A 144,179-nucleotide genomic window follows, 5' to 3' on the forward strand; every position below is an offset into this window, starting at 1 on the left:
CCGTAGTAACCAATATAAAGCTCTGCTCTTCGAACTGAGTTCGAGTAGAGTGGATGGAATTTCTTGGGCGTTAATAAAAACAAAGGATCTTTGTATAGAATCGGTATAGTACTTTTCACAATGACTGCGCTCTCTTACCAACTTCAGCTCCGTTATAAACTAATGTTGATCAAAATAGTCAAAAACTTGAATTGGTAAGTGCCGAGTCACGCTGAACGCATCAAAATACTTATACATATATGTATGTTTATGTGCATGTGTATCCATACATGTGAAGGCAGCGAGTTACTCCAAGATTTGGCAGCTGCCCTGCGATATAGAGAGTGATAAAGAAAGAGCGACGGGAGAGCGTGCGGGATTGAGGAGTCGAACGCTATCATTAGTATTTAAAGCCAGAGCCGACCATATTACACTCCCATTTTCGTAGTCCCCCGCGAACGGAGAGGTTGACAGAGTCGCGATCAAAAATGTGGTTCGTGTTGTATTTGTTTCTGGCGCTTGCACTGCTGGTATTGGCCTATCTGGAGCTGAGTACGTTTCGGCGCAGAAGAGCTCTGAATGAATTCAAGGGCCCAAGCCGGTTACCAATCGTGGGCAATGCCCACCAGGCCGGCAATAATCCCACAGGTGTGTGCTGGTCCATCGAATCTCCTTATCTCCTGAATCGGAGTGCGACTGAAACAACCCTTCTCGAATAGCGTTGTGACTGATGACTGCATTTGTAATTTTCTCAGCGGCAATGCTATTCCAGTTGGGTTGTTTGCGGCCAAACAACAACTATAACGAGGGGGAACGTTGTGAGTTGCAGCGGACACCGCAACTCTACAGTTAAACCCGATACTAAGTCAGTATGGCTCTCCTCCGGCAGACGCCGCTAATATTAAACGACACGACAAAGAGTGCGTGCGAGAGAGACAGAAAATCAGTCTGAGCGTGACGTCGGGCGCTGCGTAGCCACTGCAAATTGATTTGTTCCTATTGGCTATAAAAATGATTTGATCTGATCCAGATTCAGCAATCTGATAGATATGGTCATTATCTATGATTCTGCGTTTTTAGTTTTCTCTAATGTGCAATATTGTGGATGCAACAGATTTTCGTTCTTTGTGTGGGCGGAAGGGGGTGGGGCGAAATTTTAAGATACACGTTTTATAGTTAAATCTAACAGGAGTGCGGATACCAAATTTGGTTACTCTAGCTTTAATAGTCTCTGAGATTTGTGAATATCCCCAGATTTTCATCCTTTGCGGGGGCGGAAGGGGGTGTGGCGAAATTTTGAAACAAACTCGTCTCGGTCCGATATATTAGGAGTGTGGATACCAAATTTGGTTGCTCTAGCTTTTGTAGTCTCTGAGATCTAGGCGCTAATGTTTTATTCTAAGCAAAGCCGCCTATGCTACGTGTGTGTTAGAGAGAGACAGGGCGAGAAAAAATGAAATTGTTTTCTTGATGCTGGCTATAATAATAATACGATCCAATTCAGATTCCGCAGTCTTAAAGATATGGACATTCTCTACAATTCTACTTTTTTGGTTTTCTCATATCTTTAAAATTGTGGATGCCACAGATTTTCGTCTTTTGTGGGGGCGGAAGTGGGCGGGGCGAAGTTTTGAAATATTTTTGTAGCAGTGACATATCACAGAAGTCTGGATCCAAAACATCGTTGCTCTAGCTCTAATAGTCTTTGAGCACTAGGCGCTGAAGGGGACGGACAGACGGACAGACGGACGGACGGACGGACGGACGGACGGACAGACGGACAGACAGACAGGGCTCAATCGACTCGGCTATTGATGCTGATCAAGAATATATATACTTTATGGGGTCGGAAACGATTCCTTCTGGACGTTACACACATCCACTTTTACCACAAATCTAATATACCCCAATACTCATTTTGAGTATCGGGTATAAAAATTGCTTTTGCACGGATTCAATAACGGCCTGCTGCTCTTTATACTGCGGGCTCCACACACAAGAACAATACTCCAATATAGGACGTACTAACGAGATGTACAGCTGTTTCGTAACGTACGGGTCGTCAAACTCCTTGGACCAACGCTTGATGAACGCTAAAACACCCTTAGCTTTATTTACAGTTGCAGCAATATGGGTGTTAAAACACATTGTGGAGATAATGTTTTTTATCCCCAATCGGCCCAATAATTATTTCGAATTAAATAAAACTCGGCGCAGAAATAAAATTACGATATGTTCTTTAATGCGTGACATCCAAATTGCAAGTGTGGCTTGCCTGCCCTTTACATTGCCGCTCCGATCGCTAAGCGCAGCTTCGCTCGGCCGACGTCGGTAGGCAGACGCAAAGCGGAGATAGCGAAGAGCGATCTGGCAGAGAGCGTTTAGCAGGGCAGGCAAGCGCAGAGCTTTAACAAACAAATGAGTGACATAGACATAAGTAACAAACAAAATAAGCGGCTGAGGGCCAAGAATTAGGTGCTATTTGGCAAGCAGCTAATCGGCTGGGTTCTGCTCCGAACATTCACCCCCGTTGGAAGGCAAAGGCTTTCAACAGATCCATCCTGAAGGGGCAGAATCGCTATTTTTCCAACGGCCCTCTTGAAAAGGCCTTTTTGAGTGCGGATGACGGCTACTCTGATGGTTCCATCTTTTTCTGGGATGACGCTCTCAATGCGGCCAAGCGGCCACCTTAATGGTGGCAGCGTTTCCTCCTTGATCATGACGAGCGCTCCTAGCTTGATGTTTGGAGACGATGACCGCCACTTGCTCCGCTCCTGAAGAATCGAAAGATACGCCGTGCTCCATTTTCTCCAAAACGCCTGCTTCATTTGACACAGCCGCTGCCATCGACTAAGTAGATTGACCCGGAGATGCGCCACATCTGGCTCGTCGAATGCAGCTTTCGGGGCTCCATTGAGAAAGTGGTTTGGCGTGAGCACATCTAGATCATCGGGACTTTCTGTAATTGCATAAAGCGGACGGGAATTTAACAAATCAGAGATTTCACAAGCCAAGGTCTGAATTTCATCAAGAGTAAAAATGTAGGTCCCGACGATGCGATGAAAATGATATTTAGCTGCTTTAACAGCCGCCTCCCACAAACCCCCAAAATGAGGTGAGCGAGGGGGGATGAATTTCCAGTCGATTCCACTAGAAACGCAGAGATGTGACACAGCCGACGTATGAGGATCGCTGAGGAACATTTGCCGAAGCTCCAAAAGCTCATTTTTTGCTCCTACAAAATTTGTAGCGTTGTCTGACCAGATGATTCGAGGTTTGGGACGTAGACTTATAAAACGCCTTAATGCTGCCAGAAAGGATTCTGTAGATAGATCCCGAACGACTTCCAAATGAGTTGCTTTGGTGCTAAAGCATACGAAGACAGCGATGTAACATTTGATAGGAGGCCTGCTTCTGACTTCCGACTTGTGATAAAAGGGTCCGCAAAAATCAACGCCCGTTGTGTGGAATGCTGGATTAGTCCTTACGCGATCCGCAGGCAAGTTTCCCATGATATGTTCCCTCAGCACTGGCTTCAAACGAAAGCATCTAACACATTTGCGAATGATTCCCGCAACATATTTGCGTCCACCAATAGGCCAGAATTTTTGCCGAAGCAGTCCGAGCAATCCTTGAGCTCCTGCGTGGAGAAACCTTTCGTGAAAGAAGATAATAATAGAGACAGCGACAGGAGGTCCCTTAGGAAGCAGGATCGGGTGCTTCGCGTCGTAGTCCAATTCGGAATTTTGGAGGCGGCCTCCAACACGCAGCAATCCAAAGCTATCCAGAAATGGATTCAGTGAGGCCATCGTGCTTTTTGGGGGAGGGCCTGTTTGCTGGAGAGGGCCCTTATCTCTTCCGAAAATTGTTGCCGCTGTATTGCCCTTATGAGCAAATGCGTACCATTTTTGATGTCGATTACGGTAAGTTGACCCTTCGACCGCGCTATGCCTTTGTCCTTGAGAATGTAGAATTGATATATGTAAGCAAAGACGCGCTGCATGGATCCGAATGAGTTTTGAAATTTGCAATCGTACGATACATCCCTTTCGTTTGAAACAACCAATGCTGCATGACGACGTTCTGGTACATCGGTCGGCAATTGCAAGCCTGCAGGCCACTCTGAGCTATCAAGACGCAAGAATGGTGGTCCAGAGATCCAAAGGCTGCTATCCATTAGTTCAGCGGGCGTGGATCCACGTGATATGATGTCGGCAGGATTCAACTTAGTGGGCACGTGATGCCAAGTCATTCCAGCGGTGAGCTCCTGAATCCGCTGAACTCGATTAGAAACAAATATATTAAAATTCAATGGTGATTCTCGAATCCAGGCAAGGGCTATGGACGAATCCGACCAGCAATGTATTTGGCATGGAGCTGATAATAACTAGTTCGGCTAATACGAGGGCAGCAGACAGCTCAAGCTTGGGGATAGTCATACTTTTCAAGGGCGCGACTCTGGATTTAGAGCATAAGAGATGACTTTGCACAATGCCAAGAGCTTCCGAACGCATGTATACACAGGCGCCATATGCTGCTTGGCTCGCACGTAACGTGGAAACTTAAAGTTTTTAACCATCGACAACTGCGAAGTCAGCTCAATCCAATTCGTATGTAGATCCTGGGGCAGGCTTTCGTCCCAATTCAACTTTAGGCTTTCGTTCCATAGCGACTGCATAAATATTTTAGCTTTTGTGATGATGGGAGAGATGAGCCCTAGAGGATCGTAGAACCTAGCTAGTGTAGACAGGACCGAACGCTTCGATATTGGGCCTGCAGCGGTTCCGACGTGAGCGAAGCTAAACAGAAGATTGTCCGTGGTGGGATCCCAAACTAGACCAAGCGCCTTGGTTACTTCAGTCCCGTCATGAAAGGTAAGGAACTTTTCGCGATCCGCCTCCGATACTCCTTCCAAAGCAGCGGGTTCATTGGAACACCATTTACGTATGGGAAAACATCCTTTCGAAAGTAGCTCCTTTACCTGCTGACGAATCTTGATGACAGAATCAATGCTGTCCCCTCCAGATATGAGATCATCGACATAGAAATCTCTTCGAACAACATCAGCGCCAAGCGGAAAACGCAACTCTTCATCATTTGCCAATTGATGCATAGCACGAATTGCTAAGAAAGCGGCAGGTTTGGTTCCGTAAGTAACAGTCTCCAACTTGAACACCTGAATCTCCTCCTTCGGGTCATTGCGCCATAGGATGCACTGCACGTTCGTATCGGGATGGGAAACGCGTACACAGCGGTACATTTTGCAGATATCGCCACACAAGGCGACTTTAAAAAAGCGGAAACGAAGCAGAGTTATCAGAATTTTAGGTTGGATGGTGGGTCCAGCCATAAGCGCATCATTCAGTGATACTCCAGACGCTGTTTTGGCAGATCCATCGAACACTACGCGTAATTTGGTGGTTGTACTATCCTGCTTGTGGACGCAATGGTGAGGCAAGAAGTACTGCGGGAGGTCTGACTGCCGCGAAGCTGGCGACATGTGTCCTAAATCACGATACTCCTGGAGAAACTCCATATATTTTGCCTTAAGCTGTGCATTTTTTGCTAGCTTCCTCTCCAAATTGAGAAATCTACGTAGCGCCTGCTGATACGATTCTCCTAATTCCTCTAGACTGAATTTGGTTGGCAAACGCACGGAGTAAGCTCCGGACTCTAGGCGAATGCAGTTTGTGACGAAATGCTGTTCGCAATGAACATCTTCCTCCGAAATTGATGAGGGCGAATAATCTCCATCGACTTCCCAAAACCGCCTTACAATATCGCACAAATTAGTCTCGCAAGCGGAGATGACAGGGGGATCTTCAACGGCTGCTAGCGCCGCACGGGCTTTCTCAGAGTTTTTAATAATTCCTGACACTATCCAGCCAAGTTTCGTCTTCTGCAATGTTGGCAATTGGTCTGACAGTCGAATCTGTCCAACGCACATTAATTCGAAAAACAAACCAGCACCTATCAACAGATCGACACGCTGGGGCTTGGCGAAATTAGGATCAGCCAGTTTTAGATTATTTGGCATTGGCCAATCCTTTGCGTCTAGGCCGAAGTTAGGCTGCATTCCTCTGATTGAGGCAGTGATAATTGCAGAGAGGAAACCGCGATAGCTTTCGTCTTGAGATTGCAGGACGATGTCCACAGCCTTGCTGGATGGTAGAATTTACTCTCCAATACCGGCGATTTTAACGTGAGACGGGTGAGGATCTAACTGCAGCTGATTGGCGAGTCTCGATGTTATAAAGTTAACCTGAGAAGCGGAATCTAAAATGGCACGACGTGGAATAAGCGATCCAAAACGGCCCCTGACATATACGATTGCAGTAGGTAGCAGCACGTTTTGGCTAGGCAGAGATTTTTGACTCGAGGGGGGAGGGCTAATATATTTGCTTGCTACTAGGGCACTTGCAGGATCATGCTGGGTCGATTCCGTGCTCGGCGACGGCAACTCAGCGTCAGCGCCCGACTGCATGTGGAGCAGTGTGTGATGCTTGGCTTGGCAATTTCTACATGCCCCTGACTTGCAGCGTTGCAATGAATGACCTTTGTTGAGGCAGTTTAGACATAAATGGCGATTCTTCACCTCCTTGTATCGAGAAAAAACAGGGAGATCTATAAATGCCTGGCATCGGGATATGTAGTGATCGGAGGATTTGCAATACTTGCATGTTGAGCTATTATGATCGTTAATGGAGGTGATTAGGGTGCTAGGTTTACTTTCTCCCACCTGCTGGCTAGGAATTGTTACCATAGCCCATCCCAAATTTTCCAGCATCCGACATCTTGCTTCCAAGAATTAGGCCATGCTTGACCACCGAGGCAATCCTGACGTCGGCAAGTTCTCTTCCCATTTCTCCTTGGTCTTGTGGTCCAATTTCGTGCCTATGATGAAGATCAGCAACCCATCGGAAATCTCCTGCGGGGTCGCCAAGGTCTGAAGTGCACGCAAGTGCGAATTGATTTTATCGCTGAGCGCGCGCAAGCCGATAGCCGAGCCCTTCTCCACCCCTTGCAGCCCGAAAATAGCCTTGACGTGTGCCTGAAAATGTAACAGTTTATTATCGAATCGCAACATTAGTAAATTCAACGCCTTGTCGTAATTCTCCTCAGAAAGTTCCAAGGAACGAATCGTATCCAGCGCAGCACCATCTAGACATCCACGAAGATATTGGAATTTTTCGATGATTGGTATACGATGGTCTTTGTGCACCATTGTCGAAAACATCGCGTGGAATTCTGGCCAATCCATGTAGCTCCCACCGAATCGCGGAAGCTGCAACTCGGGCATTCGAGAACGGCCTATACTATTATAGACGAACAACGACGAATTCCCCTCGAGAGTATGCCGAGCCGTTGAATTGGCAACATTTACCGTGCGAGCAGCCATCAACTCCCGCGACAGCCTGGACCTAACCTTGACATAAACATTCGAAAAGTCCAGCCGGGCCTCATGGGCTAACTGCAGGAAATCCAGCCTTTCAAGGCTCGTTTGAGCGGCATCGAAATCCTCATTCATTCGCTCGATCTGCTCTAAGCGAGCTTGAAGTTCTGCCTCATCTAACTCGGCAAGCTCTCCCTTGGTGAGAAAGCGATCCATGGCCTTTAGTTGGCGCGCGATGGACTCGGCCTTGTGCTTGTAGAAATCTACATCACTCGGCATTGCTGCGTTCGCGACATTGGTAGGCTCAGGTGCTGCCATGTTGAGGTTTTAAAAGAGTCACTCAGCACGACCGAAAAAGACACCCTGTATACGTATAAACGTGGGAACCGAAAGCAAAGGGATTACAGCTAATGCCTTTAGCTGTGCGAGCTGTCCGATTCCGCTTTGTACTCCGCTTGTGTGTATTAGTGAGTTCGCTGCACTGCCTACCGCACTGCACTGACCGAATTGTCGCGACAGAGAAATTAATAGCCAGCAATGCGTGTATGTAGGTGTATGTAAGTGTGTTTTAGCACCGAATTGTGCTTAACCGCCGAAAATTTGCTAGGGCTAACAAATGTCGATCGCGAATGATTATTAATTGACACTGCAACTCAGAGATCACGTCGGGGTCACCAAATTTTATGTGGAGATAATGTTTTTTATCCCCAATCGGCCGACTAATTATTTCGAATTAAATAAAACTCGGCGCAGAAATAAAATTACGATATGTTCTTTAATGCGTGACATCCAAATTGCAAGTGTGGCTTGCCTGCCCTTTACATTGCCGCTCCGATCGCTAAGCGCAGCTTCGCTCGGCCGACGTCGGTAGGCAGACGCAAAGCGGAGATAGCGAAGAGCGAGCTGGCAGAGAGAGTTTAGCAGGGCAAGCAAGCGCAGAGCTTTAACAAACAAATGAGTGACATAGACATAAGTAACAAACAAAATAAGCGGCTGAGGGCCAAGAATTAGGTGCTATTTGGCAAGCAGCTAATCGGCTGGGTTCTGCTCCGAACAAACATTATCAAAAGAAAATTGCTTATCATTCGATTGTATATAATCAACTAATTCAAAATCGCTATATCTATGATGCGATATATATCTTAGAATTTTACCCTTATCATTTATGTGGGTTATATTATTTATTACAATTGTGTTGTTGAATATAAGGAGATACGATCCTAACAAAGTAGTATTGTCTACGATATTTTTGCCTGAAACTAATATGGCACCATCCTGAATGATGTCTATTTCTTTGTTTTTTTCCCTTTTTTTAGTGCAGTTGGCTTTAAAGCCATTAAGTAAATTGGTGAAACAGGTCTTCTTTAAATTTATTTGTGCGTAATTGTTAAAAGTTTCACTTTTAAAATTATTCATTAAATAGTATTTCTCCTTACATTCACAAACCTTTTCACTTATAACTAACATTCCATCATTTTGTGAGATGGCTCTTGCATGGTAAAACTTGCAAATATCTTTAATTTGAGGATATTTTATGTAAATGATTATTAAATCAGCATTTCGAATTATTTTAACCGTTGCAATTTCCAGCAGATCAGACAGTTCAACAGGATGTTTTTCATGCTTATAAATATCCTCTATTTCGTTTTTATTTAAAATTTTTGTATTGAAAATGTTTACTTTTAAGAGGGTTATGGTATCAACTAAATTTAGTAGGTCAAAAGTTATTAATTTTAAACGATGCTTTCTCAGTATCGTTTCTTCATTGAAGATGACATTTTTTAATGAATTTGATAGCATTTCAATTTCTTTGAAAAATTTGGAATTTATTACAAATTGTTTATTATTATTTTCAGTTAATTCATTTACTTTATTTTGTATTTTCAAAAAGTCGTCATGATCAGGGCTGCCTGCTATCCATTTCCAAATGGTACCTTATTCATTTATTCCCCTTTCATTCCGTTTTGGAACTAATTCTGAAATCATTAATTTTAATAGACTTAAGTCCATTGATATTTCCCACTCATCGTCTGAATTAATTGATTTGTTGACATATTTGGATTCTTTATCAATTATCTCTCTATAAAAACTCAAATTAGTAATATGGAAAAGTTCAGCGTATGTTTCATAAGTGTAAACGTCTCTGTCGTCTTTGAGCAATAGATAGTCCCTATGCGTATAGTCAATTACTTCCGAAGTCGTCAATATAACAAAAGTCAGTATTAGTATATTCGCATACATTTTCTGGAAAAAAAGTATTTAATATTTGATGTTATCTTTATGTATAATTCTGTTTCTATTGTTGATTATAATTTTATTCGGTCGATTTTCCTTAACTACCTGCTTTTTGTATCGGGATTGAAGTTTATTTCTTTCCCCGAATTTCTTCTCATAAACTACTTCTCCTATTTTATAATCTTTTTCTCTTCTATCTTTGTTATGTAGCTTAAGCATTTTGGTCTGAGCTTCCTTAAGTAATATTGGATTATGCTTGTGTTTTATTTTGTTATACAATATGTCATATGGCATTTGATTGGTCGTTAAATGTATCGTCAGGTTATATTTCAGTGCCGCCCTTATTATTATTTCTGAATAATCTGTTAGATTTAGTTCATCCTTGATGCACCGCGCTATTTCTGTTAGTGTGGAATGTACCCTTTCTACCTGACCATTTGAGGTGCTGTGTCTGGGATCAGCATAATAAATAGTTAAGTTACTTCTTTGTATGAATGATCTAAATTGTGCTGAAGTAAAGCTTGGTTCGTTGTCAGTCATTAAAGATGTTGCTAACGGAAAGTGTTGCAAAATTTCCAATACCTTATTTTCAATGTTTAATTTACTTTGAATTTCCTTGACCACCAAGTATTTGGAATAAGAATCTATACAAGTTATGAATGTTAGGTCTTGGGCATAGTATATGTCTAAGTGTAATTGATCTCCTTCTTTTGCTGGAATGGGGTGTCTGTGATATTTGTTTTTGTTACAGATCTCACAATTTTTTATATATTCTTTTAATTTTTTGTGCAGGTTTGGCCAATAATACAGCTTAGTTATTTGTTTGTAATTTTCGTCTAGTCCTCTATGGGCTCTGCAATGTGTTTCTTCTATAATTATAGCTTTATCTTCTGAATTTACTACATCTTGGAGGAACTTTCTCGTGAAGAGAAATTTATTTATGAAGTTTTCCTTTAGCTTATTTTGGATAAGGTATAAATCTTCTAAAGTGCAGTGTATTCCTGTGGTTAAGTGAGGCTGAATAAATTCTTTTAAAATGATTAGCAGATTGTCTACCGTATCAAATTCAATAATATGTCGGGTATTTTCATAAAATCTTACTAACTCATGAACTGTGAATCTCACTTGCGCTAATAGTAGCTGCTGTTTAAATTGGTTTAGAGGCTTGCTAGTCTCTTGAATGACGTTTTCAAAACTACTCTCTGCTGAATGCTGAGTATTTATGTCTGATTCTGAATCTGTCTGGTCGACATCACTATCTGTCATATGATTTATTTTAATCCGAGATAAAGCGTCCGCTACTACGTTAGTTGAGCCTGGCTTATAAATGATTTTTGGTGTGAAACTTTCTATGAAGTAATACCAACGTTTCATTTCAACATTTGGATTTTTTTGCGACATTGCAAAGGACAAAGGTTGGTGATCTGTATGTATTTCAATTCCACTCACTCCGTATAAATAAATTCGCAAATTTTTTAATGCCCATACAATAGCTAATAATTCCTTTTTATTAGTAGCATATAATTGCTCGGTTTTACTTAAAGTTTTAGAAATAAATGTTATGGGATTCCCATCTTGCGACAAAACTGCACCTATTGCTATGTCCGATGCATCTGTGGTTAATGTGAATTTTTTATTGTAATCTGGTTGTACTAATTCAATATGTGCTATTAAACTGTCCTTTAAATTATTAAATGCTCCCATTGCTGGTTCATCCAGCTGTATTAATGTTTTCTTGGATGCCCTTCGTGAAACTTTCCCATTTACTCCACTCAGATATTTTGTTAATGGTTTGACAATTGTAGCATAATTTCGGACAAATTTTCTGTAATACCCTGTTAGTCCTAAGAAGCTACGTAGCTCTCTGATATTTTTAGGAATTGGATAGTTTTGTATTGTGGAGATTTTGTCTGGATCTGTTTTAACGATATTTTTGAAAGAATTTAGACTTTTCTAGGGAAATTTTCATGTTAGCGTTTTGCAATATCTGTATTATATGAATTAGATCTTTATAATGTTGTTCTATAGTTTTTGAAAATATTATTATATCGTCCATATAGACGTGAGAAGTTTTCCCAACTTGTTCTCTAAGTATATCGTCCATTGCCCTTTGGAAAATTCTGGGAGCGCTCGTCAATCCCATAGGCATTCTTAGAAATTCATATTTGCCGTTATTTATGGAAAAATATCTTTTTTCAATATCTGATTTCCTCATTAAAATCTGATAGAAACCTGACTCTAAATCAATGGCCGAGAAATACTTTGCCTTACCTAAATTGGCAAGGATTACTGAAGGATTACTATTACCGGTGAATTATATGGGCTTTTACTAGGTCTGATTATACCTTCATCTAACATTTTACTTATTTCGTTATTAACGAAATCGTTAACCGAATAAGCGTATGGATACTGCTTGCCATATACCGGTCTATCATGTTCAGTGTTAATCTCTCCTTTTATATCCGTTCTGAACGGTAACTGTAAATTTATATTGGCATGGTCATCTTCGATGATAGATACCATTTTCTCTCTGAGATTTTCTAAATTGTCCTCTTTGTAGGTTATTGTGTAATACAATTTTTTTTTTCAATTCAGAATTTGCATAATTTTGAATGTCGGATATTTCTACGACGGCGCGTTCAGGATTTTTGCATCCCAAACTTTTAAATTGTTTATTGTCGGATAATTCAACGACGGCGTGTTCAGGATTCTTTAATCCCAAACTATTCGAACTTTTAGTGTCGGATAATTCTAAACTATTAAAACTTTGGATGTCGGATAATTCAACGACGGCGGGTTCAGGATATTTGAATCCCAAACTATTGACGGATAATTCTTCGTCGGCGTGCTCAGGATTTTTTGATCCCAAGCTATATAAACTTCCTTCTACCTTTACTGAATCACTTTTCATTTCTTTTTCTTCTTCAAAATATTTGTTTATTATATATTCCTTCAACGGAAGGATGGTTTTTCCTTCTATAAAGGTTAATTTGTTTAAAGAAAGGACCTCGTCATATATTAGTTTCTCCTCATTGTCTTTATAACTTAAAGTCCCCTTTCCTGTATCAATAACAGCTCCGATTTTCTTTAATAGGTTAAATCCTATTAGTAAATCTGCCTCCATTCCATATATTTCATAAAACACTTGTTTTGTGTTTAAAATAGTTATATTATGGAAATATTTAATTATTGAAAACCCATTCACTGTAGCAACTTTCTTATAAATTGATAATTCTTTTTTATTTTCGTAAATTCCCTTTTTTATATAACAGGAAGTTGCTCCCGTATCTATCAAAACTTTTAATTCTCTGTTTATTTTTTTATCTACTCTTTTTAAGTAGGGCAGACCTACTTCGGGGGCTGATCTAAAAAATGGTCCTCCTCAATGTTATTTATCCGCATTGCTTTATTAGCCGGTTGTTCCGACATTTCGTTTGGCTTTCGTTTCTGCGCCTGATTTTCGTTAGACTGATTATTCGGTACTACGTTTGCCCTAAAATGCTGAGCTTGGTTATAATTGTTATTATTTCTCCTATAATAACCGTTAGTATTCTCCCGATAATTTCTATTATTATTATTTCCCCTGAATTGATTGCTGTTCTGTCGGTTCTTGATTTGTATCGATTCGTCTACATCCATTGGTTCTGGGGCCTGATTTTGTTGTCTATTACCCAAGAAATAGGGTTGTCCCCATGACATGTTATTCCTCTGAAGATCCCTTTTTTGGTCGAATGGTGAACTATTAGTCCTTGGTTGTCGTTGGTTGAATCTTAATGTATTGTAGTTATTATTCCCTGAATTTCTGGGGCCACTGAATTGGTAAGCAAATTGGGCCCGAATGTTATTTGATTGCAATTCCTGTACCTTTGCCAAGGCATTCGGTAAATCTGGGGGATTCAATGAAAATAGGATTTCTGCAATGCCGCCGTTTAGGCCAGTGACAAAAATGCGTAAGGTATTGTCTCTAATTTTCTTATTTGATTCTTTCGTGATTTCACTGACCTTTCCGTGAGTCATTATTGTCTTATTTATTAAAAAGGTCATTTTCTTGTTAACCTCGTTATAGAAATCTATTATTGAAAGGTTCCCTTGTCGGAGAACGCTTAACTCCTGTTCTATTATGTAAATTGGTCTCTTGTCACTGTAAACAAAGTCAAGTCGTGAAAGTATGGCATCAAAATTTGGCGTCATGTGCTGGTCCTGTTATTTTGTTTCTCAAAATTGTTAAGGCAATATAATATTGCTTACTTCCTTTCTTATATGACTTCACTGCAGTTTCTGCAGCTTCCCTCCATCCTACGTATTGGTTTAATCCACCATTGAAAATTGGTAGGGATTCTATTACCTTTAATGTGGTGTCATCTTTTATTGTCTCGTCTATTGTTTCTGCCTGATAATCTGATACCTGATCGGATTTAGTTTCTATTTGTTGTTTAAAATTTACAATTTGCTCCTGTACTTGTGAAATTTGAAATGCTATCAATTGTTTGACCAGATCTGCAGTGAGATCGGTCCTTGTTTGTGAGTTAATCATTTTTAGTTTTTCAAAATCTAAAGTTAGTTGATCCACCTTAAATTTTTCTTATATGTTTGTTTTTATAATCTAATATAACCTAATTGAACTTATATATTTATTAATACAACTTTTGCTCACGAACTATCCGGTAGGGGTCGTCCTTCTTAGTTTGGCTGACAGATCTTCGAACGGGTCTTCCTTCTTGATTTGGCTGACAGGTCTTCGAACGGGTCTTCCTTCTTAAATTTCTTTGTTTAACTGGGTCTTCTGGGGGTCTTCCTTCTTTGGTTTAGCTGATAGTTTCACTTTCTTTGTGTTTTGGTTTGGTTGGTTTTGTTTAAAAACTTTGGTTTTTTTTTGTTTTTTTGTATTTTTGAATTGTCTTGATTAGCTTTTGTATTTATTTGTATTTTGTATTGTATTTGTATTTGTATTTGTATTGTATATTGTATTTATTTTTGCACACCCTAAGCTCCGGTTTGTTTCCTTTTTATCTCACTTTTTCTTATCTTATATCTCACAGTCACTCCGCGTTTTTATATCTGAAGGATTTATTCCATTAATTAATTGTCCTTCGGGTTTCGGCACGACGCAACACTTTTATTATTCGGTGCTTTTTATACAACGTCGCCCCACGTTGGGCGCCAATTAAATAACTGCGGTAGCGGATTGTGTTTTTAAAAAGTTTTTATTTTACTTCTAACTTCACTGATATAGATTTAAGTAGAGGGTCACAAAGGATTCCGGGCAAAGGGTTTGCGCGATCTTAATTTTTAGCTCGACTTTGCGGTGTCGCTTCTGGATCAAGACTGACTTGAACTTTCTGATCTTTGCATCGTTGATCCCTTTCGGGAATAGTTTTTCTATAAACATTTCAATTGATTTCGCCATCCCGAGTATTGGATTTCGTCATCCAAAGAGAGAACTGTAAAATGCCTAAAGTGCAGGATCTGCAGAAAGCCGGGAGTCAGATTGTTTATGAGAAGCCGGGTGTGGGCAAACATTGGTTTTCCATTTAGGCGAGTGTCAAAGATTGGGATTGCGGCGGGAGCCCTTGAGATTGTAAATCTTAGAAATCAATTAGGCGGAGGCCCAAGATTGGAATTGTTTTCGTTTTGGAAAGCCAAAGATTGTTTACAACTCGTATAAGAGCTCAATAGAATTGGGTACGTTAACTTGCATGCATAACAGTGCCCACGCTCTTTAACAGAGCGTCCAATCTAACAGCAGAATGAATTCCATGTTTAATTGAAACCTTTTTCGTTTTCGTTTTAAAATAGTTCTTAAATAATTTAGTACAATTTGTCAAATTAGCCAATTTTGTAGAAAATAAATCAATTTATTGGTGACATTGTATATATTTTATTGCTGTGCCAATACTTCAGGTTCGTGTTTGCTTGTAGAAATCATTAATATTTATTTAATTAAATCAATAACAGCTCATAGGTATTATATTTCCTCTTTCTGTGTTAGTCATACCAGCCCCTTTCTTTTCTGTTTCTCAAACAAACACATACTCGTAGTAATATCAGTTGATTAACAGAACAAATAGAACAACCCACGCGTCATTACCGCACAGTAAATCGAGTCAAGTTCTGCCCCTTGACTAGGCCAGAGCTAGTGCAATTCGATTTACCAATTACCAACAGGAGCATTCCATAAAAAACTACCATGTTAATTGAGTGATTGATAGTGTTATTTGAAGCGTTTGCCGAAAAGCAATTGCTGACTACCAGAAAACAGCACAGACAAACACACCCAGGCACACAAAGAGTTGAGTGTGAAAAAACCCGGGTCGGTCGCGCGCCTCCGTTGCTCCTGTGTTTGCGCCGCGCTCCGTGTGTCTGCGGAGCCGCCGGGGGTGGAATAGGCCCTGGGCTGACGAGGTACCGTTCTGGCTATCAGGGCAGGTCGAGCTCCTCCTCGTTGTGCCCGCCTCCGATCCAGGCTGGCGGTTCTTTTCTTCCGCCTCGGCGGTAGCAGCCACTGAGTGAAGTGACTGGCTATAACTCAAAGAGAGAGTGATCAACGGTAAGCGAACGTACATCCACCCATACTTACCCTAAAGGCGCGATGCCTACTGAGCTTTACTCTGGACTCCTGGCCCGAGCAGACCGTGTCCAAACCCAAGAAGGTCGTCAATCAGGATTTTAAAGCAATCTGCCATGGCTAAATTAATTTGGGGTTTGTCACTCAAACTCCAACTCACTCATAACACTCACGAAGCTCCCGGGGTGAGTTTCTCTCCTCCTCTCACCGGCTCAAGATGGATGGCGACGGAGTTACCATGTCAGGCAACTGAGTTGCCTGCACCGCGCGAGTATGCGTAGGTTGGCCGTTTTAAGGCCCGACATAATGCACCAGTTGCCTCAGCTTCTTTAGGATGAGCTCCACGTTTTTCTGTATGTCTATTTTCCTGATCAAAACAACAGCTGCTGACCAGGGCTACAAGACTGCGATAGCCTACTCATCGCAGGCGTGTCCCACCGTCAGAAGGCGCTGCTACGTAGCACGTAGTGGAAGACGAGCACCGGCAGATGGCGCTGCATCATACATCCTAGAAGTATACCACGACTTTTCGTCCCCCTCACCAAGGGTCTATAGGATGTGGCAAAGTGGAACTGATGGGGATATTTAGAGGCTCACACTGCACATCGGCGCTTTCTGAGGCCATCGGGTACATAACGGGTCCCGGAGCTGTCCTCCTGCCAACCCCAGCGCTACGGCGGCGTACCCTTTAACGGGGCGCTGGATACCGAGAAGGGGCGGTATAGCCCCAGCGACTATCGTCTGGATGAAATTCCCGGCCATCGCGGGATGCCCAGGATAAGCCTTTATAGTGGACCCATCGGTGCCATAGACGCCTTGGTAGGTACTATACCGCCCGTAACACCGAGACCAGTAAGGTGTTACGTACGACCCACTGGAACCCCCCTTACGTAGATTAGACTGTGGGCTGACGGCGTCGGCATTCTATGACCTGAGTAGGCAGGCTGAACCCCTGTTGAAATGGCTCATAGGTTAATGTCTCCACCGCCCCCGTCTCGTTAAAACCTTGGCAGGCCTCGTTTAACGCTTCCTGGCCGTCCCTCTATGGTGGTTGCGTAAACTTGGTTGATTCATATCCCAACTAGCACCGATCTGGCTCTGAACCCTGGTGCTCATAAGGCCCAGGGTCAACCCTCGCATGGACCTCACTCCACGGAAAGACACCCATGGGATCACCACGGTGACTACGTACTGCGGCCAGGAATAACGAACTCGAGTGGAGATTCTTTTTACATGGACAACACCCCTCACACACCAAACACACAGATAGAGAAGATGACTGAGGACGCAGTCTTTGGTAGGCGCAACGCCCTTACCAGATCCCCACCACCGTCAGCACCTGCGAAAGCTCAGGGCTCGAGCATGTTCAAGCTCGGCCCGGATGGCAAAGAGAAGGAGCGACCGCACTCTGACCCATTAGAGCTGCTAAAAAACCTGGGTACTCGGGTCTATGAGCTGGTCAAGAGGATGAACGACCAGCGGCATGTGGACAACGTGATGAAAGATTTAGCCCTGAGAGTGGTAACCCTTCAGGCCCTGGTGGTCAACAATTTCGAGAAGCTGCACCCCAGGACAATTGAGACCGCCACTACTGGTACCCAAACAGCTGCGAAGCCGCCTCAAATGGCTGCGGAGCCCACAAAGAGGCAGAGAGGCACAAAGCTTCAACAAGCGTCGACCCAGCTCAAACCGCCTGCGCAGTCCCAGGATGAACTAGCCCCCTCGGGTACAGTGGACCATGGTGCCACCCCAGCCGCTAAGAAACAGCTCAAGTGGCAGCAGGTGGGCCCTAGGGTAAGGAAAAAAAGGGAGCCCCGTGAGCGCGAGCCAAGGCCAGACGCAATAATCATTCAACCCCAGGGCGAGCTTAGCTATAGCGACATCCTCCGTATGGTCACCAGGCGCCAGGATGGCAAGCTTCAGGAGGTAGGGGATAATGTTAACAGAATCCGGAGGACGGCAAAGGGCGAGCTGCTGCTCGAGCTCAACGGCGCGAGCAAAAGCAACACAGCTAAGCTCAAGGAGGATATCAGCGCGGCACTGGGACTGCAGACGGGCATCAGGGCGGTGTCAGAAGAACTCTGCGTGGAGGTCAGGGATCTCGACAGCCTGGTCGAGAAGGAGGACATCGCAGCAGCGATAGCTGCATCGATAGACGCCCCCAGCGTGGACACCAGCGCCATTAAAAGCCTGAGGCCATCGTTCGCTGGTACGCAACTGGCAGTTGTGTGCCTGTCGCCCGTGCAGGCAAGAGCCCTGCTCATGGTGGGGAAACTTAAAGTCGGATGGACAAGCTGTAGGATCCGGGAGCGGCCAGCTCAACGACGATGCTACAGGTGTCTGGAGTTTGGGCATCTAGCAATCAGGTGCAAGAGCGCGGTGGATCGCACCGGATGCTGCCTCAGATGCGGCGTGAACGGGCACAAGGCGGCAACCTGTCAAAGCGATCCGCGGTGTTTCATCTGCACCGCTAACAACAGCAATGAGACGAACCATTATGCGGGTAACAGGAGATGTCCAGCAGCCAGGAGCGTGCCCAGCTTGCCGGCCCAATAATGAAGATTATGCAACTCAACCTCAACCACTGCGCTGCGGCTCAAGACCTGCTGAGCCAATCCATAAGAGAATTGGCAATTGACCTCGCCATCCTCAGCAAGCCATATCAAACTAGGGAGTCCCCTGGGTTCATCTTGGATGCCACCAAAAAGGCCGCGATATGGCTATGCGGGGCCACGCCATTGCAGCTTTCCCTCTCAAGCGCTGCTGCTGGGTTTGTGCGCGCCAAGGTCGGAGGTGTGTGGATATACAGCGTCTACCTTGGCCCAAGCCTGACGCTCTCCGAGTTTGCAGGTACTCTAGACAACCTAGCGGCTGATGCTAGAGGACGTCACCCAGTAGCCATTGGAGGGGACTTCAACGCGTGGGCTGAGGAGTGGGGAAGCGTGGCGACGAATGCGAGAGGTAGAGCTCTGCTGGAGATCATTGCGCCCCTGGACATCGCGCTCCTCAACGAGGGAAACCAGCATACCTTCTCCAGAGCAGGAATAGGATCGGTCATCGACCTTACATTTGTCAGCAGCTCACTTTTTAATTCATCGGGCTGGAGCATCAGCAACATCTACACAGGGAGCGACCACAGGGCAATTATATGGGACACAGGCCAACAGACGTCTAGCGTAGAGACAGCTGCGCCCAGATGGAGATGCTATCGCGCCGAAACGCTCAATACGGCCCTGTTCATGGAGCTTATGTCCAACCTCACGGCGAATGGAAATGCTGAATGCATGGCCAACCATGTCATGGAGCATCTGGAGGCAGCATGCACTGCCACCATGGCGGAGAGGAAGCACTACGGTCGCCACCACCAACCTGTGTTCTGGTGGAACGAGGACATTGCCGCGCTACGCCGGGAATGCAACCAAGCTCGACGCCGCTACCAGCGCTCGCGCGGAAGCACTTCCTTTCCGCAATGGCAATCCACGTTTAGGGACTTCAGAAGGGCCCTCAAGGCGGCCATTAGGGATAGCAAGCGCCAGTGCTTTCTCAAGCTATGCGACTCTGCGGAGCAGGACCCATGGGGAAGGGCGTACAAGTTGGTGACGAACAAACTTTGCGCCAAGAGGCAGGCACCCCCATCGGACCCCGACACGACAAGATCCATCGTGGAGGAACTCTTTCCGCACAGGGCTGACACCATCGGGGATGTCCGTTGCCTCACACTGCAACCGCACAGTCAGGCACACATCGAGGAGGTGTCACTCGAGGAAGTCGAACGCGCAGCCAGGAGCATCAGCCCGAACAAGGCTCCTGGGCCGGACTCTATCCCGAGCAGAGCCCTCTTGCTCGCCCTCTCCACGCGTCCGGACATCTTTGCGAAGCTGCTAAATCAGTGCCTTCGGGAAGGAGTGTTCCCTGTGAGGTGGAAAATACAGAAGCTAGTGCTTATTCCCAAGCCAGGCAAGCCGCCGGGGACAGCGTCGTCGTATAGGCCTATCTGCCTGATCGACACCGCGGGTAAACTGCTTGAGAAGGTGGTTTGCGCGCGACTGGAACGCTCCATCGCGGAGGCTGGCGACCTCTCACCGCACCAATACGGCTTTCGCAAGGCCCGATCCACGATAGACGCTGTTCGTAAGGTGGTGGACATTGCCTCCGGTGCAATTGCCGGCACTCGGTGGAAAGGCGGCGGGAAAGAGTATTGCCTAGTAGTCACTCTAGACATTAAGAACGCGTTCAACACGGCGAGGTAGAGCTGCATCCTAAGGGCGCTGGAGAGTTTTGACACACCCAGGCACCTGCAGCGGATGGTACAAAGCTACTTTGAGAGAAGGCTGCTTTTGTACGACACGCAGGCTGGCACGGAGGAATACGAGGTATCGGCAGGCGTCCCACAGGGTTCAGTGCTTGGCCCCACTCTGTGGAACGCAATGTATGACGGCATCTTGCGACTCAGCCTCCCCCACGGAGTACACATGGTGGGTTTTGCAGACGATGTGGCTGTCCTAGTGGTGGCAAAAGACCTGTCCGTCGTGGAAACGACCTGCAACCAAACGATAGCGCGCATTCAACAGTGGCTGGACCTGGTCGGGCTCGAACTCGCACCCCACAAAACAGCGCTATCAAATACCTTGGTGTCCTGGTGGACACACGTCTCTGCTTTCGGGAGCACTTGGCCTACATGGGCACGAAGGAGGCGACCACCAACGGTGCGCTCTCGAGGCTAATGCTGAACACCCGGGGACCAAAGCAATGGCGGCGACAACTGCTAACGAGTGTCACGAGATCGGTGATGCTATATGCGGCGCCAATCTGGGCAATGGCCCTTCGAACAGCGAGCTACGCACGGGGTCTGGCAGCCACGCACCGCCTCTCTTCGATTCGGATCACCAGTGCCTTCCGAACGGTCTCGGACGAGGCAGCACACGTGATCGCGGGCATAGCACCCCTGGAATTCCTGGCGGAGGAACGGTCCGCATTCTACCAGGAAACACATGGCAGAGGAATGGACGCGGCGGCGAAAAGGCAGGTACGCATGGCGTGCAAACAGGAGAGCCTCAGAAGGTGGCAACAGCGCTGGGACACGACCACTAAGGGGCGTTGGACCCACCAGCTTATCACGTCCATCGACGCGTGGGTAAGCAGGAAGCACGGGCAGGTCAACTTTTACCTGACTCAGCTCCTCAGTGGTCACGGCTGCTTCCGAAGCTACCTTCATCGCTTCGGGCACGCGGACTCCGCAGAATGCTCTTGGTGCGGGCACTACGTGGAGGAGGATGCCGAGCATGCGATATTTTCGTGTGGCAGGTTCGCAGCGCAGCGCCATCGGCTAGAAAAAGCGCTGGGTGGAGCCGTAGTCAAGCAGAGCTTGGTGCCGTGCATGCTCCTGTCCCCCGAAAACTGGGAGGCGACGAGCTGCTTCGCGGCGACCATTATGAGGGAACTGCGCGCTGTTGAGCACCAGACAAGAGTCCAGTTAGTCTAAACGAAGCCTGCACATGTGTGAAGCATTGCTTCACGGCCGTACCACACATGTTGGGCTTGCATAGCCTAACCTTTAATATAGTTTGCTTTAAGTATAAAATAAGTTGTAAATACGAGCAATTAAATGGAATTAAAAAAAAAAAAAAAACACACACACACAAACTAGTTGGCTGAAGAAAGTTAAGGTAAGATAAGCTATCGATGGGGTTATCGGTGGGAAACATTTGTCACCTCCATAGTACGTATAATCAGACCTCGAAGTAGAACAAACAGTTTGAAAGTAATAGCCGAGGAGCACAGTTAATCGGGATCATGTTTTTGATTGCAATTGCCATAATTTTGGCCACCATTTTGGTGTTCAAAGGTGTCAAGATATTTAACTACATAGACCACATGGCTGGCATTATGGAAATGATACCAGGACCAACGCCCTACCCCTTTGTGGGAAATATATTTCAGTTCGGTCTGAAGCCAGCGGGTGAGTACCATTCCATCCGCCTGCCTATATTTATGTACTCTTGAAGGTTCGTTGGATAATAGCTTTTTTCTGATCGAATTTAACATGTGCTGAGGTGGGAATTGTGCATTTTATTCATAAAAAGTGCATTCGATTTCTTCCGGGACTGGGATGTACGCTTCGCTTTTAGCTTAACGATTTGTTTTTGATTTTCTCGCTGTATTGTATGTTGTCGTACTTGTTGCAATTTTCATCAAGTTCTCGGCGCTTTTCCCAAGCTTTGCCAGCTTTTCCTCGGCACAGCTGAATAATTCGGTATTGTTTTCCCTTTGCCATGCACGTGCCTAAAGCAATCATTCCAAATGCACAATGGCCTGGGACTTGCACAGAGAATTGATGCTGCACATCAACTGATAGTTTTGCATGGTCGGATGGTTGCTTCCCGGCAGAGCCTGTTGTCCATTGTTGCCAGCCAGCTTAGATTGCTCTTCAATTGGATTCGGCTCCTCAAATGCATGAACCGTGAAGAAAAGTGAAAAGCTAGTGTATTCACCAGTTGAGGCTCAACTTCAATCATTTTCCAGTGCACTTTTTGATGCATTTAATGAGCTCCAACCATTCCATAGCGACTTCCATTTATAACAATATCATATTTTGGGGCTCAAACTTAATCAGGGAGACTTGAGGTTGCCCAAACCCACAGGCTGCATTCACATGTTGGATATTTCGGACCGAACATTGGGATATGGCTTCACAACTGCCGCAGTCAAGTGACAGCTACCTGAAATGTACATGTGGATGCAGATGTACAAATCCAGACCACAATTTCAAGTGAAGTTTCCACAACAGGCTTGTATGGAAAATTAAACTTTGTAGTGCCTAACATTCTGGCTGCATGTTACTTTTTCCACAGAGTATCCGAAAAAGGTTTTGCAGTATTGTCGGAAATATGATTTTCAGGGATTTCGTTCACTGGTCGTCCTGCAGTATCACATGATGCTTAGTGATCCAGCGGAAATTCAGGTGAGTACCCTCTCCAACACACACTCACACTCCACATTTACGAGTATGGCATTGTGTTCGACTTGCAGAACATTTTGTCGAGTTCATCTCTGCTGTACAAGAAGCACTTATACTCCTTTTTACGACCCTGGCCTGGCGATGGCCTCCTAACCAGTTCCGGTGCCCGTTGGCTGAAGCATCAAAAGCTCTATATGCCGGCCTTTGAACGGTCGGCCATTGAGGGCTATCTGCGTGTGGTTCATCGAACAGGCGGCAAATTTGTGCAGAAGCTCAATGATTTTCGACGCCCAGGAGCTGGTGGCCAAATGTACTCTGGATATTGTGTGTGGTAAGTGAAGGATTCGCTTTCGAACAGAGCAGAGCAGAGCAGGGCGACCCACGGAAAACTTTGCACATTTGTCATGTCGGAGTTTTCTGGGGCAGAGCCTCGCTCTTCTGCGTTTGTGCGCTCCGCTCGTTTATTTTTTTGTAATTTATTATGAACGTTTTACAAAGAAGATTTATTGCATAGAAAATGGCTACAAGTGCCGCAGATTGTAGGAAAAAGTTTTGGCCGCTCGCAAAACCTGCGGTTGAGGTACATTCCCTTTTCCTGTCCACAATACGAAACATTTTGATATTCTACGGTTAAGATGGTTTTTGATATATTCCTCGACTAACTGGGAGTAATTTTTTAACCATTTTGAAGTTTCGTCTAGCTTCGTTCAGCCTCTACTTGACCATACTCAAGCCTTAAGTTCTGCCTTTTCTGCCTCACGTCGTACTACATGAAGCAGCGAAGAGCACTGTCTCTGCTCCGCAGGGAAATCTACCGAGTAAGTACCTCAGTACAAGGGATTGCCTGGGTAGATTATCACGCAGCGACGCCAGCAACTGGCGGATGAGAACACTTGTGGGGAAAGGACACAACAAATCAATAAACCATTCCTCGATGTACTCCTGGCTGCTAAGCTAGACGGGCGTGCCCTTAAGGAACGAGAGATTATAGAGGAAATATCCACATTTATATTTGCAGTAAGTGCTCCAAGCCAAGTGATCTTCAGTTTCGTTAAATGGTTTTCATTGATATAGGGCCACGATCCAGTTGCTGCCGCCATTTCCTTCACCCTGTACACACTCTCCCGGCACACGGAGATTCAGCAAAGAGTTTTCGAGGAGAAGCAGCGCATCTTTGGCCAGGATCTCACGGCAGAAGCGGATATAGGCAGGCTGGATCAGATGCGCTACCTGAAGCTGGTCATACGCGAGACACTGCGTCTGTACCCGTCCGTCCCGCTGTTAGCGAGAACCAACCGCAACCATCGATATCAGTAAGTAGTTGGACATGGAATCAAACTCCTATGGAGAAACATTTCATTCTACGTTCCCCCACTTGCAGACGGCACCAAGGTGGCGAAACGCACCACGGTCATTATGTGTCTGATTGCCATGGGTTACAATGAGAAGTACTTCGAGGAGAGATTCGAGAATGCTGGCGCAGATGTCGGCATCGAAGCCTTCAAGAGTGTCCCCTTCAGTGCTGAGCCCAGGCGTTGCATTGGTAGGGTTCTCTTCCTAAGAACCAACCTTATCAACTGACTAACTCAATCATTTATCCGTTTTTTAGCCGAAAAGTTTGCCATGTATCAGCTGAAGGCCCTGCTATCTCAGTTGGTGCGCAACTTCGAGATCCTGCCCACTGTAAATGGCTTGTCTTCGGGCATCAACGATCACTCCCAGAGCGAGTACGATCCAGTGCTGAATCGTCGCTGAGTCGGGTGAAAATGTCAATGCCAATGTATCCCGGTTTGGTCTACAGACTTAGTCTATTCTCAGACATTGCAAACCGTTGTTTGCCATAAACCATCAAAGTTAACTTGGAAAATATTTAATTTTGATTAGCACTCCATTAAATAGTCGCTGCTAATGAATATTCATTTGGAGATTTGGCAGTTTCGTTTTATATTTTTGTGTTATTGCATAATTCACACAACCTACATACATATGTGCATAAAGGTATTTGACAATCCCAAAGGCAGCTTACCAGTTCATAAAATAACCCAAAGAACAGCACCATCTTGGCTGACCTTTACTTGGGTCGGTTGGAGTGTGGCACATCATTATCAGAATTAAAATCGGAATCTTCTGGGTGGATATGATAAATGTGGAGAAGAAGAGAGTAATAAAACGAGGGGAACGTTGTGAGTTGCTGCGGACACCGCAACTCTACAGTTATACCCGGTACTTAGTCAGTATGGCTCTCCTCCGGCAGACGCCGCTAATATTAACCGACACGACAAAGAGTGCGTGCGAGAGAGACAGAAAATCAATCTGAGCGTGACGTCGGGCGCTGCGTAGCCAGTGCAAATTGATTTGTTCCTTTTGGGTATAAAAATAATCCGATCTGATCCAGATTCAGCAGTCTGATAGATATGGTCATTATCTATGATTCTGCGTTTTTAGTTTTCTCGAATCTGCAATATTGTGGATGCAACAGATTTTCGTCCTTTGTGGGGGCGGAAGGGGGTGGGGCGAAATTCTGAGATATACGTTTTATAGTGAGATCTAACAGAAGTGCGGATACCAAATTTGGTTACTCTAGCCTTAATAGTCTCTGAGATTTGTGGATGCCCCAGATTTTCGTCCTTTGCGGGGGCGGAAGGGGGTGTGGCGAAATTTGGACCCGAAACGGTCAAGGTCCGATATCACAGGAGTGTGGATACCAAATTTGGTTGCTCTGGCTCTTATAGGTTCTGAGATCCTTGAACTCATATTTTGCAATTGGCAAAACCGACCATGAAACCTGTGTGTTACAGAGAGACAGAGCGATAAAGAATGAAATTGTTTTCCTGATTCTGGCTATAATAATTATACGATCTTGTTCAGATTTTACACTCTAGAACAGTTTTTTCGTATCTTGTGGATGCCACAGATTTTCGCCCTTTGTGGGGGCGGAAGTGGGCGGGGCCAAGTTTTGAAATATTTTTGTAGCAGTGACATATCACAGAAGTCTGGATACAAAACATCGTTGCTCTAGCTCTTATAGTCTTTGAGCACTAGGCGCTGAAGGGGACGGACAGACGGACGGACGGACAGACGGACAGACGGACAGACAGACATGGCTCAATCGACTCGGCTATTGATGCTGATCAAGAATATATATACTTTATGGGGTCGGAAACGATTCCTTCTGGACGTTACACACATCCACTTTTACCACAAATCTAATATACCCCAATAAAAAGTCCACTTATCTGAAATTAGACATATATTAGATAAATTCTTTCAGGCACCCCAATCGCGACAGCTTACTTTACCCCTTAGTCAGTCATAACATACTCGTATTTACGATTCTGGTTTTGTCACCTCGAAGCGAATCTAATTAAATCTAACTGTATCAGACAGCCAGATTGGTCAAGACAAAGGGGAACACTTTTTAAACTCCTAACCCAAGTAAAATAGAAATGTCTAGGAATCTGAAATCTGCAATTATTATCAGAATATTTTAGTTACAATGCTTTCACATTCACCGGGATTACATCCACGGGATGTGTGTAATAACAGCCGTGGGGATCGCCTTTAAAGCTATTTTTGTTTGATATATCACATTGAATAATTATATTTGATTTTAGATAATTTTATTTATTTTTACATCATGCTGTTCAAATCCTAACTAAGCAGCAGCAACTAAGGAAATTCCGAAATTCCGAAATGCACATCGCCGCTGGCCTGGGAGGCAGAGCCGTCGCTCAGGGACACCACTGTCTTGAAGCCATCGGGATTCACCACATTGACCAGCTCCTTGACACTCGGCATTCTCGTTAGCGGCCACAAGGGCGGCAAGGGCGCAGACAAGCAGCTGCAAGGGTTGATTATGATTACCTGGTCCTATGTAACGCTATCCAGGCTTGGAGATACTTACGATCTTGAACATTTTGATTTGGACTCTGATTTGTTTGCCTGACTATAAAACTTGTGAGACTGATGCCAAAATAAATGCGATTATCGCTTTTATACGCTAAAGTCAACCTTCAAGCTCGAGCTCGAGGCTGATGCAACCCGTTTTCAATTAACATTTCGGTTTCGTTTCCCATCATCTTTATCAGATCATCATATGTATAGAGTTTAGACGATTAGGACAATAAAAACTGTGTGCTGCACTTTTTTGTACTCTTCTATGCAAATTACCTCCATTATTATTCTGAAAATATTATCTGAGCAGGTTCTGTGATCCATTTAAAGCGACTTCCAGTGGCAGTTTAGATATTTCGTTGATTATAATCCGCCGCATGATTATCCAGACTATAACGGAAATTCTAAGCAAGCTCGTGCAGACAGTAATTAATTCATAAGAAAGTCAATATTCCAGTTTAGAATTGTAAAATGCTCGATCTAGTTGTTGCGTCAGATTAAACATATTGTGGAGATAATGTTTTTTATCCCCAATCGGCCGACTAATTATTTCGAATTAAACAAAACTCGGCGCAGAAATAAAATTACGATATGTTCTTTAATGCGTGACATCCAAATTGCAAGTGTGGCTTGCCTGCCCTTTACATTGCCGCTCCGATCGCTAAGCGCAGCTTCGCTCGGCCGACGTCGGTAGGCAGACGCAAAGCGGAGATAGCGAAGAGCGAGCTGGCAGAGAGCGTTTAGCAGGGCAAGCAAGCGCAAAGCTTTAACAAACAAATGAGTGACATAGACATAAGTAACTAACAAAATAAGCGGCTGAGGGCCAAGAATTAGGTGCTATTTGGCAAGCAGCTAATCGGCTAGGTTCTGCTCCGAACATTCACCTCCCGTTGGAAGGCAAAGGCTTTCAACAGATCCATCCTGAAGGGGCAGAACCGCTATTTTTCCAACGGCCCTCTTGAAGATGCTTGCTTGGGCGCAGCTGGCGGCTACGCTGGGATGATCGTCGAACGCAGCAATCGGTGCTTCTTTACGAAGGCGGCTTGTCGTGATTACGTCTTGATCATCGGGAACCTCTGTAATTGTATAGAATGGCAGGAAATTTGGCAATGTAGAAATTGTTGAAAGTTGAATTTCATTTAGCGTGGATATGTAGGTTTTTAATATATGGAAAAGTTCGCGCTGCAGTTCCTGATTCTCCGATCGCAGTTTTTCCACTTGCACCTGGCACTCGAGCAGCTGCTTCCTGCATTGCTGCTCTAAGTTTTGGTACTCCAGCGTTGTGGGTCGAAAATCGTCAATAGAGATGCACGAGGAATTTTCAAAAGCGGCTAAAGCTGCACGCTTATTCTCCGAGCTATCAATGCTTCCTGATACTATCCAACCAAGTTTTGTCTCCTGCAATGTTGGCAATTGGGCTGATAGTCGAATCTGTCCGACGCACATTAAATCGAAGAACAAACCAGAACCTATCAACAGATCGATACGTTGGGGCTTGGAGAAATTAGGATCAGCTAGTTTTAGATTATTCGGCATTGGCCAATCCTTTGCGTCTAGGCCGAAGTTAGGCTGCATTTCCGTAATTGAGTTGGTGACAATTGCAGCGAAGGAAGCTCGATAGCTTGCGTCCTGGGATTGTACAACTATATGTACAGACTTGCTCGAAGGTAGAATGGAATCTCCGATTCCAGAGATGTGAACATAAGACGAGCGATGATCCAACTGCAACTGATCAGCAAGTCTAGATGTTACAAAGTTTGCCTGTGATGCAGAATCCAAAATGGCACGACATGAGATAAGTGCTCCATAACGATCTGTTACATGGACGAGGGCAGTAGGTAGCAACACGTTCTGGCTAGGCTGAGATTTCTGGATCGAGGGGGAGGGCTGGAACACCCGCTTGCTAGAAGCACAGTCGCGGCCTCTTGCTGGATCGATTCCTCGGCCGGTGAAGAGGAAGATGAAGCACCAGTTCCCGATGGAATGTGGAGTAGCGTGTGATGTTTGGCCTGGCAATGCCTGCAAAGTCCTGACCTGCACCTCTGCAATTCATGGCCTTTGTTGAGGCAGTTCAAACACAAGCGGCTCTTCTTTGCTTCTTTGTGTCGTTCAAACGCAGAGAGATTCAGGAATGCCTGACATCTAGATATGTAATGCTCGGAGGAATTGCAATGGTTACATATGGGGTTAGGATGGTCGTTACTGGAGGTGATAAGGGTGACAGGTTTGTCTTCTCCCACCTGTTGACTAGGACTTGTTGCCATGGCTGATCCCAAATTCTCCAGCATCCGACATCTCGCTTCCAGAAATGAGGCCATGCTTGACCACCGAGGCAATCCTGACGTCGGCAAGTTCTCTTCCCATTTCTCCTTTGTTTTGTGGTCCAGTTTCGTGCCTATGATGAAGATCAGCAACCCATCGGATATCTCCTGCGGGGTCGCCAAGGTCTGAAGTGCCCGCAAGTGCGAATTGATTTTGTCGCTGAGCGCGCGCAAGCCGATAGCCGAGCCCTTCTCCACCCCTTGCAGCCCGAAAATAGCCTTGACGTGTGCCTGAAAATGTAACAGTTTATTATCGAATCGCAACATTAGTAAATTCAACGCCTTGTCGTAATTCTCCTCAGAAAGTTCCAAGGAACGAATCGTATCCAGCGCAGCACCATCTAGACATCCACGAAGATATTGGAATTTTTCGATGATTGGTATACGATGGTCTTTGTGCACCATTGTCGAGAACATCGAGTGGAATTCTGGCCAATCAAGGGAGTTCCCACCGAATCGCGGAAGCTGCAACTCGGGCATTCGAGAACGGCCTATACTATTATAGGCGAACAACGACGAATTCCCCTCGAGAGTATGCCGAGCCGTTCAATTGGCAACATTTACCGTGCGAGCAGCCATCAACTCCCGCGACAGCCTGGACCTAACCTTGACATAAACATTCGAAAAGTCCAGCCGGGCATCATGGGCTAACTGCAGGAAATCCAGCCTTTCAAGGCTCGTTTGAGCGGCATCGAAATCCGCATTCATTCGCTCGATTTGCTCTAAGCGAGCTTGAAGTTCTGCCTCATCTAACTCGGCAAGCTCTTCCTTGGTAAGAAAGCGATCCATGGCCTTTAGTTGGCGCGCGATGGACTCGGCCTTGTGCTTGTAGAAATCTACATCACTCGGCATTGCTGCGTTCGCGACATTGGTAGGCTCAGGTGCTGCCATGTTGAGGTTTTAAAAGAGTCTCTCAGCACGACCGAAAAAGACACCCTGTATACGTATAAACGTGGGAACCGAAGGCAAAGGGATTACAGCTAATGCCTTTAGCTGTTGTAGTGGCCAGTTGTGACTCTAAAACTCCCTCGCGTTTAACATTAACTCTGCTCTTTACAAAAACAAGATAAGAGATCAATTACAAGAGAGCCGTAGTTAAAGCTTCCATTGAAGAGCTTAATGTCTAATTTAGAGAAGCAGCGTGGATCTGTGGGAGTTATGTTTTAAAGCTTTACTAGAAATCATACGATTACTCCGTTAGTCGTGGAAGCTATGTGTAAGCTTTGCTTAGCATCGTACGATTACTCCGTTATCTAGGGAAGCAAGGTGTAAGCTTTGTCTAAAATCGTACGATTACCCCGTTGGTTGTGGAGGGTAAAGTTCCGATCGTAAGGGCTAATGCAAGTAATAGAACTTCTGGCTAGATCATTGCTATAGTGAAGCTGTGCGAATTCGGATGTGTCTTTTTATACAAATATATAGATCCAAGTGAATTTGAAAACGTTGTGCAATCAAACACGTGCCAAGTAAATTGAAGTTCTGGTGGACTACATTATTCCTTTTGGATTAAGAAAAAATAAAAGGTATTTGGACCTTACAATAGTGACACAGCTTTAACAGTCTCGTATCATAGGGCTGGAAATCTTACTACGTTCGACACTGGGAAAGAAAAACCAATTGCCCCCCCCTCCAAGAACGAGGTCGTCAAAGTCCATCGATTTCTTAGTAGATCTGGGACAGACCTCGGATTTCCCAGGAACCAGCATTTACATAAACCAACGATAACTACAACCAAATAAACCAGAAAGAGCCGTTCAAAGATATACTAGAGTGAAACCCGAAGTTATGTGGATGCATACTTGAGCTGAAGTACATTTTGGAGTAAGACGAGAAGAATAGTTTTCTTCGTCACCCTTCTCGCTTATGAATTAAGCGCGCGGCTAAGGCTTTCGCATGTAGTTCTTCGCAATGTGTGGAGTGGCTCTCAAACTGTGAAAATAAAACATTATTCTGCGGCGATCCACACTGCCGTTTAATAGTCGTCGTGTGAAAATGTACCAAAGTATTAGTTTTGAGTCTCGTCATGAGATTTTCCATTTATTAAAGATTAGGCTATGCACTAACTATTTTTGTATTGTCTAGATTTAAAAAGGAAAAAAAAAAAACCAATAATGTATATAATTACCCATAATTAGAAATTAGCGCAAATGAAAACCACATTTTTTCAAGATCCGCCGTTGAGTGGCAAATCGTCGTCGTACGGGTATGGAAATGGAAAGAAAATCGGTGTTTCATCCGAATTAGAAGTGAAGACCTGTATATTCATAATTTTTCTCCCTTCCTCAGAATATGTTCCTACGTCGCCCCTTGAGCTCAACGGACACGCCGGATAATTCGTATAAAGTATGAGTGAGTTACGAAACTTCCTTAAACGGAATTCTCGAGTATTTTCGAAATATATATCTGTCTTATAAAACTTCTATTCCGGTATATAAAACAACCATATCCGTGCCATAATTTAAAGCGGATCGGCTACTAATTTTTCTTTCACGTTTGCCTTCTAGTTATATAATTATCATATTTTTCTCTTCTTTCCTCTCTACACATAAGTCCTATATACATATACACATATAACTAGGTATAAATGAATACTATTTCCTCCTTCTTTATTTAATTACTTTATGCTAAGTTTATACTTATCTGGAAAACCATGAAGTCCAAACCCTTAAATTTTGAATTATTAAATAATAATTAGTAGATAATAATGGAACATTAAACCTTTCGTGTTTGTCCTGAGTAGAGCCTGAGGAAGTCCGATGATCAAATAGAGATGCGCTCGATTAGGGTTATGCTGTCGATTAAACGGCATACAAAGGTAGGGAGGGTAGAGAAGGGGTCAAAGTCATCTGAGTTCCCCAAGAGCGACGGAATATAGCCTGACTATTTGTCGGTAGTCGGTTAAACAGTTAGTTAAAATTCACATTCTTTTCTTTTTGATTTCTTTTGTAGAGTTCCTTTTGAACATTAAATCAAGTGTACCTAAAACATCTTTGCGAATGTGTTCGTATAGCAGATAGGAGAGTAGGAAAGATCCCACGACATTCCGGCGAGCTAGTTAGAGCATAGCTAGAGGTACACGTTCCGAAATCCTGCTATACTATTGGTGTCTGACCGTCAAAAAAAGTATGTACAACCTCCATCCGTACATACAATCTAACACCTCTACGAATATGAATTTCTGGCACATTACATAGATTGGCGCCCAACGTGGGGCCAGAGTACGAGTTACTACTGGTTAAAACCCCCAAAAACTTTGCTCGTTGCAATTTTAAATTCCACATTAAAATTAATACTTCCCGTCCAACTACTGTAACGGAGGATATTGATGGAATTTTGGATTTAAGATTCTGAGTTTCGGAATACCTAACCAAATAGAATCCGCCAGGTAGCAAGGGATGGAAACTGATTTTTTTTTGTTACCAGAATTAATTTGCGAATATACGACAGCTATTCACAAAGGCGGATAGGTCGGCCAAATTATAATAGGATAACCCCAAAAGAGTTTATGAGGGAAGAGTATCGATGGCTTTCGGAAGTTTACTTTTCTAGATATAGATTTGGAAATTAGCCATTGCCAAGGTTACTGACCACATAGACATACCATAGACCAAATTAGATTTCATTGAGGTTATATTCCGGCGACAAGAGAAAGCGTATATCGGACGGAGTCAAGCTCGAAAAGGACAAATATTGGGTATTTAGGAAAATTTTGTAGAATTTATTGAAGCTTTGGTCCTATAATTAGGGATTTCCACATTTAGTGATCAGAACTCGTATTACTGGGTTATCTTAACATGTCACCAGTACAACGTACCCCAGGGAGCAAGGCGTCGGGTGACGTGGACGCCCAGATCTGTGGTATATGTCAAGAAGCCATAAGAAGAAGTCAACTAATATGTACTGCATCTTGTGGGCACAGGTATCATGATACTTGCATGAAAGAATTCGTGAAAAATAACAGAAATTGCCCCGTATGTAGGGCGGAGTTGAATCCGGAGGAACTTTCGTTTGATGAGAATACTCTAGCAGCCGAATTACCACCCGACATGGGTTCGGGTATAGTGCCGTTAGAAGGGGGATCCAACCCGGAGTCAAACGCTTCAGAGAGAGGACTTCCAAAAGTCAAGAGGGGCTAGGCCTAAACAGGGACGGGGAACTACATCGCGCAGAGGGATGCATACTAGGTTGCAGTCTCAACAATTTCGGGATAATTCTTTGGGCAGTATCAGCCATAGGTCGGGCGAAGGAGATATGCCGGAAAGAACCCTTGAGGTTATACAAGCCCTGATAAAAGGTGAGCAGAAAGATATGATGGTGGAACTAAGTTCATTCGTTAAGAATCTGATCGAAGAAAATCTACGCGGACAATTAGGTAGGATGACTATAGCTTCAGATAGCACGCCTGTGCAAGCGACAAGGCAAAATCACGAGCCTAATATAACAGGAAACTCGTTGTCTTCAGAAAATGAAAGGGAAAGGGATTACCACATCCAAATGTCTCTAACAGGGCAATAGCTCCTGGGAAGGCCGCTAATATCTTAGCCAGTTGGCGACTAAAGTTTGACGGATCCAAAGACGCTATGCACGTCGACGAATTCCTGTACAGGGTTCGTTCACTTACATCCTCCACTTTAAATAACGATTACGAATTACTCTGTGACAATATGCATCTGCTTTTCTCGTCTAAAGCCAGCGATTGGTTTTGGAACTTCCATAGAAAGAACCCACAGTTTTCTTGGCAAACTTTTTCTGCCTCATTTAGACAACGATTCGATGATGCTAAAGATGATTTCGACTTGTGGGAGTTGATTAGAAAACGCCGTCAGAGAGAGGGTGAATCGTTTGACGATTACCAGACGGCCGTCGAAGAATTAGTGTCCAGGCTCTCACACGAGGTTAGCGAAAATAAGTTAGTAGACATTTTAAAACGTAACGCAAAAACGGCCCTCAGATATGAACTCTTGCATCTCAAAATCAGCGATCGAACTGGCCTGAGAGAAGAAGTTCGCAAGCATGAAAACTTCTGTAAAGACAACCATAACCCTTTTCCACGAGGTAAATTCAGCAAACCGAATGTAGCAGAAATACTTACGGACAATGAAGATATGGAGGAAGAAGACGTTTCGCAGATTTATCGTAAGAAACTGGTATGCTGGAACTGCGACCAGGAAGGGCATCGTTTTGATGATTGTTTAGGAGAAAGGCGAATTTTCTGCTATGGTTGTGGTGCTAAGGATATTTATAAACCTCGATGCGTCAAATGTAACCCAGCGAAAAACTTGAAACGGGATGTACCGACCGGAGCCCAGTCAGTACATCCGACCAAGAGCAGCAACTAAACGAAAGTAAACCAACTACCTTAAGAGGGCTTTCCGAAGGGGTAGTTGACGTAAAACCGGATATGATACTACACCAAATTTGTACAGGTATAGATGTAGCGACTCAAACGATGGAGAGCAAAGAGTTAGATTCAGAAAATGTGAATACGTGGTTTAAATTGATAGTTAAGCCCAAACGATCGACGGTCCGGAGACGAGCGTTCTGGAAAAAGGTCCAATCTGTTCGAAAACGTTTAGTCTCAGCAGTTATTCTGAGTTCAGATAACCGATTGTACACGGAGGTAATGATCGAAGGGCAAACTTATAAGGCTTTGCTGGATTCAGGAGCAACCATTAGTTGTTTGGGTGGGAGAGCAGCAACCTTTTTAGCACATCACCCACAGTCTCAGAAGTGTTTGGGAACCATACGCACTGCCAGCAACGAAGCTTGTACCGTAGTGTCCAAATTGGTGGTCCCGATTGAATTCCGTAAAATAGTTAAGGAAGTAGAGTTCTTTATCATACCAGATTTAAAGCAAGATGTTTATTTAGGAGTTGACTTTTGGAAAGACTTCGGTCTTCTATCCCAATTATTGACCCGAGAAGGAACTGTGAGCTGTTTGGAGAATAGAGACGACACGATTATGAAGGAAACGCCTAAAATGCATTCCCTAAATGAAGAACAAAGGAACCAATTAGAGGCGGTAATAAGAACCTTCCCGTCATATGAATGCGACGGACTAGGTCGTACACACCTAATACAACATTCTATGGTAATCAATGCCGAAGTACCCGTCAAACAACGACATTGGCCCATTTCCCCCGCGAAAGAGAAAGTGATGTTCGAAGAAGTAGAGAAGATGATTAAGCTGGGCGTGATAGAACCTTCAAATAGTCCATGGAGTAGCAATTGCGTCCTAGTAAAGAAAGGGAACAAGAATAGGTTATGCCTTGATTCTCGAGAGATCAACAAATATACCCGAAAAGATGCATACCCCCTTCCCCATATAGATGGGATACTCAGTCGATTGCCACCTGCCAAATACATAACGGGACTCGATATGAAGCATGCTTATTGGCAAATTCCCCTAGAGGAGTCTTCACGCCAATACACCGCGTTTACCATACCTAACCGACCGCTGTATCAATACAAAGTTATGCCTTTTGGTCTAACCAATGCCTCACAAGCCCTCTGTCGTTTAATGGATAAGGTAATACCTGCTAACTTGCGTACGAGAGTGTTTGTTTACCTCGATGACTTACTAATTTTATCAGACGATTTCGAATCCCATTTAATGTTACTGAGAGAAGTTGCAGTACACTTACGAAAGGCTAATCTTACGATAAACATTGCCAAGTCGCACTTTTGCATGCGTGAGATTAAGTATCTGGGGTTCATCATTGGATACGGACAGGTAAAGACGGATCCGAGTAAAATTGAGGCTATTAAAGAATTCCCCGTTCCCACGACGGTAAAACAATTGCGACGATTCCTTGGTCTTGCTGGGTGGTACCGTCGTTTCGTCGACAATTATGCAACGGTAAGTTGCGCCCTCACAGAACTATTAAAGAAACCGAAAGCGTATGCGTGGCCAATCAGGCATTTGAAAAACTTAAACAGTGCCTGACGTCAGCTCCCATTTTGTCTACTCCTGATTTCTCAAAACCCTTTTTGCTGTTATGTGATGCTAGTACTGTAGGAATTGGTTGTGTGTTAGCTCAGAAAAACGAAGAAGGAGAAGAATTACCCGTAGCATTCATGTCCGAGAAGCTATCTAAAGCTCAGAAAAACTACTCAGTCACGGAATTAGTATGTTTCGCGGTGATAAAGGGAATTAAAAAGTTTCGTGCTTATGTAGAAGGTCAGGCATTCGAGGTGATAACCGATCATGCCTCATTACAATGGCTTATGCGTCAGAAGGAGTTGTCTGGTAGATTAGCTCGATGGGCCATAAAACTACAGGGATTCTCTTTTGAGATAACGCACCGGAAGGGCTCACTAAACGTGGTAGCGGATGCCCTATCGCGTAAAGAGGAAATTACTGTTTCTGAAATGGAAGAGCAGGGTCCGATAGTTGATCTATCTGCCGCAGAATTTAAATCACCAGAATATATGACCTTAATTGATAATATTCGCGCTAAGCAAGACAAATTACCAGACTTGAAGATTCTCAATGATTTTGTCTACAAAAGAACCGAACCTGATCAGGGAAATAATGGTGTAGATAATCTATCTTGGAAATTGTGGATTCCTAGGGAACTCACCCAAGGTGTAATCTCACGGGCCCATGATCCGCCCAATGCCGCCCACAGTGGAGTAGGGAAAACCATCGAAAAGATTAAAAGATATTTGTTTTGGCCAAAAATGAACAAGCAGATACGTGAGTATGTAACTCATTGTGAAGTGTGTCGTCACACCAAACACCCGAACACCGTGTTGAAACCACCCATGGGAAAACCAATGGGGTCTGATCGTCCGTTTCAAAAGCTTTATATGGATTTGCTGGGTCCATATCCCCGATCCAAGAAAGGGCATATTGGTTTACTTATTATCGTAGATCACTTCACAAAATTTCATTTCCTATGCCCCCTTAGGGTGTTTACTTCCAATCGGGTGTGCGATTACCTCGAAAATTATTTGTTCTGTACATTTGGAGTCCCCGAGGTGATATTAACAGATAACGGATCTCAATTCGTTTCTGGAGCCTTTCAGGCTTTTCTAACCCGCTTTGGGATACAACATATTCGTACGGCGATATATTCACCACAGGCGAATGCCAGTGAGAGACTCAATAGATCGGTGTTAGCAGCTATAAGAGCTTACATAAGCCGGGATCATTCCACTTGGGATACCAAATTACCGGAAATCAGTGCTGCTCTCAGATCCAACATTCACCAAAGCACCGGGTACTCGCCCTATTTCCTAACCTTTGGACAAAATATGATTCTGAATGGCAAAGACTATGAGTTGCTTCGCCGCTTAAGACTCCTATCGGAGGATAGCCGCATTAGTTATCCGGAAGCACTACAAATTATTCGCGAATCGGCAAAGAAAAAGGTGAAAGAGTCACATGAACAAAATGCTAGGCGATATAATCTACGCTGTCGGAAAGTAGAGTTTAAGGTTGGAGAGCCAGTACTTGCCCGCAATTTCTGCCAAAGCAATGCTATTAAAAAGTTCAATGCAAAGTTAGCGCCGGTTTTTATTTCAGCCGTGGTATCTAGACGAGTTGGCTCATCCTATTATCAACTGAAGAACGAACAGGGTAAAAACTTAGGAATATTTCACCTCAAAGACATACAAGTGAAACACTAGGCAACTGTCCTTTTTCCGTTTAGGCTTCGCCAGTTAAAACTAGCGCTTCCTCAACTGTGGTGTAGTGGCCAGTTGTGACTCTAAAACTCCTCGCGTTTAACATTAACTCTGCTCTTTACAAAAACAAGATAAGAGATCAATTACAAGAGAGCCGTAGTTAAAGCTTCCATTGAAGAGCTTAATGTCTAATTTAGAGAAGCAGCGTGGATCTGTGGGAGTTATGTTTTAAAGCTTTACTAGAAATCATACGATTACTCCGTTAGTCGTGGAAGCTATGTGTAAGCTTTGCTTAGCATCGTACGATTACTCCGTTATCTAGGGAAGCAAGGTGTAAGCTTTGTCTAAAATCGTACGATTACCCCGTTGGTTGTGGAGGGTAAAGTTCCGATCGTAAGGGCTAATGCAAGTAATAGAACTTCTGGCTAGATCATTGCTATAGTGAAGCTGTGCGAATTCGGATGTGTCTTTTTATACAAATATATAGATCCAAGTGAATTTGAAAACGTTGTGCAATCAAACACGTGCCAAGTAAATTGAAGTTCTGGTGGACTACATTATTCCTTTTGGATTAAGAAAAAATAAAAGGTATTTGGACCTTACAATAGTGACACAGCTTTAACAGTCTCGTATCATAGGGCTGGAAATCTTACTACGTTCGACACTGGGAAAGAAAAACCAATTGACCCCCCCTCCAAGAACGAGGTCGTCAAAGTCCATCGATTTCTTAGTAGATCTGGGAAAGACCTCGGATTTCCCAGGAACCAGCATCTACATAAACCAACGATAACTACAACCAAATAAACCAGAAAGAGCCGTTCAAAGATATACTAGAGTGAAACCCGAAGTTATGTGGATGCATACTTGAGCTGAAGTACATTTTGGAGTAAGACGAGAAGAATAGTTTTCTTCGTCACCCTTCTCGCTTATGAATTAAGCGCGCGGCTAAGGCTTTCGCATGTAGTTCTTCGCAATGTGTGGAGTGGCTCTCAAACTGTGAAAATAAAACATTATTCTGCGGCGATCCACACTGCCGTTTAATAGTCGTCGTGTGAAAATGTACCAAAGTATTAGTTTTGAGTCTCGTCATGAGATTTTCCATTTATTAAAGATTAGGCTATGCACTAACTATTTTTGTATTGTCTAGATTTAAAAAGGAAAAAAAAAAAAAACCAATAATGTATATAATTACCCATAATTAGAAATTAGCGCAAATGAAAACCACATTTTTTCAAGATCCGCCGTTGAGTGGCAAATCGTCGTCGTACGGGTATGGAAATGGAAAGAAAATCGGTGTTTCATCCGAATTAGAAGTGAATACCTGTATATTCATAATTTTTCTCCCTTCCTCAGAATATGTTCCTACGTCGCCCCTTGAGCTCAACGGACACGCCGGATAATTCGTATAAAGTATGAGTGAGTTACGAAACTTCCTTAAACGGAATTCTCGAGTATTTTCGAAATATATATCTGTCTTATAAAACTTCTATTCCGGTATATAAAACAACCATATCCGTGCCATAATTTAAAGCGGATCGGCTACTAATTTTTCTTTCACGTTTGCCTTCTAGTTATATAATTATCATATTTTTCTCTTCTTTCCTCTCTACACATAAGTCCTATATACATATACACATATAACTAGGTATAAATGAATACTATTTCCTCCTTCTTTATTTAATTACTTTATGCTAAGTTTATACTTATCTGGAAAACCATGAAGTCCAAACCCTTAAATTTTGAATTATTAAATAATAATTAGTAGATAATAATGGAACATTAAACCTTTCGTGTTTGTCCTGAGTAGAGCCTGAGGAAGTCCGATGATCAAATAGAGATGCGCTCGATTAGGGTTATGCTGTCGATTAAACGGCATACAAAGGTAGGGAGGGTAGAGAAGGGGTCAAAGTCATCTGAGTTCCCCAAGAGCGACGGAATATAGCCTGACTATTTGTCGGTAGTCGGTTAAACAGTTAGTTAAAATTCACATTCTTTTCTTTTTGATTTCTTTTGTAGAGTTCCTTTTGAACATTAAATCAAGTGTACCTAAAACATCTTTGCGAATGTGTTCGTATAGCAGATAGGAGAGTAGGAAAGATCCCACGACATTCCGGCGTGCTAGTTAGAGCATAGCTAGAGGTACGCTTTCCGAAATCCTGCTATACTATTGGTGTCTGACCGTCAAAAAAAGTATGTACAACCTCCATCCGTACATACAATCTAACACCTCTACGAATATGAATTTCTGGCACATTACACTGTGCGGCTGTGCGAGCTGTCCGATTCCCCTTTGTACTCCGCTTGTGTGTATTAGTGAGTTCGCTGCACTGCCTACCGCACTGCACTGACCGAATTGTCGCGACAGAGAAATTAATAGCCAGCAATGCGTGTATGTAGGTGTATGTAAGTGTGTTTTAGCACCGAATTGTGCTTAACCGACGAAAATTTGCTAGGGCTAACGAATGTCGATCGCGAATGATTATTAATTGACACTGCAACTCAGAGATCACGTCGGGGTCACCAAATTTTATGTGGAGATATTGTTTTTTATCCCCAATCGGCCGACTAATTATTTCGAATTAAACAAAACTCGGCGCAGAAATAAAATTACGATATGTTCTTTAATGCGTGACATCCAAATTGCAAGTGTGGCTTGCCTGCCCTTTACATTGCCGCTCCGATCGCTAAGCGCAGCTTCGCTCGGCCGACGTCGGTAGGCAGACGCAAAGCGGAGATAGCGAAGAGCGAGCTGGCAGAGAGCGTTTAGCAGGGCAAGCAAGTGCAAAGCTTTAACAAACAAATGAGTGACATAGACATAAGTAACAAACAAAATAAGCGGCTGAGGGCCAAGAATTAGGTGCTATTTGGCAAGCAGCTAATCGGCTGGGTTCTGCTCCGAACACATATATTTTATAAAATACCTACAATTTGTACTCAAAATGAATTTGAAAAACCTCTCCGTAGCAGATTTTTTGGAGCTCTTTTAATTTTCGACGGTAGGATTAGAAAATATATGTTCCAAACTTTTAAAATGTCTTCAAATATACAAACTTAGTGCACTTCACCCTTTTTTCTACTTTTGACAAATGTACTGTTTATCAATTTCGAGCTTTAAATTAATCATTATTAAAATATCATTATTTAATCATCATTATTTCAACCCACATTAATTGCGAGTTTCTCTATTGAATATTCCTAAGAAATATTCGTGTTGATTATAGGTATCCCCGAAATTTTGCAAACTAAGAATCGCCTGGACTATAAATCGATTAACGGTTGATCGTTGGACATAGTCAGAAATGCTTTTGGGACTCTGAAACATTATCCTACCAAACATACCAGGTTGTATATGGCTTAGTCGTTGACAACTACTTCCAATTTTTTACTTTCCTATATACTTAGTATAATGGTATGCTTTACACTTTGACGTAAAGCAATGTGCATACGTTTATGGGAACATAATCTGAGAAAGACTAAGAATTCCTGTGGTCCATTTATTATTACCTAAATTGTTTCCTTAATTTTTGCCTCCTGTAAAGTTTCATTCTATTTAAAAATTTATTTCGATTGTTTTCTTTAGAAAATATTATTTATTTTCAGTGTGCTGTTCATATTCTAAGTTGTATGCAGTGAGTCGGGATATTCGAAGCCCAGACTTTCTGCATCGAGTCGAAGTGATGTCCTTGTCGATGATGTGCCTATTCCTTGCTGGGGTGGGCCTGGATCCAGGCCAGAGACTTCAGGATGGCCTCTGGGATTGGTGGGGCGACGGGCAGAAGATCGCTAGTGGGCTGGTAGCCATTCTCATCGGCCTTGTAGGCGACGCGAACGTGGACACCCTCGGGGGAGACCCACTCGAAGACGCCATCAATGTTGCCGTGCACATCGCCGCTGGCCTGGGAGGCAGAGCCGTCGCTCAGGGAAACCACTGTCTTGAAGCCATCGGGATTCACCACATTGACCAGCTCCTTGACCTCGGCATTCTCGTTGGCGGCCACAAGGGCGGCAAGGGCGCAGACAAGCAGCTGCAAGGGATATCCGTTATTCGAATTGTAGATTATCCAAAAGCGCTGGTGGGAACGGGAATACTTACGATCTTGAACATTTTGATTTTGTTTCAGCCAATAGAACTTGTGATACTGATATGGGACCAAGCATCGCTTTTTATAGGCCGAAATCAAGCCGCGGAACTCGAAGCTGATGCAACCCGTTTTAAATTAGCATTTATTTCTAGCATAAGCGGTGCCCGCCCATATGGACTGAAGTATCAAATGCAAATCTTCCTGATGTTTAATCGTATTCTAAAATCATTCTTCATTCACGTGATGTGCAATGTCCAGGAGAGCGAGCGCATTAGCAAGCTCCATGTTTAATCATCTGAAATATAAGCTTGAATCGAACGGAAACAGTCTTTTTCTATGACATACATGCACATTAAAAATGTTCTATTAACTATGGTGTCTTTTATATAGATATGCTTTTTTAAAAATTAATTAAAGATCCGAATCAAAATTTATTTTTGAAGTAGTTGCGGAGCATATTTTTCGGGGTCTTCGAAACCTTAATTCGAGTACGAAATCATGACAGCTCTGTCAGAAAGCTGCATTTTTGTTAAAGTTAAAAGCTATTAGGTGTGTTTCAGAAATGTTTTATACTCTGAAAATTATATTGGGAGATTACTTGTTTCATTTGGTCTGATTACGAATAGAGGGAAGAACACTTCCCTACTTGTATGTTGGCGATAAAAGTATATACATATACGAATCAAAAGTCTTTACTAGCTAGGAGAACGAGTTTTTTTTTCAGGATTTAGTTCATTTCATTCTCGGACCACAGGTACGTGGAAACTGTCTTCTCCTTCTCAGTACCGAAGCCAGTCCGATTCCGGAACATCAGGCGGACAAACTGGACTCGGTACTCTGATTACCTCTGTCGTGTTCTCCCTGAGCCCCCATCTGAGGAGGAGTTCTCCACGGAGGCCACGACTCGTCTTCTTAAGATCTTTACCGACGCCTGCAATAAGGCGCTCGACAAAGCATGCCTCTCTGGCAAGAACAGAGGCCGGAGGAAACCTGAATGGTGGAATCCGAAACTGGGTGAACTCCGGAAAGCCTCCCGGAGACTCTTCAATAAAGCTAAGGCTGAAAACGTTGAGCAAAACTGGGCCGAATACAAGGCCAGTCTGTCAACCTACAACAAAGAACTTAGAAAAGCTAAACGCGCCTCCTGGCGTAAGTTCTGCAGCGAAATCGAGAGTAACTCAGAAGCCTCACGCTTGCGCAGAGTTCTCTCGAAGACAACACCCTCCCTGGGCTACTTGAAGAACACCGACCAGTCGTGGACTACGTCCAGCGAGGAGTCGCTAAATCTTCTCCTAAATACCCACTTTCCTGGCTGCGATGAAAACAGACCCAACTACCTCGCGCCTCCTTCTGTCGCCTCAAATGCCATCCTGAGACTGCTAAGCCAGGAGAACATTTCCTGGGCGATCAGAAGCTTTAAACCCTACAAGTCCGCGGGGCCAGACGGCATTTTTCCTGCCCAACTGATTCACGCGGGATATAAAGCCATTAACTGGCTCAAAATAATTTACGAGGGAATCTTCTCCTGACACCTGGCTTCAGACCAAAGTCGTATTCATACCCAAGGCAGGCAAGCCCTCGCACACTGCCCCAAAAGATTTCAGACCCATAAGTCTATCGTCTTTTCTTCTAAAGGCGATGGAGCGGCTCCTGGGGCTGCATCTAACGGCGTGCATTCCGTCCAGTCTGATCTCAGACTCCCAGCATGCCTATCGGAAGGGAAGATCCACCGAAACGGCCCTACACTCAATCACATCGATCATCGAAGCGTCCCTTAATTTTAAGGAGTACACCCTAGTAGCCTTCCTCGACATTAAAGGCGCCTTTAACAACATCCTTCCGACCGCCATCACGGGCGCACTGACGGATCTGGGCGTTGCCTCCAGGACGGTGAGCCTGATCGATCAGATGCTACAATGCAGGACGGTTGAGGCATCACTGGGGACGTCAACGTGTACCAGATTTGTCAGCAGAGGCACACCGCAGGGCGGAGTCCTCTCGCCCCTCCTATGGAACGTGGCAGTGAACACACTGCTGCGGGAGATAGAGGGGGGTGGCTGCCGTGTGGTGGCGTACGCGGACGATGTTGCCATAGCATTCTCCGGAAAATTTCCGCAGACGTTGTGTGAGTGCATTACAAGTACTCTCACGAAAATGTCGAATGGGCAGACAAATGCGGGTTAGGCGTCAACCCGTCTAAAACGGAACTGGTGCTTTTCACTAGGAAGTACAAAGTTCCGGTACTGATTCCCCCAAGACTATGTGGGGAAACGCTAGTCTTCAGCAACAACGCCAAGTATCTTGGCCTAATCCTCGATAGAAAGCTCGATTGGAAATTGAGCATAGAGGATAGAGTAAAGAAGGCCACAGTGGCCCTCTATACTTGCAGGAAAGCCATCGGACTAAAATGGGGAATGACCCCCTATATAGTTCGGTGGCTCTACACCGCCATCATACGACCAATCATGCTCTATGGAGTGGTGGTATGGTGGCCAGCCTTGGACAGAAGGACATGCCTCAATAAACTCAGCAGAGTTCAACGCATGGCAGAGCTATGCATAACTGGCGGGCTACGCACTACTCCAGGGGAAGCCCTGGATACTGTGCTGGACCTCCTCCCTGTGGATCTCATGGGAAAGAAGGTGGCAACACTTTCCGCCCTCAGAATGAGAGAAGCCAGACTGTGGAAAGCATCCGCGGTTGGGCACTCGGGAATCCTGATGAGACTCCCGCAATTACCAGAGAGGACAGATTACTGTATCCCCAGTGATCACCTCTCGACGCCCTTCCAGGTATCAATCCCATCTAGGGAGGACTGGGAGATGGGCGAACCAGGACCTGCAAATGCGGTCCACTTCTACACTGGTGGCTCAAAGCTAGACGGCCGCGTGGGAGGCGGAGTCTACTGCAGCGAGCTGGAAATCAGTCATTGCTTCAGGCTCCCGGACCACTGTAGTGTGTTCCAAGCGGAGATTGAAGCCATCAAGGCGGCCATTTCTATAGTCTCCAAACTACGTCTAGACACGCACTTAGTGTGCGTTTTATCGGACAGCCAAGCGGCTATTAAAGCTCTAGGCTCAATATCGTCGAGCTCAGCGACTGTTAAAGACTGCCGCAGATCTCTGCACGAGATCGCAGAGCAGTTGGATCTCTTCCTTATATGGGTCCCCGGCCACAGGGACATCGAGGGGAACGACGCCGCCGACGAGCTAGCCAGGCAGGGTACTACGATCCCTCTCCTATCGGAGAGGGAGCAGGTAGCGATGCCCTTAGCTACGTGCAGGCTCCTAACGCACGAATTGTTCGAGCAAAATGCCAATAGGAGATGGCAGCAAACCGTCTCCTGTAAAGTCTCAAGATTGATATGCTCATATCGATCGAAGAAGCGCTCAGCAGAGCTGTACAGACTCAGCAGAGCACAGTGTTTTGCAGTTACTCGAGCCATTACGGGACACTGGCAGATCGGCACTCATGCCTCCAGACTGTCAATCCCTCATAACGACTTCTGCAGGAGTTGTCGCGACGAGGAGGAGGAGGAATCGGTCCTCCACTTCTTCTGCCATTGCCCAGCCCTTGGAAATCCTCGTCTTCGTATTCTCGGGGCCGCTTTCCTCGCGGACATTTCGGGCCTGTCCGAAATCAAACCAGGGACCTTGTCCAAATACATCCAAGCCACCGGATGGGACTGCCCTTAATCCTGCAGTAGTCTGCTCTCACGGTTCAGGAAACGAGAAGGGGCACATGCCCATGCGGCAACACAACGGACCTTCTATAGGTCCAAGTGAGCTTGGGGGCGGGAGGCTCTTATCCCCCCCCTCCCGGCTACCGCCTTAACCTAACCTAACCTAGTCCATTTCATTTCATTTCATAATCATTTTAAGGGACAAATATTATGACTTATTGGACTTACGTTGCCAGGTCCTCATAATTTAGGTTTACGGTTTAGGGTTGTTCGGAAAGATAAGCAAATGTCATCACAATATACCTTGAAAGGCTTATACCATAATCTTCATTTCTGCTACGCAACTCTTCTACGTCTCTAGTTATAAGTAATTTTATACCCAATTGACAAGTTCTCTAGTTCAAGGACAGAACACAGGTTACTCTACTGCACCTTCCCTGCATTATCGCTATTAAAGCATGTCTCATTTTAGCTTCTATTCAGAAGCTTAAAAGCCGTTTTTTGACATTTGTTTCGCTGTTGTTGAGAGGAGAATTTATTGGCGCAGTATTGGCTAGCTTTATGGATATGTCCGCCATCGAAGCCCGAAATAAAAAGCTTTGCTCGAGTAATTGTGAGAAACAAATGGATTAAGAATCATATATAAAGACTGTGCTCGAACAGAGTTAGTTATCAGTCAACGTTCGTTCACGGAAAGACAGAAATCAAGGATCAAAATTGTTCAAGTTTGTAAGTTGCTCAAATGATTACTTTTGGACTCAAGGACTCAACTACTCACGGACTCACTTACATATTGGCCGTTTAGGTAATGGGCTTCGCAGTTTTGGGACTGGCAGCCGCCGTTGCTCCCGTTTCCCGCTCGGACGATGTCCACGCCGAGGTCAAGGTCCTCAGCTCGGACGTTCGGGCCGATGGCTTCGACACCGATCTCGTGATTGATAACAGCATTCAGCAAGCCGCCAGCGGTGACATCCATGGAAATGCCCACGGTAGCTTCAGCTGGATCTCGCCCGAGGGCGAGCACGTTGATATCAAGTATGTGGCCGATGAGAACGGCTACCAGCCCCAGGGTTCCGTGCTACCCACGCCACCACCAATTCCGGAGGCTATTGTCCGTGCCCTTGCCTGGCTGGAGGCTCACCCCCAAGCTCCGGAGCACGGAGCTCATCATTAAGGCTACCGCTGGATATGGATCGATCAACGGACTGTCCTATGGATGCATATCTCCCTAGTTGTGTAGCCGTACTACTTGATTTCCAGAAAAATACATGCATATGCCTAAAGCAGTAAAAACGAGGGGGAACGTTGTGAGTTGCTGCGGACACCGCAACTCTACAGTTATACCCGATACTAATTCAGTATGGCTTTCCTCCGGCAGACGCCGCTAATATTAAACGACACGACAAGGAGTGCGTGCGAGAGAGACAGAAAATCAGTCTGAGCGTGACGTCGGGGGCTGCGTAGCCAGTGCAAATTGATTTGTTCCTTTTGGCTATAAAAATTATCTGATCTGGTCCAGATTCAGCAATCTGATAGATATGGTCGTTATCTATGATTCTGCGTTTTTAGTTTTCTCGAATCTGCAATATTGTGGATGCAACAGATTTTCGTCCTTTGTGGGGGCGGAAGGGGGTGGGGCGAAATTCTGAGATATACGTTTTATAGTGAGATCTAACAGAAGTGCGGATACCAAATTTGGTTACTCTAGCCTTAATAGTCTCTGAGATTTGTGGATGCCCCAGATTTTCGTCCTTTGCGGGGGCGGAAGGGGGTGTGGCGAAATTTGGACCCGAAACGGTCAAGGTCCGATATCACAGGAGTGTGGATACCAAATTTGGTTGCTCTGGCTCTTATAGGTTCTGAGATCCTTGAACTCATATTTTGCAATTGGCAAAGCCGACCATGAAACCTGTGTGTTAGAGAGAGACAAAGCGAGAAAGAATGAAATTGTTTTCTTGATTCTGGCTATAATAATTATACGATCTGGTTGAGATTTTACACTCTAGAACATATAGTCATCCTCTACGATTCTGCGTTTTTGGTTTTATCGTATCTTTAAAAATGTGGATGCCACAGATTTTCGTCCTTTGTGGGGGCGGAAGTGGGCGGGGCAAAGTTTTGAAATATTTTTGTAGCAGTGACATATCACAGAAGTCTGGATCCAAAACATCGTTGCTCTAGATTTTATAGTCTTTGAGCACTAGGCGAACAGAAGTGCGGATACCAAATTTGGTTACTCTAGCCTTAATAGTCTCTGAGATTTGTGGATGCCCCAGATTTTCGTCCTTTGCGGGGGCGGAAGGGGGTGTGGCGAAATTTGGACACGAAACGGTCAAGGTCCGATATCACAGGAGTGTGGATACCAAATTTGGTTGCTCTGGCTCTTACAGGTTCTGAGATCCTTGAACTCATATTTTGCAATTGGCAAAACCGACCATGAAACCTGTGTGTTAGAGAGAGACAGAGCGAGAAAGAATGAAATTGTTTTCCTGATTCTGGCTATAATAATTATACGATCTGGTTCAGATTTTACACTCTAGAACATATAGTCATCCTCTACGATTCTGCGTTTTCAGTTTTTTCGTATCTTGTGGATGCCACAGATTTTCGCCCTTTGTGGGGGCGGAAGTGGGCGGGGCAAAGTTTTGAAATATTTTTGTAGCAGTGACATATCACAGAAGTCTGGCTACAAAACATCGTTGCTCTAGCTCTTATAGTCTTTGAGCACTAGGCGCTGAAGGGGACGGACAGACGGACAGACGGACGGACGGACAGACGGACAGACGGACAGACAGACATGGCTCAATCGACTCGGCTATTGATGCTGATCAAGAATATATATACTTTATGGGGTCGGAAACGATTCCTTCTGGACGTTACACACATCCACTTTTACCACAAATCTAATATACCCCAATAAAAAGTCCACTTATCTTAGATAAATTCTTTCAGGCACCCCAATCGCGACAGCTTACTTTACCCCTTAGTCAGTCATAACATACTCGTATTTACGATTCTGGTTTTGTCACCTCGAAGCGAATCTAATTAAATCTAAATGTATCAGACAGCCAGATTGGTCAAGACAAAGGGGAACACTTTTTAAACTCCTAACCCAAGTAAAATAGAAATGTCTAGGAATCTGAAATCTGCAATTATTATCAGAATATTTTAGTTACAATGCTTTCACATTCACCGGGATTACATCCACGGGATGTGTGTAATAACAGCCGTGGGGATCGCCTTTAAAGCTATTTTTGTTTGATATATCACATTGAATAATTATATTTGATTTTAGATAATTGTATTTATTTTTACATCATGCTGTTCAAATCCTAACTAAGCAGCAGCAACTAAGGAAATTCCGAAATTCCGAAATGCACATCGCCGCTGGCCTGGGAGGCAGAGCCGTCGCTCAGGGACACCACTGTCTTGAAGCCATCGGGATTCACCACATTGACCAGCTCCTTGACACTCGGCATTCTCGTTAGCGGCCACAAGGGCGGCAAGGGCGCAGACAAGCAGCTGCAAGGGTTGATTATGATTACCTGGTCCTATGTAACGCTATCCAGGCTTGGAGATACTTACGATCTTGAACATTTTGATTTGGACTCTGATTTGTTTGCCTGACTATAAAACTTGTGAGACTGATGCCAAAATAAATGCGATTATCGCTTTTATACGCTAAAGTCAACCTTCAAGCTCGAGCTCGAGGCTGATGCAACCCGTTTTCAATTAACATTTCGGTTTCGTTTCCCATCATCTTTATCAGATCATCATATGTATAGAGTTTAGACGATTAGGACAATAAAAACTGTGTTCTGCACTTTTTTGTACTCTTCTATGCAAATTACCTCCATTATTATTCTGAAAATATTATCTGAGCAGGTTCTGTGATCCATTTAAAGCGACTTCCAGTGGCAGTTTAGATATTTCGTTGATTATAATCCGCCGCATGATTATCCAGACTATAACGGAAATTCTAAGCAAGCTCGTGCAGACAGTAATTAATTCATAAGAAAGTCAATATTCCAGTTTAGAATTGTAAAATGCTCGATCTAGTTGTTGCGTCAGATTAAACATATTGTGGAGATAATGTTTTTTATCCCCAATCGGCCGACTAATTATTTCGAATTAAACAAAACTCGGCGCAGAAATAAAATTACGATATGTTCTTTAATGCGTGACATCCAAATTGCAAGTGTGGCTTGCCTGCCCTTTACATTGCCGCTCCGATCGCTAAGCGCAGCTTCGCTCGGCCGACGTCGGTAGGCAGACGCAAAGCGGAGATAGCGAAGAGCGAGCTGGCAGAGAGCGTTTAGCAGGGCAAGAAAGCGCAAAGCTTTAACAAACAAATGAGTGACATAGACATAAGTAACAAACAAAATAAGCGGCTGAGGGCCAAGAATTAGGTGCTATTTGGCAAGCAGCTAATCGGCTAGGTTCTGCTCCGAACATTCACCCCCCGTTGGAAGGCAAAGGCTTTCAACAGATCCATCCTGAAGGGGCAGAACCGCTAATTTTCCAACGGCCCTCTTGAAGATGCTTGCTTGGGCGCAGCTGGCGGCTACGCTGGAATGATCGTCGAACGCAGAAATCGGCGCTTCTTTACGAAGGCGGCTTGTCGTGATTACGTCTTGATCATCGGGAACCTCTGTAATTGTATAGAATGGCAGGAAATTTGGCAATGTAGAAATTGTTGAAAGTTGAATTTCATTTAGCGTGGATATGTAGGTTTTTAATATATGGAAAAGTTCGCGCTGCAGTTCCTGATTCTCCGATCGCAGTTTTTCCACTTGCACCTGGCACTCGAGCAGCTGCTTCCTGCATTGCTGCTCTAAGTTTTGGTACTCCAGCGTTGTGGGTCGAAAATCGTCAATAGAGATGCACGAGGAATTTTCAAAAGCGGCTAAAGCTGCACGCTTATTCTCCGAGCTATCAATGCTTCCTGATACTATCCAACCAAGTTTTGTCTCCTGCAATGTTGGCAATTGGGCTGATAGTCGAATCTGTCCGACGCACATTAAATCGAAGAACAAACCAGAACCTATCAACAGATCGATACGTTGGGGCTTGGAGAAATTAGGATCAGCTAGTTTTAGATTATTCGGCATTGGCCAATCCTTTGCGTCTAGGCCGAAGTTAGGCTGCATTTCCGTAATTGAGTTGGTGACAATTGCAGCGAAGGAAGCTCGATAGCTTGCGTCCTGGGATTGTACAACTATATGTACAGACTTGCTCGAAGGTAGAATGGAATCTCCGATTCCAGAGATGTGAACATAAGACGAGCGATGATCCAACTGCAACTGATCAGCAAGTCTAGATGTTACAAAGTTTGCCTGTGATGCAGAATCCAAAATGGCACGACATGAGATAAGTGCTCCATAACGATCTGTTACATGGACGAGGGCAGTAGGTAGCAACACGTTCTGGCTAGGCTGAGATTTCTGGATCGAGGGGGAGGGCTGGAACACCCGCTTGCTAGAAGCACAGTCGCGGCCTCTTGCTGGATCGATTCCTCGGCCGGTGAAGAGGAAGATGAAGCACCAGTTCCCGATGGAATGTGGAGTAGCGTGTGATGTTTGGCCTGGCAATGCCTGCAAAGTCCTGACCTGCACCTCTGCAATTCATGGCCTTTGTTGAGGCAGTTCAAACACAAGCGGCTCTTCTTTGCTTCTTTGTGTCGTTCAAACGCAGAGAGATTCAGGAATGCCTGACATCTAGATATGTAATGCTCGGAGGAATTGCAATGGTTACATATGGGGTTAGGATGGTCGTTACTGGAGGTGATAAGGGTGACAGGTTTGTCTTCTCCCACCTGTTGACTAGGACTTGTTGCCATGGCTGATCCCAAATTCTCCAGCATCCGACATCTCGCTTCCAGAAATGAGGCCATGCTTGACCACCGAGGCAATCCTGACGTCGGCAAGTTCTCATCCCATTTCTCCTTTGTTTTGTGGTCCAGTTTCGTGCCTATGATGAAGATCAGCAACCCATCGGATATCTCCTGCGGGGTCGCCAAGGTCTGAAGTGCCCGCAAGTGCGAATTGATTTTGTCGCTGAGCGCGCGCAAGCCGATAGCCGAGCCCTTCTCCACCCCTTGCAGCCCGAAAATAGCCTTGACGTGTGCCTGAAAATGTAACAGTTTATTATCGAATCGCAACATTAGTAAATTCAACGCCTTGTCGTAATTCTCCTCAGAAAGTTCCAAGGAACGAATCGTATCCAGCGCAGCACCATCTAGACATCCACGAAGATATTGGAATTTTTCGATGATTGGTATACGATGGTCTTTGTGCACCATTGTCGAGAACATCGAGTGGAATTCTGGCCAATCCATGTAGTTCCCACCGAATCGCGGAAGCTGCAACTCGGGCATTCGAGAACGGCCTATACTATTATAGGCGAACAACGACGAATTCCCCTCGAGAGTATGCCGAGCCGTTCAATTGGCAACATTTACCGTGCGAGCAGCCATCAACTCCCGCGACAGCCTGGACCTAACCTTGACATAAACATTCGAAAAGTCCAGCCGGGCATCATGGGCTAACTGCAGGAAATCCAGCCTTTCAAGGCTCGTTTGAGCGGCATCGAAATCCGCATTCATTCGCTCGATTTGCTCTAAGCGAGCTTGAAGTTCTGCCTCATCTAACTCGGCAAGCTCTTCCTTGGTAAGAAAGCGATCCATGGCCTTTAGTTGGCGCGCGATGGACTCGGCCTTGTGCTTGTAGAAATCTACATCACTCGGCATTGCTGCGTTCGCGACATTGGTAGGCTCAGGTGCTGCCATGTTGAGGTTTTAAAAGAGTCTCTCAGCACGACCGAAAAAGACACCCTGTATACGTATAAACGTGGGAACCGAAAGCAAAGGGATTACAGCTAATGCCTTTAGCTGTGCGGCTGTGCGAGCTGTCCGATTCCGCTTTGTACTCCGCTTGTGTGTATTAGTGAGTTCGCTGCACTGCCTACCGCACTGCACTGACCGAATTGTCGCGACAGAGAAATTAATAGCCAGCAATGCGTGTATGTAGGTGTATGTAAGTGTGTTTTAGCACCGAATTGTGCTTAACCGACGAAAATTTGCTAGGGCTAACGAATGTCGATCGCGAATGATTATTAATTGACACTGCAACTCAGAGATCACGTCGGGGTCACCAAATTTTATGTGGAGATAATGTTTTTTATCCCCAATCGGCCGACTAATTATTTCGAATTAAACAAAACTCGGCGCAGAAATAAAATTACGATATGTTCTTTAATGCGTGACATCCAAATTGCAAGTGTGGCTTGCCTGCCCTTTACATTGCCGCTCCGATCGCTAAGCGCAGCTTCGCTCGGCCGACGTCGGTAGGCAGACGCAAAGCGGAGATAGCGAAGAGCGAGCTGGCAGAGAGCGTTTAGCAGGGCAAGCAAGCGCAAAGCTTTAACAAACAAATGAGTGACATAGACATAAGTAACAAACAAAATAAGCGGCTGAGGGCCAAGAATTAGGTGCTATTTGGCAAGCAGCTAATCGGCTGGGTTCTGCTCCGAACACATATATTTTATAAAATACCTACAATTTGTACTCAAAATTAATTTGAAAAACCTCTCCGTAGCAGATTTTTTGGAGCTCTTTTAATTTTCGACGGTAGGATTAGAAAATATATGTTCCAAACTTTTAAAATGTCTTCAAATATACAAACTTAGTGCACTTCACCCTTTTTTCTACTTTTGACAAATGTACTGTTTATCAATTTCGAGCTTTAAATTAATCATTATTAAAATATCATTATTTAATCAACATTATTTCAACCCACATTAATTGCGAGTTTCTCTATTGAATATTCCTAAGAAATATTCGTGTTGTTTATAGGTATCCCCGAAATTTTCCAAACTAAGAATCGCCTGGACTATAAATCGATTAACGGTTGATCGTTGGACATAGTCAGAAATGCTTTTGGGACTCTGAAACATTATCCTACCAAACATACCAGGTTGTATATGGCTTAGTCGTTGACAACTACTTCCAATTTTTTACTTTCCTATATACTTAGTATAATGGTATGCTTTACACTTTGACGTAAAGCAATGTGCATACGTTTATGGGAACATAATCTGAGAAAGACTAAGAATTCCTGTGGTCCATTTATTATTACCTAAATTGTTTCCTTAATTTTTGCCTCCTGTAAAGTTTCATTCTATTTAAAAATTTATTTCGATTGTTTTCTTTAGAAAATATTATTTATTTTCAGTGTGCTGTTCATATTCTAAGTTGTATGCAGTGAGTCGGGATATTCGAAGCCCAGACTTTCTGCATCGAGTCGAAGTGATGTCCTTGTCGATGATGTGCCTATTCCTTGCTGGGGTGGGCCTGGATCCAGGCCAGAGACTTCAGGATGGCCTCTGGGATTGGTGGGGCGACGGGCAGAAGATCGCTAGTGGGCTGGTAGCCATTCTCATCGGCCTTGTAGGCGACGCGAACGTGGACACCCTCGGGGGAGACCCACTCGAAGACGCCATCAATGTTGCCGTGCACATCGCCGCTGGCCTGGGAGGCAGAGCCGTCGCTCAGGGAAACCACTGTCTTGAAGCCATCGGGATTCACCACATTGACCAGCTCCTTGACCTCGGCATTCTCGTTGGCGGCCACAAGGGCGGCAAGGGCGCAGACAAGCAGCTGCAAGGGATATCCGTTATTCGAATTGTAGATTATCCAAAAGCGCTGGTGGGAACGGGAATACTTACGATCTTGAACATTTTGATTTTGTTTCAGCCAATAGAACTTGTGATACTGATGATGATATGGGACCAAGCATCGCTTTTTATAGGCCGAAATCAAGCCGCGGAACTCGAAGCTGATGCAACCCGTTTTAAATTAGCATTTATTTCTAGCATAAGCGGTGCCCGCCCATATGGACTGAAGTATCAAATGCAAATCTTCCTGATGTTTAATCGTATTCTAAAATCATTCTTCATTCACGTGATGTGCAATGTCCAGGAGAGCGAGCGCATTAGCAAGCTCCATGTTTAATCATCTGAAATATAAGCTTGAATCGAACGGAAACAGTCTTTTTCTATGACATACATGCACATTAAAAATGTTCTATTAACTATGGTGTCTTTTATATAGATATGCTTTTTTAAAAATTAATTAAAGATCCGAATCAAAATTTATTTTTGAAGTAGTTGCGGAGCATATTTTTCGGGGTCTTCGAAACCTTAATTCGAGTACGAAATCATGACAGCTCTGTCAGAAAGCTGCATTTTTGTTAAAGTTAAAAGCTATTAGGTGTGTTTCAGAAATGTTTGATACTCTGAAAATTATATTGGGAGATTACTTGTTTCATTTGGTCTGATTACGAATAAAGGGAAGAACACTTCCCTACTTGTATGTTGGCGATAAAAGTATATACATATACGAATCAAAAGTCTTTACTAGCTAGGAGAACGAGTTTTTTTTTTCAGGATTTAGTCCATTTCATTCTCGGACCACAGGTACGTGGAAACTGTCTTCTCCTTCTCAGTACCGAAGCCAGTCCGATTCCGGAACATCAGGCGGACAAACTGGACTCGGTACTCTGATTACCTCTGTCGTGTTCTCCCTGAGCCCCCATCTGAGGAGGAGTTCTCCACGGAGGCCACGACTCGTCTTCTTAAGATCTTTACCGACGCCTGCAATAAGGCGCTCGACAAAGCATGCCTCTCTGGCAAGAACAGAGGCCGGAGGAAACCTGAATGGTGGAATCCGAAACTGGGTGAACTCCGGAAAGCCTCCCGGAGACTCTTCAATAAAGCTAAGGCTGAAAACGTTGAGCAAAACTGGGCCGAATACAAGGCCAGTCTGTCAACCTACAACAAAGAACTTAGAAAAGCTAAACGCGCCTCCTGGCGTAAGTTCTGCAGCGAAATCGAGAGTAACTCAGAAGCCTCACGCTTGCGCAGAGTTCTCTCGAAGACAACACCCACCCTGGGCTACTTGAAGAACACCGACCAGTCGTGGACTACGTCCAGCGAGGAGTCGCTAAATCTTCTCCTAAATACCCACTTCCCTGGCTGCGATGAAAACAGACCCAACTACCTCGCGCCTCCTTCTGTCGCCTCAAATGCCATCCTGAGACTGCTAAGCCAGGAGAACATTTCCTGGGCGATCAGAAGCTTTAAACCCTACAAGTCCGCGGGGCCAGACGGCATTTTTCCTGCCCAACTGATTCACGCGGGATATAAAGCCATTAACTGGCTCAAAATAATTTACGAGGGAATCTTCTCCTGACACCTGGCTTCAGACCAAAGTCGTATTCATACCCAAGGCAGGCAAGCCCTCGCACACTGCCCCAAAAGATTTCAGACCCATAAGTCTATCGTCTTTTCTTCTAAAGGCGATGGAGCGGCTCCTGGGGCTGCATCTAACGGCGTGCATTCCGTCCAGTCTGATCTCAGACTCCCAGCATGCCTATCGGAAGGGAAGATCCACCGAAACGGCCCTACACTCAATCACATCGATCATCGAAGCGTCCCTTAATTTTAAGGAGTACACCCTAGTAGCCTTCCTCGACATTAAAGGCGCCTTTAACAACATCCTTCCGACCGCCATCACGGGCGCACTGACGGATCTGGGCGTTGACTCCAGGACGGTGAGCCTGATCGATCAGATGCTACAATGCAGGACGGTTGAGGCATCACTGGGGACGTCAACGTGTACCAGATTTGTCAGCAGAGGCACACCGCAGGGCGGAGTCCTCTCGCCCCTCCTATGGAACGTGGCAGTGAACACACTGCTGCGGGAGATAGAGGGGGGTGGCTGCCGTGTGGTGGCGTACGCGGACGATGTTGCCATAGCATTCTCCGGAAAATTTCCGCAGACGTTGTGTGAGTGCATTACAAGTACTCTCACGAAAATGTCGAATGGGCAGACAAATGCGGGTTAGGCGTCAACCCGTCTAAAACGGAACTGGTGCTTTTCACTAGGAAGTACAAAGTTCCGGTACTGATTCCGCCAAGACTATGTGGGGAAACGCTAGTCTTCAGCAACAACGCCAAGTATCTTGGCCTAATCCTCGATAGAAAGCTCGATTGGAAATTGAGCATAGAGGATAGAGTAAAGAAGGCCACAGTGGCCCTCTATACTTGCAGGAAAGCCATCGGACTAAAATGGGGAATGACCCCCTATATAGTTCGGTGGCTCTACACCGCCATCATACGACCAATCATGCTCTATGGAGTGGTGGTATGGTGGCCAGCCTTGGACAGAAGGACATGCCTCAATAAACTCAGCAGAGTTCAACGCATGGCAGAGCTATGCATAACTGGCGGGCTACGCACTACTCCAGGGGAAGCCCTGGATACTGTGCTGGACCTCCTGCCTGTGGATCTCATGGGAAAGAAGGTGGCAACACTTGCCGCCCTCAGAATGAGAGAAGCCAGACTGTGGAAAGCATCCGCGGTTGGGCACTCGGGAATCCTGATGAGACTCCCGCAATTACCAGAGAGGACAGATTACTGTATCCCCAGTGATCACCTCTCGACGCCCTTCCAGGTATCAATCCCATCTAGGGAGGACTGGGAGATGGGCGAACCAGGACCTGCAAATGCGGTCCACTTCTACACTGATGGCTCAAAGCTAGACGGCCGCGTGGGAGGCGGAGTCTACTGCAGCGAGCTGGAAATCAGTCATTGCTTCAGGCTCCCGGACCACTGTAGTGTGTTCCAAGCGGAGATTGAAGCCATCAAGGAGGCCATTTCTATAGTCTCCAAACTACGTCTAGACACGCACTTAGTGTGCGTTTTCTCGGACAGCCAAGCGGCTATTAAAGCTCTAGGCTCAATATCGTCGAACTCAGCGACTGTTAAAGACTGCCGCAGATCTCTGCACGAGATCGCAGAGCAGTTGGATCTCTTCCTTATATGGGTCCCCGGCCACAGGGACATCGAGGGGAACGACGCCGCCGACGAGCTAGCCAGGCAGGGTACTACGATCCCTCTCCTATCGGAGAGGGAGCAGGTAGCGATGCCCTTAGCTACGTGCAGGCTCCTAACGCACGAATTGTTCGAGCAAAATGCCAATAGAAGATGGCAGCAAACCGTCTCCTGTAAAGTCTCAAGATTGATATGCTCATATCGATCGAAGAAGCGCTCAGCAGAGCTGTACAGACTCAGCAGAGCACAGTGTTTTGCAGTTACTCGAGCCATTACGGGACACTGGCAGATCGGCACTCATGCCTCCAGACTGTCAATCCCTCATAACGACTTCTGCAGGAGTTGTCGCGACGAGGAGGAGGAGGAATCGGTCCTCCACTTCTTCTGCCATTGCCCAGCCCTTGGAAATCGTCGTCTTCGTATTCTCGGGGCCGCTTTCCTTGCGGACATTTCGGGCCTGTCCGAAATCAAACCAGGGACCTTGTCCAAATACATCCAAGCCACCGGATGGGACTGCCCTTAATCCTGCAGTAGTCTGCTCTCACGGTTCAGGCGACGAGAAGGGGCACATGCCCATGCGGCAACACAACGGCCCTTCTATAGGTCCAAGTGAGCTTGGGGGCGGGAGGCTCTTATCCCCCCCTCCCGGCTACCGCCTTAACCTAACCTAACCTAGTCCATTTCATTTCATTTCATAATCATTTTAAGGGACAAATATTATGACTTATTGGACTTACGTTGCCAGGTCCTCATAATTTAGGTGTACGGTTTAGGGTTGTTCGGAAAGATAAGCAAATGTCATCCCAATATACCTTGAAAGGCTTATACCATAATCTTCATTTCTGCTACGCAACTCTTCTACGTCTCTAGTTATAAGTAATTTTATACCCAATTGACAAGTTCTCTAGTTCAAGGACAGAACACAGGTTACTCTACTGCACCTTCCCTGCATTATCGCTTTAAAGCATGTCTCATTTTAGCTTCTATTCAGAAGCTTAATAGCCGTTTTTTGACATTTGTTTCGCTGTTGTTGAGAGGAGAATTTATTGGCGCAGTATTGGCTAGCTTTATGGATATGTCCGCCATCGAAGCCCGAAATAAAAAGCTTTGCTCGAGTAATTGTGAGAAACAAATGGATTAAGAATCATATATAAAGACTGTGCTCGAACAGAGTTAGTTATCAGTCAACGTTCGTTCACGGAAAGACAGAAATCAAGGATCAAAATTGTTCAAGTTTGTAAGTTGCTCAAATGATTACTTTTGGACTCAAGGACTCAACTACTCACGGACTCACTTACATATTGGCCGTTTAGGTAATGGGCTTCGCAGTTTTGGGACTGGCAGCCGCCGTTGCTCCCGTTTCCCGCTCGGACGATGTCCACGCCGAGGTCAAGGTCCTCAGCTCGGACGTTCGGGCCGATGGCTTCGACACCGATCTCGTGATTGATAACAGCATTCAGCAAGCCGCCAGCGGTGACATCCATGGAAATGCCCACGGTAGCTTCAGCTGGATCTCGCCCGAGGGCGAGCACGTTGATATCAAGTATGTGGCCGATGAGAACGGCTACCAGCCCCAGGGTTCCGTGCTACCCACGCCACCACCAATTCCGGAGGCTATTGTCCGTGCCCTTGCCTGGCTGGAGGCTCACCCCCAAGCTCCGGAGCACGGAGCTCATCATTAAGGCTACCGCTGGATATGGATCGATCAACGGACTGTCCTATGGATGCATATCTCCCTAGTTGTGTAGCCGTACTACTTGATTTCCAGAAAAATACATGCATATGCCTAAAGCAGTAAAAACGAGGGGGAACGTTGTGAGTTGCTGCGGACACCGCAACTCTACAGTTATACCCGATACTAATTCAGTATGGCTTTCCTCCGGCAGACGCCGCTAATATTAAACGACACGACAAGGAGTGCGTGCGAGAGAGACAGAAAATCAGTCTGAGCGTGACGTCGGGGGCTGCGTAGCCAGTGCAAATTGATTTGTTCCTTTTGGCTATAAAAATTATCTGATCTGGTCCAGATTCAGCAATCTGATAGATATGGTCGTTATCTATGATTCTGCGTTTTTAGTTTTCTCGAATGTGCAAAATTGTGGATGCAACAGATTTTCGTCCTTTGTTGGGGCGGAATGGGGTGGGGCGAAATTCTGAGATATACGTTTTATAGTGAGATCTAACAGAAGTGCGGATACCAAATTTGGTTACTCTAGCCTTAATAGTCTCTGAGATTTGTAGATGCCCCAGATTTTCGTCCTTTGCGGGGGCGGAAGGGGGTGTGGAGAAATTTGGACACGAAATGGTCAAGGTCCGATATCACAGGAGTGTGGATACCAAATTTGGTTGCTCTGGCTCTTATAGGTTCTGAGATCCTTGAACTCATATTTTGCAATTGGCAAAGCCGACCATGAAACCTGTGTGTTAGAGAGAGACAAAGCGAGAAAGAATGAAATTGTTTTCTTGATTCTGGCTATAATAATTATACGATCTGGTTGAGATTTTACACTCTAGAACATATAGTCATCCTCTACGATTCTGTAGCAGTGACATATCACAGAAGTCTGGATCCAAAACATCGTTGCTCTAGATTTTATAGTCTTTGAGCACTAGGCGCTGAAGGGGACGGACGGACGGACGGACGGACGGACGGACGGACGGACGGACGGACAAACGGACAGACAGACAGGGCTCAATCGACTCGGCTATTGATGCTGATCAAGAATATTTATACTTTATGGGGTCGGAAAAGATTCCTTCTGGACGTTACACACATCCACTTTTACCACAAATCTAATATACCCCAATACTCATTTTGAGTATCGGGTATAAAAAACATTTGAGAGCTGCGGCAAGGGCCGAGGCTCTACTTTTATACCAGGTACTCAGTCAGTACTATATACGTGGTTTTATGATATGTGTAATCTGTACAATATTTATTAGAGTAATTATACGTAAGCGCTGGAACTGGTATCGGCGCCGGATGCCGCATGCTCTCTCTATCTCCCTCTCTCGATCATTTGATTAAGGCGGTAAAATGGCAGTTGCACTTGGTTTGAAACTTACTATTTACTCACTACTACTAATACTTAGTACAGTTGACTACGGATTGGAGCTCAATTTAACAAGTCCAATAGGTCATAGGACGGTATTACTCCTGGCGGATTTTCTAGCTAGGAATTTTACAAATAAAAGTGTAACTTACCCAAAAATAAGTATCCAATACTAGCTTCTATGCCAACAGCTTATACAACTCGTTCGGATAAAAGATTCTATGGATTTGCTACCTCTCAAGCCCATAGCTCAGGAATATATTCCCCGATTTCAGTATATTTAGTCTAGTAACTGTGCGTTAATTAATTAAACGATCGTTTAATTGTATGAAGAATTAAGCAGAAAATAAATGTTTTCGTATCGTCACATGTTAAAATTTTAAGTGACAATGAATTTGGCTCTTTCTGATGAGTTTCAAACTTCATGTATTTTGTAGGTTCGATGAACGTTTGAATATATTGTAAGCTTAAGGTCCATAGACCGATTGTATCTATAGAAACTATATAAAATATGACACTTTTCGTGTTAAGGATGGTTGTATGATGTTCATCTAAGAATTGCATATATAAATATGTATATATCTGTGTAAGTTAGATTATAAACAAATTGGGAGGGATGTTGAACTTGTTAAATTTAATTCTTCCCACATATATAACCTACTGCACGAACTTAAGAACATCCCCTGCAGGACTATGAAAAGAAGAGTGTTATACTCAACTTTTCTATCTGAAAGGGATGAAAGCAAAAATCCCCAAGATTATCTGCTCGAACACCACTATTAATTTCTTAGATGAATAACCAACATTGGCGGACATGTGCCAAAATCCATGTCAGAAAAGGCGGAAACATAGAGATCAAACAGAAACCACACAATAAATCAACTTAGGCGCTAGGATGAACATTTTTATATCAATGCTTTGATGTTAAGCATCAGATTGCAGAATCTCTGTGCTGCGGAAGATTTGGTTCAAAGTAACGACAGGCAACAGCCAAATCGATTTGGAAGTTAGAAAGAAAGAGGGGAGTTGTTTTTGGGAGCTTGATGAACTTGTTTTGCTTTGGGGATGCTGTTGGACCCGTTTGCACTTTTATTGATACGACTGTTTCATTTTAGCATCTACTAACAGATTATACGCGTATATAGTATGTGAAACCGTTGTTTGGCATTTGCTCAGCTGTCGCCATGTGACGATTTTTTTGGTGCAACTGTTGTTGTCGGTTTTATGGGTGCGGGCGCATCCAATATGTCATCCCATAACTCAGAAACACAATTGAATGCAAGTTGTAGCAATTTGTTAGGTGAATCAACTGGATTAAGAACCATATAAAAAGACTCGACCCGACCAGAGTCAGATATCAGTCAACGTTCGTTCACGGCACGACAGCAATCAACAACCAAAAATGTTCAAGTTTGTGAGTAGCTCAAAGGACAGCCAGGGGACTCGAAGTTCTAATGGGTGAATCTCCATCTTCTCCGTCTAGGTGATGGTGTTCGCAGTTTTGGGATTGGCCGCCGCCGGCGTAGCGCATGTTCCCCATCCTCAGGTATCCCACCAAGTGGGACGCTCCGAGGATGTCCATGCCGAGGTCAAGTCCGAGCACAGCGATATTCGCGCCGACGGCTTCGATGCTGATCTCCTGGTGTCCAACAGCATCCAGCAGGCTTCTAGCGGTGATGTCCATGGCAACATCCACGGCAGCTTCAGCTGGATCTCGCCCGAGGGCGAGCACGTTGAGATCAAGTATGTGGCCGACGAGAATGGCTCCCAGCCCGTGGGTGCCGTGCTCCCCACTCCACCACCAATCCCAGAGGCCATTGCCCGTGCCGTTGCCTGGCTGGAGGCGCACCCACAGGTCCCCGAGCCCGTTCACCATTCCCATCACTAAGGCCCCACCCTGAATACCGATCGCACCATGGACTGTTCTCTGGATACCTTTCTTTACCTAGTTTATAAGAGTTCTTCTTTACTTTCAAATACATGCAAATGATTGCTAATGATTACATTAACGAGATCATGATTTTGACTTTGCTACTTTCGATTGCAATCAACTGTAACATAACGGTTTCGACCTGTCCAACGGGTTTGCTACATTCGAATTTCGCTTTCGATTCTCGCAACTTTTTAGCACAATTAATTGATGTTTTATTGCGTTCAATAAAGATGTCATGTCCGCCAAAGTAACACAACATTTTAAGAAAACGTGTTCTTCGGTGCCTTGTAAAAGTAACAGAGGGTATATGAAGTTCAAGAACATATCATGTTCAGGGAAGATCAAGACCTCTGAAACTCCAAGTCATCCCTGGTATCTTTGCTACACATTTGCTGTTAATTTTTTTATACCCGATACTCAAAATGAGTATTGGGGTATATTAGATTTGTGGTAAAAGTGGATGTGTGTAACGTCCAGAAGGAATCGTTTCCGACCCCATAAAGTATATATATATATTCAGCATCAATAGCCGAGTCGATTGAGCCATGTCTGTCTGTCCGTCTGTCCGTCCGTCCGTCTGTCCGTCCCCTTCAGCGCCTAGTGCTCAAAGACTATAAGAGCTAGAGCAACGATGTTTTGTATCCAGACTTCTGTGATATGTCACTGCTACAAAAATATTTCAAAACTTCGCCCCGCCCACTTCCGCCCCCACAAAGGACGAAAATCTGTGGCATCCACATTTTTAAAGATACGATAAAACCAAAAACGCAGAATCGTAGAGGATGACTATGTTTTAGAATGTAAGATCTCAACCAGATCGTATAATTATTATAGCCAGAATCAAGAAAACAATTTCATTCTTTCTCGCTCTGTCTCTCTCTAACACACAAGTTTCATGGTCGGTTTTGCCAATTGCAAAATATGAGTTCAAGGATCTCAGAACCTATAAGAGCCAGAGCAACCAAATTTGGTATCCACACTCCTGTGATATCGAACCCTGACCGTTTCATGTCCAAATTTCGACACACCCCCTTCCGCCCCCGCAAAGGACGAAAATCTGGCGCATCCACAAATCTCAGAGACTATTAAGGCTAGAGTAACCAAATTTGGTATCCGCACTTCTGTTAGATCTCACTATAAAACGTATATCTCAGAATTTCGCCCCACCCCCTTCCGCCCCCACAAAGGACGAAAATCTGTTGCATCCACAATATTGCAGATTCGAGAAAACTAAAAACGCAGAATCATAGATAACGACCATATCTATCAGATTGCTGAATCTGGACCAGATCAGATAATTTTTATAGCCAAAAGGAACAAATCAATTGCACTGGCTACGCAGCGCCCGACGTCACGCTCAGACTGATTTTCTGTCTCTCTCGCACGCACTCTTTGTCGTGTCGTTTAATAATAGCAGCGTCTGCCGGATTAGAGCCATACTGACTTAGTATCGGGTATAACTGTAGAGTTGCGGTGTCCGCAGCAACTCACAACGTTCCCCCTCGTTTTTACTATTGCATCGAGATAAATATGATTCCGAAGTTTTCTTTTCATAAGAGAATTGTCGTAGAAAATTTAAAAACATGTATTATTGTAGAATAGTTTAAACCCTAGCGGTATTAGACAGCAATGTACGGTTCGGAAGAGGAAGATGAAGTGGCTGACATCGTGTTTGAGGTTATTTCTTTTAGAGAGAGAGGGAGTCTGAGAGGTTATAGGCTGAAGGTGGAAGAGACAGAGACGAAGAGATGGAGAGAAATAATACAGCGATGTACTCAGGAGAGTACCGCTTAGAGTCTTGGCTCATTTCTGTTCGTCTGATTGCAAAATCATTCTCATAGGCCGAATATCTCTCTTAAATCCTTAGGATAAAGGGTAGCACCTGCAAAGTGTTTCAACTAATATGGCAAAAGAGAAGCGTTATCAGCTTCTCATTCGATATTTGAAAGTGTCAAGAAACTACCTTGACCTTTTTGGGAATTATTATTAGCCAAATTTGTATAATTCATATTTATCTTCTCAATAGGGCCTAATATGGCAAAAGAGAAGCGTTATAAGCTTCTCATTCGATATTTGAAAGTGTCAAGAAACTACCTTGACCTTTTTGGGAATTATTATTAGCAAAATTTGTATAATTCATATTTATCTTCTCAATAGGGGCTAGAAGCAAGCTGGTCTGGGCGGAAAGTTTGATTCTGAGAAACGAGTCACCTTATACAGCTTAAATTGAATATGCCCTAGATTTGAATAGAGCATGTTGTGGACGTAATTTCAAATTGCAATATTTTGAGCAATTTATCTCCTAACAAACCAGATTTGTTGTGCAGCTTAAAAGAGAAAAGCAATTAAGAATTGAATGCCAAAAGGCGCCAAGATGCAAATTTAAAATCCATAAACTCGCCATTTGTCGTCATGCTGTAAGTACTACATTAATTTAACTGTTCTTATTTCGTTTCATGATAAAAGAAATGAAACCAGTTATGGCCAAGAAACCGAATATTATGTGAACATGATGCCGATGCCCCAGAGTCCCGTAAGTTTAAAAAGGGAGCTTCTCTCTGGGTCAAAGAACTAGGGCCATTGAACTAGGGCCAACCTATAGTGTTATATAGTTATATTTATGAGACAGTTATCTACCATTACCATTGAAAATCTGTCAATCGAATGCATCGAGCTTATTGGAATAAGCTGAATACAGATACAGGCCTTCGAGGTGTTTTGATATTCATAAGAGATGTAGAGCCCAGAGAAAATTCCATTTAAAGTTTGTAAGCTTTTACAATTCATGTGGTGCATACACATGTACATATATGTACATGTTGTTTACTCATAAAATGCAATTAAGTAAATGTGGGCAAATGGGGATCCTGATGAGATGAGAAATTGTTGGGGATTTGTGTTCGTACTCCGCTCTTTGGGGTTCAAATGAATGTGGTGGTTCTAGAAGGGTTTTAGGGTGCATCTAGATGGGTTTGGGGGAGCAAATGCAAAACGAACTCGCTGCAGTTCGAATAGTCGAAGATATGTTCAAGTTCTGCTTAGGTTTAATGAGCAAAGCTCTTCTGTTTGCAGCTTGTACATACTCGTATGTTGGTTTTAGTCAGAAATACTGTTAATACTTGTTGAAATATATATTCTAGCTTGATCCTGAAATGTTCTAAGTAAATAGGACCATGTGTGTAGAAATTGTTGGGAGCGTGGTGATTCGAAGGCTATAAATTTAAAAATCTGTTCCATGACTAGAGAACATACATATTAAAATAAAGAAACATTTATAACAATGCTAATCAATGTTTAATACAAATTAAAGTCTGAAATAGAGAGAACAATAGTGGGATGAACAGAGCATGAAATAGGAAAAGGAATGGCAATCAGAGGTATCAGAAAATAATTCAACTCGCCTCAGTTAATTAGCCCACAAATAACGTCAAAGGTAAAATGTGCTGGCCAAGTGCGAGGACACCGCAAACACGCACAATTTAGATTTGTATTGATGTGATGGATAAACATTTGTCTAAAATCGAATTTGGACATTAATTAAATGCCCATTTGCGGCGGAATAGATTGATGGCACTGATGGATAAACGAATTACATGGAAACGAGCCTGGAAGCACGCAGATGAGTGTGAATTTCCGCACTAATTAACATGCGCTTTGATACGTTTGGTTATTATTATATTTTATTGGTACGTTTGATGTTAATGATGGTTTCCAGACCGCGGACAGCCCACTGTTATGTGAATCGAAATGAGTTCTGTTTTGGTTTTGGTTTCGTCCTGCTGCTTGCCGAGTGGTATCCGGTTCTCAAGTGCTGCGCGGCGTTGCATCCGACCTTGAGCTGGTGCTGCCCCCAAGGCTTAGCTCCGAGTCCACACAAACACCCCCTCGGCTGGCCTGCACTCACATGCTGAACTTCAGACCAACTGCAAGGAAAGGGGGGTAAAAGTGTGACAAAATAATTAATGGCAAAGTTCCTACTTAATGAGAAAGTCATTAAAGTTGTGCCATGGAAAGTAGGCGATCTGTAAAGCGATTTCGCTGAGAATTTGCATTTTTTTGGATTACCAACCTCCAGTATTTCGCTGGGCCTTCATCTTGGAGGGCTTCTTGCGAAGGTCCGCCAAACTCAAGCCGCCGCTGCCGCTGGGTCCATGGGTGTCGATCTGCATGTTCTCATCACTGTCCGAGGCCTGACTCTTCAGCATTTTCTTCAAATTAATCAGCTGGAAACGAGGGAGTAAGCATAAGCCTCGGATCAATAGGAGGTTTTAATCTGAGATAGTGTACTCACATCTTGCTCTACACGATCCTTGTTGAACAGTCGCTTGGATTTCTCGGAATTGGCGTACTTAATCTGGTTTTCAATGCAGCTGGAGACGCCGTCGCAGGAGTTGAACCAGGCCTGGAGAATCTCGACAATCTTGCCAGTGTTGCCGGGTGGTATGTCCCGACCCTGGGCGTACTCCACCTCAAGAATGCGTGTGTTCTGGAACAGTTTGCCATGAATAATGTCTGAAAACGGAACATAAAAACGGAAATTTAATAAGTTTTCCTCGGCTTTTCCGTCGCATATATAAGTAGTCCCCTAAGCGTCTTGTCAACTTTTCTCTGACTAATTGCCCAGAACGAACAGTGTCTGAAGTTGGCAAAAGTGTGAAGCCTGAAGTGGCAGCATTGGAGTGCAGTGAAAACGCCCAGCGACAAGCCAACGCCATGCCCAGGATTACAGTTTCCCTTCGACATTCACAACAAGTGGGCACTCGTTGACGCGCCCCAGACCTCAGTCGAAGAGTTGTTTGGTGAAACCGGAACTGCAAACTTTTTCATTCAACTGAAACTTTAACTGCTTATCCACCTGCCTGTCGAGCCTGTTGAGTGTTCAAAACCAGCGTTTCACAAACGCATTGGAGACTTGTTCGTTTAAAAACCATAGGGGGATTTATTCGTAAAGGCGATTTTTGGTTTGGGTAAACCTTTTAGAGATGCCTTTTACAGATGACATGTGACATTGCAGATGGAAATTCGTTGAAAAATGTTCTCGGACTGGATGGTTTTAGTTTTTGTTTACCAGCCACACATATACGTAGAGCCCTTCATATACTGCACAAATTCGGTTACAAATAAAACTCTTCGTGCAAGGTCTCGAATTTCCAAAAAGTGTTATTTAAGCTGTCACAGAATCCTTAACTAATTAAACAATGGGATTAGCCCGAGTGCTCCCATATTTGCCAGGCACTCAATCAATATCTCCTTTCCTTCCCAAATGGGAGTAATTCCACCAGGCTACCCCAAATCAATTAAACTGATTAGGAAACTGCTTCCACAGACTGCAGCCCCCATATAATAAATAATCATAAAACGGCATCGAATCCAAACCGAAACGAAAATGCCGAATACTGGAAAGTGGAGACACGTATACAATATACGTTATCCGGGCAATCAAATACAAGTGCTTTCACTTTTCCTTTGGATATTTTAAGGCTACGTCTAGTGTAGCGATTAGCTTTGTCAAATTACTGTTTCTGTTGGTCAACTCTATTGCCAAATACCACTCCAGGGGACGTAATCCGGCAAATGCACTCTGAGGCATTGCTACAAGAGTGTAATTAATTTGAAACTGAAATGTTTGCTGCCTGTTTCAAATTTGTTTTAAAGAGGAACTTAAATTTATATCTGGCAGATTACGCGGAGATCTTCGTCAGTCAAGCTCACAGGATTCGGTGATTGTGCTTTGTGAACCGATTCATAAAACTACAGCATCAACTTTCCAAGTCATGGAAAATGGTTGGCTTTCCCTCTATAACTGTTGCCTGTTTCGGCCATTACTAAGCCGAAGTTAAGCCCTTAAGCGCTTTTTCCCCCAGTTGACTTTACGACCACTTGTCCTGAAACGGGTACACAGGACCAGAACTCGCACTCGGACCAGGATCAGGACCAGGACCAGGACCAAGTTTTTGTCTTTATGGCCCAGACTTGTGACATAAATATTCAATGAAATATGCTTAAAATTCGCACGCTGATTCAATTCAATTTCGCTTACACTCTTTAAGTGATTTGGTTTGACAAATTGTCAAACATATTTTTAATTAGCTTGAGAGCAAATTGAATTTGATGCCGTCGGATTGGATATGATTGGAATGAAGATGGGAATGGGATGGGAGCCACAAAAGCTGTAAAATTTGTGAGTCATTTTCGCGTTGACATGTGTCTTGTCTCGCATGCTGGCGCCTCTCCCTAGCCAGCGCCGGAGGCTCCGTGCATGTCACAGAATGCGGGCTGTGGGCTGCGGGCTGCGAATTTGCGGTTTTTTTTCCTGTTGCGTGGCACGAAACGCGAAGCGAATACAATCAATCATGCTTACTGCTGGGCCCACAAATTCTGGAAAAAAACCGTTGACGGACAGCGAAATGAATCGCCTGAGTAGGCCGTCGACGGCTGTTGTTGTGGCTGGGGCTGTAGCTGCCGTTGCGGTTGCGGCCTCCACCCTTATACGAGTATTGTATTCATAATTGGCAGCAGGCCCGTGCAGGCATATATACTATAGTTAAAACCTCTCTCTGTGTCTCTGGCTAAGGCCACGTTAAATAACCAGTGCAATCTCCGGAGAGCGCAAATATCTCTCAGGTTACGCACCTGTCGCCGACAGCTTTGCATTTTCCTCGGGTGCGCCGTCGTCTCCGCACCTGGCGTAATAAAACAGAACTTATTAATTGAAATTTTACACAAAGACCAGAGAAACCTGAGAAACGAGTCACCATATACAGCTTAAATTGAATATGCCCTAGATTTGAATAGAGCATGTTGTGGACGTAATTTCAAATTGCAATATTTTGAGCAATTTATCTCCTAACAAACCAGATTTGTTGTGCAGCTTAAAAGAGAAAAAGGCTGGCGAAAATCCTCTAGCTGAACCCTCCACGAGGGTGCCGGCTGGGCAATGGACACTGCAGTACCCGGGACAAGGGTAATGCACTGTCGCTTGCTCTGTCCGGGGTAATGCAGTGTCTAGCTAAGGCTATGGTCCGGCGTCTTCCCGATTCAAAGTCGGGGGAACCGAACCAGGGCCATGGCTAGAGGTGCCTGGCGGTCAGGCCTAAAACGCTAGGGGGTGGTCCCCCGAAAAATATTAACCAGTATGGACCCTCGGGCCAAATATGGAGGCGAAGAAGGAAGATAAAGCACGGGCTGGGATGTCAACCCAAACGTTGGTGGGAAGCGTGACTGCTACCACCGGCGGGCACGGGGAGGAGCAATCCTCTCTGCGTGTCGCCAGCGGTCACACCTCAGACTTGGCGGGAGCAGGCCAAGTCAGTTGTAAAGCTACTGCCACAACAACAACAACAAAAACAACTCACTCCGCAGCCTGCAAGTTGAGCCGCACAGATGCCGTAGTCGACACAGACACGGATCTGGAGAGCGTGCTCTCTATGAGCAGGACGGAGGCAGAGAGCCTTCTCCGCTCACCGGAACCAGGCACCAGCTCCCTGCGTAGGGAAGGGCCGAAGCGTTCCAAGGAGGGGATGAAGGCCAAAGCACAATACAAAGCGGCCCTCAATATCAAAAGCCAGCTGCAAGGTAAAGTAGACATCTCCCAGGAGGAGAAGGTCAAGCTAGCCTGGGCCAAGCAGCGAGTAGAGGAGGGCCGACTACATTACGCCCAGATGCCACAGATGAGGGCGTCGAATGGCGAATATGCCAATAAGGTGGAGGAGATGATGGCCACCAAGAGGCAACGCTCGACTGAGAGTGCCATTAAAGACACTCCGGCGAGCAAGCGGCAACGCGGGCCCAAGATGACACCCCCTCCACCGAAAGTGGCCAAGAAGCCATCGAAATCGAACGCGAAGGTCAGCGATGTGACCAAACGACATTTGATCGTGGCACTCATCGACCGGAGCGAGGAAAACGGCAAGATGTCAGCGGCACAGTGGAAGCTTGTGCACGCGCGTCTCGTCGACGCACTGTTTGCACACATGGAAGAAGACCCCGCGGCCCCTATGCCCACGTTCGATGGTGCTGGGTGGCTAAATGGGGTTAAGATCCTAAAGTGCAACGACGATCCAACCCTAAGGTGGCTGACGCGTACGGTCTGCCAACTGGAGGCGATGTGGGAGGGGGCCAAGCTGGAGGTTGTGGACCGGGAGCTTATCCCGTCCAAGCCTAAGGCGAAGGTACTCTTCCCAATCACAATCCAGGGAGACCGAGCGCTGAAGCTCCTTCAGCGGCAAAACGCGGACGTGCCAACGACCGATTGGAGGATCCTACACATTGGTAGCCCACTACCCAACGAGGGGGCCAATGTGTGATCCTCCAAATAAACAAGGAGGCAGAGGATCTGCTGTATCCCAAGTTCGGGAAGATGGCGTGGGGCATGGGTAGCGTCTACCTGCTCCTCAAAAAGCGCCACCCTGAGGACAAGGACGCGCATACCCTGCAGGTAGGCGAGGTGGAAAAGGACTTAGGTCTCGAGTCCATCGTGGAGGCCGCCCAGGGTCTTGCGCTTGAGGACGAAGACGAGGAAGACGGTGACCTGACGTTAGTAGTCAACCCGTCGGATGCAAGTGAGCCAGCCACCCATGCTGAGTGTGCTGCAGCTAAACTTGCATAAAAGCAAGGTAGCGTCGGCGGAGCTCCTCATCGCCATGGAGCAAGGGCTCGCCGACATAGCTCTAGTCCAGGAGCCCTGGATTGCGACAGGCAATTCACAAACTGTTCTACGCAACATCGGTAAGCAGGAACAGAACCGTCGTACTCGTACGAAAGGGAATCCATGCTTACCTTATGTCTCATTACAGCACGGATGACCTGACGGTTGTGATGCTGGAAAGCGAGGAAAAGCGCCTTCTGGTGGCTTCCTGCTACATGGCTCACGACAGACCCGCACCACCCGACGAACTCAGGAGCCTGGTGACAGAAGCCGGCACCAAAAACTATCAACTCGTCATCGGGACGGATGCCAATGCCCACCACAATGTGTGGGGAAGCACCGACATCAATGATAGAGGTGAGTCACTCTTAGACTTTATACTTTATACTAATCTATATATAGCAAACGTCGGGGAGGAGCACACCTTCGTGGGTCCGACTTCATCCAACGTGCTAGACCTAACACTAGCAACGGGAAACAGTACTACGGTATCTAGCTGGAGGGTCCTTGAAAGACCCTCCTTCTCAGATCACAAGTACATTCAGTTTAAGTGCGACTTGAAACATTCTTCGAAGGTAATAGTCTATAGAAACCCCCGGAATACAAACTGGGAAAAGTTTAAAAAGACAGTTACTTCGAAGCTCGCGAGTCCGGGCACAGTGAAATCCGCGGAGGACATAGAGAAGTCTCTAGAGACCCTATCCAACGCGTTGCTGGACCCCTACCACACATCGTGCAACCCCTCGAGGACGAAGAAGAGGTCCAAGCCACTCTGGTGGAGCCGGGATCTCTCTCTTCAAAGGGACAACCTCAAGGAATTCTTTAAGATCGCCAAACAAGCGAACGAAGGGATCGTCTATGAGGAATACAGACTCCTACTCAGGAGCTACAAGAAGGAAATACGTAAAGCACAACGGAACTCGTGGAGGACCTTCTGCTCCAACATCGAGAAAGTACCAGAAACCGCACGGCTACGGAAGCTGCTCTCTAAGCAGCCTACCATACAAAGCCAATTAAAGCTAGATGACGGACAGTGGACAGAGGGCAGTGACGAAGCCCTAACAGCACTAATGGAGGAACATTTCCCTGGTTGCACCGAGGTCGCTGATGCCAAAGAGCACCAGGACCTAGCAACCGAGGAACAACACCCCCCAACAGATTTGTTAACCACCAAGCGAATCCACTGGGCAATAGACTCCTTTGCGGGCACAAAAGCAACAGGACTTGACGGGATATTCCCAGCCATGATGCAGGTGACCAAAGAGGCGATTACCCCATGGCTCTCCGCAATATTCACAGCTTGTATAAGTACTGGCTATATCCCTATCCAATGGAGAACCTCGAGAGTTGTCTTCCTCCCAAAGGCAGGAAAGTGCAGCCATGCGAGGCCCAAGGACTATAGACCGATAAGCCTTACCTCCTTTATATTAAAAACGCTAGAAAAGCTGCTGGACTTACACATCAGGAATGAGGTAGGGGGACTGATGTCAACCAACCAGCATGCCTATACTAAAGGGAAATCGGTGGAGACCGCACTACATTCGGTAGTAGCTACCATTGAGAAAGCCCTTCACAATAAAAAGTATGCACTGGGAGTATTCGTGGACATCGTGGACATTCAACAACGTGGCTACGGAAGCAATAACAAATTGCCTGGTAGCAACTAATACACACCCAGCAATCAACCTGTGGATAAGGAACCTCCTAGGTTGCAGACGGGTGCAATCAGAGTGGGGCACCGCTTCCATGGTGAAAGAGGCACACAGAGGCACACCCCAGGGAGGAGTCCTGTCGCCCCTCCTGTGGAATCTGGTGGTCGACGACCACCTTCCACGAAAGGAAGGCCCCAATAATAACAGCTTATGCGGACGACATAAGCATACTTATTACGGGTGTTTGCCCATCGACCCTCAGCTCACTAATGCAAGGAACACTCAGGGAGATACGCGAGTGGGCGGAAGAAGTAGGACTCAGTATCAACGCGGACAAGACGGACCTCATCCTCTTTACCAAGAGGTACAAGGTACCGATATGGACCCCTCCGAAGATCAATCAAACTATGCTAACCCCAAAAACACAAGTCAAATACCTGGGCACAGTACTGGATAGTAAACTGGCATGGAAACCCAATGTATTGGAAAGGGTGAAGAAGGCCACCATTGCGCTTTATGCATCCAAGAAGATGCTCAGCAGCACATGGGGCCTATCTCCGGCTCTGATGCATTGGATTTACATCTCGGTGGTGCGACCAACTCTGCTGTATGGAGTCTTAGTGTGGTGGCAAGCTACTGGAAAGAAAACGTATCATAAGCTTATGGAAAGGACTCAGCGACAGGCTTTGCTCTGTATTACAGGGGCGCTGAGGTCAACCCCAACAAAAGCACTCGAAACCCTACTTGGAATCGAACCCCTAGACATCCACGCCCGTCTGACTGCAGGAAAGGCAGCACAACGCCTCATCGCTTCAGGAAATATGTCGCCACAAGAATACGGGCATAGTTCAATTGGAAGGGAAATGAACAGATCAACTGATTACATGACCCCCCAACATGCCTCGACGTAAAAACAACTGCATCCTTGGGACCTGAAGACTGGAAAATCGGAAGAGACCAAACGGAGCACCTCAATATATATACGGACGGCTCCAAGATGGACGGAGGAGTAGGAGCGGGCCTATACTGTACAGACCCTGAGATAAGGCTGTCATATAAGCTACCGGACCATTGTAGCATATTCCAGGCAGAGGTTTTTGCCATCAGGAAAGCAGCAGAAGTCGCTCTTCTCACTGAAAGAGCACACGATGCGGTCAACCTATTCGTCGACAGCCAAGCGGCGATAAGATCCATGCAGTCGTCCGCAGTCAGTTCCAGAAATGTCTTGGCGAGCAGGGAGGCACTAGATACCCTAAGCACGACAAAGTCAGTGCGGATCTACTGGATTCCCAGCCACCAGGGCATCGAAGGGAACGAGACGGCGGACGTACTAGCTAAGGAAGGCGTCGGGCTGGCGAATACGAGAACCGAGAACGTGCCTGTCTCCCTCAGAACGCTGCAAAGCGATCTAGAAAAGCAGGCCGGATCACAAACCGAATGTAGGTGGAGGAGTACCACCGCCTGCAGAACCTCGAAAATCATGTGCAAGGAACGCAATGACAAACTCAGCCACTACCTGCTGCACCTACCACGGAAGGACTGCAGATTATTAGTGGGAATATTAACGGGCCATTGCCTGGCTGCGGCGCATGCAACAAAGCTAGGCATCACAAACAGAGACAGTTGTAGGAAATGTGACGAACCTGGGGCAACCGAAACCCCGGAACATCTCATCTGCAACTGTCCTGCTCTCTTAAGGGCAAGGAGGAAGTACCTGGGCGCCCCAGTGCTGGCATCACTGGAAGATGCCTCCAAGAGGACGCCACAGCAACTACTGGCCTATGCGAAAAATACCTCGATCCTCGAGGACTTCAAAACCCACTAAACACTGCCGCGACGGTTCATACCCCCACATGCAAATTTAAAATCCATAAACTCGCCATTTGTCGTCATGCTGTTAGTACTACATTAATTCAACTGTTCTTATTTCGTTTCATGATAAAAGAAATGAAACCAGCTATGGCCAAGAAACCGAATATTATGTGAACATGATGCCGATGCCCCAGAGTCCCGTAAGTTTAAAAAGGGAGCTTCTCTCTGGGTCAAAGAACTAGGGCTATTGAACTAGGGCCAACCTATAGTGTTATATAGTTATATTTATGAGACAGTTATCTACCATTACCATTGAAAATCTGTCAATCGAATGCATCGAGCTTATTGGAATAAGCTGAATACAGATACAGGCCTTCGAGGTGTTTTGATATTCATAAGAGATGTAGAGCCCAGAGAAAATTCCATTTAAAGTTTGTAAGCTTTTACAATTCATGTGGTGCATACACATGTACATATATGTACATGTTGTTTACTCATAAAATGCAATTAAGTAAATGTGGGCAAATGGGGATCCTGATGAGATGAGAAATTGTTGGGGATTTGTGTTCGTACTCCGCTCTTTGGGGTTCAAATGAATGTGGTGGTTCTAGAAGGGTTTTAGGGTGCATCTAGATGGGTTTGAGGGAGCAAATGCAAAACGAACTCGCTGCAGTTCGAATAGTCGAAGATATGTTCAAGTTCTGCTTAGGTTTAATGAGCAAAGCTCTTCTGTTTGCAGCTTGTACATACTCGTATGTTGGTTTTAGTCAGAAATACTGTTAATACTTGTTGAAATATATATTCTAGCTTGATTCTGAAATGTTCTAAGTAAATAGGACCATGTGTGTAGAAATTGTTGGGAGCGTGGTGATTCGAAGGCTATAAATTTAAAAATCTGTTCCATGACTAGAGAACATACATATTAAAATAAAGAAACATTTATAGCAATGCTAATCAATGTTTAATACAAATTAAAGTCTGAAATAGAGAGAACAATAGTGGGATGAACAGAGCATAAAATAGGAAAAGGAATGGCAATCAGAGGTATCAGAAAATAATTCAACTCGCCTCAGTTAATTAGCCCACAAATAACGTCAAAGGTAAAATGTGCTGGCCAAGTGCGAGGATACCGCAAACACGCACAATTTAGATTTGTATTGATGTGATGGATAAACATTTGTCTAAAATCGAATTTGGACATTAATTAAATGCCCATTTGCGGCGGAATAGATTGATGGCACTGATGGATAAACGAATTACATGGAAACGAGCCTGGAAGCACGCAGATGAGTGTGAATTTCCGCACTAATTAACATGCGCTTTGATACGTTTGGTTATTATTATATTTTATTGGTACGTTTGATGCTAAATGATGGTTTCCAGACCGCGGACAGCCCACTGTTATGTGAATCGAAATGAGTTCTGTTTTGGTTTTGGTTTCGTCCTGCTGCTTGCCGAGTGGTATCCGGTTCTCAAGTGCTGCGCGGCGTTGCATCCGACCTTGAGCTGGTGCTGCCCCAAGGCTTAGCTCCGAGTCCACACAAACACCCCCTCGGCTGGCCTGCACTCACATGCTGAACTTCAGACCAACTGCAAGGAAAGGGGGTAAAAGTGTGACAAAATAATTAATGGCAAAGTTCCTACTTAATGAGAAAGTCATTAAAGTTGTGCCATGGAAAGTAGGCGATCTGTAAAGCGATTTCGCTGAGAATTTGCATTTTTTTGGATTACCAACCTCCAGTATTTCGCTGGGCCTTCATCTTGGAGGGCTTCTTGCGAAGGTCCGCCAAACTCAAGCCGCCGCTGCCGCTGGGTCCATGGGTGTCGATCTGCATGTTCTCATCACTGTCCAAGGCCTGACTCTTCAGCATTTTCTTCAAATTAATCAGCTGGAAACGAGGGAGTAAGCATAAGCCTCGGATCAATAGGAGGTTCTAATCTGAGATAGTGTACTCACATCTTGCTCTACACGATCCTTGTTGAACAGTCGCTTGGATTTCTCGGAATTGGCGTACTTAATCTGGTTTTCAATGCAGCTGGAGACGCCGTCGCAGGAGTTGAACCAGGCCTGGAGAATCTCGACAATCTTGCCAGTGTTGCCGGGTGGTATGTCCCGACCCTGGGCGTACTCCACCTCAAGAATGCGTGTGTTCTGGAACAGTTTGCCATGAATAATGTCTGAAAACGGAACATAAAAACGGAAATTTAATAAGTTTTCCTCGGCTTTTCCGTCGCATATATAAGTAGTCCCCTAAGCGTCTTGTCAACTTTTCTCTGACTAATTGCCCAGAACGAACAGTGTCTGAAGTTGGCAAAAGTGTGAAGCCTGAAGTGGCAGCATTGGAGTGCAGTGAAAACGCCCAGCGACAAGCCAACGCCATGCCCAGGATTACAGTTTCCCTTCGACATTCACAACAAGTGGGCACTCGTTGACGCGCCCCAGACCTCAGTCGAAGAGTTGTTTGGTGAAACCGGAACTGCAAACTTTTTCATTCAACTGAAACTTTGCTGAAAACTGAAACTGCTTATCCACCTGCCTGTCGAGCCTGTTGAGTGCTCAAAACCAGCGTTTCACAAACGCATTGGAGACTTGTTCGTTTAAAAACCATAGGGGGATTTATTCGTAAAGGCGATTTTTGGTTTGGGTAAACCTTTTAGAGATGCCTTTTACAGATGACATGTGACATTGCAGATGGAAATTCGTTGAAAAATGTTCTCGGACTGGATGGTTTTAGTTTTTGTTTACCAGCCACACATATACGTAGAGCCCTTCATATACTGCACAAATTCGGTTACAAATAAAACTCTTCGTGCAAGGTCTCGAATTTCCAAAAAGTGTTATTTAAGCTGTCACAGAATCCTTAACTAATTAAACAATGGGATTAGCCCGAGTGCTCCCATATTTGCCAGGCACTCAATCAATCTCTCCTTTCCTTCCCAAATGGGAGTAATTCCACCAGGCTACCCCAAATCAACTAAACTGATTAGGAAACTGCTTCCACAGACTGCAGCCCCCATATAATAAATAATCATAAAACGGCATCGAATCCAAACCGAAACGAAAATGCCGAATACTGGAAAGTGGAGACACGTATACAATATACGTTATCCGGGCAATCAATACAAGTGCTTTCACGTTTCCTTTGGATATTTTAAGGCTACGTCTAGTGTAGCGATTAGCTTTGTCAAATTACTGTTTCTGTTGGTCAACTCTATTGCCAAATACCACTCCAGGGGACGTAATCCGGCAAATGCACTCTGAGGCATTGCTACAAGAGTGTAATTAATTTGAAACTGAAATGTTTGCTGCCTGTTTCAAATTTGTTTTAAAGAGGAACTTAAATTTATATCTGGCAGATTACGCGGAGATCTTCGTCAGTCAAGCTCACAGGATTCGGTGATTGTGCTTTGTGAACCGATTCATAAAACTACAGCATCAACTTTCCAAGTCATGGAAAATGGTTGGCTTTCCCTCTATAACTGTTGCCTGTTTCGGCCATTACTAAGTCGAAGTTAAGCCCTTAAGCGCTTTTTCCCCCAGCTGACTTTACGACCACTTGTCCTGAAACGGGTACACAGGACTAGAACTCGCACTCGGACCAGGATCAGGACCAGGACCAGGACCAAGTTTTTGTCTTTATGGCCCAGACTTGTGACATAAATATTCAATGAAATATGCTAAAAATTCGCACGCTGATTCAATTCAATTTCGCTTACACTCTTTAAGTGAGTTGGTTTGACAAATTGTCAAACATATTTTTAATTAGCTTGAGAGCAAATTGAATTTGATGCCGTCGGATTGGATATGATTGGAATGAAGATGGGAATGGGATGGGAGCCACAAAAGCTGTAAAATTTGTGAGTCATTTTCGCGTTGACATGTGTCTTGTCTCGCATGCTGGCGCCTCTCCCTAGCCAGCGCCGGAGGCTCCGTGCATGTCACAGAATGCGGGCTGTGGGCTGCGGGCTGCGAATTTGCGGTTTTTTTCCTGTTGCGTGGCACGAAACGCGAAGCGAATACAATCAATCATGCTCAAAAAAACCGTTGACGGACAGCGAAATTAATCGCCTGAGTGGGCCGTCGACGGCTGTTGTTGTGGCTGGGGCTGTAACTGCCGTTGCGGTTGCGGCCTCCACCCTTATACGAGTATTGTATTCATAATTGGCAGCAGGCCCGTGCAGGCATATATACTATAGTTAAAACCTCTCTCTGTGTCTCTGGCTAAGGCCACGTTAAATAACCAGTGCAATCTCCGGAGAGCGCAAATATCTCTCAGGTTACGCACCTGTCGCCGACAGCTTTGCATTTTCCTCGGGTGCGCCGTCGTCTCCGCACCTGGCGTAATAAAACAGAACTTATTAATTGAAATTTTACACAAAGACCAGCAGCGGGTGGCAGTGTCAGTAGGGCGTAGGACAAAGTCGACAGATAAATTTAACAACGCCTAACCTCAAGGGCGGGAGCTAACGGGAAACTTCTGCCATCAATATGAATTCGCGGGAACTATGGCAAAGTTTTCACCTAAAACTGACTGAAAGTGCTCGGCGATGACGACGACGACCTCACAGAGAGCTTAGCATCCTCCGAAAAAAGTTTCGCCCGCCAAGTAACAGGCATATGCCGGAGGCATCCGAAACAAAGATATTCAGGAATGGAGTAATGGAGTAATCAGAAACAGCTGCGCAATCAAAGTACACCGGCTTTAAGAAGGGGCGGTGCCAGACGAATGGGTAAGGGGATGCAGCCGCCAAATGGAGCCTGTAACGAAGGACAAACTTGCAATCAGCAGGAAGACAGCTTGCATCTGGGAACAGATAATGCACTTTGGGAAACACCGAGAAACACTTGCAGATCCTAAATGGATCCGAGTCCTTCATTGTGTTTTTGTGTTTCATGGAAATGTTTTCCCTTCGATAGACTCGAATTAACAATCTGTTTTTGCATTCAATTTTCATTGAATGCAGGTGAAATTTGAACTGCTTTTTCGACAGATAATATACAGATTACGAAACGGTGCAAGCCTATTGAAATTTGTTGGTTGAAACAAGTGTTAAGTGCTCTCTTGCGTCAGTAAACATCTCAATGTTTTCAGGGTTTCTTGTTTTTTCTTTTGTTTATTTTCTGCTTTTCTGAATTGCAAATCCCTATAGAACCACAAAGCACAAGAAAAAACGAGGGGAAACGTTGTGAGTTGCTGCGGACACCGCAACTCTACATTTATACCCGATACTTAGTCAGTATGGCTCTCCTCCGGCAGACGCCGCTAATATTAAACGAGACGACAAAGAGTGCGTGCGAGAGAGACAGAAAATCAGTCTGAGCGTGACGTCGGGCGCTGCGTAGCCAGTGCAAATTGATTTGTTCCTTTTGGGTATAAAAATGATCCGATCTGATCCAGATTCAGCAGTCTGATAGATATGGTCAATATCTATGATTCTTGATTCTTTTTGATTTCCCGTATCCTCAATATTGTGGATGCAACAGATGTTCGTCCTTTGTGGGGGCGGAAGGGGGTGGGGCTAAATTTTGAGATATACGTTTTATAGTGGGATCTAACAGAAGTGCGGATACCAAATTTGGTTACTCTAGCTTTAATAGTCTCTGAGATTTGTGGATGCCCCAGATTTTCGTCCTTTGCAGGTGCGGAAGGGGGTGTGGCGAAATTTTGACACAAAACGGTCAAGGTCCGATATCACAGGAGTGTGGATACCAAATATGGTTGCTCAAGCTCTGAGTTCCTTGAACTCATATTTTGCAATTGGCAAAACCGACCATGAAACCTGTGTGTTAGAGAGAGACAGAGCGGGAAAGAATGAAATTGTTTTATTGATTCTGGCTATAATAATTATACGATCTGGTTCAGATTTTACACTCTAGAACATATAGTCATCCTCTACGATTCTGCGTTTTCAGTTTTTTCGTATCTTGTGGATGCCACAGATTTTCGCCCTTTGTGGGGGCGGAAGTGGGCGGGGCCAAGTTTTGAAATATTTTTGTAGCAGTGACATATCACAGAGGTCTGGTTCCAGAACAGCGTTGCTCTAGCTCTTATAGTCTTTGAGCACTAGGCGCTGAAGGGGACGGACAGACGGACGGACGGACAGACGGACAGACAGACAGGGCTCAATCGACTCGGCTATTGATGCTGATCAAGAATATATATACTTTATGGGGTCGGAAACGATTCCCTCTGGACGTTACACACAGCCACTTTTACCACAAATCTAATATACCCCACTACTCATTTTGAGTATCGGGTATAAAAATAGAGGTAGAACTTGAGGCCATCTCACAAAGACGCTCTTGAGCTCCTAGAATTATGCGGAACTTTCCTTTGACATAAAGGCTTTCAAAAGAAATTAACTGAAACCGAAAACTGCTCACAGGCCCAAGGCTCAGGCCCAGACCATTCCACACACGCAATATGTCAGAAACAGTGCGCAGTGCTTTGAGCAAAGGATGATGGCGGTGGCGGAAACAACTTTTGTGGCATGTAGCACGGTGCAATGGAATTCACGAGTTTACGAGCATTTTCGACTATTATTAATGTTTAAATCAGGAGCCAACCAAACAAAATCCACTACTAGATCAAGGACCAACGGTCCAACGGCTTCCAAGTGAATTTCAATTATAGAAAGCATTTAGTTACCATATCCTCCCCCTGCCCATCCAGCATACCAGGCCTCCCTCCCCAAGCCAAATGCTTCGCTAATGCCAGACGGAGCAGCATTAATGAGAACGCAAACAAAGAGCCACCTGCCCTGCAGCCAACTACAACTACATTAAATTGCGATGTCAGATTACAACGTCTAATGCCATGGCACTGATTTCGCATTTGGAATTTCAGGTAGCATCTGCCCCTTGCCCTGCCCTGGTGGATGGCTGATGGCCATCCATAATATAATATCATAATAATACCATCATAATATAAATCTCAGTCGCGTTGGGGCGGGAATCGCTAGGATTTGGAACCAATTAGAAGAGGCGCAGGTGCTAGGGCGCAGACGCCCACTCACACTTCGTCCATTCAGGTCAAGGGGCCTGACCAGATCGAGATACAGATACAGATCCCGGGGAAATGTTATTTATGAGACAGTTGGCCTTGAGGCATAAGGCGTTGAGTTGTCACTTTGTTTGCTCGGATAATTGACAGCGAAAGATTCCATTAAAATTTTTTAGCATGTTATTTGCTTTGCTCCAGCAGTTATCCAGCTGTCGTTGCTGAAACGCCGTAAAAACTTCTCTGCATAGTGGTAGGATGAAGCGAGGCGGCAGAAACTGGTGGCAGGTGGCTGGGGCCTATCTCCTCACGTCACTTAATGAATCCGGCAAAAGAAAGCACCCGCCACAGTCCAGTCGATGGCAGAGCCATCTATTTTTTTAAACTGGGGCGCCAGGACGCGTCAGCTGTCCCGGCTAATCAAGTGCACTGCTCCTGGGAGCAGGAGCGGACTGGAAATTTGTGATGATTGCCTTCAAAAATGCTAAGGCTCCTCCGCCATTTGTTAGTTACTGTGTTTACTCGTGAAAAAATTAGCATTTGATTCAATTATGCAAAATATGATGAGAAAATATACTGCCACCCACCAGACAAGGGTGACCATGAAATGGAGAATTTCTCGTTTGTGTGTCCGGTTTCCGTGAACTGTGAGAGCAGTTAAGACAATAGCCCGACCGCTTAAACGTGACTAAGGTTAAGAACAAGTTGAAGGCTCCTAATTGCACCTGATGTCTAGGCAGACAAGCCAAATTTCCGAATTTTGGATTTGCGCTGCCATTACAAAATTGTAACTGTAAGTGCCTCTGTTACGGCCTCTCTCGGCATTTTCTGCTCTGTGGTTAAGCAAAGTGCAGCCGTGATTATTTTACCGTGTGTGCGTTGGAAACGTTTTTGAAATAATTTGGAAATGTTTCACTTTGGCTTAGCTCGCATTCTGTGGGGAAAAAGTTAGTTCCGGTGCGGAGTTTTTGCTACCATCCACAGTGACGTGTAATCACTTTGGGGCAGATAGTTTGGCACAGAGCAAATCAAGTACATATCTATATAGAAGACCAAGGGTTAATTGATGGAGCGAAAGAGGAATTTTACATCAGATTCTGGACAAAAACCAGTTCGATAAAGGACACAGGGTACCACATAGTTGTGCACTTTTTCTCGCATTTTCTCAATTCTATGTCATTCTGGAAAACTTTCTTCGTTCCGTATTTGTTCTTTTCTTCATTTTTATTGTTGTTGAGATTTTACTTTGTCATTAATTTGACGCAGTTGGCAGTTTGTTTCGGTTTTTCCGTTGAGTTCAATTGTTTCGGCTTGCTTTCGAGATTATAGAACAAAGGCTTTCAATTTAATTTGCGATTTGCGGCAAGGCAAGCCATTTCGTCATTTGCCACACGACATCTCGAGAAGAGAATGCCACGCCATGCCAGTTGACAACTAAGCTCTAAAATTAATTACACTTTTTCACTTTCGAATCCATCATCAGGACTCACATCCTCAGTACTGAATGCCTCCTCGAGTCGGCTCTAATCTCTGCCACGCCCCCACTGCTGTTTTCGTATTAGCCACGCGCCCAACAATTTGCTTACCAGGCCATAGAAATATATGAAAACAAAATATCAAAACAGTTTCATGTGCGTCAATGGCCGCATAAAATATGCGAGCACTGCGACCGCGTTCGGCATGCAAATCGCGGAGTTAACATTAACAGAGACTTAACGGACAGGCTACAGGATAACAGTGGATAGCGTAGAATAACAGTGTCCTAAAAGCAGACTTCAACTTCCCCTGCGTATCCTTTCGGGTAGCAGCTGCTGTCGCTGTCGTCTTGGGCTTATCATTTTTTTTATCAGCCAGCCGGACAAGGAATTGACCTTGCTCGCAGTTTTACGCTCTGCTCATTAGAACCTAAATTGCTTTCCCCGGCTCTCAGTGTGTGCTTCTGTGCTTGTGTGCCCGCGATTATTTGGCTTACTTTGTGTATTGTTATGGCTATGGTTGTTGGCGGACTTATCGATGGAAATGACAGGAAAACCAGAAAAGTTATTCTCAGACTTTTCCGTCGTGAACTTTTTCAATAGTGGATTATTGTGGGATTCAGCAGGAAACGAGCCAAAAGTGAATAAAGAACTCGAATCAGGAATTAAATTTGCAATAAGTGAGGCAGCGGAAATTTCAAATATGCAACAAAAGGTTGCACAAAGGGCCTTGATGAAAATTCTCATCCGCTTGCCCTTTATGACAATTTATCAGGGATTTCGCATTTTATTAGTTTTTTGGTGTTGTTTAGCAGCAAACTATGTAGCCGATGGCGAAGTGAACGAAAAAATAAAAGAACGAGATTAATTAAAATGCAATTTGTTTCTCGTATCGCAGAGGGAGAATGAGAGAAAGAGAGAGAGGGAGAGAGAGAGACACAAAAATATAGTCGTTCTCTGTTGGTGGGAATTCTCAGGCATTCATATTTGCCAAAACTAGACAAAGACTTCGTTCAAAACCAAACGAAAAACCTCAATTAGTTGTGACAGTACACACGGGGTGTGAGGGTTGTGCTTCTGCGAGAGCGGTAACAACGTCAAATCCAATTTTGGTAGAGCCCCAGCCCCAGCCACAGCCACCCACCCAAACAGACCCCCAGGCCACTCCACTAAGAACCCACCAACTCCGACACACACACACACATGATGGGAAATATTCGGATATGGAAATGCTTCATCCACATGGAACCTAGACAAGCATTGCATATTATTATAACGATTTTTTGTTGTTTTTGTTGTTTGCACTGTTGGCGGGCAGAATCAAGGCGAAACTACTCGTATCGCAGGGGGTGGGGTCACACCCGGGGATATAACAAATGTTGACATGTGCAGGGTTCCAAGGATAACACGCCAGTAGTGGGGGAAACAATCAGGGAGACAATTTGAGCCATTCCGGATTTGGTTGCCACTTGTTGACATCGGAATAGGATCAATAGATTAGAGAGAAATGGAATGGATTGGATTGGATTGATGGGTCTTCATTCCGTAACCAAAAGTCATTTTAAAAAAATTTACAACTGAAATAGTTAATAGTAAATGCATCTAAACAAACATCAGGAATTCTTTGTGCAGAAATAATTGAAATGTTGACAACTTTAATGGCTCTCAAAGACACTCGAAAATCACAGAAACTAGCCCGAGGTAAATCAATAAAGGCATCTCAAAGCCATGTGACACAATACAAGTCAATCCTTAATCTTCTAAACTACTAATTGAAGTGTCCTTGAGCATTTTACCCTCCAATCAATTGCTTTCATTCCTTTAGCTATTCTCCTTTTTAAAGTTCAGACCAGGAACTGGCCCTACCGACATTTCGACTAAGCATAGGTGGAGGAGTGACTTTCCCTGCGTGCCTCGCTCTTTGCCTTCCTTTGTTGCCCTCCTTCTGTTGCCTTCGAGGTAAATGGTGAAAAGCGGCTTTTGTCGTGTAATCGAGAACTTAAACATTTAACAAGTGGCTAGGGGTCTAAGCCGTCATCCGACAGCCGGGGCCATCAATTTCAATCAGCATTTGTCTATTCTTAGTCTATGGGTGCTTTACTTGGATCCCACATACTGGCATGGGGCTGTTGTACGGAGAAGTCAGGGATAACAAAATTGATGAATGTTTTTAGCATGACTCGTTTCCAGTTACCCAAAACAACAAACAGAAAACAGAAAACAACAACTCGACTTTAGAAAAAACAGCAAACAAATGGCTGGAGGATGGAGGGCACAAGGCAAAAAGCCAGCGTGTGTGGAGTATTATCGCCATCATCCCATCGAGGGGAAGCACAGAAAAAACCTATCAAAACAAACGATAATGTGGTCCCTCTGCTGGCAGGGTCGCCTGATGATGTGCAGGATGAATAATCAGGATGTCGATGCCATTAAGCGATGCGAGGGCGACTGGCCCCCAGCCCCGCTCCCTCTAGCACCCTGTGCGATGATGTGCTGATTGCCCCGAGGCGAGCCAAGTCAATTGGTCAGTCAGCAATAAAATCAAGAAGAAATAAGAATCAGCGCAATTCCGGCTACTTGCTACTGTCTGTGGGTATCGGTGTCCCCTCGTACTCAACTATAAATCGAATTAAATCACGTTTAAATATGGCAGCGAAATGGCGTGTCGGGTGTTTAGTGGGGGCCATCGCTTGAATGGCATAATGAATCGGCAGTAAAGTGAGTTTTTCTTAAGTCTCGAGGAGCCAAGGATTCACTCGAATTTGTTTGCGGAATCGGATACGGCGAGGCCGATCAATTTCCTTGCCAACCTTCATTATTCCGATATTGCTGGATAGCTTTTAAGTTGAAGAATATTCCCATTAGCTTTAATTAATCGAAATTGTATATTTGTTGTCGAAGTTTTAAGCTTCCGGGCATTTCGAGAGTCATTTCATTATTCAGGATGTTGGGCTAGCAGCAGCAGCAGCAGCCCTTTGGCAGTTTCAGTACCAGCTTTGACTCGACTGCTGCTCAGAGAATTTGCCCTGGTTAATGGTAAATGGGCACAGCAGACCGCAATTCATCTTCGTTTCATTATTTTCCTCTGTGGCAATCGTTGATGGCAAAGCTACAGCTTTCAGGCAGCCACTGTCTTGCCACTTTCCATTTTCATTGACAAATTTATTTATTAACATTCGAGTTCATTAAACCAAAACTTCAGTCCGCTGGAGGAGCTCAATTCAGCTCGGAACCGATCCATCCAGAGACCATCGGGGTTTCACACGACTCGATGGAAGCTTATGGCCAAACGCATAAATCACTGCCCCGTCGATGTCGATGCTGCTGGCTGTCTAGTCCAACCACCAACAACACCAACAACGACACCGACCCCTCCCATCCACACTCAATCTTCTGTGCACCATCTCATCCTGAGTTCCTATCAATTCGGGTTTCCTTCTCATTGCGCGCCTCCCTTGTCGGTGGAAAAGTTTCCCGGCGGTCTGGGCAACAAAGTAGTTTTTAAAGCTTTTCCAAAATATCTTTTGTTAAGCCGTAATGGGGAGGAGGCTGTGCTGGAGCAGGGGCGATAGTTGTAAGGAAGCGATCCTGGGCTGGGGTACATATCTCAGTCTACTCCAGGGTCGAAATTACAGTAATATTTATAATTTGCCGGGACTCCGTATTTCGGACCGACGATGGGGACGGGGCGGCAGTCCCGCGGACGGGAGCGATCGTAGCGTGGGACGTGGCAGTCGGTTTCACCGAGAGCACTCAGGCTATCGCCGAATAGCGCCTTCAGGACCCCACCGAACTCAGAATCAATACGGAGGTCTTTACTATGCGACAATACCGACAGGTGTCGCCGAGAGTACCTAGGCTATCGCCGGACAGTACTTACGGGACCCCGCCGGCCTGAGAGTTATGTAGGGGCCGAATTTAGGGAAAGAGTATGGAACATCACGGATAAGCACAGTTTTCTTTTGGTAATGCTTAAAAGTGCAGATACATAGTAACTTCGAAAGTGGATCGTAAGCTGCAAGCTTTCCGAAAAGCTTTCTAAAGAGAGTCGGCGCGCAGCGCACGCATTTAAGCGAAAGACGTCACGTTTACCTTGACCCAAGAGAGTAGCGTAGCGTAGGGAGAGCATAGATTAAAAGCTTGACCAAAATTTCGCTCAATTGGGCGAAAGATCATCCGATTATGCAGTTAAAGTTCCTAAGATCATCCGATTATGCAGTTAAAGTTTCCAAATATCATCCGATCTTCGAGCTTTTGGTTCGGTACCGGTTAGCTGAACTTGCAGAAGTTGGGCTGGAGTTATTGACTGAGAATCGATTGATTAAAGCGGACGTGTTTACTCGGGAATAAATAAATATATATATATATTTAGCCAACGAACAGTTCTGGCATCTACGCCATACCTCTTGAGTTGAGTTTCAATTAAGACCGAGAATCAGGAGATTTACCCACGAAAGCAGTGTAAAGAAAAACCTAGCTGGTATGTCCGTGATTAGTTTGGAAAGTGTTCGTGGTAATATATATATATAAGAACTTGTGTTATAGGACGGCGGCCCGTAGCCACGGTACTGCTCGTGCGATCATCCGTTGCATAGGAGTGCATATACGGTGTGGTCTACGAGAGTTGTGGGGCGGATCGAAAAGACAAGTAGTGAACCCGCGGGAAAACACCGAGCAGCGAGACCTGCAGCTTGGCGTTGTCTGTCGAAAGCCTCAACCACCGTGTGGATGCACGGCGAAAACCAAGAGGCGCCTCCGGAACTTTATTTTTGGCGTCATTGATGCCACCCGTTATCGAGCCTCCAATGTAAGTGTAGTGCGCAGACCGACGTCGAATCGGATCGGCGACCTGAAGTCAAGCTAAGGAGCTAATGTACCCCATCGTCAACTGATTTAGCTGCGCCAGCGACACCCAATAATGAACTCGAATTGATTGCATTATTTTTGGATTCTTCCGGAGGCGCAGTCCTACTCAGCCTTGCTGACATGTCTCCCGACCACGTCAATAGAGGATCGTAGTTACTCGTTGATGTAACACACGCCCCTTTTTCCTCTAGATTTCATGTGCTAGGCTAAAACCATTCTCGTTCGTCACACGATGTATACAGTTTTATAGTTAGTTATGTAACACAGCCAACATAATGGTTTTTGGAAACTAAGGGGTATGAGAGCAGCATTAATTTTTCTTGAGATTACAAAGCAGTACACTCTAGTACGCTCACGTGCATATATACTCGTATTAAATATCTTTTCTTTTCCTTAGAAGTATACACCAACGTCATCATTGAGCTCAACGATCACGGATGGAATAAACGGTATTAGCCTACCAAAAGCGCTGTGAGTTTGTAAATAAAAACAAGTACATATATGCACTGAGCTGGGAAGTAACCTGCGTGTTACATATATTTTTCTATTGATATCACCTTTATATATCCGTAACCATAATGTATTGGTACCTCTCACCCCTTTAGAATCTGTTACCCATATATGATGGTCATTTTTAAATCTTTATTTTTCCTAATATTTCTTCTCAATTCTTTACATATATATTAAGCTATCGAGACACAGCAAAAAAATGAATTTAATTATAAGTTAAGAAAACCCCCCCTCCAAGAATTTAATTATATGATTAGGGATTTATTGAAATATATATATAATGATATTGATTTTGAAGTACAATCATAATATGTTCTAAATTCAGGAGTCCGTCCTCAGAAAGGCATGATCAAGGTGGTGGGATGATAACTGTTTAACGTTATTCAAGGGTCTATACTGTCAGGTTACCTGTATAGCATAGGTTGGGAGGGTAGAGAAGATAGAGATTCTCACTAACACCGGAGTTTCTCATAATTTGAGTAGAGTAATTGATAAGTATGTCCACACTTTCCACAACCAACTTGTTAGTCCCATAACCAATTCCTTGCTCCGGTTAAACCTGGATTCTGTTGTTAGTTTTATGTTTGGTTCTTCTTTTTTTTTTTTTTTAATTTTTAAATGTGCACCTAAAACATTATGCGAGTGTGTGTCAGTATGTGATAGGAGAGAGTAGAACGAACCCCGACAATCCGGCGAGCTTAGTCAGAGCATAGCTAGAGGTGCACACGAAATCTCTTCATACTAGTATGGGTAAACGACAGCTATCACACACCTGCACGCTACATAATTGGCGCCCAACGTGGGGCCCGAAGGGACATGATCTCTCGTAAAGTTGGTACTTAACTTTAGTACCAGAGGCATGTCATTCTGGGGCTAGGCTCCACCATAGCTCTATATTCCATCCAAAACAATAATTCTCTGGTAATGCCATACTGATAGATCTCGCCGGGTGGGAGTACGACAGCTGTTGCCTACGGAATCTACGACTATTTTTCATGGTTGGAAAAGTCGACCTATGTATAATCTGTTGTCTCTTACGCCGGATGGACTAGCTTATATAGGTAGTTACAATATGCTAATATCACGATATAGGACTCCACCAACGAGATAACTTAAGATGTTGACTTAGGGAACTGCGGGAGTTATTCAAAAGACGGATACCCCGACTCAAAGTTATATTCATTAAATTATCTCGAGCTTGGCTGTAGAGATTTCCTTATCAAATTCTAGCTTGTGTTAGGAAAAAGTCACAGATTTTAGGAATCACGATCGTCTATTTAGGATAAGTAGAGACTGTCCATTATCCGGACTTATACCTTCGAAACTGGTAATAGAACTGGCCAACATACCCAACTTAATTACTCAACTATTCAAATGGAAACGTACAGTTAGTAGTAGACCATCTAGATCATGCCTGGAGAGGGCGAACATATTAATTATTTACCGACGGAAATAAGAAAAATTTCATATTCATTAACTCATATTTGCATATTAGTTTCATAATTTTATTTTGATTATTATTATTTTTTTTTATTTATTATTATTAAGAAATTCATACAAATCATGGAGGTCCACCGTAGTAATGAAAATTTAGCTTCGGCATTGATCAACCAAGACTCGTTTTGCATTATTTGCAAGGGAAATTTGCGGCAAGACCAGTTGATAGCTACCTTGCCTTGTCACCACCGATTTCATAATACGTGCGTATGCGAACATTTGAAAAGCGATGCATTTGCGTAAGGCAAATCTCACGATTAATATAGCCAAGTCAAACTTTTGTATACGGGAGATTAAATATCTGGGGCTCATAATAGGTTATGGTCAGTTAAAGACAGATCCGGGGAAAATAAAATCCATAATGGAGTCCGATCCCAAAAACCGTGAAACAGATAAGGAGATTTCTAGGACTTTCTGGATGGTACAGACGCTTTGTCGATAACTATGCCACCGTCAGCTACCCCTTAACGGAACTACTAAAAAAGCATCAACCACTTAAGTGGAACGCATCAGCCGAAGAAGCTTTCAATAAACTCAAATCCTGCTTAACATCTGCTCCAATCCTAGCCACCCCCGATTTTAAGAAACCCTTTTTGTTAATATGTGACGCAAGCACTTTTGGTTTGGGCTGCGTACTAGCTCAATTAAACGAGGAAGGGATAGAGTTACCTATAGCTTTTATGTCCGAGAAACTTTCCAAGGCGCAACGAAACTATTCGGTCACCGAACTCGAGGGCTTGGTAGTGATTAAAGGAATAAAGAAGTTTAGAGCTTACGTAGAAGGACAGGATTTCCAAGTTATAACGGACCATGCGTCCCTACAATGGCTTATGAGGCAAAAAGATTTGTCAGGTCGCTTGGCCCGCTGGGCTATAAAATTACAGGGATTTAATTTTCAAATATCACATCGTAAAGGGTCCGAAAACGTAGTGGCCGACGCGTTGTCACGCCAAGATGAGCCCGAGGTACGAGAGTTGAACGGCAACGGACCCATAGTCGACCTTACTTCTACAGAGCTTAAATCGAAAGAATACATGGATCTAATAGAACACATAAGGCTTAACCAACTTAAGTTACCCGATTTGAAGGTTGACGATAATTTGGTGTATAAAAGAACCGAACCATCCTCAGGGGACGCGATAGCAGATAAACAAACTTGGAAGCTTTGGATTCCATCAGGTCTTACCAGCGATATAATTTCCAGGGCTCATGACCCCCAGACGCTTCCCACAATGGTATTGGGAAAACCGTTGAAAAAGTGAAAAGGTACTTGCTTTGGCCAAAAATGGTTACACAAATACGAGCCTATGTATCACAATGCGACGTTTGTCGCCAGACCAAAAGTGCTAATGTCGTCTTAAGACCACCAATGGGTAAGCCAATGAATTCAGAAAGACCTTTTCAAAAGCTTTATCTGGATTTGTTGGGCCCGTATCCGCGTTCCAAGCAAGGGAATATTGCCAAATTTCATTTCTTATGTCCGCTCAAGAAGTTTACCTCAAGTAAGGTGTGTGACTTCCTAGAAAATATGGTATTTAGTACTTTCGGGGTCCCTGAGACTATACTCACCGATAATGGTTCGCAATTTGTCTCTGGGAATTTCAAGTCATTTCTTACCAGATTCGGGGTAACTCACCGTTGCACTGCAATATACTCACCGCAAGCCAATGCCAGTGAACGGTTAAACCGATCCGTGTTAGCGGCTATAAGAGCGTACGTCGGCAAAGATCATACTAATTGGGACAACAAGTTACCTGAAATTAGTGCGGCGTTACGAGCCAATATCCATAGAAGCACAGGGTATTCGCCGTATTTTCTTGCATTTGGGCAGAATATGATTCTTAACGGAAAGGATTATGCACTACTCAGACGACTAAATCTCCTATCGGATGACACAAGAGTCGAATATCCAGATATAGTACAAGTATGTCGACAAGCCGCTCACCAAAAGGTAGCTGAATCACACGAGCAGAATGCGAGGACATACAACTTACGTAGCCGGGTCCGTCAACTTAAAGTTGGACACGTCGTGTATGCGCGGAATTTTTGTCAGAGCAACGCTTTAAAAAAGTTCAGCGCTTAACTGGCGCCTGTGTTTATATCAGCCAAGGTTATTCGCCGAGTGGGGAAAATGTATTACCAATTAGCTAGCAAAGATAAGAAAAACTTAGGAGTCTATCACTTAAAAGATATTCAGCTTAAACCTTAGTAAATGGCCTTCTTCAGTTTAAGTCTCATTGTAAGAACAATTACGTCTTCAACTGTGGTGTAGGGGCCGAATTTAGGGAAAGAGTATGGAACATCACGGGTAAGCACAGTTTTCTGTTAATAATGCTTAAAAGTGCAGATACTTAGTAACTTCGAAAGTGGATCGTAAGCTGCAAGCTTTCCGAAAAGCTTTCTAAAGAGAGTCGGCGCGCAGCGCATGCATCTAAGCGAAAGACGTCACGTTTACCTTGACCCAAGAGAGTAGCGTAGCGTAGGGAGAGCATAGATTAAAAGCTTGACCAAAATTTCGCTCAATTGGGCGAAAGATCATCCGATTATGCAGTTAAAGTTCCTAAGATCATCCGATTATGCAGTTAAATATCATCCGATCTTCGAGCTTTTGGGTTCGGTACCGTTTAGCTGAACTTGCAGAAGTTGGGCTGGAGTTATTGACTGAGAATCGATTGATTAAAGCGGACGTGTTTACTCGGGAATAAATAAATATATATATATATATATATATATATTTATTTAGCCAACGAACAGTTCTGGCATCTACGCCATACCTCTTGAGTTGAGTTTCAATTAAGACCGAGAATCCGGAGATTTACCCAGGAAAGCAGTGTAAAGAAAAACCTAGCTGGTATGTCCGTGATTAGTTTGGAAAGTGTTCGTGGTAAAATATATATATAAGAATTTGTTTTATAGGACGGCGGCCCGTAGCCACGGTACTGCTCGTGCGATCATCCGTTGCATAGGAGTGCATATACGGTGTGGTCTACGAGAGTGGTGGGGCGGATCGAAAAGACAAGTAGTGAACCCGCGGGAAAACACCGAGCAGCGAGACCTGCAGCTTGGCGTTGTCTGTCGAAAGCCTCAACAACCGTGTGGATGCACGGCGAAAACCAAGAGGCGCCTCCGAAACTTTATTTTTGGCGTCATTGATGCCACCCGTTATCGAGCCTCCAATGTAAGTGTAGTGCGCAGACCGACGTCGAATCGGATCGGCGACCTGAAGTCAAGCTAAGGAGCTAATGTACCCCATCGTCAACTGATTTAGCTGCGCCAGCGACACCCAATAATGAACTCGAATTGATTGCATTATTTTTGGATTCTTCCGGAGGCGCAGTCCTACTCAGCCTTGCTGACATGTCTCCCGACCACGTCAATAGAGGATCGTAGTTACTCGTTGATGTAACACACGCCCCTTTTTCCTCTAGATTTCATGTGCTAGGCTAAAACCATTCTCGTTCGTCACACGATGTATACAGTTTTATAGTTAGTTATGTAACACAGCCAACATAATGGTTTTTGGAAACTAAGGGGTATGAGAGCAGCATTAATTTTTCTTGAGATTACAAAGCAGTACACTCTAGTACGCTCACGTGCATATATACTCGTATTAAATATCTTTTCTTTTCCTTAGAAGTATACACCAACGTCATCATTGAGCTCAACGATCACGGATGGAATAAACGGTATTAGCCTACCAAAAGCGCTGTGAGTTTGTAAATAAAAACAAGTACATATATGCACTGAGCTGGGAAGTAACCTGCGTGTTACATATATTTTTCTATTGATATCACCTTTATATATCCGTAACCATAATGTATTGGTACCTCTCACCCCTTTAGAATCTGTTACCCATATATGATGGTCATTTTTAAATCTTTATTTTTCCTAATATTTCTTCTCAATTCTTTACATATATATTAAGCTATCGAGACACAGCAAAAAAATGAATTTAATTATAAGTTAAGAAAACCCCCCCTCCAAGAATTTAATTATATGATTAGGGATTTATTGAAATATATATATAATGATATTGATTTTGAAGTACAATCATAATATGTTCTAAATTCAGGAGTCCGTCCTCAGAAAGGCATGATCAAGGTGGTGGGATGATAACTGTTTAACGTTATTCAAGGGTCTATACTGTCAGGTTACCTGTATAGCATAGGTTGGGAGGGTAGAGAAGATAGAGATTCTCACTAACACCGGAGTTTCTCATAATTTGAGTAGAGTAATTGATAAGTATGTCCACACTTTCCACAACCAACTTGTTAGTCCCATAACCAATTCCTTGCTCCGGTTAAACCTGGATTCTGTTGTTAGTTTTATGTTTGGTTCTTCTTTTTTTTTTTTTTTAATTTTTAAATGTGCACCTAAAACATTATGCGAGTGTGTGTCAGTATGTGATAGGAGAGAGTAGAACGAACCCCGACAATCCGGCGAGCTTAGTCAGAGCATAGCTAGAGGTGCACACGAAATCTCTTCATACTAGTATGGGTAAACGACAGCTATCACACACCTGCACGCTACATAATTGGCGCCCAACGTGGGGCCCGAAGGGACATGATCTCTCGTAAAGTTGGTACTTAACTTTAGTACCAGAGGCATGTCATTCTGGGGCTAGGCTCCACCATAGCTCTATATTCCATCCAAAACAATAATTCTCTGGTAATGCCATACTGATAGATCTCGCCGGGTGGGAGTACGACAGCTGTTGCCTACGGAATCTACGACTATTTTTCATGGTTGGAAAAGTCGACCTATGTATAATCTGTTGTCTCTTACGCCGGATGGACTAGCTTATATAGGTAGTTACAATATGCTAATATCACGATATAGGACTCCACCAACGAGATAACTTAAGATGTTGACTTAGGGAACTGCGGGAGTTATTCAAAAGACGGATACCCCGACTCAAAGTTATATTCATTAAATTATCTCGAGCTTGGCTGTAGAGATTTCCTTATCAAATTCTAGCTTGTGTTAGGAAAAAGTCACAGATTTTAGGAATCACGATCGTCTATTTAGGATAAGTAGAGACTGTCCATTATCCGGACTTATACCTTCGAAACTGGTAATAGAACTGGCCAACATACCCAACTTAATTACTCAACTATTCAAATGGAAACGTACAGTTAGTAGTAGACCATCTAGATCATGCCTGGAGAGGGCGAACATATTAATTATTTACCGACGGAAATAAGAAAAATTTCATATTCATTAACTCATATTTGCATATTAGTTTCATAATTTTATTTTGATTATTATTATTTTTTTTTATTTATTATTATTAAGAAATTCATACAAATCATGGAGGTCCACCGTAGTAATGAAAATTTAGCTTCGGCATTGATCAACCAAGACTCGTTTTGCATTATTTGCAAGGGAAATTTGCGGCAAGACCAGTTGATAGCTACCTTGCCTTGTCACCACCGATTTCATAATACGTGCGTATGCGAACATTTGAAAAGCGATGCATTTGCGTAAGGCAAATCTCACGATTAATATAGCCAAGTCAAACTTTTGTATACGGGAGGTTAAATATCTGGGGTTCATAATAGGTTATGGTCAGTTAAAGACAGATCCGGGGAAAATAAAATCCATAATGGAGTTCCCGATCCCAAAAACCGTGAAACAGATAAGGAGATTTCTAGGACTTTCTGGATGGTACAGACGCTTTGTCGATAACTATGCCACCGTCAGCTACCCCTTAACGGAACTACTAAAAAAGCATCAACCACTTAAGTGGAACGCATCAGCCGAAGAAGCTTTCAATAAACTCAAATCCTGCTTAACATCTGCTCCAATCCTAGCCACCCCCGATTTTAAGAAACCCTTTTTGTTAATATGTGACGCAAGCACTTTTGGTTTGGGCTGCGTACTAGCTCAATTAAACGAGGAAGGGATAGAGTTACCTATAGCTTTTATGTCCGAGAAACTTTCCAAGGCTCAACGAAACTATTCGGTCACCGAACTCGAGTGCTTGGCAGTGATTAAAGGAATAAAGAAGTTTAGAGCTTACGTAGAAGGACAGGATTTCCAAGTTATAACGGACCATGCGTCCCTACAATGGCTTATGAGGCAAAAAGATTTGTCAGGTCGCTTGTCCCGCTGGGTTATAAAATTACAGGCATTTAATTTTCAAATATCACATCGTACAGGGTCCGAAAACGTAGTGGCCGACGCGTTGTCACGCCAAGATGAGCCCGAGGTACGAGAGTTGAACGGCAACGGACCCATAGTCGACCTTACTTCTGCAGAGTTTAAATCGAAAGAATACATGGATATAAAAGAACACATAAGGCTTAATCAACTTAAGTTACTCGATTTGAAGGTCGACGATAATTTGGTGTATAAAAGAACCGAACCATCCTCAGGGGACGCGATAGCAGATAAACAAACTTGGAAGCTTTGGATTCCATCAGGTCTTACCGGGGATATAATTTCCAGGGCTCATGACCCCCCAGACGCTTCCCACAATGGTTTTGGGAAAACCATTGAAAAAGTGAAAAGGTACCTGTTTTGGCCAAAAATGGTTACACAAATACGATCCTTTGTATCACAATGCGACGTTTGTCACCAGACCAAAAGTGCTAATGTCGTCTTAAGACCACCAATGGGTAAGCCAATGAATTCAGAAAGACCTTTTCAAAAGCTTTATCTGGATTTGTTGGGCCCGTATCCGCGTTCCAAGCAAGGGAATATTGGTATCTTAATAATCGTAGATCACAACACCAAATTTCATTTCTTATGTCCGCTCAAGAAGTTTACCTCAAGTAAGGTGTGTGACTTCCTAGAAAATATGTTATTTAGTACTTTCGGGGTCCCTGAGACTATACTCACCGATAATGGTTCGCAGTTTGTCTCTGGGAATTTCAAGTCATTTCTTACCAGATTCGGGGTAACTCACCGTTGCACTGCAATATACTCACCGCAAGCCAATGCCAGTGAACGGTTAAACCGATCCGTGTTAGCGGCTATAAGAGCGTACGTCGGCAAAGATCATACTAATTGGGACTACAAGTTACCTGAAATTAGTGCGGCGTTACGAGCCAATATCCATAGAAGCACAGGGTATTCGCCGTATTTTCTTGCATTTGGGCAGAATATGATTCTTAACGGAAAGGATTATGCACTACTCAGACGACTAAATCTCCTATCGGATGACACCAGAGTCGAATATCCAGATATAGTGCAAGTATGTCGACAAGCCGCTCACCAAAAGGTAGCTGAATCACACGAGCAGAATGCGAGGACATACAACTTACGTAGCCGGGTCCGTCAACTTAAAGTTGGACACGTCGTGTATGCGCGGAATTTTTGTCAGAGCAACGCTTTAAAAAAGTTCAGCGCTAAACTGGCGCCTGTTTTTATATCAGCCAAGGTTATTCGCCGAGTGGGGACAATGTATTACCAATTAGCTAGCGAAGATAAGAAAAACTTAGGAGTCTATCACTTAAAAGATATTCAGCTTAAACCTTAGTAAATGGCCTTCTTCAGTTAAAGTCTCATTGTAAGAACAATTACGTCTTCAACTGTGGTGTAGGGGTCGAATTTAGGGAAAGAGTATGGAACATCACGGATAAGCACAGTTTTCTTTTGGTAATGCTTAAAAGTGCAGATACATAGTAACTTCGAAAGTGGATCGTAAGCTGCAAGCTTTCCGAAAAGCTTTCTAAAGAGAGTCGGCGCGCAGCGCACGCATTTAAGCGAAAGACGTCACGTTTACCTTGACCCAAGAGAGTAGCGTAGCGCAGGAGTCCGTCCTCAGAAAGGCATGATCAAGGTGGTGGGATGATAACTGTTTAACGTTATTCAAGGGTCTATACGGTCAGGTTACCTGTATAGCATAGGTTGGGAGGGTAGAGAAGATAGAGATTCTCACTAACACCGTAGTTTCTCATCATTTGAGTAGAGTAATTGATAAGTATGTCCACACTTTCCACAACCAACTTGTTAGTCCCATAACCAATTCCTTGCTCCGGTTAAACCTGGATTCTGTTGTTAGTTTTATGTTTGGTTCTTCTTTTTTTTTTAATTTTATGAATGTGCACTTAAAACATTATGCGAGTGTGTGTCAGTATGTGATAAGAGAGAGTAGAACGAACCCCGACAATCCGGCGAGCTTAGTCAGAGGCATAGCTAGAGGTGCACACGAAATCTCTTCATACTAGTATGGGTAAACGACAGCTATCCCACACCTGCACGCTACATAATTGGCGCCCAACGTGGGGCCCGAAGGGACATGATCTCTCGTAAAGTTGGTACTTAACTTTAGTACCAGAGGCATGTCATTCTGGGGCTAGGCTCCACCATAGCTCTATATTCCATCCAAAACAATAATTCTCTGGTAATGCCATACTGATAGATCTCGCCGGGTGGGAGTACGACAGCTGTTGCCTACGGAATCTACGACTATTTTTCATGGTTGGAAAAGTCGACCTATGTATAATCTGTTGTCTCTTACGCCGGATGGACTAGCTTATATAGGTAGTTACAATATGCTAATATCACGATATAGGACTCCACCAACGAGATAACTTAAGATGTTGACTTAGGGAACTGCGGGAGTTATTCAAAAGACGGATACCCCGACTCAAAGTTATATTCATTAAATTATCTCGAGCTTGGCTGTAGAGATTTCCTTATCAAATTCTAGCTTGTGTTAGGAAAAAGTCACAGATTTTAGGAATCACGATCGTCTATTTAGGATAAGTAGAGACTGTCCATTATCCGGACTTATACCTTCGAAACTGGTAATAGAACTGGCCAACATACCCAACTTAATTACTCAACTATTCAAATGGAAACGTACAGTTAGTAGTAGACCATCTAGATCATGCCTGGAGAGGGCGAACATATTAATTATTTACCGACGGAAATAAGAAAAATTTCATATTCATTAACTCATATTTGCATATTAGTTTCATAATTTTATTTTGATTATTATTATTTTTTTTTATTTATTATTATTAAGAAATTCATACAAATCATGGAGGTCCACCGTAGTAATGAAAATTTAGCTTCGGCATTGATCAACCAAGACTCGTTTTGCATTATTTGCAAGGGAAATTTGCGGCAAGACCAGTTGATAGCTACCTTGCCTTGTCACCACCGATTTCATAATACGTGCGTATGCGAACATTTGAAAAGCGATGCATTTGCGTAAGGCAAATCTCACGATTAATATAGCCAAGTCAAACTTTTGTATACGGGAGATTAAATATCTGGGGCTCATAATAGGTTATGGTCAGTTAAAGACAGATCCGGGGAAAATAAAATCCATAATGGAGTCCGATCCCAAAAACCGTGAAACAGATAAGGAGATTTCTAGGACTTTCTGGATGGTACAGACGCTTTGTCGATAACTATGCCACCGTCAGCTACCCCTTAACGGAACTACTAAAAAAGCATCAACCACTTAAGTGGAACGCATCAGCCGAAGAAGCTTTCAATAAACTCAAATCCTGCTTAACATCTGCTCCAATCCTAGCCACCCCCGATTTTAAGAAACCCTTTTTGTTAATATGTGACGCAAGCACTTTTGGTTTGGGCTGCGTACTAGCTCAATTAAACGAGGAAGGGATAGAGTTACCTATAGCTTTTATGTCCGAGAAACTTTCCAAGGCGCAACGAAACTATTCGGTCACCGAACTCGAGGGCTTGGTAGTGATTAAAGGAATAAAGAAGTTTAGAGCTTACGTAGAAGGACAGGATTTCCAAGTTATAACGGACCATGCGTCCCTACAATGGCTTATGAGGCAAAAAGATTTGTCAGGTCGCTTGGCCCGCTGGGCTATAAAATTACAGGGATTTAATTTTCAAATATCACATCGTAAAGGGTCCGAAAACGTAGTGGCCGACGCGTTGTCACGCCAAGATGAGCCCGAGGTACGAGAGTTGAACGGCAACGGACCCATAGTCGACCTTACTTCTACAGAGCTTAAATCGAAAGAATACATGGATCTAATAGAACACATAAGGCTTAACCAACTTAAGTTACCCGATTTGAAGGTTGACGATAATTTGGTGTATAAAAGAACCGAACCATCCTCAGGGGACGCGATAGCAGATAAACAAACTTGGAAGCTTTGGATTCCATCAGGTCTTACCAGCGATATAATTTCCAGGGCTCATGACCCCCCAGACGCTTCCCACAATGGTATTGGGAAAACCGTTGAAAAAGTGAAAAGGTACTTGCTTTGGCCAAAAATGGTTACACAAATACGAGCCTATGTATCACAATGCGACGTTTGTCGCCAGACCAAAAGTGCTAATGTCGTCTTAAGACCACCAATGGGTAAGCCAATGAATTCAGAAAGACCTTTTCAAAAGCTTTATCTGGATTTGTTGGGCCCGTATCCGCGTTCCAAGCAAGGGAATATTGCCAAATTTCATTTCTTATGTCCGCTCAAGAAGTTTACCTCAAGTAAGGTGTGTGACTTCCTAGAAAATATGGTATTTAGTACTTTCGGGGTCCCTGAGACTATACTCACCGATAATGGTTCGCAATTTGTCTCTGGGAATTTCAAGTCATTTCTTACCAGATTCGGGGTAACTCACCGTTGCACTGCAATATACTCACCGCAAGCCAATGCCAGTGAACGGTTAAACCGATCCGTGTTAGCGGCTATAAGAGCGTACGTCGGCAAAGATCATACTAATTGGGACAACAAGTTACCTGAAATTAGTGCGGCGTTACGAGCCAATATCCATAGAAGCACAGGGTATTCGCCGTATTTTCTTGCATTTGGGCAGAATATGATTCTTAACGGAAAGGATTATGCACTACTCAGACGACTAAATCTCCTATCGGATGACACAAGAGTCGAATATCCAGATATAGTACAAGTATGTCGACAAGCCGCTCACCAAAAGGTAGCTGAATCACACGAGCAGAATGCGAGGACATACAACTTACGTAGCCGGGTCCGTCAACTTAAAGTTGGACACGTCGTGTATGCGCGGAATTTTTGTCAGAGCAACGCTTTAAAAAAGTTCAGCGCTTAACTGGCGCCTGTGTTTATATCAGCCAAGGTTATTCGCCGAGTGGGGAAAATGTATTACCAATTAGCTAGCAAAGATAAGAAAAACTTAGGAGTCTATCACTTAAAAGATATTCAGCTTAAACCTTAGTAAATGGCCTTCTTCAGTTTAAGTCTCATTGTAAGAACAATTACGTCTTCAACTGTGGTGTAGGGGCCGAATTTAGGGAAAGAGTATGGAACATCACGGGGAAGCACAGTTTTCTGTTAATAATGCTTAAAAGTGCAGATACTTAGTAACTTCGAAAGTGGATCGTAAGCTGCAAGCTTTCCGAAAAGCTTTCTAAAGAGAGTCGGCGCGCAGCGCATGCATCTAAGCGAAAGACGTCACGTTTACCTTGACCCAAGAGAGTAGCGTAGCGTAGGGAGAGCATAGATTAAAAGCTTGACCAAAATTTCGCTCAATTGGGCGAAAGATCATCCGATTATGCAGTTAAAGTTCCTAAGATCATCCGATTATGCAGTTAAATATCATCCGATCTTCGAGCTTTTGGGTTCGGTACCGTTTAGCTGAACTTGCAGAAGTTGGGCTGGAGTTATTGACTGAGAATCGATTGATTAAAGCGGACGTGTTTACTCGGGAATAAATAAATATATATATATATATATATATATATTTATTTAGCCAACGAACAGTTCTGGCATCTACGCCATACCTCTTGAGTTGAGTTTCAATTAAGACCGAGAATCCGGAGATTTACCCAGGAAAGCAGTGTAAAGAAAAACCTAGCTGGGATGTCCGTGATTAGTTTGGAAAGTGTTCGTGGTAATATATATATATAAGAATTTGCGTTATAGGACGGCGGCCCGTAGCCACGGTACTGCTCGTGCGATCATCCGTTGCATAAGAGGGCATATACGGTGTGGTCTACGAGAGTGGTGGGGCGGATCGAAAAGACAAGTAGTGAACCCGCGGGAAAACACCGAGCAGCGAGACCTGCAGCTTGGCGTTGTCTGTCGAAAGCCTCAACAACCGTGTGGATGCACGGCGAAAACCAAGAGGCGCCTCCGGAACTTTATTTTTGGCGTCATTGATGCCACCCGTTATCGAGCCTCCAATGAAAGTGTAGTCCGCAGACCGACGTCGAATCGGAGCGGCAACCTGAAGTCAAGATAAGGAGCTAATGTACCCCATCGTCAACTGATTTAGCTGCGCCAGCGACACCCAATAATGAACTCGAATTGATTGCATTATTGTTGGATTCTTCCGGAGGCGCAGTCCTACTCAGCCTGGCTGACATGTCTCTCGACCACGTCAATAGAGGATCGTAGTTACTCGTTGATGTAACACACGCCCCTTTTTCCTCTATATTTCATGTGCCAGGCTAAAACCATTCTCTTTCGTCACACGATGTATACAGTTTTATAGTTAGTTATGTAACACAGCCAACATAATGGTTTTTGGAAACTAATGGGTATTAGAGCAACATTAATTTTTCTTGAGATTACAAAGCAGTACACTCTAGTACGCTCACGTGCATATATACTCGTATTAAATATCTTTTCTTTTCCTTAGAAGTATACACCAACGTCATTATTGAGCTCAACGATCACGGATGGAATAAACGGTACTAGCCTACCAAAAGCGCTGTGAGTTTTTAAATAAGAACAAGTACATATATGCACTGAGCTGGGAAGTAACCTGCGTGTTACATATATTTTTCTATTGATATCACCTTTATATATCCGTAACCATAATGTATTGGTACCTCTCACCACTTTAGAATCTGTTACCCATATATGATGGTCATTTTTAAATCTTTATTTTTCCTAATATTTCTTCTCAATTCTTTACATATATATTAAGCTATCGAGACACAGCAAAAAAATGAATTTAATTATAAGTTAAGAAAACCCCCCTCCAAGAATTTAATTATATGATTAGGGATTTATTGAAATATATAGTGACATATCCATAATTCCCCACATCCCATACACATTATGTTTATGTACAATTCATCCACCCCATCCACACAAGTAACAGGATCCCACTCAAGAATCAATAACTGTTTCTTCCCATACTCCAAGCTAGGGCCCCCCATAATATAAACAATGGACCACATTGTTTCATCAACATTAGAATCACGCCACTCTCGAGAAATCGATTCTTTAGAATCACGCCACTCATGAGGACCAATCAAAGCTAGACATAAAACCAAGGAGTATCACATTCCTAGCTCCGTCATGTAATGCAACACCGATCGCCAGCAGTGGATGCCTTTCATCAAAGCCGACGCATCCCCAAATATCGATCCAGGCACGTACGCCACCGACACGAAGATGCAGCCGAGGAAAGCAACGCCCGAAGCCAGAGTCGGGAGTTCCAAGAGAAGGGCTCATGGAAACTAGCCAGCAGCAGAGAGATCAGTTCCGTTTGAGACAAGCAGACGTAAAGTTAAGTCGGGGAATACAACCAATCTTGTGACATAAAGAAATTAAGTACTAAAAATAAAATCTTTTTTAAAAACTAAATTTCGAGTTGCGGATATTTAACTGGCGCAGTCGGTAGGATTTCGTTTAAAATTAACTCCTATATTTCGGTAATGGTCAGCTTGTGAAATTTCTAATCACGTAATCCCGGAATCGTTAATAAAATTGTGAAATCCGCCAAAGAACCTATGTGTTACGAGCACATACGATTTGCAAAACAAAAATTAAGTGAACTGAAGTAAGCGGAGATAGTGATCCACCAAGAACAGTGAAACACTAAATACAAAATCAAAAAACTTACAAGTGAACCAAAATAAAGTTAAAAACTACTGAAAACAAAACAAAACCCAATCAACACCAACAACATGTCGTTACCACCACTATCATTGAGCGAAATCCACTTGAACCAGGCACTGCTGTCGATCAGACAAATACCTGCCTATGACGGTTCATCTGGACAGCTAAGCTCATTTATCAAACGAATCGAATATGTATGCGGATTATATCCAACTGAAGATCTTCGCCAACAAAGGATCCTATTTGGAGCGACCGAGATCCAACTGTCAGGAGAGGCACAACGCATATCGCAAATGATACAACCCAACACGTGGCTCGAACTGAAGACGGCGCTGATCAACGAGTTCAAAAATCACACACCATATGAAGAACTCTTACGACAACTATACACCACCAGATTCAACGGCAGTCTTCGTAAGTTTATAGAAGAATTAGAGATAAAAGCATTATTAATAAACAATAAGCTAAACTTAGAAAACATACCAGAAAATAATTTCATTTATAAAAACGCTTTGAACAACACAATTAAAGATGTCATTACTCGAAAACTTCCTGACAGAATGTTCATGACCTTAGCAAGAAAAGATATTACCACATTGTCTAATCTTAAGAAGGCAGCACAAGAAGAAGGATTGTACGAAGCTAGTACAACAGATTCAGGTAAAAATAAAGATCAATCGAAATCGTCTCAATCAAATCGAAAGAATGTTGGAAACTATTATCCAAATTATAATACTACTAACTATCACAATCAAACTCAGAGTTCATCTGGAACAGGTCAGACTAATCGAACAAATCAAAATCAAAATTCCCAAAATCCTGGATTATACAATGAGTTCAAAAATTCCTTGAATCAAGGTAGGGCTCAGAATCCATTCAATCAGCAAATATCTCAAAACCAAGCTAGTGGGAGTGGACCCAACCAACCTACTAAAAGAGGGAGGGAGAGCCAGAGTGGCCAAACGAAGATGGACGTAAATTTTCATTAAGCCGCCTCGGAAGAAACCGAGGAGGACCCTATATAAACATTACCATTAATAAAAGAATATTAAAGTGTATCGCTGACTCGGGATCATCGATCAACATCATGAAAGAAAATTATACAGATTCCGAGATAAAATACGATAACCTTACGGTCCATACCATCAATGGACCTGTCCGTTTAACTAAGAGTATAATGAGGAATGCGAACAAAACAAAACTTTTCCGAAAATTATGATATTTTATTAGGAAGAGAATCCTTGATGGCAAGTAAAGCCGTCATCGATTACAGAAATGACACTGTAACACTAGGAGCTAGGTCGTACCCAATCATTCAGAGTGGAGAAGCTATTGAAGCCGGCAAGATCGCACAGAAGTGCACTGATCCCTCTACAAAAGAAGAGAAGATCGCACCTAAGTGCCTTGACCCATCTCCAGAGGGAGATCAATACTTCGCTTCCGCTCTAGACAGTGAATTAAGGGAATGTAATCAATTAAGATTGGAACACTTAAACGACGAAAAGAGGGAAGAGTTAAAGAAGGTCTTATATGAGTTTAAGGATGTGCAGTACAGAGAAGGTGACAATTTGACTTTCACAAGTACAATCAAGCACGAGATCAAAACTCAACATGAAGACCCGGTCTACAGACGACCATACAAATATGCCCAGATACATGATCAGGAGGTAAACCAGCAAATCAAAGATATGATCAGGCAGGGAATAATTCGAAAGTCGAATTCTCCTTACTGCTCGCCCATATCTATGATTCCGAAGAAGATAGATGCTTCAGGAAAGCAAAAATATCGAATGGTAGTAGACTATAGAAGTCTAAATGAAATAACAGTTAAGGACAAATTCCCAACTCCACGAATGGATGAAATACTAGACAAACTAGGTAAATGTCAGTATTTTACGACAATCGATTTAGCAAAAGGTTTCCATCAAATACCCATGGAACCTAGCTCAATCCCCAAAACTGCGTTCTCCACTAAGCATGGACATTACGAGTTCACTCGTATGCCCTTTGGGCTAACCACTGCCCCAGCTACCTTCCAAAGATGTATGAACAATCTGCTAGAAGAGTTAATCTTCAAAGATTGCTTTGTATACTTAGATGACATCATTATATTTTCCACTTCATTGGAAGAACACTTGTTGTCACTAAGGAGAGTACTGAAGTCACTACTGAAGGAATAGTACCAAATCCAGGCAAAATCTCTGCCATTGTCAAATTTCCAATACCAGAAACGACTAAACAAATAAAGTCATTCTTAGGTCTGTGCGGGTTCTACAGGAAATTCATTCCTAATTTTGCAAACATAGCAAAACCCATGACACTCAAACTAAAGAAAGGAGCTGTCATAGACCCCAAGGAAGAAAAGTACGGCGAGGCATTTGAGAGACTAAAAGTACTCATCACCTCAGACCCTATCCTTGCGTTCCCAGACTTTGACAAAATGTTCACGGTAACAACCGACGCTAGTAACATAGCATTGGGAGCGGTTTCGTCACAAGCCGATTTGCTACGCTAGCAGAATCCTAAATGAACATGAAATAAACTATTCAGCCATCGAAAAGGAATTATTAGCGATCGTATGGGCAACCAAGTATTTCCGTTCATACCTGTTCGGTAGAACATTCGAGATACAAAGCGATCATAAACCCTTGATTTGGTTGAACAACCTCAAGGAGCCAAATATGAAATTACAAAGGTGGAAAATAAAACTGAACGAGTTTGATTTTAAAATGAAATATCTACCAGGCAAAGAAAATCATGTAGCTGATGCCTTATCAAGGGTAAAGATTAATGAAAATCTCCTTGGAGAAGCTTCCAATAGCGTTGGTGCAACTGTACATAGCGCACAGGAAGACAATCTAAATCACATTGCTATCACCGAAAGACCAATTAACTATTACAATCGGCAAATTGAGCTAATAAAAGGCAATGAAGATAAGGTAGAAACAATTCGTTATTTTCACAAGCTAATCATCAAGATCCCGTATAAGGAAATGACTAACACCTTAGCGAAGGATATAATAAAGGAATATCTATGCACCAAAAAGAGCGCATTATATTTCCATAACGAAATAGATTTTCCTCCATTCCAAAAAGCCTATTTAGAAATCATTAATTCTAACAATATAACCAAAGCTATTAAATCAAGCACGAAACTCCTAGATATCCAGAATTACGCTGAATTTAAAGAAACCATATTAAAGAATCATAAGGGCTTACTCCATCCAGGGATAGAGAAAACCGTCAATTGGTTTAGGGGAAAATACTATTACCCGGATTATCAAAAACTAATCCAAAACATCATAAACGAATGTGCTACTTGTAATATTGCCAAAACAGAGCATAGAAATACGAAGTTGGCATTCGAAACTACACCGGAAATACTGAACATCAGAGAGAAATACGTCATAGATTTCTATATGGTTGGTAACCAACAGTTCCTATCATGTATTGACGTATACTCGAAGTTTGCCACTCTTGTAGAAGTAAAAAGTCGTGACTGGTTAGAAGCAAAAAGAGCCATCATGAAAGTTTTTAACGACATGGGCAAACCAATTGAAATCAAAGCCGATAAAGATTCAGCTTTTATGTGCACAGCATTGCAAACATGGCTGAATGCGGAAAACGTCAAAATAGAGATCACTTCCAGCAAAAATGGAATATCTGACGTAGAAAGATTTCATAAAACAGTAAATGAAAAATTAAGAATAATATCTAGCGAGGATAACCCAGAAGATAGATTCACGAAGTTTGAATTCATTCTTTATACTTATAATCATAAAACCAAACATAATACCACAAATAGGACACCAGCTGATATATTCATTTATGCAGGCTCACCTGATTATGACACCCAACTAAATAAAGTGAATAAAATCACTCAATTAAATAAAAACCACATAGAGTATGAAGTAGATACCCGCTATAAACTATCACCTCTAGTTAAGTCTAAGGTAACAAATCCTTTCAAAAGGACGGGCGAAATTAGACAGGTAGACGAAAAACATTATGAAGAAAAGAATAGGGGTAGGAAAATAACTCATTTTAAATCAAAATTCAAGAAAAAGAAGAAATCTAATAGAAGAAAATATAATAATTCCAGAAAAACCGAGGAAGTTAATGGAATCGGCGAACTTCAACACAATTAAAATCCTCATCTTCCTCATAATTACCATCGTAATGGCACAGGGCCAAAACATAGAAATAAATCCTATAAAGTCCCAAAACGGATATATGATATTCAAAACTGGATTGATTAACATACCTATCAATTACGAATACCATTATCTAACTGTTAATGTAACTAAAACCGAAGAACTATACCAAAATTTATTAATGCAAGCCACTAAATTCCAGGACATAATCCAAATAAAATATCTAGTAGACAAATTGCAAAGAGAAATGAACGGGCTAAAAATAACCAAAAGAAATAAAAGAGGCCTAATCAATATAGTAGGAACAGCCTACAAATATCTCTTTGGAACACTAGATCAGGAAGATAAAGTCGATTTGGAACAAAAAATAGAAAATTTAGCCAGCCATAGCATTCAAATGAATGAACTAAATTTGGTAATAGATGCAGTTAACAGCGGAATAAACGTTATAAACAAACTAAATGAAGAAAAAGACAGGAATCAACAAATAGAAATTTTGATATTCAATCTACAACATTTCACAGAATATATCGAAGATATAGAACTAGGTATGCAATTAACTAGGCTCGGTATATTTAATTCAAAATTATTAAAACAAGACTACCTGGAACAAATAAATTCTGAGAAAATACTAAATATAAAAACCTCCACATGGCTAAAATCCGATACCAACGAAATTCTAATAATTTCCAACATTCCCAAAGACATTACAAAAGTACCAATCTATAAAATCGTTCCGTATCCAGACGAATTAAGTAACATGTTAACAGATATGACATACGACAAGTACTACATAAAAAATGAAGAAGTATTTGTTAAAGAAACTAGATTGAAAACCAATGACAATTGTATAAAAGGAATTTTAATGCAAATTCCCACTAAATAACCATATTCCAAAACTTTTCAAAACTTTCAAATAAACTTTATTGAACCCAATATACTAATCACATGGAATCTTCCAAAAACAACGCTAAACCAGAATTGTGTAAACCAAGAAATCATAGCGGAAGGAAATACCATTATAGAAATCTACAACTGTTCAATCCAATTAAATGAATTTACAATATCAAACACAATGTTAGATTTTGCCCAGAATGTTTATGTCAACAACAACATAACTAAAATAAAACCACTGTCGTATGTCCAAACTAATGAAATAATTATGCAATACACCAAATATAGTAACCTATTACAAATAAGTCTTATAATTTCATTTGTCATTATTATATTAGTACTACTAAGTTATGTAGCTGTTAAATTTAAGAAAACTTCTAAAAGAGTCACGGTTAAATGTATTAACCCTATAATAGAAGCAGAAGAGGAACCAACCTCAGCCACCGCACTTGACACCCCGTCACTATACCCGAGGGTAATCGCCTAGGGACAGGCTAATAACAAACGTTGGGGGAGTGACATATCCATAATTCCCCACATCCCATACACATTATGTTTATGTACAGTTCATCCACCCCATCCACACAAGTAACAGGATCCCACTCAAGAATCAATAACTGTTTCTTCCCATACTCCAAGCTAGGGCCCCCCATAATATAAACAATGGACCACATTGTTTCATCAACATTAGAATCACGCCACTCTCGAGAAATCGATTCTTTAGAATCACGCCACTCATGAGGACCAATCAAAGCTAGACATAAAACCAAGGAGTATCACATTCCTAGCTCCGTCATGTAATGCAACACCGATCGCCAGCAGTGGATGCCTTTCATCAAAGCCGACGCATCCCCAAATATCGATCCAGGCACGTACGCCACCGACACGAAGATGCAGCCGAGGAAAGCAACGCCCGAAGCCAGAGTCGGGAGTTCCAAGAGAAGGGCTCATGGAAACTAGCCAGCAGCAGAGAGATCAGTTCCGTTTGAGACAAGCAGACGTAAAGTTAAGTCGGGGAATTCAACCAATCTTGTGACATAAAGAAATGAGGTAATAAAAATAAAATCTTTTTTAAAAACTAAATTTCGAGTTGCGGATATTTAACTATATATATAATGATATTGATTTTGAAGTACAATCATAATATGTTCTAAATTCAGGAGACCGTCCTCAGAAAGGCATGATCAAGGTGGTGGGATGATAACTGTTTAACGTTATTCAAGGGTCTATACGGTCAGGTTACCTGTATAGCATAGGTTGGGAGGGTAGAGAAGATAGAGATAGTGAGAATCTCTATCTTCTCTACCCTCCCAACCTATGCTATACAGGTAACCTGACCGTATAGACCCTTGAATAACGTTAAACAGTTATCATCCCACCACCTTGATCTGTTGTCTCTTACGCCGGATGGACTAGCTTATATAGGTAGTTACAATATGCTAATATCACGATATAGGACTCCACCAACGAGATAACTAAAGATGTTGACTTAGGGAACTGCGGGAGTTATTCAAAAGACGGATACCCCGACTCAGAGTTATATTCATTAAATTATCTCGAGCTTGGCTGTAGAGATTCCCTTAACAAATTCTAGCTTGTGTTAGGAAAAAGTCACAGATTTTAGGAATCACGATCGTCTATTTAGGATAAGTAGAGACTGTCCATTATCCGGACTTATACCTTCGAAACTGGTAATAGAACTGGCCAACATACCCAACTTAATTACTCAACTATTCAAATGGAAACGTACAGTTAGTAGTAGACCACCTAGATCATGCCTGGAGAGGGCGAACATATTAATTATTTACCGACGGAAATAAGAAAAATTTCATATTCATTAACTCATATTTGCATATTAGTTTCATAATTTTATTTTCATTATTATTATTATTATACCCGATGCTCAAAATGAGTATTGGGGTATATTCGATTTGTGGTAAAAGTGGAAACCTACCGACGGAAATAAGAAAAATTTCATATTCATTAACTCATATTTGCATATTAGTTTCATAATTTTATTTTCATTATTATTATTATTATACCCGATGCTCAAAATGAGTATTGGGGTATATTCGATTTGTGGTAAAAGTGGATGTGTGTAACGTCCAGAAGGAATCGTTTCCGACCCCATAAAGTATATATATTCTTGATCAGCATCAATAGCCGAGTCGATTGAGTCCTGTCTGTCTGTCTGTCCGTCCGTCCGTCCGTCCGTCTGTCCGTCCCCTTCAGCGCCTAGTGCTCAAAGACTATAAAAGCTAGAGCAACGATGTTTTGGATCCAGACTTCTGTGATATGTCACTGCTACAAAAATATTTCAAAACTTCGCCCCGCCCACTTCCGCCCCCACAAAGGACGAAAATCTGTGGCATCTGTGGCATTTTTAAAGATACGATAAAACCAAAAACGCAGAATCGTAGAGAATGACCATATCTTTTAGACTGCGGAATCTGAATTGGATCGTATCATTATTATAGCCAGCATCAAGAAAACAATTTCATTATTTCTCGCCCTGTCTCTCTCTAACACACACGTAGCATAGGCGGCTTTGCTTAGAGTAAAACATTAGCGCCTAGATCTCAGAGACTACAAAAGCTAGAGCAACAAAATTTGGTATCCACACTCCTAATATATCGGACCGAGACGAGTTTGTTTCAAAATTTTGCCACACCCCCTTCCGCCCCCGCAAAGGACGAAAATCTGGGGATATTCAAAAATCTCAGAGACTATTAAGGCTAGAGTAACCAAATTTGGTATCCGCACTCCTGTTAGATCTTACTATAAAACGTGTATCTCAAAATTTCGCCCAACCCTCTTTCGCTCACACAAAGGACGAAAATCTGTTGCATCCACAATATTGAACATTCGAGAAAACTAAAAACGCAGAATCATAGATAATGACCATATCTATCAGATTGCTGAATCTGGATCAGATCAGATCATTTTTATAGCCAATAGGAACAAATCAATTTGCAGTGGCTGCGCAGCGCCCGACGTCACGCTCAGACTGACTTTCTGTCTCTCTCGCACGCACTCTTTGTCGTGTCGTTTAATATTAGCGGCGTCTGCCGGAGGAGAGCCATACTGACTTAGTATCGGGTATAACCGTAGAGCTGCGGTGTCCGCAGCAACTCACAACGTTCCCCCTCGTTTTTTTTATTATTAAGAAATTCATACAAATCATGGCGGTCCACCGTAGTAATGAAAATTTAGCTTCGGCATTGATCAACCAAGACTCATTTTGCATTATTTGCCAGGGAAATTTGCGGCAAGACCAGTTGATAGCTACCACGCCTTGTCACCACCGATTTCATAATACGTGCGTATGCGAACATTTGAAAAGCGAAAAGTCTTGTCCAGTGCAGCAGAATTACACCTAAGTTCAGGCTCCATACCACCTAATGTTCAGGGAAACGAAGCCAATGGGACGGTACAACTAGATCCAACCTTATTACGTAAAAAAGGGGGAACAAACAGCAGAGGTCGAGGCCGAGGAGCAACCCCTAAAAGAGGAATGCAAACAAGGTATCAAGCTAGTTTGAATCAATATTTATCCGAGAGTCAACTGTCGGTTAGTAGCAACGGAAATAGGTCACCTAGTAACGCTCAACCTGAAAACCTTACGAATTACATCCATTCGGTCATTCAAAACCAGGAGAAATCTATGATGGAAAACCTTAGTTCGTTCATAAAAGCTTCCATCGAACAAACTATACAGGCCCAGTTTTCCAATATGAATTTAGCCACAGCCGCTACTACGGGTAACGGAGGTCCCTCAGAGTCACACAGTAATGTTAGACGAGAGGTAGACAATGATAGTTACATGGTAAGAGGCGATTCCCAAGGAAGAACTCCTAGGAGTGGTCAAACAGCCGGAAATGTAGCACCGGCAAAGGCGGCAAATATCCTACTAAGCTGGCGTCTTAAATTTGATGGTTCACAGGCAAGGCCAGCGATTGGTTCTGGGATTTTCATTGAAGAAACCACCAATACTCCTGGCCATCGTTCTGTACAGCGTTTAGACAAAGATTCGACGAACAGAAAGATGATTTTGACCTTTGGGAAATGATACGGAAACGTCAACAGAAGGACAACGAATCCTTCGAAGATTTTCAGTCAGCCATTGAAAATTTAGTGGCACGACTTTCACATGAGATAAGCGAACTCAAGCTGATCGATATTCTTAAGCGGAATGCGAAAAGTGCTCTGCGATCTGAGCTGTTGCATTTAAAAATACATAATAGAAGTGAGTTGAGGGAGGAAGTTAAAAAGCATGAACACTTCTGTAAAGATGCTGGCAACTTTCTACAGAGAAACCGGGTAACTAGACCCCACGTATCAGAAATTCAGAGTGAGGAAGAAGAACTCGAAGAAGAGAGTATCTCCGAACTACGCCGCAAGCGGTTTGTTTGCTGGAATTGCGACAAAACAGGCCATCGGTTTCAAGATTGCGTAGCAGAACGCCGAGCCTTCTGTTATGGCTGCGGGGCGAAAAATACTTTTAAGCCAAAGTGCGAAAAATGTAACCCATCGGAAAACCGAAAGCGGGATGCGCAAACCAACACCATTTGTGCGCATCCGACAATGATGACAGAATGAAAGAGCAAACTTTCCAAGAAAACACCTCCAACCCGGATTGTCCAAAAATTATGAAGCGTGCAGGTGTGGGATAGCTGTCGTTTACCCATACTAGTATGAAGAGATTTCGTGTGCACCTCTAGCTATGCTCTGACTAAGCTCGCCGGATTGTCGGGGTTCGTTCTACTCTCTCCTATCACATACTGACACACACTCGCATAATGATTTAGGTGCACATTTAAATTAACTAACGTTAAACAGTTATCATCCCACCACCTTGATCATGCCTTTCTGAGGACGGACTCCTGAATTTAGAACATATTATGATTGTACTTCAAAATCAATATCATTATATATATATTTCAATAAATCCCTAATCATATAATTAAATTCTTGGAGGGGGGTTTTCTTAACTTATAATTAAATTCATTTTTTTTTCTGTGTCTCGATAGCTTAATATATATGTAAAGAATTGAGAAGAAATATTAGGAAAAATAAAGATTTAAAAATGACCATCATATATGGGTAACAGATTCTAAAGGGGTGAGAGGTACCAATACATTATGGTTACGAATATATATAAGGTGATATCAATAGAAAAATATATGTAACACACAGGTTACTTCCCAGCTCAGTGCATATATGTACTTGTTCTTATTTACAAACTCACAGCGCTTTTGGTAGGCTAGTACCGTTTATTCCATCCGTGATCGTTGAGCTCAATGATGACGTTGGTGTATACTTCTAAGGAAAAGAAAAGATATTTAATACGAGTATATATGCACGTGAGCGTACTAGAGTGTACTGCTTTGTAATCTCAAGAAAAATTAATGTTGCTCTCATACCCATTAGTTTCCAAAAACTATTATGTTGGCTGTGTTACATAACTAACTATAAAACTGTATACATCGTGAGACGAAAGAGAATGGTTTTAGCCTGGCACATGAAATCTAGAGGAAAAAGGGGCGTGTGTTACATCAACGAGTAACTACGATCCTCTATTGACGTGGTCGAGAGACATGTCAGCCAGGCTGAGTAGGACTGCGCCTCCGGAAGAATCCAACAATAATGCAATCAATTCGAGTTCATTATTGGGTGTCGCTGGCGCAGCTAAGTCAGTTGACGATGGGGTACATTAGCTCCTTAGCTTAACTTCAGGTTGCCGATCCGATTCGACGTCGGTCTGCGGACTACACTTTCATTGGAGGCTCGATAACGGGTGGCATCAATGACGCCAAAAATAAAGTTCCGGAGGCGCCTCTTGGTTTTCGCCGTGCATCCACACGGTTGTTGAGGCTTTCGACAGACAACGCCAAGCTGCAGGTCTCGCTGCTCGGTGTTTTCCCGCGGGTTCACTACTTGTCATTTCGATCCGCCCCACAACTCTCGTAGACCACACCGTATATGCACTCCTATGCAACGGATGATCGCACGAGCAGTACCGTGGCTACGGGCCGCCGTCCTATAACACAAATTCTTATATATATATATTACCACGAACACTTTCCAAACTAATCACGGACATACCAGCTAGGTTTTTCTTTACACTGCTTTCCTGGGTAAATCTCCTGATTCTCGGTCTTAATTGAAACTCAACTCAAGAGGTATGGCGTACATGCCAGAACTGTTCGTTGGCTAAATATATATATATATAGTGACATATCGATAGTCCATGCTCCGCATACCCTTGTCTATTTCTATTACCCTGCACCCACAATACTATAAACAATACGACACCCTCAGCTTCGAACCCTCATAAACAATCTCACGCTCGAAATGGACCACGCGCAGCCGATTGCAGGCAATGTAAACAAACACCCTAAACTGGAAGTTGAACATAAAACAATAGATGCCGCCCTAGAATCCAGCCGCACTAGAATCCAGCCGCACCAGAATCACGCCACTCTTCAGAGATCAATTACGAATCGATTCTCAAGAATCACACCATCCTAGCTGACCAATCAGAGGCCCTATTCTCAGCCACCCCCAAGTAATGCAACACCGATCATACGCAGCGGAAGCCTTTCATCAAAAGCCGCCTTTCCCACATATCGATCGAATCACGTACTCCATCTCCGAAGCCGAAGTCGAAGCCAACGCCTCCGAATCCAAATCCGAATCCCAAACCGAGCATCATAATATAAATAGTCTGCATCTAAGAAGCCAACTCAGTTCTGTTCAAGACAAACGTCAATCGCGACACCGTCGGAGAATTCAACCAAAGTTAATTCCGTTCAAGACTTCAGACCTCAGTCATCGTCGGGGAAATAACTAATCAATGTACGCTAAAGTTTAAGTGAAGAATAAAACCTTTTTTAAAACGTAAACTGAAGTGTCGCATATTTAATTGGCGCAGCCGGTAGGATCTCAGTTAAAAGTGAATCCTTTTTTTTTTAAGACGATCAATTGGCGTAGTGACAGTTACAGTGCGTAATAACCTACAGTGATCAGAGAAAAAAGTAACTCTAATACTAAAGAGATCCGCCAAAGAATCTACACACGATTGAACTCAATTAATATTAGGAAAAAAAGCAAATAAATAAAAAGAAATCAACATGCCGCTAACAGAAATACACCTGAACCAAGCCTTGAAGTCAATCAGGCAAATTCCACCATACGACGGATGCCAAGAACGCCTAAGCTCGTTCATAAGTAGGATCGAGTACATCTCCGAATTGTACTCAACAGAAGACATCCGGCAACAAAGCATCATGTACGGAGCCACTGAGGGTCAACTGTGCGGACGAGCACAACTTTTATCACAAAGCCTTCAACCCAACACCTGGACCGATCTAAAAGCAGCCCTAATCAGCAAATTCAACAACCACACTCCATACGAAACGCTGCTACAACAATTACACGACACCAAATTCAATGGGAATATTCGTAAGTTCGTAGAGGAACTAGAAATTAAGTCAAATGTTATAGTAAGTAAACTAAATCTGGAGACTAGCCCAGAAAATAAGATAATCTTTAAAAACGCTCTGGCAAATGCCACCAGACATACCATAGAAGATGCTCTACCCAATAAACTGTTCATCATTTTAGCAAGGAAAGACATTTCTACTATGGCTAATCTAGAAAAATCAGCTCAAGAGTTAGGAATCTACGAAAATTTCGTAACTGATAACAAGAATCACGAACATTCAAGAAACGGAAATAACAATCGTAGGAATGTTGGAACTTATTACCCTCGCTATAGTAGTAACGATTATAACAATCAAAACCCAAGTACTTCCAGAAATAATCATGGATCGAATCGAAATAATTCAGGAAATAATGCCGTAAATAATAAAGGATTATTTAACGAATTTAGAAATTCCTTAAACCAGGGCAGAGTACAGAATCCCACAAACTATCAAATCAATCAGACACAGGCAGGTAGCAGTGCACCAATTCAGCCAGTCAAACGATCTAGGGAAAGCCAAAGCGGACAAATGAAAATGGATGTAAATTTTCAGCAGAGTGCCTCGGAAGAAATCGAGGAAGACCATATATAGAAATAATCGTAAATAATAAAAAATTAAGAGGTATCGCGGACTCGGGATCGTCAATAAATATAATAAAAGAAAACTATACAGATTCCAAAGTCGATAGCGACAACCTCACTGTCCATACCATCCATAATGCAACCAAAAACTGTCCGACAAAACAAAAATTTTATATTCATAATTTTTCTGAAAATTATGACATACTCTTAGGCAGAGAATATTTGATGGCCAGCAAAGACGTAATCGATTACCGAAATGAAACGGTAACGTTAGGAGAAAGGTCATACCCAATCATCCAAAGTGGAGAAGCAATTGCCGTCGGCAAGACCGCACACAAAGGTGTTAAGCCATCTTCAAAGGAAGATATATCTACACCTAAGTGCCTTGACCCATCTCCTGAAGGAGAGCAATACTTCGCTTCCGCATTAGAGAATGAATTAAGGGAATGCAACCAGCTAAGGTTGGAACATTTAAATGACGAAGAAAAGGAGAAACTAAAGAAAGTTCTCTATGAATTTAAGGACGTGCAGTATAAAGAAGGTGACATTTTGACCTTCACTAGTACTATAAAGCACGAAATAAAAACCCATCACGAAGATCCTGTACATCGTCGACCATATAAATATGCTCAAATACACGATCAAGAAGTGACACAACAAATCAAAGATATGATTAGACAGGATATCATTCGTAAGTCGAACTCTCCCTATTGTGCACCCATCGCTATGATACCAAAGAAAATAGATGCTACAGGAAAGCAGAAATATCGTATGGTAGTAGATTATAGAAGTCTAAACGAGGTGACAATAAAGGATAAATTTCCTACACCCAGAATGGACGAAATACTAGATAAACTAGGTAGGTGCGAATATTTCACAACAATCGATTTAGCTAAGGGATTCCATCAAATTCCTATGGAACCTAGCTCAATCCCAAAAACAGCTTTCTCCACGAAGCATGGTCATTACGAGTTCACTCGTATGCCCTTTGGGCTAACCACTGCCCCCGCTACCTTCCAAAGATGTATGAACAATCTGCTAGAAGAGTTAATCTTCAAAGATTGCCTCGTATACTTAGACGACATCATTATATTTTCCACTTCATTGGAAGAACACCTGTTGTCACTAAGGAGAGTATTTGGAAAGTTGAGACACGCCAACTTAAAGCAACAAATGGATAAGTGTGAATTCCTGAAGAAAGAAACGGAATTCCTAGGCCATGTAGTAACAACTGACGGCATAGTTCCTAATCCAAAGAAAATATCTGTCATAATAAACTTCCCAATACCCAATACAACCACAAAAATAAAATCATTCATAGGTTTATGTGGATTCTATAGGAAATTCATTCCCAACTTCGCTAATATAGCAAAACCTATGACACTCAAATTAAAGAAACGAGCAGTCATAGACCCAACAGAGGAAAAATACGTCGAGGCCTTCGAAAAATTGAACGTACTTATCACCTCAGACCCCATCCTCGCATTCCCAGATTTCAACAAAATGTTCACGGTAACAACCGATGCAAGTAACATTGCATTAGGAGCAGTGTTGTCGCAAGACCACAAACCAATCTGCTGTGCAAGTAGAACCTTAAACGAACACGAAATCAATTATTCAGCAATAGAAAAGGAATTACTAGCTATAGTTTGGGCAACTAAGTATTTCAGATCATACCTGTTTGGTAGAACGTTTGAGATATTAAGTGATCACAAACCCTTGATTTGGTTGAATAACCTCAAGGAACCAAATATATAGCTACAACGATGGAAGATCAAATTAAATGAATTTGACTTCAAAATAAAATATTTACCCGGAAAGGAGAACCATGTAGCCGATGCGCTATCAAGAGTAAAGATTAACGAAAACCTACTCGGGGAAACCATTAATAGGGATTGTGCAACGGTCCATAGCGCGCAAGAAAATAATACAAATTATATTCCACTTACAGAGAGACCAATCAATTACTATAATAGGCAAATAGAACTGATTAAAGGTAATGAGGATAAGGTAGAAACATCCCACTATTTCCACAAGATACTGATAAAAATCGCATATACCGAAATGATAGAATCATTAGCAAAAGATATAATAAAGGAATATGTGTGCACCAAAAAGAGTGCACTATATTTCCATAACGAAGTAGACTTCCCACTGTTCCAAAGGTCATTCCTGGAGATAATCAGTCCAAATGACTTCACTAAACTGATTAAATCCAGTACCAAACTCATAAATATTCCCAACTACTCCGAATTCAAAGAACAAATATTGAAGAATCATAAAGAGCTACTTCACCCAGGTATCGAAAAGACCACTAATTGGTTTAAAGGAAAATTCTACTACCCCGATTATCAAAAGTTAATCCAAAATATTATCAATGAATGTCCTACGTGCAACGTTGCTAAAACTGAGCATCGTAACACCAATCTAACCTTCGAAATCACCCCTGAAATACAAAATATCAGAGAAAAGTATGTCATGGATTTCTATTTGGTAGGCAATCAACAATTCCTATCATGCATTGATGTATATTCTAAATTCGCTACCCTTGTAGAAGTTAAGAGTCGCGACTGGTTAGAAACCAAGAGAGCCATCATAAAAGTCTTTAACGAAATGGGCAAGCCACAGGGAATTAAAGCCGACAAAGATTCAGCCTTTATGTGCGCAGCATTGCAAGCATGGTTGAATGCGGCAAATGTGAAAATCGAAATCACCACCAGTAAAAACGGAGTTTCTGATGTAGAACGACTACATAAAACGATCAATGAAAAATTAAGAATCATTTCAAGTGAGGATAACATAGAAAACAAGCTCACAAAATTCGAGTTAATTCTATACACTTATAACCATAAAACGGTTCATAATACTACAAAAAGATCCCCAGCTGATATCTTCCTGTACGCCGGACTACCAGATTATAACACTCAACTGAATAAAGTTAGGAAGATCAATCATTTGAATAACGATAGAATTGACTTTGAAGTAGACACACGCTTCAAGAATGCACCCCTAGTTAAAACAAAAACAACCAACCCGTTCAAAAGAACAGGGGAAATTAGGCAGGTAGACGAAAAGCACTTTGAAGAGAAAAATAGAGGGAGGAAAATCACCCACTATAAAACGAAATTTAAAAGAAAGAAAAAAATCTAATAAAAGTAAATACGATAATTGCAGAGTACCCGAAGAGAGTACTGGGAATCCGGAGCTACAACATGATTAAGATCATAATCTTACTAATGTTCACCGTCCTACAGTCTTCCGGACAGAATATAGAGATAGATCCCATCAACTCAAGGAATGGATATCTCATATTCAAAACAAATACCATTAACATACCCATTAATTATGAATACCATTATCTAACAATTAATATAACAAGAACAGATGAAACATATCAGAGTTTACTAGAACAGGCAACCCAATTTAATAACGAAATCCAAGTTCAATATTTAGTCGAGAAATTGCAACGTGAATTCAACGGCATCAAAATAGCCAAAAGAAACAAAAGAGGCCTTATAAATGCAGTAGGCACAGTATATAAATATCTATTTGGAACACTAGATCAAGATGATAAAGTCGAATTAGAAGGGAAAATAAACAATCTGGCTAGCCACAGTGTTCAAGCTAACGAATTAAACTTAGTAATCCAAGCAGTAAATTCTGGCATAGAAGTTGTCAATAAATTAAGCAAGGATAATGATAGAAATAAGCAACTAGAGATATTATTATTTAACCTTCAACATTTTACAGAGTACATAGAGGATATTGAATTAGGCATGCAGCTAACAAGATTAGGGATCTTTAATCCAAAATTATTGAGGCAGGATTACCTGAAACACATCGATTCAGAGAAATTATTAAATATCAAAACATCTACCTGGTTGAAAACAGACACTAACGAAATACTAATAATTTCCAACATCCCACGAGAGATCAGAAATATTCCTATACTTAATATTGTCCCATATCCAGATGAAGATAATAACATCCTCACTGACCTAACGCAAAACAATTATTACGTTCTAGAAAACGAGGTATATGAAAAAGAATCAAAACGAAAAAAAATAAATGACGAATGTATTTCAGGAATAGTCAAACAAGTAGAAACAAAATGTCCATACACCAAAGCACACCAAAACTTTCAAATAAGTTTCATAGAGCCCAACATATTGTTAACTTGGATATTACCAAAAACCATATTAAACCAAGATTGCCTAAACCAAGAAATAAAAGTAGAAGGTAACGCATTAATAAAAATACATAATTGCAGTGTACAGTTAAACGAATTCTTAATATCCAACTCCATACCAGAATTTGCACAAAGCATCTACATCAACAATAACGTAACAAAAATTAAACCATTGTCTTATTTGCAAACCAAAGAAATCGTAATAGAAAATACGCGATTAAATAATGTATTACATGTAAGCTTAATACTACTATTTGTCATAATCATAATAGGATTAAGCTACAAATTGTTTAATCTAAGTAAAAGCAATAAGCCTAAAACCGACCCGCACATAGAAACACCTTCAGACGAAGACGAGGAATCCCCAGCAGGCACAGTTTTAGACGCACCCGAACTATATCCAAGGATAATCGCCTGAGGACAGGCTTAAATCTAACAATGGGGGAGTGACATATCTATAGTCCATGCTCCGCATACCCTTGTCTATGTCTATTACCCTGCACCCACAATACTATAAACAATACGACACCCTCACCTTCGAACCCTCATAAACAATCTCACGCTCGAAATGGACCACGCGCAGCCGATTGCAGGCAATGTAAACAAACACCCTAAACTGGAAGTTGAACTTAAAACAATAGATGCCGCCCTAGAATCCAGCCGCACTAGAATCCAGCCGCACCAGAATCACGCCACTCTTCAGAGATCAATTTCGAATCGATTCTCAAGAATCACACCATCCTAGCTGACCAATCAGAGGCCCTATTCTCAGCCACCCCCAAGTAATGCAACACCGATCATACGCAGCGGAAGCCTTTCATCAAAAGCCGCCTTTCCCACATATCGATCGAGTCACGTACTCCATCTCCGAAGCCGAAGTCGAAGCCAACGCCTCCGAATCCAAATCCAAATCCCAAACCGAGCATCATAATATAAATAGTCTGCATCTAAGAAGCCAACTCAGTTCTGTTCAAGACAAACGTCAATCGCGACACCGTCGGAGAATTCAACCAAAGTTAATTCCGTTCAAGACTTCAGACCTCAGTCATCGTCGGGGAAATGACTAATCAATGTACGCTAAAGTTTAAGTGAAGAATAAAACCTTTTTTAAAACGTAAACTGAAGTGTCGCATATTTAATTATATATATATATATATATATTTCTTTATTCCCGAGTAAACACGTCCGCTTTAATCAATCGATTCTCAGTCAATAACTCCAGCCCAACTTCTGCAAGTTCAGCTAAGCGGTACCGAACCAAAAGCTCGAAGATCGGATGATATTTGGAAACTTTAACTGCATAATCGGATGATCTTAGGAACTTTAACTGCATAATCGGATGATCTTTCGCCCAATTGAGCGAAATTTTGGTCAAGCTTTTAATCTATGCTCTCCCTACGCTACGCTACTCTCTTGGGTCAAGGTAAACGTGACGTCTTTCGCTTAAATGCGTGCGCTGCGCGCCGACTCTCTTTAGTAAGCTTTTGCAGCTTACGATCCACTTTCGAAGTTACTAAGTATCTGCACTTTTAAGCATTACCAAAAGAAAACTGTGCTTACCCGTGACTCTTTCCCTAAATTCGGCCCCTACACCACAGTTGAAGACGTAATTGTTCTTACAATGAGACTTAAACTGAAGAAGGTCATTTACTAAGGTTTAAGCTGAATGTCTTTTAAGTGATAGACTCCTAAGTTTTTCTTATCTTCGCTAGCTAATTGGTAATACATTGTCCCCACTCGGCGAATAACCTTGGCTGATATAAACACAGGCGCCAGTTTAGCGCTGAACTTTTTTAAAGCGTTGCTCTGACAAAAATTCCGGGCATACACGACGTCTTCAACTTTAAGTTGACGGACCCGGCTACGTAAGTTGTATGTCCTCGCATTCTGCTCGTGTGATTCAGCTACCTTTTGCTGAGCGGCTTGTCGACATACTTGTACTACATCTGGATATTCGACTCTGGTGTCATCCGATAGGAGATTTAGTCGTCTGAGTAGTGCATAATCCTTTCCGTTAAGAATCATATTCTGCCCAAATGCAAGAAAATACGGCGAATACCCTGTGCTTCTATGGATATTGGCTCGTAACGCCGCACTAATTTCAGGTAACTTGTTGTCCCAATTAGTATGATCTTTGCCGACGTACGCTCTTATAGCCGCTAACACGGATCGGTTTAACCGTTCACTGGCATTGGCTTGCGGTGAGTATATTGCAGTGCAACGGTGAGTTACCCCAAATCTGGTAAGAAATGACTTGAAATTCCCAGAGACAAATTGCGAACCATTATCGGTGAGTATAGTCTCAGGCACCCCGAAAGTACTAAATACCATATTTTCTAGGAAGTCACACACCTTACTTGAGTTAAACTTCTTGAGCGGACATAAGAAATGAAATTTGGCAATATTCCCTTGCTTGGCACGCGGATACGGGCCCAACAAATCCAGATAAAGCTTTTGAAAAGGTCTTTCTGAATTCATTGGCTTACCCATTGGTGGTCTTAAGACGACATTAGCACTTTTGGTCTGGCGACAAACGTCGCATTGTGATACATAGGCTCGTATTTGTGTAACCATTTTTGGCCAAAGCAAGTACCTTTTCACTTTTTCAACGGTTTTCCCAATACCATTGTGGGAAGCGTCTGGGGGGTCATGAGCCCTGGAAATTATATCGCTGGTAAGACCTGATGGAATCCAAAGCTTCCAAGTTTGTTTATCTGCTATCGCGTCCCCTGAGGATGGTTCGGTTCTTTTATACACCAAATTATCGTCAACCTTCAAATCGGGTAACTTAAGTTGATTAAGCCTTATGTGTTCTATTAGATCCATGTATTCTTTCGATTTAAACTCTGTAGAAGTAAGGTCGACTATGGGTCCGTTGCCGTTCAACTCTCGTACCTCGGGCTCATCTTGGCGTGACAACGCGTCGGCCACTACGTTTTCGGACCCTTTACGATGTGATATTTGAAAATTAAATCCCTGTAATTTTATAGCCCAGCGGGCCAAGCGACCTGACAAATCTTTTTGCCTCATAAGCCATTGTAGGGACGCATGGTCCGTTATAGCTTGGAAATCCTGTCCTTCTACGTAAGCTCTAAACTTCTTTATTCCTTTAATCACTACCAAGCCCTCGAGTTCGGTGACCGAATAGTTTCGTTGCGCCTTGGAAAGTTTCTCGGACATAAAAGCTATAGGTAACTCTATCCCTTCCTCGTTTAATTGAGCTAGTACGCAGCCCAAGCCCAAGCGCTTGCGTCCCATATTAACAAGAAGGGTTTCTTAAAATCGGGGGTGGCTAGGATTGGAGCAGATGTTAAGCAGGATTTGAGTTTATTGAAAGCTTCTTCGGCTGATGCGTTCCACTTAAGTGGTTGATGCTTTTTTAGTAGTTCCGTTAAGGAGTAGCTGACGGTGGCATAGTTATCGACAAAGCGTCTGTACCATCCAGAAAGTCCTGGAAATCTCCTTATCTGTTTCACGGTTTTTGGGATCGGGAACTCCATTATGTATTTTATTTTCCCTGAATCTGTCTTTAACTGACCATAACCTATTATGAACCCCAGATATTTAATCTCCCGTATACAAAAGTTTGACTTGGCTATATTAATCGTGAGATTTGCCTTACGCAAATGCATCGCTTTTCAAATGTTCGCATACGCACGTATTATGAAATCGGTGGTGACAAGGCAAGGTAGCTATCAACTGGTATTGCCGCAAATTTCCCTTGCAAATAATGCAAAACGAGTCTTGGTTGATCAATGCCGAAGCTAAATTTTCATTACTACGGTGGACCTCCATGATTTGTATGAATTTCTTAATAATAATAAATAAAAAATAATAATAATAATCAAAATAAAATTATGAAACTAATATGCAAATATGAGTTAATGAATATGAAATTTTTCTTATTTCCGTCGGTAAATAATTAATATGTTCGCCCTCTCCAGGCATGATCTAGATGGTCTACTACTAACTGTACGTTTCCATTTCAATAGTTGAGTAATTAAGTTGGGTATGTTGGCCAGTTCTATTACCAGTTTCGAAGGTATAAGTCCGGATAATGGACAGTCTCTACTTATCCTAAATAGACGATCGTGATTCCTAAAATCTGTGACTTTTTCCTAACACAAACTAGAATTTGATAAGGGAATCTCTACAGCCAAGCTCGAGATAATTAAATGAATATAACTTTGAGTCGGGGTATCCGTCTTTTGAATAACTCCCGCAGTTCCCTAAGTCAACATCTTTAGTTATCTCGTTGGTGGAGTCCTATATCGTGATATTAGCATATTGTAACTACCTATATAAGCTAGTCCATCCGGCGTAAGAGACAACAGATTATACATAGGTCGACTTTTCCAACCATGAAAAATAGTCGTAGATTCCGTAGGCACAGCTGTCGTACTCCCACCCGGCGAGATCTATCAGTATGGCATTACCAGAGAATTATTGTTTTGGATGGAATATAGAGCTATGGTGGAGCCTAGCCCCAGAATGACATGCCTCTGGTACTAAAGTTAAGTACCAACTTTACGAGAGATCATGTCCCTTCGGGCCCCACGTTGGGCGCCAATTATGTAGCGTGCAGGTGTGGGATAGCTGTCGTTTACCCATACTAGTATGAAGAGATTTCGTGTGCACCTCTAGCTATGCCTCTGACTAAGCTCGCCGGATTGTCGGGGTTCGTTCTTCTCTCTCTTATCACATACTGACACACACTCGCATAATGTTTTAAGTGCACATTCATAAAATTAAAAAAAAAAGAAGAACCAAACATAAAACTAACAACAGAATCCAGGTTTAACCGCCCCACCACCTTGATCATGCCTTTCTGAGGACGGACTCCTGAATTTAGAACATATTATGATTGTACTTCAAAATCAATATCATTATATATATATTTCAATAAATCCCCAATCATATAATTAAATTCTTGGAGGGGGGGTTTTCTTAACTTATAATTAAATTCATTTTTTTGCTGTGTCTCGATAGCTTAATATATATGTTAAGAATTGAGAAGAAATATTAGGAAAAATAAAGATTTAAAAATGACCATCATATGGGTAACAGATTCTAAAGGGGTGAGAGGTACCAATACATTATGGTTACGGATATATAAAGGTGATATCAATAGAAAAATATATGTAACACGCAGGTTACTTCCCAGCTCAGTGCATATATGTACTTGTTCTTATTTACAAACTCACAGCGCTTTTGGTAGGCTAGTACCGTTTATTCCATCCGTGAATGTTGAGCTCAATGATGACGTTGGTGTATACTTCTAAGGAAAAGAAAAGATATTTAATACGAGTATATATGCACGTGAGCGTAGTAGAGTGTACTGCTTTGTAATCTCAAGAAAAATTAATGTTGCTCTCATACCCATTAGTTTCCAAAAACCATTATGTTGGCTGTGTTACATAACTAACTATAAACTGTATACATCGTGTGACGAAAGAGAATGGTTTTAGCCTGGCACATGAAATCTAGAGGAAAAAGGGGCGTGTGTTACATCAACGAGTAACTACGATCCTCTATTGACGTGGTCGAGAGACATGTCAGCCAGGCTGAGTAGGACTGCGCCTCCGGAAGAATCCAACAATAATGCAATCAATTCGAGTTCATTATTGGGTGTCGCTGGCGCAGCTAAATCAGTTGACGATGGGGTACATTAGCTCCTTAGCTTGACTTCAGGTCGCCGATCCGATTCGACGTCGGTCTGCGGACTACACTTTCATTGGAGGCTCGATACCGGGTGGCATCAATGACGCCAAAAATAAAGTTCCGGAGGCGCCTCTTGGTTTTCGCCGTGCATCCACACGGTGGTTGAGGCTTTCGACAGACAACGCCAAGCTGCAGGTCTCGCTGCTCGGTGTTTTCCCGCGGGTTCACTACTTGTCTTTTCGATCCGCCCCACAACTCTCGTAGACCACACCGTATATGCACTCCTATGCAACGGATGATCGCACGAGCAGTACCGTGGCTACGGGCCGCTGTCCTATAACACAAATTCTTATATATATATATTACCACGAACACTTTCCAAACTAATCACGGACATACCAGCTAGGTTTTTCTTTACACTGCTTTCCTGGGTAAATCTCCTGATTCTCGGTCTTAATTGAAACTCAACTCAAGAGGTATGGCGTAGATGCCAGAACTGTTCGTTGGCTATATATATATAATTAAATATGCGACACTTCAGTTTACGTTTTAAAAAAGGTTTTATTCTTCACTTAAACTTTAGCGTACATTGATTAGTTATTTCCCCGACGATGACTGAGGTCTGAAGTCTTGAACGGAATTAACTTTGGTTGAATTCTCCGACGGTGTCGCGATGGACGTTTGTCTTGAACAGAACTGAGTTGGCTTCTTAGATGCAGACTATTTATATTATGATGCTCGGTTTGGGATTCGGATTTGGATTCGGAGGCGTTGGCTTCGACTTCGGCTTCGGAGATGGAGTACGTGACTCGATCGATATGTGGGAAAGGCGGCTTTTGATGAAAGGCTTCCGCTGCGTATGATCGGTGTTGCATTACTTGGGGGTGGCTGAGAATAGGGCCTCTGATTGGTCAGCTAGGATGGTGTGATTCTTGAGAATCGATTCGTAATTGATCTCTGAAGAGTGGCGTGATTCTGGTGCGGCTGGATTCTAGTGCGGCTGGATTCTAGGGCGGCATCTATTGTTTTATGTTCAACTTCCAGTTTAGGGTGTTTGTTTACATTGCCTGCAATCGGCTGCGCGTGGTCCATTTCGAGCGTGAGATTGTTTATGAGGGTTCGAAGCTGAGGGTGTCGTATGGTTTATAGTATTGTGGGTGCAGGGTAATAGACATAGACAAGGGTATGCGGAGCATGGACTATAGATATGTCACTCCCCCATTGTTAGATTTAAGCCTGTCCTCAGGCGATTATCCTTGGATATAGTTCGGGTGCGTCTAAAACTGTGCCTGCTGGGGATTCCTCGTCTTCGTCTGAAGGTGTTTCTATGTGCGGGTCGGTTTTAGGCTTATTGCTTTTACTTAGATTAAACAATTTGTAGCTTAATCCTATTATGATTATGACAAATAGTAGTATTAAGCTTACATGTAATACATTATTTAATCGCGTATTTTCTATTACGATTTCTTTGGTTTGCAAATAAGACAATGGTTTAATTTTTGTTACGTTTTTGATGATGTATATGCTTTGTGCAAATTCTGGTATGGAGTTGGATATTACGAATTCGTTTAACTGTACACTGCAATTATGTATTTTTATTAATGCGTTACCTTCTACTTTTATTTCTTGGTTTAGGCAATCTTGGTTTAATATGGTTTTTGGTAATTTCCAAGTTAACAATATGTTGGGTTCTATGAAACTTATTTGAAAGTTTTGGTGTGCTTTGGTGTATGGACATTTTGTTTCTACTTGTTTGACTATTCCTGAAATACATTCGTCATTTATTTTTCGTTTTGATTCTTTTTCATATACCTCGTTTTCTAGAACGTAATAATTGTTTTGCGTTAGGTCAGTGAGGATGTTATTATCTTCATCTGGATATGGGACAATTTTAAGTATAGGAATATTTCTGATCTCTCGTGGGATGTTGGAAATTATTAGTATTTCGTTAGTGTCTGTTTTCAACCAGGTAGATGTTTTGATATTTAATAATTTCTCTGAATCGATGTGTTTCAGGTAATCCTGCCTCAATAATTTTGGATTAAAGATCCCTAATCTTGTTAGCTGCATGCCTAATTCAATATCCTCTATGTACTCTGTAAAATGTTGAAGGTTAAATATTAATATCTCTAGTTGCTTATTTCTATCATTCTCCTTGCTTAATTTATTGACAACTTCTATGCCAGAATTTACTGCTTGGATTACTAAGTTTAATTCGTTAGCTTGAACACTGTGGCTAGCCAGATTGTTTATTTTCCCTTCTTATTCGACTTTATCATCTTGATCTAATGTTCCAAATAGATATTTATATACTGTGCCTACTGCATTTATAAGGCCTCTTTTGTTTCTTTTGGCTATTTTGATGCCGTTGAATTCACGTTGCAATTTCTCGACTAAATATTGAACTTGGATTTCGTTATTAAATTGGGTTGCCTGTTCTAGTAAACTCTGATATGTTTCATCTGTTCTTGTTATATTAATTGTTAGATAATGGTATTCATAATTAATGGGTATGTTAATGGTATTTGTTTTGAATATGAGATATCCATTCCTTGAGTTGATGGGATCTATCTCTATATTCTGTCCGGAAGACTGTAGGACGGTGAACATTAGTAAGATTATAATCTTAATCATGTTGTAGCTCCGGATTCCCAGTACTCTCTTCGGGTACTCTGCAATTATCGTATTTACTTTTATTAGATTTTTTCTTTCTTTTGAATTTCGTTTTATAGTGGGTGATTTTCCTCCCTCTATTTTTCTCTTCAAAGTGCTTTTCGTCTACCTGCCTAATTTCCCCTGTTCTTTTGAACGGGTTGGTTGTTTTTGTTTTAACTAGGGGTGCATTCTTGAAGCGTGTGTCTACTTCAAAGTCGATTCTATCGTTATTCAAATGATTGATCTTCCTAACTTTATTTAGTTGAGTGTTATAATCTGGTAGTCCGGCGTACAGGAAGATATCAGCTGGGGATCTTTTTGTAGTATTATGAACCGTTTTATGGTTATAAGTGTATAGAATTAACTCGAATTTTGTGAGCTTGTTTTCTATGTTATCCTCACTTGAAATGATTCTTAATTTTTCATTGATCGTTTTATGTAGTCGTTCTACATCAGAAACTCCGTTTTTACTGGTGGTGATTTCGATTTTCACATTTTCCGCATTCAACCATTGCTTGCAATGCTGCGCACATAAAGGCTGAATCTTTGTCGGCTTTAATTCCCTGTGGCTTGCCCATTTCGTTAAAGACTTTTATGCTGGCTCTCTTGGTTTCTAACCAGTCGCGACTCTTAACTTCTACAAGGGTAGCGAATTTAGAATATACATCAATGCATGATAGGAATTGTTGATTGCCTACCAAATAGAAATCCATGACATACTTTTCTCTGATATTTTGTATTTCAGGGGTGATTTCGAAGGTTAGATTGGTGTTACGATGCTCAGTTTTAGCAACGTTGCACGTAGGACATTCATTGATAATATTTTGGATTAACTTTTGATAATCGGGGTAGTAGAATTTTCCTTTAAACCAATTAGTGGTCTTTTCGATACCTGGGTGAAGTAGCTCTTTATGATTCTTCAATATTTGTTCTTTGAATTCGGAGTAGTTGGGAATATTTATGAGTTTGGTACTGGATTTAATCAGTTTAGTGAAGTCATTTGGACTGATTATCTCCAGGAATGCCCTTTGGAACAGTGGGAAGTCTACTTCGTTATGGAAATATAGTGCACTCTTTTTGGTACACACATATTCCTTTATTATATCTTTTGCTAATGATTCTATCATTTCGGTATATGCGATTTTTATCAGTATCTTGTGGAAATAGTGGGATGTTTCTACCTTATCCTCATTACCTTTAATCAGTTCTATTTGCCTATTATAGTAATTGATTGGTCTCTCTGTAAGTGGAATATAATTTGTATTATCTTCTTGCGCGCTATGGACCGTTGCACAATCACTATTAATGGTTTCCCCGAGTAGGTTTTCGTTAATCTTTACTCTTGATAGCGCATCGGCTACATGGTTCTCCTTTCCGGGTAAATATTTTATTTTGAAGTCAAATTCATTTAATTTGATCTTCCATCGTTGTAGCTTCATATTTGGTTCCTTGAGGTTATTCAACCAAATCAAGGGTTTGTGATCACTTAATATCTCAAACGTTCTACCAAACAGGTATGATCTGAAATACTTAGTTGCCCAAACTATAGCTAGTAATTCCTTTTCTATTGCTGAATAATTGATTTCGTGTTCGTTTAAGGTTCTACTTGCACAGCAGATTGGTTTGTGGTCTTGCGACAACACTGCTCCTAATGCAATGTTACTTGCATCGGTTGTTACCGTGAACATTTTGTTGAAATCTGGGAATGCGAGGATGGGGTCTGAGGTGATAAGTACGTTCAATTTTTCGAAGGCCTCGACGTATTTTTCCTCTGTTGGGTCTATGACTGCTCGTTTCTTTAATTTGAGTGTCATAGGTTTTGCTATATTAGAGAAGTTGGGAATGAATTTCCTATAGAATCCACATAAACCTATGAATGATTTTATTTTTGTGGTTGTATTGGGTATTGGGAAGTTTATTATGGCAGATATTTTCTTTGGATTAGGAACTATGCCGTTAGTTGTTACTACATGGCCTAGGAATTCCGTTTCTTTCTTCAGGAATTCACACTTATCCATTTGTAGCTTTAAGTTGGCGTCTCTCAACTTTCCAAATACTCTCCTTAGTGACAACAGGTGTTCTTCCAATGAAGTGGAAAATATAATGATGTCGTCTAAGTATACGAGGCAATCTTTGAAGATTAACTCTTCTAGCAGATTGTTCATACATCTTTGGAAGGTAGCGGGGGCAGTGGTTAGCCCAAAGGGCATACGAGTGAACTCGTAATGACCATGCTTCGTGGAGAAAGCTGTTTTTGGGATTGAGCTAGGTTCCATAGGAATTTGATGGAATCCCTTAGCTAAATCGATTGTTGTGAAATATTGGCACCTGCCTAGTTTATCTAGTATTTCGTCCATTCTGGGTGTAGGAAATTTATCCTTTATTGTCACCTCGTTTAGACTTCTATAATCTACTACCATACGATATTTCTGCTTTCCTGTAGCATCTATTTTCTTTGGTATCATAGCGATGGGTGCACAATAGGGAGAATTCGACTTACGAATGATATCCTGTCTAATCATATCTTTGATTTGTTGTGTCACTTCTTGATCGTGTATTTGAGCATATTTATATGGTCGACGATGTACAGGATCTTCGTGATGGGTTTTTATTTCGTGCTTTATAGTACTAGTGAAGGTCAAAATGTCACCTTCTTTATACTGCACGTCCTTAAATTCATAGAGAACTTTCTTTAGTTTCTCCTTTTCTTCGTCATTTAAATGTTCCAACCTTAGCTGGTTGCATTCCCTTAATTCATTCTCTAATGCGGAAGCGAAGTATTGCTCTCCTTCAGGAGATGGGTCAAGGCACTTAGGTGTAGATATATCTTCCTTTGAAGATGGCTTAACACCTTTGTGTGCGGTCTTGCCGACGGCAATTGCTTCTCCACTTTGGATGATTGGGTATGACCTTTCTCCTAACGTTACCGTTTCATTTCGGTAATCGATGACGGCTTTGCTGGCCATCAAATATTCTCTGCCGAAGAGTATGTCATAATTTTCAGAAAAATTATGAATATAAAATTTTTGTTTTGTCGGACAGTTTTTGGTTGCATCGCGTGTAATGCTCTGAGTCAGACGGACGGGTCCATTGATGGTATGGACGGTGAGGTTGTCGCTATCGACTTTGGAATCTGTATAGTTTTCTTTTATTATATTTATTGACGATCCCGAGTCCGCGATACCTCTTAATTTTTTAATATTTACGATTATTTCTATATATGGTCTTCCTCGATTTCTTCCGAGGCACTCTGCTGAAAATTTACATCCATTTTCATTTGTCCGCTTTGGCTTTCCCTAGATCGTTTGACTGGCTGATTTGGTGCACTGCTACCTGCCTGTGTCTGATTGATTTGATAGTTTGTGGGATTCTGGACTCTGCCCTGGTTTAAGGAATTTCTAAATTCGTTAAATAACCCTTTATTATTTACGGCATTATTTCCTGAATTATTTCGATTCGATCCAAGATTATTTCTGGAAGTACTTGGGTTTTGATTGTTATAATCGTTGCTACTATAGCGAGGGTAATAAGTTCCAACATTCCTACGATTGTTATTTCCGTTTCTTGAATGTTCGTGATTCTTGTTATCAGTTACGAAATTTTCGTAGATTCCTAACTCTTGAGCTGATTTTTCTAGATTAGCCATAGTAGAAATGTCTTTTTTTGCTAAAATGATGAACAGTTTATTGGGTAGAGCATCTTCTATGGTATGTCTGGTGGCATTTGCCAGAGCGTTTTTAAAGATTATCTTATTTTCTGGGCTAGTCTCCAGATTTAGTTTACTTACTATAACATTTGACTTAATTTCTAGTTCTTCTACGAGCTTACGAATATTCCCATTGAATTTGGTGTCGTGTAATTGTTGTAGCAGCAGATCGGTCCAGGTGTTGGGTTGAAGGCTTTGTGATAAAAGTTGTGCTCGTCCGCACAGTTGACCCTCAGTGGCTCCGTACATGATGCTTTGTTGCCGGATGTCTTCTGTTGAGTACAATTCGGAGATGTACTCGATCCTACTTATGAACGAGCTTAGGCGTTCTTGGCATCCGTCGTATGGTGGAATTTGCCTGATTGACTTCAAGGCTTGGTTCAGGTGTATTTCTGTTAGCGCCATGTTGATTTCTTTTTATTTATTTATTTTTTCTAATATTAATTGAGTTTCGTGTGTAGATTCTTTGGCGGATCTCTTTAGTATTAGCGTTACTTTTCCTCTGATCACTGTAGGTTATTACGCACTGTAACTGTCACTACGCCAATTGATCGTCTTAAAAAAAGGGATTCACTTTTAACTGAGATCCGACCGGCTGCGCCAATTAAATATGCGACACTTCAGTTTACGTTTTAAAAAAGGGTTTTATTCTTCACTTAAACTTTAGCGTACATTGATTAATTATTTCCCCGACGATGACTGAGGTCTGAAGTCTTGAACGGAATTAACTTTGGTTGAATTCTCCGACGGTGTCGCGATTGACGTTTGTCTTGAACAGAACTGAGTTGGCTTCTTAGATGCAGACTATTTATATTATGATGCTCGGTTTGGGATTCGGATTTGGATTCGGAGGCGTTGGCTTCGACTTCGGCTTCGGAGATGGAGTACGTGACTCGATCGATATGTGGGAAAGGCGGCTTTTGATGAAAGGCTTCCGCTGCGTATGATCGGTGTTGCATTACTTGGGGGTGGCTGAGAATAGGGCCTCTGATTGGTCAGCTAGGATGGTGTGATTCTTGGGAATCGATTCGTAATTGATCTCTGAAGAGTGGCGTGATTCTGGTGCGGCTGGATTCTAGTGCGGCTGGATTCTAGGGCGGCATCTATTGTTTTATGTTCAACTTCCGGTTTAGGGTGTTTGTTTACATTGCCTGCAATCGGCTGCGCGTGGTCCATTTCGAGCGTGAGATTGTTTATGAGGGTTCGAAGCTGAGGGTGTCGTATTGTTTATAGTATTGTGGGTGCAGGGTAATAGACATAGACAAGGGTATGCGGAGCATGGACTATAGATATGTCACTATATATATATATATATATATATATATTTATTTATTCCCGAGTAAACACGTCCGCTTTCATCAATCGATTCTCAGTCAATAACTCCAGCCCAACTTCTGCAAGTTCAGCTAAGCGGTACCGAACCAAAAGCTCGAAGATCGGATGATATTTGGAAACTTTAACTGCATAATCGGATGATCTTAGGAACTTTAACTGCATAATTGGATGATCTTTCGCCCAATTGAGCGAAATTTTGGTCAAGCTTTTAATCTATGCTCTCCCTACGCTACGCTACTCTCTTGGGTCAAGGTAAACGTGACGTCTTTCGCTTAAATGCGTGCGCTGCGCGCCGACTCTCTTTAGAAAGCTTTTCGGAAAGCTTGCAGCTTACGATCCACTTTCGAAGTTACTATGTATCTGCACTTTTAAGCATTACCAAAAGAAAACTGTGCTTATCCGTGATGTTCCATACTCTTTCCCTAAATTCGGCCCCTACAGTTACTACGAAGCGGAAGGGGGCTTTGCTATGCAGAAATACCGACAGGTATCGCCGAGAGTACCAAGGCTATCGCCGGACGGTACTTACGGGACCCTGTCGGCCTAAGAATTACTACGAGGGTCGGGTATATCGACAAGCATCGCCGAGAGTGCCTAAGCAATCGCCGGATAGCACTTACGGGACACTGTCGAACTAAGAATTACTACGAGGGTCGGGGATACCGGCAAGCATCGCCGAGAGTGCCTAGGCAATCGCCGGATAGCACTTACGGGACACTGTCGAACTAAGAATTACTACGGGGGTCAGGGATATCGACAAGCATCGCCGAGAGTTCCTAGGCAATCGCCGGATAGCACTTACGGGACACTGTCGAACTAAGAATTACTACGAGGGTCGGGGATACCGGCAAGCATCGCCGAGAGTGCCTAGGCAATCGCCGGATAGCACTCACGGGACACTATCGGGCTAAACATTACTGCGAAAGTCATTATCATACAGGGCAGGTATCGCCGAGAGGGCTTAGGCAATCGCCGGACAGCCCCTTCGGGACCCAGGGAACTACGGGGATCAGGCGAGACACCAACAGGCGTCACCGGGGAGCGCTTAGACGATCGTCGGATAGCGGCCTCGGGACCCTGCGCGGTCACAAACTACTGGAGGGAATCATGCGGAGGGAACGCCGACAGGTGTCACCGAGAACGCCTAGGCAATCGCCGGACAGCGGCCTCAGGATCCTGTCGGGCTACGAACTACTGGATGGAATCACACAGACTCGGGCAAGAGGCGTGAGGAAGGGCAGAGAAGATGAAGCCCCGGGCCTCCAGGTTCCCTAGTGTATAGATTGTTGGTGGTCAGGCTATGTTTCCGTTATATTTGTTACATTTCACTTTATTCTTTTTTGGTGCCCTACCTATCGCACCGCTCAGCAACCCGTATACACGTCTAGAGACTCGCTTCGATGCAGGATCTCCTCTCCGTAAGTGTAGTATCAAAGACTATACAATACCAAGATGTTGCATGAGGAATAAATGCTTTTTCAATTTTCGTTTGACGCTTCATGGTACGGGCGCGCGGGGCTAGTACTTCAATTCTCTTTTACGCTACCTTCGCCTCCGAAATGCTACTCGGCTTCGTCAATGCCTCGGTCAGCGTCGAGTCGGTGTGAAAGCATGTCAGTGTCTGCGTGCCGAAACCGTAGAGACGAAGTACAGGCGAAAAGGGAATTGAAACCCCGCGCGCTCCCTCGTGCCTTGTGGGTCCTAATGTTCGGACCCGCCATAGAACAGCTTTTTGGTCGCTCATGCAACATCTTGGTATTGTATAGTCTTTGGTAGTATCGATGCAGGGTCTTCTCCCCGTAAGCGCAGCGTCGATGCAGGATCTTCCTCGTGTCACTGATCGCGTTGGCGTGGATCCGGTCCGCCACGTGTTTTACTTTTCACAAGCCACTCGAATTTTTTCCGCGAACACGTCAGACTCCTACGACTGCTCCCAATCGAATTGCCTCTCCTTCCACGTTTTTCCAGCTCAGAGCCGGCGTTCTGCTGGCTCTGCCGATCCAGCGTCATCCTCGCAGCGGCAGAAGGCTGGCGCCGTTGTCTCCCCTCTCTTTCGGCGTCTGTAGCTGCGCCGGTGACTTTCGCCTCTCTTTTCCGCTGCTGGTGCGTCGTTGCTGGATTTGATTGCTGTTCTCAGCGGTCCTCTTCTGCCGTGGCTGCGTTGATGCTGTTATCTTATCTTTTCAGCGCTTCTCCTCTGCCGTTGCTGCGTCGATGCCGGCGGCTCGCTGGGTCCCGGTGTTTTCCTCGTCTCTCTTTGGCCGCTGCTGCGTCGTTGTTGTTGGGTTTGGTTCTCGGCGTATTCCTCGTCTCTCTTTGGCCGCTGCTGCGTCGTTGTTGTTGGGTTTGGTTCTCGGCGTATTCCTCGTCTCTCTTTGGCCGCTGCTGCGTCGTCGTTGTTGGGTTTTGGTTCTCGGTGTTTTCCTCGTCTCCCTTTGGCCGTTGCTGCGTCGTTGTTGTTGGGTTTGGTTCTTGGCGTATTCCTCGTCTCTCTTTGGCCGCTGATGCGTCGTTGTTGTTGGGTTTTGGTTCTCGGTGTTTTCCTCGTCTCCCTTTGGCCGTTGCTGCGTCGTTGTTGTTGGGTTTGGTTCTGAAAAGCCAGTGGCGTCCGCCGTGATCGCGACTTGCCTTCCCCCCCTTTAAAGAAGATAATAAGCTACGCGGGGCTTAGAGACCCCTCGGGCCGAATAATATATAAAATTAATACCATGTAGCCTTCGTGGCCTTCCCCCCTCCCCAACTTAACCTAAAACTGAAAAGTCAATGCTTAAACCTAGAAAACGAAGAAAAGTCAAAATCTTAATTCTAATAAAGTGGGTCCGGATCTTTCCAATGGGAAAATGCCGGCGAGTTGATGGGCGGAAAAATGTGGGTGGAGCGTACGCTCCCTCACAAAGTATGGACTGCGGCACAACAATATCAACACAAGGAGCACGCTTAATCCATAAAGATTTATTTGCAAACAAATTTCCCCCTTGTTCTCCCTGATTGGCCAAAAGTTTTTTAATTAATTTTCCCCAAAATGCTGTATAAGTTAACACAAGATCAGCCGTTATACAGGGGATGTTGCCCAGCGACACCGGAGTTTTGGGTACGCAACAATGTTGCAGAACGAGCAGTGAGCGTCGGGAGTGCTGGGAACTTACTTGTAAGAGTAGAGTAGTTCGGGGGGAGAAATTAACAGCGTCGGCCGTCGCCACGCCTATCTCAAACCGAATAAAAATAAAAAAATATTGAAAGAAATAAAATTAAAATTGGCGCCCAACTAATTCGAACCCACGCAAAACCTGAACCAGCGGCAAAAATAAAAAACCAATACACGCAATTGAACATAAAAAAAAAAAAAAACAGATCCAGCAGCATCTGGAAGACAAAGAAGACACCATACTACCATACACCATAAATTGTACACCATACACCATAAACCGTACACCATACACCACCATACACCTACCAACAAGAAGACATCAAGAAGCAGCTATACTAACATAGTATAAATCCAGCAGCATCTGGAAGACAAGGAAGACACCATACTACCATACACCATAAATTGTTCACCATACACCATAAACCGTACACCATACACCATAAATTGTATACTATACACCATAAACCGTACACCATACACCTACCAACAAGAAGACATCAAGAAGCAGCTATACTAACATAGTTTATGACAAAGAACATGTGAGTAGAGTGTTCATTAAAAAAAAAAAAAACTCAAAACCCCACATAAAACACAATTTAGTCTTGCAAGTTGATTGATAGTGAAATAAATAAAAACAGGTGCATTTTTTGTTTAGGTTATGAGTGATAAGGAAGTACAAGATTTGGTAAAAGAATTTCAGAAACTAAAAAAAACAAATTATCAGGAAGACGTAATAGAGAACATAAATTTAGAAATGAATATATCAAACGAGCAGCTCAGACTCATGATAGAGGCCGCGGTTTCAAGCGCACTAGCCGTACAGGAACAGAGCTTCACTTCAAAACTACAGGGTGTTCAGGAGAGCTTAAATAGTGTACAAATTAACGCTCCTCAAGTGGTGGCGTACAAGGATGCAGAGATAAGAACAGACGTTGTCTGTAATGAGACTCTTGATATTATGAAATCCCTGCCCGACTTTGAGGGAAAGAATGAAACCTCTGTCTCATGGAGGAAGGCTGCGCATACCGCATACAAAGTTTATGAGAAATTTGACGGTAGCTCAAAACATTATCAAGCTTTAGGAATACTGAGAAACAAAGTTAAGAACTCAGCTGATATGGTACTCTCTTCTTTCGACACTCCCCTTAATTTTAAAGCCATTATAGATCGACTAGACTTTACGTACGCAAACAAACGACCAATATACTTAATTGAACAAGAGATGTCAACGCTCCGGCAGGGAAATTTGACATTATTACAGTACTATGACGAAGTAGAAAAGAAACTGACCCTCCTTATAAACAAAACAATTATGACTAACGAAAGCTCTACGAGTGTTCATCTCAGGAACCAAGAAGACTTTAAGTGATGTTCTATTCTCGGCAAGACCAAAAGATCTACCCTCTGCTTTGGCATTGGCTCAAGAAGTTGAGGCTAATCATGATCGATATATGTTCGCTTCAAACTACGCCCGTAGCATAGAAGAAAAAGCTCAGAGAACTGAACAAAGACAGCATGGCAGAGAGAATTTAATGACGGACACAAGGCAAAGACAACTAGGGAAACTCCCACAGTATAGGAAACAAGAATTTTTACCAAAATCAGAACAGGTCCAACCAATGGACGTGGACACATCCTCACGTTTTAGGCAGACTATTCAGTATCAACAAAATAGCGCGCCTCAGAGACAAAACCAGTGGCAAAGTCAGCAACAAAACAACCAATCGACCTACAACAACCAGGGACAAACAAACAAGCGACCGAACAATAGTAGCGCACGTTTTACGGGACCGAAACAACAAAGAATTAACCACGTAGAAGCAGAAGATACCCTACTCGATCAGGAAGAACAGGATTACCAAACTATAGCAAACGCCGAAGTTGATGGCATAGAAAACGACCTTTCAGATTATGACCAGATTAATTTTTTAGACATAACTCCTTGCTTCCGTTCATAGAAAGGACAGTAGCAGGGAGAACAATCAAATTACTCATAGATACAGGAGCTTCCAAAAACTACATAAAACCATTAAAAGAACTAAAACATATTACCCTAGTAAATAAACCTTTCCGAGTGAAGTCAATCCATGGCTATAGTGGCATAGACAAAAAATGTATAATGCACCTTTTCAATACCAACTCAACATTTTTTTTTACTACCAAACCTCACGACATTTGACGGTATAATTGGACTTGACCTATTAAAACAGAGTGACGTTCTACTGGACTTAAAGAATAAGAAATTAATAACAAACTTCGGTTCCGAAACAATCCAATTTTTAAAATGCGCAAACATAAATTTCACAAATGTCGAGGAAATACAGGTCCCTGAGACTATATCCCAAAAGTTTCAGCTGATGTTAGGAAACCGAACAGGGGTTTTCGCAGACCCAAATGAAGCACTCCCATATAATACAAATATCATTGGCACTATCCGAACAGAAAATGAAGATCCCATATATTCAAAATTGTACCCATATCCAATGGGCGTTTCAGAATTCGTAAATGCAGAAACTCAAGACTTGTTGAAAGGTGGTATAATACGACCGTCTCGGTCACCATACAACAACCCCGTTTTGGTTGTAGACAAAAAAGCTACCGATGAACAGGGAAATAAAAAAAAACGTTTGGTCATAGATTTCAGGAAACTAAATTTAAAAACAACAGATGACAAATTTCCCATTCCCAATATAGTTTCTATATTATCCAACTTGGGTACAGCTAAATACTTTACAACCCTAGATCTTAAATCTGGATTCCATCAGATTTTACTTGCAGAAAAAGATAGAGAAAAAACAGCTTTCTCCGTAGCAAATGGGAAGTATGAGTTCTGTAGACTCCCCTTTGGCTTGAAAAATGCACCTAGTATTTTTCAGAGGGCCATTGACGACGTGCTCAGAGAGCAAATTGGGAAAACTTGCTATGTTTATGTCGATGATGTAATCATTTTTTCCGAAAACATGGAAAGCCATGCAACAAACGAAAGAGAGCTGCTCGCTATAGTTTGGGCTTTGAAAAACCTCAGAAACTATCTATACGGAGTAAAAAATTTAAATATTTTTACAGACCATCAGCCTCTAACGTTTGCAGTTTCTGATCGCAACCCAAACGCAAAAATAAGACGTTGGAAAGCTCTCATAGAAGAGTACAATGCAAATATCTTCTACAAGCCAGGAAAAGAAAACTTCTTCGCTGACGCACTATCACGACACAACATCCATACCTTAGAAGATGATGCTCAGACAGACAGGGCCACAATACACAGCGAAATATCACTTACATACACTATAGAATCAACAGACAAACCAATCAACTGTTTTCGAAACCAAATTATAATAGAGGAACATGAAGTAGCTTCAAATCGCACAACCATTTTGTTCGGTGAAAAGATCCGACATACAATATATTTCTCAAGTAGGGACTCGTTAATTAAAAAAATAAGTGACGCTGTCAAAAAAGATGTCGTAAATGCAATCCACTGCGAATTACCCATATTAGCATTCATTCAACATAAATTAATAGAAACATTTCCAACAACAATATTCCGATACACAAAACATATAGTAAATGACATTTTGGACAAGAACGAACAAAAAGAAATAGTTATTACAGAACACAATAGAGCCCATAGGGCGTCACAGGAGAATGTAAACCAAATTTTGCAAGACTATTTTTTCCCGAAAATGACCAAATTAGCAGTCGAGGCTGTTGCAAATTGCAAAATTTGTCAAACGGCCAAGTACAACCGACACCCACAAAAACAAATACTTGGGGAAACATCCATACCCTCGTATGTGGGCGAAATGCTACATATCGACGTATATTCAACCGATAAAAAATATTTCCTCACATGCATAGACAAGCTTTCAAAATTTGCAGTTGTCCAACCCATCGCTTCAAGAACAATAGTTGACATACAATCAGCAATTTTACAACTTAGCAATTTTTACCGGAACACCAAGACGATCTATTGCGATAACGAACCTTCCATAAAGTCCGAGACAATAAAATCATTATTAAGTAACCAATATAACATTCAAATTATAAATGCTCCCCCACTTCATAGTACTTCCAATGGACAAGTCGAAAGATTCCATAGCACCCTTTGTGGAGATAATGTTTTTTATCCCCAATCGGCCGACTAATTATTTCGAATTAAATAAAACTCGGCGCAGAAATAAAATTACGATATGTTCTTTAATGCGTGACATCCAAATTGCAAGTGTGGCTTGCCTGCCCTTTACATTGCCGCTCCGATCGCTAAGCGCAGCTTCGCTCGGCCGACGTCGGTAGGCAGACGCAAAGCGGAGATAGCGAAGAGCGAGCTGGCAGAGAGCGTTTAGCAGGGCAAGCAAGCGCAGAGCTTTAACAAACAAATGAGTTACATAGACATAAGTAACAAACAAAATAAGCGGCTGAGGGCCAAGAATTAGGTGCTATTTGGCAAGCAGCTAATCGGCTGGGTTCTGCTCCGAACACCCTTAATGACATTGCGAGACGTTTAACAGCCCAAAGGAAGCTTAAAAATACTGTGGAAACGATACTTCAAGCAACTATTGAATACAATAACACAGTTCACTCCGTAACGAAGAAACGTCCGGTCGATGTAATTCACTCGTCCTCCCCTGAACTTGAGGTGGAAATCAGGAATAGAGTTCATAAAGCACAACAACTCCAAATGAAAAAACTGAATGAAGTAAGACATGATAGACAGTTTCAAGTAGGTGACACAGTCCTTGTAAAAGCAAACAAACGATTAGGAAACAAACTGACACCTTTGTACACCGAAAATAAAATCGAGGCAGACTTGGGGACAACGGTCCTAATAAAAGGAAGGGTGGAAGGGACAATTTAAGATAGACATCAGTTCATAATGAGTTCTTATTCCTCTTCACTATTCAATATACAACAATAATAGAGGATACAGAAGAGTTAAGAAACCAATTCCTACAATCGCAAATGAGACATTACTTTCAAGAAATGTTATCAGTTACACTTGCAAAGATAGGAATTGTTAACCCTTCCGTATTAGACTCTCACGATTTGAGAAGAATAATTAATGAACACTCTACGAATTTAACTATTACTGATTTAATAGAGGAAGCTAAAATCAAAGTTTTATTTAATAATGAATTCTTTCCTAAGCCTTACATAGTTTGCAAAAAAAAAAAAAAAAAAAAAAAAAAAAATATTCTGTAAGATTAATCTGTAATTACCCTGTTGAGCACAACGGCATCACAATTAACTTCGCCGAAGACGAAAAATTGCCGACGGTGGTAACCATGTTACAGCTATCGGAAACCGCGCTACTACTCTTACAACAACATTCTGGAAAAAACTTCCCTACACAACTTGTGCGCAGCAACTACACTCCGGTGTCATCGCGCACTGTCCAACTCGGCCCAGCCATCTCGAACCTGTAACACGCATCGATGATGGCATAATCATCATAATCGACATAGTGGATACAATCGATAAACAGAACTACGCGAGGAAGTCTCCAGGATCAACAGTATCCACATTCCTCGACATAACAAACCATGAAGACGTACCGAGCTTGCCGTACTTATAAAGGTTAAGTATGGAAACTTACGACACATCGACCAACTGGAATCAGGACTCGTAAGAAGACCGATAATATCTGGATTGGCTCCGAGAAACAGACGCCAACGTGACCTCCAAGTGCTAATTGACGGCTTAAAGGAATCCCAGGACGTCTTCCACTTAAGTGAAGGAGGAGTTAACACAATCGATCGAAAAAATATATAAAAACAAGATCAGCCGTTATACAGGGGATGTTGCCCAGCGACACCGGAGTTTTGGGGACGCAACAATGTTGCAGAACGAGCAGTGAGCGGCGGGAGTGCTGGGAACTTACTTGTAAGAGTAGAGTAGTTCGGGGGGAGAAATTAACCGCGTCGGCCGTCGCCACGCCTATCTCAAACCGAATAAAATAAGATAAAAATTGAAAGAAATAAAATTAAAATTTATACATAAGCGAAATATGTTAAAGTTTCTTCCTCATTTAAGAGGCTCTTAATTATCTAATTAAAGAAGAATGCCCTTGTCAACCTATCGGGATGAATTTCAGTGGGAGCTGAATGCAACGATCCAAAAACATTTCGATCCTAATGGAATTTGTAATTAGTTTTGGGCCCACTTAATTGCATTTAGCGTGTAAGGCTAAAAATGCATCAGACACAGGGCTAAAAGCAAAATGCTGTAGCGCAACGCAACGAAACCGATACTGCAGTTTCAATTAAATATTTATCCATAGCTGCATGCGAATTCAATTTTAATATGGATACGGGAAACAGGTGTGTCCATTAATCGAGTCGCCTGCGGTACGGTATTAAATCAACCAAATTAATTAATTGGTTATAATTCCATTGTAGTTAGCTTCCTGTCGGGAATAATTATACCATATATTTGCCTCTCAGAAGGAAAGGCTGTGAGTTGTGGGCTATTAAGTTATGCGAGGGAAGTGGCAGCTTGCATGTTGCATGTGGCACATTGCTT

General features: G+C 43.0%; 7 protein-coding genes and 1 pseudogene across 9 annotated transcripts; 4 read left to right on the top strand and 4 right to left on the bottom strand.

Moving 5' to 3' along the window:
* Positions 1 to 21,947: 21,947 nt before the first annotated feature.
* Positions 21,948 to 24,885, top strand: LOC117191599 (annotated as a pseudogene).
* Positions 24,886 to 41,543: 16,658 nt separating this feature from the next.
* Positions 41,544 to 49,430, bottom strand: LOC117192026 (larval cuticle protein III/IV-like). 3 transcript variants are annotated; one of them, XM_033396745.1, is made up of 2 exons: positions 49,326 to 49,352; positions 41,544 to 42,001 (listed from the first exon to the last, which is right to left on the bottom strand). In XM_033396745.1, exons 1-2 carry the CDS (start codon positions 49,335 to 49,337, stop codon positions 41,675 to 41,677), a joined length of 339 nt encoding a protein of 112 aa, XP_033252636.1. In that variant the 5' UTR covers positions 49,338 to 49,352; the 3' UTR covers positions 41,544 to 41,674. The 3 variants fall into 3 exon arrangements, with proteins under 3 accessions (XP_033252636.1, XP_033252635.1, XP_033252639.1); XM_033396744.1 differs by lacking the exon at positions 49,326 to 49,352 and adding an exon at positions 42,070 to 42,158; XM_033396748.1 differs by lacking the exon at positions 41,544 to 42,001 and adding an exon at positions 49,020 to 49,262 and having other exon boundaries at positions 49,326 to 49,430.
* On the top strand, positions 46,546 to 47,033 carry LOC117192025 (larval cuticle protein 2-like). Its single transcript, XM_033396743.1, has one exon. It carries the CDS (start codon positions 46,549 to 46,551, stop codon positions 46,912 to 46,914), a length of 366 nt encoding a protein of 121 aa, XP_033252634.1. The 5' UTR covers positions 46,546 to 46,548; the 3' UTR covers positions 46,915 to 47,033.
* Positions 49,431 to 53,938: 4,508 nt separating the features above from the next.
* Positions 53,939 to 54,552, bottom strand: LOC117191189 (larval cuticle protein III/IV-like). Its single transcript, XM_033396130.1, has 2 exons — positions 54,465 to 54,552; positions 53,939 to 54,396 (listed from the first exon to the last, which is right to left on the bottom strand). The coding sequence occupies exons 1-2, from the start codon at positions 54,474 to 54,476 to the stop codon at positions 54,070 to 54,072; spliced, it is 339 nt and encodes a 112-aa protein (XP_033252021.1). The 5' UTR covers positions 54,477 to 54,552; the 3' UTR covers positions 53,939 to 54,069.
* Positions 54,553 to 58,945: 4,393 nt separating this feature from the next.
* Positions 58,946 to 59,433, top strand: LOC117190968 (larval cuticle protein 2-like). Its single transcript, XM_033395956.1, has one exon. It carries the CDS (start codon positions 58,949 to 58,951, stop codon positions 59,312 to 59,314), a length of 366 nt encoding a protein of 121 aa, XP_033251847.1. The 5' UTR covers positions 58,946 to 58,948; the 3' UTR covers positions 59,315 to 59,433.
* Positions 59,434 to 61,991: 2,558 nt separating this feature from the next.
* LOC117190880 (larval cuticle protein 1-like) lies at positions 61,992 to 62,691 on the top strand. The gene is made up of 2 exons (XM_033395897.1): positions 61,992 to 62,099; positions 62,169 to 62,691. Exons 1-2 carry the CDS (start codon positions 62,088 to 62,090, stop codon positions 62,571 to 62,573), a joined length of 417 nt encoding a protein of 138 aa, XP_033251788.1. The 5' UTR covers positions 61,992 to 62,087; the 3' UTR covers positions 62,574 to 62,691.
* A 3,601-nt stretch (positions 62,692 to 66,292) lies between these two features.
* Positions 66,293 to 68,208, bottom strand: LOC117191600 (COP9 signalosome complex subunit 7-like). The gene is made up of 4 exons (XM_033396420.1): positions 68,104 to 68,208; positions 66,910 to 67,203; positions 66,688 to 66,841; positions 66,293 to 66,541 (listed from the first exon to the last, which is right to left on the bottom strand). The coding sequence occupies exons 1-4, from the start codon at positions 68,206 to 68,208 to the stop codon at positions 66,519 to 66,521; spliced, it is 576 nt and encodes a 191-aa protein (XP_033252311.1). The 3' UTR covers positions 66,293 to 66,518.
* An 8,038-nt stretch (positions 68,209 to 76,246) lies between these two features.
* Positions 76,247 to 77,996, bottom strand: LOC117191601 (COP9 signalosome complex subunit 7-like). Its single transcript, XM_033396421.1, has 4 exons — positions 77,892 to 77,996; positions 76,687 to 76,980; positions 76,465 to 76,618; positions 76,247 to 76,319 (listed from the first exon to the last, which is right to left on the bottom strand). Exons 1-4 carry the CDS (start codon positions 77,994 to 77,996, stop codon positions 76,297 to 76,299), a joined length of 576 nt encoding a protein of 191 aa, XP_033252312.1. The 3' UTR covers positions 76,247 to 76,296.
* Positions 77,997 to 144,179: the final 66,183 nt, after the last annotated feature.

Source organism: Drosophila miranda, assembly GCF_003369915.1.
Source record: "Drosophila miranda strain MSH22 chromosome Y unlocalized genomic scaffold, D.miranda_PacBio2.1 Contig_Y1_pilon, whole genome shotgun sequence".
Classification (NCBI taxonomy): domain Eukaryota; kingdom Metazoa; phylum Arthropoda; class Insecta; order Diptera; family Drosophilidae; genus Drosophila; species Drosophila miranda.

Coding starts and splice junctions, on each gene's coding strand:
- LOC117192025 (XM_033396743.1), top strand. CDS start 46,549: ATGGGCTTCGCAGTTTTGGGACTGGCAGCCGCCGTTGCTCCCGTTTCC.
- LOC117190968 (XM_033395956.1), top strand. CDS start 58,949: ATGGGCTTCGCAGTTTTGGGACTGGCAGCCGCCGTTGCTCCCGTTTCC.
- LOC117191600 (XM_033396420.1), bottom strand. CDS start 68,208: ATGCCTCAGAGTGCATTTGCCGGATTACGTCCCCTGGAGTGGTATTTG. Junction 67,204..68,103: donor AGCTAATCGCTACACTAGAC/GTAGCCTTAAAA, acceptor CAAGACGCTTAG/GGGACTACTTATATATGCGA. Junction 66,842..66,909: donor AGGATCGTGTAGAGCAAGAT/GTGAGTACACTA, acceptor CCTCGTTTCCAG/CTGATTAATTTGAAGAAAAT.
- LOC117191601 (XM_033396421.1), bottom strand. CDS start 77,996: ATGCCTCAGAGTGCATTTGCCGGATTACGTCCCCTGGAGTGGTATTTG. Junction 76,619..76,686: donor AGGATCGTGTAGAGCAAGAT/GTGAGTACACTA, acceptor CCTCGTTTCCAG/CTGATTAATTTGAAGAAAAT. Junction 76,320..76,464: donor GGCCCAGCGAAATACTGGAG/GTTGGTAATCCA, acceptor CTTTCCTTGCAG/TTGGTCTGAAGTTCAGCATG.